Genomic DNA, 121,896 nt, shown 5'->3' on the forward strand with positions numbered 1-121,896 from the left:
TCTACCTTTCAAGGGCTGGAATAATAGGTGTGTTCCACCACACCCACCTACATAATCAGTCTTTTCTTTTTAATCCCTTTACCTTGATGGGCACTGAACTTCAGGTATTTATTGTCTTAGTTACTTTTTAAATTGCTGTGATAAGACACTATGACCAAGGCAAGCTCTAAAATAGTGTTTAATTTGGACCTACTGTCAGAGGGTTAAAGTCCTTAGTGATAGAGCAAAAGAATGGTGACAGGAACAGCTGAAAGTTCACATTTGGATTCTCAAGCAGAAGGCAGAGAGCACACTAGGAATGCTGAGTCTTTTGCGACCTTAAAGCCCACCCTAGTGACATTCTCCAACAAGGCCACTCCTATTAATCCTTCCCAAACAGCTCCACCAACTGGGGACAAAGCACTCAAGCACAGGAGCCTATAGAGGCCATTAGCATCCAAACCACCACGAGTGTCCTGAGTATAGAGCACTCTGCTCTGAGATAGATGGTCTTTTTTTTTAACATTAATTTATTGTATGAGTGTGCATATGTGCATGTGGCCACACCTGCCATGGAATGTTTATGACTGTCAAAGGACAACTTCCTGGAGTCAACTCTCTCCTCCTACTTTGCAGGTCTGGAGAACTGAGCTCAGGTAAGAGAACAATCAGGTCATCAGACTTGGCAGAGAGTATCTTTAGCTGATGAGCCATCTCTCTGACCCTGTTCTTTTAATTTTCTTTTATTTTACTTTTTGGTTTTTCAAAACAGGGTTTTTCTGTATAGCCTTGGCCATCCTGGAACTTACTCTGTAGAACAGGCTGGCCTCAAATTTATAAAGATCCATCTGTCTCTGCATCCCAAGTGCTGGGATTAAAAGACTTTTATTTTTATTTATTTATGTTTTAAAAACAGTGACTTTTATGATTTATTTATTTATTTAATGTATGTGAGTACACTGTAGCTGTCTTCAGACACACCAAAAGAGGGCATCAGATCTCATTATAGGTAGTTGTGAGCCACCATGCCACCATATGGTTGCTGGGAATTGAACTCAGGACCTCTGGAAGAGCACTCAGTGCTCTTAACTACTGGGCCATCTCTCCAGCCCTATCTTTTTATTTTTTATTTTTTAAGGCAAGGTCTCATGGTGTAACCCTGGCAAGCCTGGAACTCCCTACATAGGCTGGTCTTGAACTCAAGATAGTTCTGCCTCCCAAGTGTTGGGATTAAAGGTATGTATGACCCTACCCAACCCAAGATTTTGTTTTTGTATTTTATGTGTATGAGTATTTTGTCTGCATGTGTGTCTTTACATGATGTGCATGTAGTGCCCTAGCAGGCCTATAGAGAACATAAGATTCCCCCCTTGAACTGGAGTTATAGATAGTGGTTAACAACCATGTGCATGCAGGGAATTAAATCTGGGTCCTCTGCAAGAGCAACAATTACTCTTCATGACTGAGCCATCTCTCCATCCCCTAAATATTAGTTTTTATTTAATCATATGTGTACATAAGAGGAGTGAGGAACAACACATAAACATGCACTGTATCTTTGATCAACAATCTCCAATCCACCATACTTACCAGCTACACAAAAACCATAGTGCACAAAGGGAGCAGTTCAATAGAGAAAGTACAAAAGTGGAAGTTATGCTGTGAAGCAGTGGAGAGGTGGGGGAAGCATGACTGCACAGAGACCATGACTTTCTGTTACTGTTTCTTCTCCTGTTTTATCAACTCAACCTAATCCACAGACTAGACAGAGGCAGACTTACATACCTAATATTTTAAATTGAAATTTGTGACTATAGAACCTTGTCAGGTGCAACCTATATATCCCAACTTAAGATTCCCTTCCACAGAATTCTGTTTCCAGGGACCTGAGTATATCCATCTATGACTGCATTTTAAGCTTTGTGAGCAGGGCCTGCTTCCAATCAAGGTCACACACAGTTTCTGTGACACAGACTTCTCTCTTATATCCAAAAGTTCACCTCCATGTCAATTTCTGCTTTGTTAGTGATGTAAATGTCAGCACTGGCTAGGTGAAAGGTGTGCTACAGCTCTGAAGGGAAAGGTATCCTGGAAGTTGGGAGCCAAGGCATACCACAAAGTCACAGAGCACAACAGACCTCAAAAAAGAGATTTACTGGGAAACACACAGGAAAGACACAAGTTAGAGTCATCACAGAAGAAGGAGCTTCAGTTGAAGAAATGCTTCCATGAGATCCAGCTGTAAGGCATTTTCTCAATTAGTGATCAATGTGGGTGTCTTAGGTAGGGTTTTACCGCTGTGAACAGACACCATGACCAGGGCAACTCTTATAAGGCAACATTTAATTGGGGCTGGTTTACAGGTTCAGAGGTTCAGTCCCTTATCATCAAGGAACATGGCAGCATCCAGGAAGGCATGGTGCAGGAGAAGCTGAGGGTTCTACATATTCATCTGAAGGCTGCTGGTGGAAGACTGACTTCCAGGCAGCTACAATGATGGTCTTATAGCCCACAGCCATAGTGACACACCTACTCAAACATGGCCACACCTTCTAATAGTGTCACTCCTTGTGCAAGCATATACAAACCATCACAGTGGGTGAAGTCATCCCTGGGCTAGTCATCCTGGGTTTTTTAAGAAAACAGGCTGAGAAAATGAAGGGAAGTAAGCCAGTAGGCAGCGCCTCTCCATGGCCTCTGCATCAGTTCCTGCTTTCAGGTTCCAGCCCTGCTTGAGTTCCTGTCCTGACTTCCTCCAATGATGGACTATGATCTGAAAATGTAAGCCAAATAAACCCTTTCCTCCCCAACTTACTTTTAGGTCATGTTGTTTTCTCACAGCAATAGAAACTCTAAGATAGTTAGTACCACTATACTGTGATAGACCTGATCATATTTGGGGGACTTTGAAAACTTTAAATTAGAAAAGCCATTGAATGTTGAGACCTCAGAAGGATATTCTGTAGGACCTTGGAAGATAAGAATGATGAGAACAGCATAGAAGATGAAGGCCTGGCTTGTGAAATTTTAGAGGGAAGATTAAAGACTCTATCAGGGGCATTTTTATTTTGATTTAAGAGTCTGTGGTTCTTGTTAACTGGGGCTAAAGAATCAGCTGTGATTAACCAGACACCAGAAACTTTTACATTACTGGGACAATAGATGCTGCATAATTAGAGCTAAGAAATTAGCAGTGATCAAGAAGAGATGAGCATCACTGAGGTAAAATATTTTGGAATGTGTTTTCTGACAGCACAGAAAGCTGTGTTACAAAGGTGGCCAAAGTTATACCTTGTGCTGCAGCCAGACTTGGTAATGTGTAAGAGTCACCCATGTGGTACTGGATTTGAAGGCATAAAGGGGTCATGGAGAGCAACTGAGGCTCGATACTATGAGAGGTTCTACACGGCCAGAAGAGGCTATTGGGAAAGGTACAGCCTCAGTGCCAGTTGAAGGCCCAGGACTGAAGGGGTCATACAAGGAAGTTGGGGCTTGGCACCACGAAGAACATATGAAAGGCTCTTGCTAGAAGTGCATTGCAGTTGCAGAAGACCCCATCATTTTTGAGATGCAAGTACATGGAATGACCACCAAAGCAGCAGCAGCAGCAGTAGCAATGGAGTGGTGTCAACCAGAGACTAGAGGGCAGAGCTGGAGAAGTGAGCCAAGCCCTCTGGAGAAGCCCAGAAGATCATGAGTTATTGATCCTGTTGGAGTTTTGTTTTGCTTGGTTCAAATTGTGACTATGCCCAGGTTCTTCCCTCTTTTTTTTTTTTTTTGTTTTGTTGTTGTTATTATTAGATGTTTTCTTTATTTACATTTCAAATGTTTATCCCCTTTCCTAGTTTCCCCTCCAAAAATCCCCTATCCTCTCCCCCTCACCCCCCAACCCACTCCTGCTTCTTGGCTCAGGCATTCTCTTATACTGGGGCATAGAACCTCCACAGGACCAAGGGCCTCTCCTCCCATTGATGACTGACTAGGCCATCCTCAGCTACATATACAGCTAGAGCCATGAGTCTTTCTGTGTGTTTTCTTTGATTGGTAGTTTAGTCCCAGGGAGCTCTAAGGTTACTGGTTAGTTTATATTGTTGTTCCTCCTAGGGAGCTTCAAACACCTTCAGCTCCTTGCATACTTACTATAGCTCCTTCAATGGGGACCTGTGCTCCATCCAATGGATGGGCATCCACTTCTGTATTAGTCAGGCACTGGCAGAGCCTTTCAAGAGACAGCTATATCACTCTCCTGTCAGCAAACTTTTGTTGGCATCTGCAATAGTGTCTGGGTTTGGTGGTTGTTTATGGGATGGATCCCCAGGTGGGGCAGTCTCTGGATGGTCATGCCTTCAGTCTCTGTTCATAACTTTGTCTCTGTAACTCCTTTCATGGGTATTTTGTTCCCCCTTCTAAGAAGGATCGAAGTGTTCACACTTTGGCCTTCCTTCTTGAGTTTCTTGTGTTTTGCAAATTGTATCTTGGGTATTCTGAGATTCTGGGCTAATATTCACTTATCAGTGAGTGCATATCATGTGTGTTCTTTTGTGATTGGGTTACCTCACATAGGATGACATCCTCCAGATCCATCCATTTGTCTAAGAATTTCATGAATTCATTGTTTTTAATAGCTGAGTAGTACTCCATTGTATAAATGTACCACATTTTCTGTATCCACTCCTCTGTTGAAGGACATCTGGGTTCTTTCCAGCTTCTGGGTATTATAAATGAGGCTGCTATGAACATAGTGGAGCACATGTCCTTATGACATGTTGGAGCATCTTCTGGATATATGCCCAGGAATGGTATTGCTGGATCTTGCAGTAGTACTATGTCTAATTTACTGAGGAAATGCGAAACTGATTTCCAGAGTAGTTGTACCAGCTTGCAATCTTACCAACAATGGAGAAGGGTTCCTCTTTCTCCACATCCTCGCCAGCATCTGCTTTCACTTGAATTTTTGATCCTAGTCATTCTGACTGGTGTGAGGTGGAATCTCAGGGTTGTTTTGATTTGCATTTCCCTGATGATAAGGATGTTGAACATTTCTTTAGGTGCTTCTCAGCCATTCAGTATTCCTCAGGTGAGAATTCTTTGTTTAGCTCTGTACCCCATTTTTGATAGGGTTATTTGGTTTTCTGGACTCCAACTTCTTGAGTTCTTTATATATATTGGATATTGGCCCCCTATCGGATTTAGGATTGGTAAATATCTTTTCCCAATCTGTTGGTTGCCGTTTTTTTCCTATTGACAGTGTCCTTTGCCATACAGAAGCTTTGCAATTTTATGAGGTCCCATTTGTTGATTCTTAATCTTACAGCACAAGCCATTGCTGTTCCATTCAAGAATTTTTCCCCTGTACCCATATCTTCGAGGCTCTTCCCACTTTCTCCTCTATAAGTTTCAGTGTCTCTGGTTTTATGTGGAGTCCCTTGATCCACTTAGACTTGAGCTTTATACAAGGAGATAAGAATGGATCAATTTGCATTCTTCTACATACTAACCACCAGTTGAGCCAGCACCATTTGTTTAAAATGCTATATTCTTTCCACTGGATAGTTTTAGCTCCTTTGTCAAAGATCAAGTGACCATAGGTGTGTGGATTCATTTCTGAGTCTTCAATTCTATTCCATTGATCTACCTTCCTGTCACTGTACAAGTACCGTGCAGTTTTTATCACAATTGATCTGTAGTATATATAGCTTGAGGTCAGGGATTGTTATTCCACCAGAGGTTCTTTTATTTTTGAGAATAGTATTTGCTATCCTGGGTTTTTTGTTATTCCAGATGAATTTGCAAATTGCCCTTTCTAACTCTGTGAAGAATTGAGTTGGAATTATGATGGAGACTGCATTGAATCTGTAGATTTCTTTCGGCAAGATAGCCATTTTGACCATATTAATCCTGCCAATCCATGAGCATGGGAGATCTTTCCATCTTTTGAGATCTTTTTTGATCTCTTTCTTCAGAGACTTGAAGTTCCTATCATACAGATTTTTCACTTCCTTAGTTAGAGTCACACCAAGGTATTTTATATTATTTGTAACTATTTTGAAGGTTGTTGCTTCCCTAATTTCTTTCTCAGCCTGTTTATCCTTTGTAGAGAAAGGCCACTGATTTGTTTGAGTTAATTTTGTATTCAGCTACTTCACTGAAGTTGTTTATCAGGTTTAAGAGCTCTCTGGTGGAATTTTTGGGATCACTTAAGTATCACATCATATCATATCATATCATATCATATCATATCACATCATATCATCTGCAAATAGTGATATTTTGACTTCTTCCTTTCCAATTTGTATCCCCTTGACCTCCTTTTTTTGTCGAGTTGCTCTAGCTAGGACTTTAAGTACTATATGGAATAGGTAGGGAGAGAGTGAGCAGCCTTGTCTAGTCCCTGATTTTAGTGGGATTGCTTCAAGTTTCTCTCCATTTAGTTTGATGTTGGCTACTAGTTTGTGGTATATTGTCTTTATTATGTTTAGATATGGGTCTTGAATTCCTGATCTTTCCAAGACTTTTATCATGAACAGGTGTTGGATTTTATGCTTTCTTGGCATCCAACAGGATGATCATGTGGTTTTTGTATTTGAGTTTGTTTATGTAGTGGATTACATTGATGGATTTCTGTATATTGAACCATCCCTGCACCCCTGGGATGAAGCCTACTTGATCATGATGGATGATTGTTTTGATGTGTTCTTGGATTTGGTTTGCAAGAATTTTATTGAGTATTTTTGCATCGATATTCATAAGGGAATTGGTCTGAAGTTCTCTTTCTTTGTTGGGTCTTTGTGTGGTTTAGGTATCAGAGTAATTGTGGCTTCATAGAACTAATTGGGTAGAGTAGTTTCTGTTTCTATTTTGTGGAACAGTTTGAGGAGTATTGGTATTAGGTCTTTTTTGAAAGTCTGATAGAAGCCAGGCAGTGGTGGTGCATGCCTTTAATCCCAGCACTTGGGAGGCAGAGGCAGGCAGATTTCTGAGTTCGAGGCCAGCCTGGTCTACAAAGTGAGTTCCAGGACAGCCAGGGCTATACAGAGAAACCCTGTCTTGAAAATAAAATAAAATAAGAAAGAAAGAAAGAAAGAAAGAAAGAAAGAAAGAAAGAAAGAAAGGAAGGAAGAAAGGAAGAAAGGAAGAAAGAGAGAAAGAGAAAGTCTGGTAGAACTCTGTACTAAACTCATCAGGTCCTAGGCTTTTTTTTGGTTGGGAGACTACTAATGACTGTTTCTATTTCTTTAGAGGTTATGGGGCTGTTTAGATTGTTAATCTGATCCTGATTTAACTCTGGTACCTGGAATCTGTCTAGAAAATTGTCTATTTCATCCAGGTTTTCCGGTTGTTTTGAGTAAAGGCTTCTATAATAGAATCTGATGATTTTTTTTAATTTCCTCAGATTCTGTTGTTATGTCTCCCCTTTCATTTCTGATTTTGTTAATTAGGATACTGTCTCTGTGCCCTCTAATCTGGCTATAGGTTTGTCTATCGTGTTGATTTTCTTAAAGAACCAGCTCCTGGTTTGGATGATTCTTTCTATAGTTCTTTTTGTTTCTATTTAGTTGATTTCAGCCCTGAGTTTGATTATTTCCTGCAGTCTACTCTTCTTAGGTGAATTTGCTCCCTTTTGTTCTAGAGCTTTTAGGTGTACTATCAAGCTGTTTGTGTATGTTCTCTCCAGATTCTTTTTGGAGGCACTCAGAGCGATGAGTTTTCCTCTTAGGACTGCTTTGATTGTGTCCCATAAATTTGGGTATGTTGTGGCTTTGTTTTCATTAAACTCTAAAAAGTCTTTAATTTCTTTCTTTATTTCTTCCTTGACCGAGTTTATCATTGAGTAGAGTGTTATTCAGCTTCCACATGTATATGGGCTTACTATTATTTATGTTGTTATTGAAGATCTGCCTGAGTCCATGGTGATCTGATAAGATGCCTGGGATTATTTCAATATTTTTGTATCTGTTGAAGCCTGTTTTTTGACCGATTATATGGTCAGTTTTGGAGAAGATACCATGAGGTGCTAAGCAAAAGGTATATCTTTTTGTTTTAGGATAAAATGTTCTATAGATAACAGTTAAATCCATTTGTTTCATAACTTCAGTTAGTTTCACTGTGTCTCTGTTTAGTTTCTGTTTCCAGGATCTGTCCATTGAAGAGAGTGGGGTGTTGAAATCTCCCACTATTATTGTGTGTGGTGCAATGTGTGTTTTGAGCTTTACCTAAGTTTCTTTAGTGAATGTGGCTGCCCTTGCATTTGGAGCATAGATGTTCAGAATTGAGAGTTCATCTTGGTAAATTTTACCTTTGATGACTATGAAGTGTCCCTCCTTATCTTTTTTGATAACTTTAAGTTGAAAGTCAATTTTATTCTATATTAGAATAGCTACTCCAGCTTGTGTCATGGGATCATTTGCTTGGAAAATTGTTTTCCAGTCTTTTAATCTGAGGTAGCGTCTGTCTTTGTCATTGAGGTGGGTTTCCTGTATGCAGCAAAATGTTGGATCCTGTTTATATAGCCAGTCTGTTTGTCTATGTCTTTTTATTGGGGAATTGAGCCTATTGATATTAAGAGATATTAAGGAAAAGTCATTGTTGCTTCCTGTTATTTTTGCTGTTAGAGTTGGAATTGTGTTCATGTGGCTATCTTCTTTTAGGTTTATTGAAAGATTACTTTCTTGCTTTTTCTAGAGAGTAGTTTCTCTCCTTGTGTTGGAGTTTTCCCTTTATTATCCTTTGAAGGGCTGGATTTGTAGAAAGATATTGTGTAAATTTTGTTTTGTCATTGAAAACCTTGTTTTTTTCCTTCTACAGTAATTGAGAGTTTTGCTGGGTATAGTAGCCTAGGCTGGCATTTGTGCTCTCTTAGGGTCTGTATGACATCTGCCTAGGATCTTCTGGCTTCATAGTCTGTGGGGACAAGTCTGGTATAATTCTGATAGGTCTGCCTTGATATGTTACTTGACCTGTTTTTCCTTACTGCTTTTAATATTCTTTCTTTGTTTTGTGCATTTGGTGTTTTGACTATTATTGTGATGGGAGGAATTTCTTTTCTGGTCCAGTCTATTTGAAATTCTGTAGGCTTCTTGTATGTTCATGGGCATCTCTTTCTTTAGGTTGGGGAAGTTTTCTTCTATAATTTTGTTGAAGATATTTACTGGTCCTTTAAATTGGAAATCTTCCTTCTCATCTACACATATTATTCTTAGGTTCAGTCTTCTCATTGTGTCCTGGATTTCCTGGATGTTTCAGGTTAGTATCATTTTGCATTTCACATTTTCTTTGATTGTTGTGTCAATGTTTTCTATGGTATCTTCTGCACCTGAGATGCTCTCTCTTCTATCTCTTGAATTCTGTTTGTTATGCTTGCATCTATGGCTTTCCAAGGTTCTTATTTTCAGAGTTGTCTCCCTTTGTGATTTCTTTATCGTTTCTACTTCCATTTTTAGATCTTGGATGGTTTTGTTCAATTCTTTCACCTGTTTGGATGTGTTCTCCTATACTTCCTTAACAGAGTTATTTATGTCCTTCTTATAGTCCTTCATCATCATGAGAAATGACTTTAGATCCTTATCTTGCTTTTCTTGTGTGATGGTGTATCCAGGACTTGCTATGGTGGCATAGTTTGGTTCTGATGAAGCCAAGTAACCTTGGTTTCTGTTGCTTCTGTTCTTATGCTTGCCTCCTGCCATCTGATTATCTCAAGTGCTCCCTGCCCTCGATATATCTGATTGGAGTGTGACCTTCCTGTATTCCCTGTAGAGTCAGAACTTCTCAGAGTCCAGATTTCTTTGTGATCCTGTGATTCTGGGATCCTGTGATGCTGAGATTCCTAGTGTGTCTGAGTTCTTGGCAGTCAAGCTTCCTCTGAGACCCCAAGATTCTGGTGTGACCAAACTCCTGTGATCCTAAGATCCTGGGTGTATTAGAGGTCCTGAAAGTGGTACCTCCTCTGGGGACCATGGGGCTGTCTGCTGAGATCTAAATCAAAGTAAACCAGCACTGACCAGAAGGAACCTGAGCCACTGATCGGAAGCGGTTCCTGTGACTGTGCTCCAGCTGTCCCCAGGCACCCTCCGTTCTCTTGGAACAGATGCTGTGTGCTACTCACCAGTGATCCTAAAATCCTGGGCATGCTAGGGTATCTGTGGGGTGGAGAGTCCTCTGGAGACCATGGGACTACTTGCTGAATTCAGGCACAAGGTGGCTGGGTGCTGGCACCGACCAGAAAGAACCTAAGGTTCTTCCCTCTTGAAGAAGGTATTTAATATAATTTTGATTTTTATAGGTGATCACTGTTGGCTTATGACACTAAGTCATAAGCCAAAGTTCCCCTCCCTTCTTGAGAAACTTCCGACCTTTTGAAATGACAGCTGACAGAACATCAAATCAGATAATAGTAACTGCAAACTTTCTGGGAAAAACCATGGAATGTTCCCTGAGCTAAGAATAGATAGCATGCTCCTGAGCAGTTATGCAGAACTACCCCTGCCCCCCGAGCTGAGGCACAGGCAAGTTTCTCCCTCTTCCTCCTTCTTACTGCTTTTATTCTGTAACCTTTCTCGCAATAAACAGACCTTGACAATCATTGCTTGGTCTCACTCCTTCTTTCCCACCTGTTTTTCTTTCAGGCAAGGTCCCCCTCGGACCCCCCCTCCCCATTAACTGGGTCCTGCGGGTCAGGACAGATCACAGATGACTTTTAAAAGAAACTTTATGTTTTTTTTAGGGAGATTGCTTATTTTAAAGAGATTGAAATTTTAATGCATTTTAAATTTGTAAAGACTGTGGGACTTTTAAAGTTATGTTTTTAATGTGAGATCTTTGGGATGCATAAAAAAGGAGGGTTGTGGCTTAATAGTTATGTGTTTGTGTGTCAAGTTGACAAAGTGTCAGTTGTACTGGGTGGTTTTGTGTGTCCACTTGACACAAGTTAGAATAATCAGCTAGGAAGAAGCCTCAGATGAAGAACAGTGACTAAGATATGCATGTACAGGTCAGGGGGTACACACATGTTCATGTGTATGTACTGGAGGAATCTAGAATCGAGTGTTGAATCCCTGGAGCCAGAGTCACAGGTGACTGAGAGCCTTCTGACCTGGGTGCTGGGAATAGAACCCTAGGTCTCCACATGAGCAGTAAATGTTCCTCATACCTAAGCCTTTTTGCTAGTTGAGATTACAGTTTTGTGAAGAGCTTACTGTTCAGGGCTCAGTTTGGATTGACAGTAGCAAGTTTTTGTGAGTTAATCTTTAGGGCACTTTAGGATGTCACATCTCTACCCACAATATAAGCTACAACTCAGATCTCAGATTTTTTAATATCAATCAAATGAGAGTAGGTTCAAGGGATTTAAAGGATATTTTAAAAGGAAAGAAATCCATAGCCTTGCTTTACTAAGAGAAAATAGCTCTCCTTCAATGAGCTCCACCAAAGCCCTGCCATCTCTGACTACCTCTCTTTTTCAAACTCTTTATTTTGTTTTGTTTTTATAATCACTTTGTAGGAATGTTATTACATGGGTTATTATTACATGGTAACTGATCTTAGGTCCTCACCACTGAGCAGCTAAATTTTCTCTGCGGCTTTCTGTATTTTATACCTTAAAAGAGCATGTGCTTTCTCCATCCTTTCCCCTGGCTCTTCTAATTCAAATGGAGGGCAAATGTGATGCTTTCTTTTCAGTTTAAAAAGTAGTTTGTCTTTGGAGGGTGGGGAGGGACAGCTGTTGATTAGAGGCTGATTGTGGGGGAAGATTCAACTTGGAACGAATCCCCATCTACTTCCCTCAAGGAAATTCAGGAACTCAAAAGCTTTATGTTCAAAGAAATTATCATGCAACCAGAGCTTCCTCAGGACACCCTTACTTTTCAGAACCAAGCTAAGACCTTGCTTTTCATTATGCAGCTCCAGATAGTATGTTACCTTTAGCTCAGGCTGGCCTCTAGCTTATGGCAATCCTCCTGTATCAGAGCAGTGGGGTTGCAGACATGCTCCACCATACTTGGCTTTAGTTATTTATGCCTTCATGATCTTCTCCAGTTAATGTAATCTCTCACTCTTCCTTTAACTGCAGCTCTGATCCTTTGGAGGCAAGAGGCAGTAGAGATTTAGGCCATTAGGAACTGATTTCCCCAGGGCCTGACCGTCTCAACAAACTCATAATGTCAGGTGCAGTTGTCCCATGGATCAAAGCCCCTGTGCTTCCTAACCTCTGTGTCAGCTTGATCCGTCATGCCACGTGCTGGGAGAAGACAAGCAACCCTTCAGCACTCTTGATGCAAATGCCATAGCTCTGGTCTTGATGCAAATGCCATAGCTCTGGTCTTGATGCAAATGCCATAGCTCTGGTCTTAGAGGGAAGAAGAGAGTTTACTCTGGAGCATTTTGAGTAACCACGGCTCCTCAATTTCCATACTCAATTGTGAACATGGTTTTATGAAATTTTTATAGTATACAGAACAAAGTCATAAATCAAGGCAAGTTTAAAATACAGCATATGATACACCAGGGAAGTAGGTATAACGAGATAAAGGAAGCTTTTCTACAGGCCTCAGATGCTATCTGAAGTCATTATTAGCTTTTGGGTTGGTAGAGGCTAGCAGTCTGCTAAATTAATAGATTCCAAAAGGTTTCAATCTATAAGTCACCAGATAATTAGTTCCAACACAGAGACAGGCAAAGAATGTCGACTCTGGAGGGCTGGAAGTAGCCTGAGACAAGGTAACTAGCTTTAGGACCTGTAACATCCCAATCTCTCCACAATGCTAAATTCTCATAAGCCAATCAGTATCTGCAGACATAGTTTCTTTTCAAGCCTTTTTATTCATATCCCCAAAGCTCTGGTTCTCTATTTATAGCCTTTTAAAAACATACAATCCTTGCCTTGGAGGAGCTCTGGTTTTGGAGGTCCTCCTGCTTCTTGACCAGTAGGAATTTATCTTTCACTTTTTAGTAAGCACGCTGGTTGAGCATATGTAACATTTTCTCTAGATTGAAACCTTCCATCCTGCAGGAAGGCTCCATATGCTGGAAAGTAAACAACTCAAAAATAGCTTCAGAAAGTCCCTGAAACTGAGCACAATCACTGGGCTGCAAACAGCCAGAGTAAGCAAAAGATTGGGATGTTACTTTGTCTCAGGCTACTTCTAGCCCTCCAGAGTCGACATCTTTGCCTATCTCTGTGTTGGAACTAATTATATTGTGACTTATAGACAGAAACCTTTTGGAATCTATTAATTTAGCTGAGAATTCTTTTCAGGCAAACAAAGCCAAACTGCAGACTTTGAGACCAGCCTGGAAGAAGCAGAAACCTGATGAGGTGCCTGGAAGAGGTTTAGACCAATGTCAATTAGAAAGGACACTCTCTAACCTGTTGAGCTGCCTGCAGGCTGTACTGTATGCTCCAGATTTCCTAGGTTTTGTCAGCTGTCCCCAGTGCTGGATTGGACCTTGGTGATAAAATTGTTTTTAAGTTAGTTTTACTCCTGTAAGTAACTCCTTACCCATATTGCTGCAAGTTACCCCAGTAAAACTCACTTGTTCATCAAGTTGGACTTTGGTGGTGTTTAGGTTTTATTGTAGTGAAGAGACACCATAACCAAGGCAACTCCTCTAAAAGAAAATATTTAATTGGGGCTGGCTTAGTTTCAGAGGTTCAATGCATTGTCATCATGGCAGGAAGCATGGAAGCCTGCAGGCAGACGTAGTACTGGAGAAGGAGCTGAGAGTTCTACATCTTGATCTGCAGGCAGCAAGGAGGAGACTAAGTACCATACTAAGTATAGCTTGAGTATATATAAGACTTCAAAGCTGGCTCCTACAGTGGACACATTTCCTCCAACAAGGCCACATCTACAACAATAAAGTCACATCTCCTAATAGTGCCACTCTCCATGAGCCAACCATTCAAGCACAGGAGTCTATGGAGGCCTTATCTATCCAAACCATCATATTCCACTCCCTGGCCCCCTTAGGCTGCATAACATAGTGCAGAAAGCATCTGGTCCAACTTCAAAAGCCCCCATGTTGGGTTTGGGGATATTAAGACAAAACGCAACAAACCACCCTCCCCCATGCAACTGTTTCCTGTCCTTAGAGAAAGCAGAAAAGTAATGTTCTTAAAGTGATAAGGCTCCTGAACTTTAGCTCTGGGAAAGAGACAACCAAGCATTCCCAGCAATGGAAAAGAGACGTAACAGCTGTGGCCAGCTTACAACAGGAAAGAATGAATTGGTCACTGATAACAGGACAAGTTATTCCTTCTCAGGTCAAAGAGGTCCTTTTCCAGATTTATGGTACCTCCTTGCTGTCAAAACAAATGTTATCAGTCTGAAGGATAACATCCCTTTCCCATTTACCCAATCATGTAACACCAAGGCTCAGAAAGCCCCAGCTTGCAAATTTTCCTTATATAAACCCTAAGCCCCTAGACCCAAGCATCACATTCCTAACCTGATACACAGGGAGGGTTGCGTCTCGAGTTCAAACTCGAATAAAAAGATTCTCATGTGCTTACATCAGAGTTGTGGTCTCTAGTTGTCTTCTGAGGTTCTCTTGAACTGGAAGTAACAGGTCTAATCCTAAAGTTGGAGCCTTATGTTCTTCTTTTTGAAATTAAGCCTGGTCCTTAAATGGAGACAAACAGGGCTTATGTTGTCTTTTATTACTTCAACAAAAATTAAGATATTGTAAAGAAACAATTGTTTATCTTAATCTGGTTTTAAGACTATTGAAACTGTTACCATCTACTGGTTTTGATTAGTTTTATTTTCTCTGCCAGTTGAAGAATTAAAGTCATGAAAAATCTTGAGCAGTATGAGTAGCAGTGGAGAAATCACAAACCCTGCAAACAGGGATAGACAAAACCAGCAGTTGAAGAGAAGAATTTATACGTGAGCAAACACACATATGCAGCAGACACACGCACGAACACACACACACTCACTCTCTCTCTCTACACACACACACACACACACACACACACACACATACACACACACGACCCTCACACAGAAGAAGGGAACTCATCTCTTCTGGAGAACTATGGTTAAAGTTTCTGAAGAGTTTTTCACCTTAGAAGAAAAGCCTCTGAGGCCTTTGTTTTTAAGCTGCCAGGTTTTTGTCTCAGGTCAGAAGAGTGAAGAAGAAACCAGCTGTCTTGGAAGTTAGTGGTAACTTTTATTACTTAGCCAGGGCCTCTTTCTTTTATCTGGCTACCTCCCAGGGAGTCTGTTTAGCACCTAGTCCTTCAGGACCCAAAAGAAATGGGAATTTTTCCAGGAATTTCATGCTGGGTGAAAGAAAAGACCCCAGCCTAGAGGAACATAATTCCCGGACACAAGACACACATTTGTAAGAAGAATTTTAGGATGAGATTGAAGCCAGGAAACTTCAAGCTAGATCAAGTTCTGGTTCTGCTTAGATGTCATATCCTTCATCCTCTATTTAAACTTTGATCTCATTTAAAGATCCTGAAGGCAAACATGGGCTGTTCACTGGATCTCTCTGTCCCTTTTGCCAATGTGGCAACACTGAATGAATCTCTGTTTGCTGCTTTCCACTTTAATTTGGCTCTTTTTTTTTGTTTTGTTTTGTTTTTTGTTTTTTGTTTTTTTGTTTTTTGGGTTTGTTTTTGTTTTTGTTTTTCAAGACAGGGTTTCTCTGTGTACCCCTGGCTGTCCTGGAACTCACTCTATAGACCAGGCTGGCCTCAAACTCAGAAATCCACCTGCCTCTGCCTCCCAAGTGTTTGGATTAAAAGTGTGCGCCACCACTGCCCAGCTTTTAATTGGTTTATTGTGTGGGAGACCAGACTGTAGGAAACCAGACCTTCCACAGCAACCGACCCCTCTTGAGAATCAGTTGACCCTTTGTTGGGGGACAAGCCACCCCCTCCTTCACACAAGGCTGATCATGAGAACCAACTGACCCTTGTCTTAGACACCTGGGGCTGTTTGGGCAGAACCAGCATCCAAAGATAAGCCACAAGATGTTTCAAGCCTGCACTCAGCATCTGCCCCAGATGTCTGTCCCTCTCTCTGTGCTTTGATCATTACCCCTCAGCCCCTCCCTATTTCCTCTCACTGTGTGCTTATAATCAGGCTTCCAGCCTCCATTAAAGTAGACCTTGACAACCCTTTGCTTGGTCTCACTCCCTTTTCTCGCCCATTTCTCTTTCAGGCTTGGTCCCCCCTCAACCCGTCCAATAACTAGGTCCCGCGGGTCGGGATATTATTGAGTACAAGAAATTGTCGAAACAGGCCCCCATTCCTTAGCATAACTAAGGCATGGTAGAGCCACCATTCTGGCCTTAAAACCCAGCACATAGGCTCCAACACCTGCAAAAACAGGAAAAAAGGCCAAATCCATGAAAGGCTTGGTCCATAGATCCAGGGCCCAAGAACTTTCCTAAATGTACCACCTTTGCTTTTTGGCTTCTGTAGTTTTGCTAACTGTTCTTGCTAACTAAACTGTGTCAACCAAGATGTGATTCTTGTGCATAACACACACACACACACACACACACACACACACACATAGCAAAATGCTGAGGGTTCCATGCATAAATCTCCCTCTCAGCTGCCAGTCAACAACACAGACTTTCTATTCTGCTTTAAGAGTATCTCTGTGTGTTCTCTGGTGGACTTAACTCACAACAATATTAAATGTGAGCCCTTTTCTATCAAATATTATAAGACTTGTATTTAGGAATATGGTAGTTTGAATAGGCTTGGCCCCCAGATTCATGTGTTTGAATGTTTGGTCACAGAGAACTGCACTATTAGTAGGCATGGCCTTGCTGAAGGAAGCATATCACTAGGCTTTGATGTCTCATACATGCTCAAGCTACACCCAGTGTGGTACATAATCTCTTTGTGCTGCTGTCAGACCCAGATATAGATCTATCAGTTGTTCCATCACCATACCTGCCTGCACTCTGCCATATTTCTTCTCCATGAGGATAATTAAAAAGGTCAGCTCAGGAATTCTGGGAAGGTCACAGAACACTTGCCCCTCCAGGAGGAAGAGGCTAATTAACATTCCTCAGACCATAGGAGAGGAACGACTTGCAGGTGGGGACATATTTCGCAGGATGGACCATTGCCCACCTTCAGACAGGTGAAGTTCTTGCCTCCTCATTCTCTAAAGACCAGTCAGTTTTAAAAGTCACACTGTTCTGCCAATCACATTGTGCCTAATGGCTGCTGCCCTGAAAACTGTATAAAAAGCTCACTGAATGAGCTGCAAGTGGTCACCACTTCACCTTTGGTGCAGGATGACCCAAACACATTGTACCAATTCCTCTTGTTTTTTGCATCGATTTCAGCTCCACGTGGTTCACTCAGGGGATCCCTGATCAGCTAAAGCTCCCCAGAGTCTTATATTTAGTGTGTTGGCCGGGAATCCAACTTCTTGTGGGAATACACTGGAGTGGTGAATCGGTTGTCTCAAGCTTTTACTGTGGTTTGGTTTGTCAAAGTCTGAGTCTGTAAGCCTGTCTGAACTTTTGGTTTACTTGCAGGCATCTAGGGGGCTCAGAGAGCCCACAGAATTTGGGCTGGTCAAAAGCAGCAGATATATGTGCCTTAACGTCGTGACTGTGGGAAGCCTGAAGAACAGTTTCAGTCCCCTGGAGGAAAGAAGGCAGAAGGGGGGACTTCCCTCCATTAGACCCAGCCCTGGCATAAGCCAGCTGAGTCACCTGGTTGACAGGATTCTTCTGCCCATGACAGGGGCAATTTGTATGCATCTTGATTGTCTGTGTGTACTTATACTGGACATTCGATAGCAACAATCCACTCCTCTGGGGATTGTCCTGAGTCATGGGGATGATTTCCAGTGGCAGGCACGTAACCTGTCACTGGAGGTAAAGAAAAAGAAGCTCCGGACATTGTGCTCATCAGAATGGCCCACCTTCGAAGTTGGGTGGCTTCAGGAAGGGACCTTTGACCTCTCTGGAGTTGTGGCCATCCAGCGAAAAGTCTTCAGGGCTGAGTCTCCTGCCCATCTTGATCAGGTGCCCTATATTGTGGTCTGGAGGGACTAATTAACTGACATTCCCTCTATATACCTGCATCTATTGCTATCCACAGAGCCTTGTAATTTTTATCTTAGAGTATTAAGGCTGAGGTATAGCCATCCAGCGGCCATGGATGAACTGGGTTTACCTGAAAGGGGGGCTGGAAATGAAAAGGATGGGGGGTGAGAGAAGGATGAAGTCAAGACAAGGTTCTGATCAAGGCTCCAAGTTTAATATTCAGCACTGTGTTTATATAGGGAGAGACCACAGACCCATCCTTTCATTCAGCTAGATTATGTTGCAAAGCAAGCTCAGCAGGCAGTCTATTTTTCTAAGTTCCTGTAGGAAGTGCATGTGCAACCAAGGCAGATGACTCCACCTAGGTTGTTAAGTCCATTGTGGCAAGCATTCAAGGTCTGTTCAGCCTGCTCAAGACTGGGGACGTGTTGTGGGAAATATTAAAAAGTAACAATCCGCCTCGTTCCTGAGCTTGTGCCTCTGCCCTGGAGGCCTAGCCGGCCATGCACTGTCCGGCAATGGCCAACCTATTTTTTTCTTGTGGAGACTCTAACTCAGAATTCCACAATCTCTCCACCCAGCTTGCTAGGTTCCCACTGGTGAGTCACTACCACTCCAGTCCCATGCTTCACATTCCCCAAGGCCTCTGTGGTGCACCTCTGGCAAACCTACCCTTTGCCACCATACCTTTCTCTCTTGAACCTAGATGAGCGGCCACATGAAGGAGAACTCAACACAAATGTAGTTCAGAAACAATGGTAACTCAATCTCTGGGTGCAGCAACTAAAACCTAGTCTTGTATGCCTGATTAAAATCTGATTCCTGAGCCGGGCGTGGTGGCACATGCCTTTAGTCCCAGCACTCAGGAGGCAGAAGCAGGTGGATTTCTGAGTTCGAGGCCAGCCTGGTCTACAAAGTGAGTTTCAGGACAGCCAGGGCTATAGAGAAACCCTGTCTCGAAAAACAAAAAAAAAATCCGATTCCTCTGGTGGCAAATCCTTGCAAATCTACCATGATACCAGGAAACTCTAGAAGCTACATCTTACCACTCTGCTGTCCTGTTCCAAAAGGATCTCTCTCCTGCTTCCTCTCTTACTCTGTTCAACCAGTAAGTCCCACCTACTTGCCCAGTGATTGGCTCCTTTATTCATTAGGGGATTAGTTCACAAGAAGCCACCTGAGTACATGCCTCATTCCAGATAGCCTCTCCCATGAAAGCAAGCAGCACAGAACCACCACAACAAGGAACGACACACTGAGGCCCCTACACTAGCAGCTATGGCCAGTCTTATGTCAAGGAGTGAACTTAGTAACACAGCCACCCTTTTAACCTGACTGTCTGGAGGTGCTAGCTGGTTGAGGATTCTCTATACAAACTGTACTAGAACATAAAAACCCTCAGTCATATTTACAACCAGGTCATAAAAGCATGGAGTAGGCCCCTAGGTACAAGCCCACCAAGCATTCTCTGGGGGCAGCATGTATACTGCAACAGTAGGGATTACAGTGCAGTTGCAGAGGTAGGAATTAGCTTGGGATACCTTATCTCCAATGCAGAGTCCCTGTCTGGTAACCAACAGTTCTGTATTAAGTCCAGGGTGAGAGGAGTTAAGAAGTCCAATCTGCCTTTGTACCAGCCACTGTGAACTTGATGACAAGGTTGTTGAAGCACCCACTGGGTACCCAGATATTGAGGAGGCTCCCACCTCCTCAAGTGATATATTCATGCCCTGATCCCATCTACCTTAAGAGCCATAGATGTAGTCAGGATCATGGTGTGAGGTCCTTTCCAGTGAGGTTCCAGAGTCTTGTGGTTATATCTCTTAATACAGACTTCATCACCTGGTTCAAAGCAATGGGAATTAGGCGGAGAAGCAGACTCATAAACCTGGCAGATGGCGGGCCAGAGTTGGTTCTGGACCCTATGGAGGGTTTCTAAGGTTCTTAAAAAACCTATGGTGGTCATATTCAGCTAAGATATCAGACTGGAGGCTAGGCAGCATGAGAGGGGACCTCCCATATAGGATTTCAAAGGGAGTGAAACCTAAAATATAGGGTGTGTTCCTAGTCCTGTATAAGGCATAGAGTGGGAGGGATTCTCAGTTACCACCAGCTTCAATGGTTAATTTGGTCAGGGCCTCCTTCAGGGTCTGATTCATCCTCTCTACTTGCTCTGAACTGTGGAGTCTGTTTGTACAATGTAATTTCCAATTGGTCCCCAGAACCTGTGCTATAGATTGAGTTACCTGAGAGATGAATGCTGGTCCAGTGTCAGACCCAAGCAGGGTAGGCAAACCATATCTGGGTATGATGTCTTCCAGAAGCTTCTTTGCCAGTATGTTGGTAGTTTCCTTCTTTGTAGGATAAGATTCTACCCATCCAGAAACAGCATTTATGAAAACAAGAAAATATTTATATCCATATGTTTCTGGTTTTATTTATGTATAATCTATTTCCCAACTAGCCCCTGGCCGTTGACCCCTGATTCTGGTTCCTGGAGTGGCTCTTTGATTGGGGGCCTGAGAAATTCACAGCCCGGCAGGTGGCACAGTCTGAGATTACCTGATCAACCAAGTGTCCTAAGTCAAATACTTTGTACCTTGCCTCTCACAGCAATTCCTACAGATTTTGGGGACCAGGTGTGAAGCTTGATGAATCTGATGTATGAGTTATTCAGCAAACTCCTTAGGTAGTATGGTGCAGTCTTCAGAGGTTAGAAACCATCTGTCTCTTCTGCAAACTCCTTGGCATTTTACCTGATCTCATTTGTCTTTAGCAGTATATTCAGGGATGGCTGGTAGTGCAGGGGTTAGCAAATCTACCAGGATGTGAGCAATGGAAGCTTGGGTAGCCTTTTCAGCTTTATCAGTTAACCTGTTCCCTTGGACAATTTCTGATGTTCATTTCTGATGCCCAGGTCAATGAACTTTGGTCACTTTGAGAGGAAGCCATAATGCTTCCAATAAAGCAAGTATTCCTTCCTTCCTTTGGATGGTTTTTCCTTCAGCAGTCAATAATCCCCTCTCTTGGTATATGGATCCATGCACATGAGCAAAAGCATATCTGGGGTCAGTGTAGATGTTATCTATGGCCATTTTTGCCAGTTTTAAAGCCTTTACTTCAGCTTTATGGGCTGAATTTCCCAGCAGCAAAGCATTATCCTGAGCACGGGATTAGCTGACTGCTTACTTGGACCCATCTGCCCCAAGGACTTAAGAACTTGCCTACCATTTTTAATGAGGCCCTTCATGAAAACCTCAGTGAGTAGAGAATCCAGCATCCTAATCTTACAGTATGTGGATAACATCAAGGTGACAGCAGAATCCAAACAAGAATGCCTAGAGGAAACCCAGGACCTTTTGGAAGCCCTGGGGAATTTGGGCTATTGAGCCTCTGCTAAGAAGGTCTAAAACTATCTAGAATGACACATCAAGCTAAGCTGCTTGGAACTGGGTGACTTTGTTCTTGCCTTATTGTGTTTTTCCTGTAATACACATACTAAAAAAAAAAAAAAAAAAAAAAAAGAAAGCTTCTAGAAGAAAAGGAAGAAAGGAAGGAGGAGGAGGAGGGAGGAAGGGAGGGAGGGAGGGGAAGGGAAAGGGGAATGGGAAAGGCAAGGGGAAGGGAAAGAAGAAGAAGAAGAAGGAGGAGGAGGAGGAGGAGGAGGAGGAGGAGGAGGAGGAGGAGGAGGAGGAAGGCGGCTCAACTCTGCCAACCACAGGTAACCTATCTAGGTTACATATTACAAGAAGGTCAGAGGCAGCTCTCTAAGGACAGGAAGGGAACTGTCCTGTGCCTCCTGATATCTAAGACTCTCTGCCAGGTAAGGGAATTCTCAGGATCTGCTGGATTCTGCAGAATATATACATCAGGCTGTGAAGAAATGGTCAAGCCACTATATGAGGTCACCAAAGGGCCTCCTGAGAGCTTTGTCTGGATGGAGGGACATCAGAAAGACCTCATTGCCTTTAAAAAAAGCCTTAATTTCTGTATCAGTTTTGGGGTTGCCAGATGGGACTAAGCCCTTCCACCTCTTTATAGAGTTCTGGGATAGCAAAAGGGGTATTGCCTCAGACTCTCAGGCTCTGGGGCCAAGCAGTAACCTACCTGTCGAAGAAATTAGACCCAGTTGCCAGAGTCCTCTGCCCCCTGTTTATACATCATTACTGCCACGGTCCTCCTGGTTAAGGTTGCTGACAAACTGTCACAAGGCCAAAGACTCATGTTATCAAAAGGGTACTCAAACAGCACCCCACCCAGTCACCAATACCAGAATGACTCATTACCAGTCCCTCCTCTTAAATTCTTCTAGGAAAATCTTTTAGGTTCAATTACCCTGAGCCCTGCTACCCTCCTACATGACCCTGAGCTTGACAGGCCACTGCATGACTGCTGGGATGTTTTGGCCCACATCCATAGGACCAGACCAGACATTCAAGATACCCCCTTGATGGATGCTGAGGTGATGTGGTTCACCAATGGCAGCAGCTTCATCCAAAAAGGACACAGACACACAAGCAGCAGTGATAGAGACTGAGACTATATGGGCTAAACCCCTGCCCACCATTGGGCACATGAGCATAGAAGGTTGAATTAACAAAGGGCCTTAAAAAAGGCCCTAGAACTAGGAAGAGACAAAAGACTGAACATCTATACAGTCAATATGTATTTACCACTGCCCATGTCCATGAGGTCATCTACAGAGAGAGGGGTCTTTTGACAGCTGAAGGAAAGATTATCAAAAACAAAGAAGTGATTGTCACCCTTCTATAAGCATTAAAGGCCCTAAACTTTTGGCTGATATCCATTGCCCTCCAAAATCAGAAAGGAAAAGGAAAAAATATATTTAAAAAAATAGATTGCTCTATAGAAAATAACAAGCTTGATCTGGGGACTTGCATGCTGAAAAAGATTCATTGTTCCTCCTATATGGGTATCCAAAGGATGCAAGACCTGACCAGGCATGCACATATCAGGATTAGAGATGCCAACTTAAAGATAGCTGAGATTGTCATCATCCTGACACACCTACTACCCTAAAGGTGGATGGGACTGCAACATGGATCCACCACACACATGCTCAAATCACAGACCTGTTTGCAGGCCTGGAAAAGACTCCAGAGGATTGTTTATGATCCAATTATATATCCAGGTGCCCCATACAGCTCTGAGCCCTTACCCTATACTAACACCACCTCCTCTAGCCCCATTGCCAGCTCAGTCTCAGGGCTCCCTACAGTCTCCCACTGCTAGGACCCCTACCGAAGAAGCCCCAGAGACACTATGGGAACTGGATGATGACAACCCTAACCTCCTCTGAAATATGATGATCCAGTCCTTTCAGATCACCAGTGGATCCACGCCTGAATTAACTGAGTCTTGCTGGTTATGTTATGAGATAATGCTGCCCTATTCTGAACACATAGCCATAATTGGGAACTTCACTGAGACTGAGGACCCCAATGAGAGCAAGTGGCAAGAAGAAGGGACCAGGATAACCTTACAATTAATAGAAGGCCAGTGAACTTGTGTAGGGACAGTTCCTGGGATCTACAGCCACATCTATAATCAAATTTAAAAGATAAAGAATTATGTGTACTTGTTCAGCTATTGCCTAGGATCATCTACCACACTGATGACCAAGTCCTATACTTCCTGGATGGAACATCAAACTTGGCCCCCACTAGGGTTAAGAGAAAACTGATCTTATGCCTAACACTAGCTGTTCTCATGTGATTAGCTATAACTGACTCTGGAACCAGGATAACCTTCTTGGCATTGTAAAACAAACAGTATGATGGTCTAAGTTGGGCCATAGACACTGTGATGGTTTGTATATCCTTGAACCAGGGAGTGGCACCATCTGAAAGTATGGCCTTGTTAGAATAGGTGTGACCTGGTTGGAATGGGTGTGTCACTGTGGGTGTGGGTATAAGATCCTCACCCTAGTTGCCTGGAAGTCAGTCTTCCACTAGCAGCCTTTGGATGAAGACATAGAACTCTCAGCTCCTCCTGTGCCATGCCTGCCTGGATACTGCCATGCTCTCACCTTGATGATAATGGACTGAACCTCTGAACCTGTAAGCCAGTCCCAATTAAATGTTGTTTTTTATAAGACTTGCCTTGGTCATGGTGTCTGTCACAGCAGTAAAACCCTAATTAAGTCAGAAGTTGGTACCAGAAGTGGGGTATTGCTGTGATAGGCCTGACCATGCTTTTATTTGAAAGAATGTGGATTTTTGGACTTTGGATTTGGAACTCAGTGGAATGCTTTAAATGGGGCTTAATGGGTCATCCTAGTAGGAATATGGAAGACTTTGTTGCTGGGAGTAATTTGAACTGTGTTGACCTGGATCAAGAGATTTCAAAGGAGAAGAATTTCAGTATGTGGCATAAAGACTGTTTTTGTGGTATTTTGGTGAAGAATGTGGCTACTTTTTACCCTTGTCTGAAAAGTTTGCCTGAGGCTAAGGTGAAGAGACTTGGATTAATTACATTAATTGCATTGGCAAAGGAAGTTTCAAAAAAGCCCAGCAGAGACTTTATTCTCTGGTTAAGTCTCACAAAGAGAAGTTTGAACAAGCATAGCAAGCTTAGAAAGGCAAAATATAAAATATATGGTTTGAGTATTGAAGGAGTACCAGGAAGTGAAATGGAACAAAATCTTGTGTTCTAGGAGATAACAGATTAAGAGAGTGGGACCTTGGGGCAAGATTCTACCCAGCTTAATTAGATCCAGGCATGGTGGTACACACCTTTAATCCCATGAGACAATCATGTTGATCTCTGCATTCAAGGTCAATCTACAGAGCAAGAACCAGGATAGCCAAGCTTAGGCAGTGAAGGATTTAGAAAACATAAAGCCAGTGTTAACAAGGGAACCATGTTCTAGATCCTGTAAGCAGCAGAACTTGGCAGCTTCAGCCATGTGGCTCTGGCTCTAGAGTTAAGAATGGAAGGAACTACTGGGACAATTGATACTGGTTAGCTGGAGCTAAGACATTAGCAATGATTAAGAAGAGACCAGCATCACTGTGTTGAAATCTGGGAGTTGTTTTCTGGGAGCACAAAGAAGCTGTGTTCCAGAGATAGCCAAGGTTGTACCTCGTGCTGCAGCTGGAATTGGTAATGTGTAAGAGTCACCCAGGTGGTACTGGTTTTGAAGGCATGATGGTGTCATGAAGAACAGCTGAGGCTTAGCACTGTGAGAGGTCATGGAAGGCCATTGGAGAAGGTGAAGCCTCAGCTGTAGTTGATGGCCCAGGACTGAAGGGGTCATGCAAAGGATTTGAGGCTTGGCACCATGAAGAGAGCCTATGAGAGGCTATTGGTGAAGCCTAGTTGGACTGGAACACCCCAGTGTATTGGAGATGTCAGTACCATGGGATGATCACCAAGAACAGCAGCCGTAGTGGAGTGGATAAACCTGAGCTTAGAGTACTACAGAGGGCAGAGCTGGAGAAGTGATGCCAGCCCTTAGGAGGAGTCCAAAAGATTAAGTGGAATCCCAGACACTGAAACAAGAAGCTGTAACATTGAAATTGCCTTGGTGACTCAAAGATGTTAAAGATGCCAGAGCCATGGGATACATGGTGAGGAAAGCTGCTAACAGGGAGTGGAACCAGCCCAGGAGAAAGCAGTTTGTTGTAGTCAACAAAGATGAAAAAGGAGTGGAGATCTGAAGACCACTTTGACATCAGCCATGGAGATGCAGAGTTTGGAGTTTGCCCAGCTGGTTTCCTGCCTTGCTTTGGGGATTACAGTTAATTAAGTTGAATGAATCTCAGAAGAAACCTTGAATTTTGGACTTTTAACATTGTTGCAACTGCTATAGACTATGAGGACTTTGAAAGTTGGACTAAAGTCATTATGCTATGTTTAAGTATGGTCCCCAAAGACTCATGTTTTTCAATAAATCTATGGGGACCAGGGAGTGGAATGTGATGGTTTGTATATCCTTGGACCAGGGAGTGGCACCATCTGAAAGTGTGGCCTTGTTGGAATAGGTGTGACCTGGTTGGAATGGGTGTGTCACTGTGGGTGTGGATATAAAATCCTTACCCTAGCTGCTCTGAACCTGTAAGCCAGCCCCAATTAAATGTTGTTTTTTATAAGACTTGCCTTGGTCATGGTGTCTGTTCACAGCAGTAAAACCCTAACTAAGACAGACACTGACACAGAAAAAGGTATCTCCCACCTTCAAGATTATTTAGGCTCCTTGGAAGAAGTGCTACTCTAAAACAGAAGGAGACTAGATCTCCTGTTCATATAACAAGGAGGTCTATGTGCAACCCTCAAAAAAGAATGCTGTTTCTATGTTGGTCATTCAAGGGAAGTCAGAAAATCATTGGCCAAAGTTAGGGAGGGCCTAGCGAGAAGGAAAAGAGAAAGAGAACAGGTACAGGGTAGGTTTGAATCATGGTTCAAGAGTTCCCCATGCCTGGCCATCCTGATATCCACCATACTGGGCCCTCTGCTCATTTTGCTTCTGCTCCTCACCTTTTGCCCCTGCATTCTAAACAGATTGGTCCAGTTCATAAAAGAAAGAGTTGAGACTATGCAACATATGGTCATTAGGAATCACTATCAGTCCTTCCAAAACCTAGATAATGTAGCCTACAAGCTCCAGGAAGCCCCACGATTGGGACTTCTAGTTACCAGAAAAAGGGGGGAACGAGAGACCAAACCAACTCCATCTTGGGTTCAGGCTTCATCTTAGTGAACCTGACCTAAGGTTGAACTCAAGTTAAACAACAAGCCTGCACCTAGCACTAGTCTCCGGGTTACTCCCTAACAACCACCAACCAGGAGGAAAGCAGAAGTTACAGTGTACAAATGATATTTACTTACGAAAGTTTATGGATTAGTTCCCAGCATCAGCCAACCATTTTAAAGAACAACAAATTCCATTTTAGTCCCCCATCAGATGTGTGCCAAGCTGGAACCCCCCTTGTTTGTTTGCTTGCCTCTATAAATGCTTGCTTGAAACTGGACTTGGGCCTTCAACCTCTTGTCCTGCTGTGTCAGTGATGACTGTGTGGCCCAAGCTCAAGCTTGAATAAAGCACCTAGTATGGTTGCATCAGAATCAGCTCCTTGGTGGTCTTTTGGGGTTCAGGAAACAGGTACAACATTCTCAGGAGAGATCCATGTGGCTAGAACTGCCGCCTCAATACAGGTTTCCAGATCCAAGGACTTGATTTTCATGCCCCTGGGGAAAAAGAGGAACTTATTTGGGGGCTCCTTGCTGTGGGAGGGGAGGCTACCCGTGGTGAGACAAGACTCAAGGGTAAACTAACAAGAAAGGGGAAAATCAAGGAAAGAGGAAAGTATGTGTTAGACTTAGGTGTCTTGTGCTTAGTGGGAGACCTATGTGGTTCATTAGGCCATGCTGTATGCCCACACAGTATCTCCAGTAGAGGAAGGGCATTTGGTGAGGTGCCAGTCCTTGGTCCTGTCTCCTGGATGCTCAGTCTTCATGTGGAGATGCCAAGTGTACTGAAAGTAAAGCAGAATGCACCTCCCTATCCAGACAAGCCACAGAAAGGGATAAGAGGAAGGCCTCCGTGCTTTTAGGATGTGGCCTACAAACTATTTTTGTGATATTTTGGTGAAGAATATGACTGCTTTTTGACATTGTCTAAAGAGTCTGCCTGAGGCTAATGCGAAAAGATTTAGATTAATTACTTTAGCAAAGGAAGTCTCAAAACAGCCTGATAAAAATTTTATTGTACAGTTACTAAAGTTCACTCTTGTGAAGAGAGTTTTAATGAAAGGTAGAAAGCTTAGAAAGAAAAAAATACAAAATATATGTTTCAAGTATTAACGGAGCACCAAGAAATAGAATGGAGCTAAATATTATGTTCAAGGAGATAAACAGATTAAGGAAGTGGTAACCTTGGGGCAAGATCCCACCCAGCTAAGCTTATTGTTTATGCATTTGCCATTGAACAAGGAATAGCTATATCTAGGCATTATTAGCTGGTTATTGCTTTCATTTGGATTTTCAATCTGGAATGAAATGCAATTCAGAAATGGAAGGCACAGACATATGATCCAGATCATGAGGAATAGAAGCTATGAAAAGTTTAGGTCCAGACATAGTAGTACAAGTGTTTAATCCCAGAAAATAGAGGCGAGCAGGTCTCTGAGATCAAGGCCAACCAGAGACAGAACAAGTTCTAAGTAAAGAAAGATTAAGTCCACATGTGGTGGCACACAGCTTTAATCCCAGCGTTCAGGAGACAGAGTCATAAAGGTCTTAGTTCAAGGTCTATCTACGGAGCAAGTTCCGGGCCAGTCAAGTTTAAACAGTGAAGAGTTGGAGTGATAATATAATAGTACAAGGGGCCATGTTCCAGCCCCAGCAAGCAGCAGAATTTGGCAGTTTCAGCCATGTGGCACTAGTTTTAGAATCAAGAGGAAATGGAGACTACTAGGACAATTGATGCAGGTTAGCAGGAGCTAAGAAATTAGCAGTGATTAACAAGAAGTGGTGGAAAAAGAAACTGAAGTTGAAGTTGCCTGGGAGACCCCAAGATGTCATCTGGAGATGCAAGAGCCATAGGCAACCTGCTGAGGAAAGCTGCCAACAGGGAGTGGAACCAGCCCAGGAGAAAGAAGTTTTTGCAGTCAACAAAAATGAAAAAGGAGCTGGAGATCTGAAGACCTCCTTGAAATCAGAAATGTAGATGCAGAGTTTAGAGTTTAGAGTTTGGTTTCCTGACTTGATTTGGGGATTACAATTAAGTGATTGGATGAATCTCAGAAGAGACTTTGAACTTTGGACTTTTAAAATTGTTGTTTAAGACCAGTTATATAAAGACCCTATCTCAAAAGAAAACCATAAAAAAAGAAAAGAAAAGAAGGAAGGAAGAGAAAAGAAAATGTTTTGAAATGCATTAAAAAAAAAAATCCTATGAGAAATTTGTGGGTAAGTGCTGACTGTCTACATTAAATAATCATAAAAAGCAGAAAAAAATGATTTGATGCAACTCAAGTGCATGTCTATCCATCCATCCATCTGCCCGCCTGCCTATCTGTCTGTCTGTCTATCTATCTATCTATCTATCTATCTATCTATCTATCTATCTATCTATCTGGGTTTTTGAGACGGGGTTTCTCTGAGTAGCTCTGGCTTTCCCTGGAGCTTCCTCTATAGAGTAGACTGGCCTTGAACTCAGAGATCCGTCTGCCTCTGCCTCTTGAGTGCTGGGACTAAAGGTGTGTGTCTCCACCACCCAGATGAGGATACTTTTAAAATGCTCCATTAAGTTAGGAAAATCTAAAATTAATGGCAAAATTTCTAGATCCACTCAAACCACCAAAGTTAAGCCAAGTAGAGACCAGCAACCCAAACAGTCCAAAGCAAATGAAGAGGCTGAAACACTACAAAAAAAAAAAAAAAAAAAAAAAAAAAGCCCAGCACCACAGCAGAATTTTACCAGACTTTCAATAAAGACCTGTATCCAATCATTTGTTTTGTTTTGTTTTGTTTTGTTTTGTTTTGGGACAGGGTTTCCCTGTATAGCCCTGGCTGTTCTGGAACTCACTTTGTAGACCAGGCTGGCCTCGAACTCAGAAATCCGCCTGCCTCTGCCTCCCGTGTGCTGGGATTAAAAGCATGCGCCACCACACCCAGCCCCATCCAATCATTCTTAAATAAAATGAAAAGAGAATGAGATGGAAGAGTACGTTGAAACTCCTCCAAGGCCAGTTTTACTCTAATAATAAACCAAGTAAGACATAACAACCGCCCTAAGTAAAAATACTTTTAACTAGATACAAACAAATATTGAAAAGCCTATCCACTGTGATCATATTAGTTTTATCCCCTAGATTCAGGGATACTTCCACATATGTAAATCCATAAATATAATAAATTATGGACTTAAAGACAGAGCTATATTATTATCTTTTATTAATCAGGGTTCTCTAGAGTCACAGGACTTATAGAATGTCTCTATATATTAAAGGAATTTGTTGTGATGACTTACAGTGTATGTTCCAACTAACCTAACAATGGGCAGCTATGGATGGGAAGTCCAAGAATCTAGTAGTTACTCAGTCCCACAAGGCTAGCTGATTCAGCTGGTCTTCTGTAGGCCAACAGATGTGCTGGCAAGTAAATGTAATCAGGATGAAGAGTGAATGTCCTTCTTCCAATGTCCTTATGTAGGTCTCCAGCAGAAGATATGGCAACCAAACTAGCTCGGTCAGTCAACTGGGTCTCAAGGGAGGGAGTGGGGATTGAAAAGACAAAGGCAATTAGAAAACACTATAACATGACTCCAGCCAGTACTGAGGCTGAAGCGTGTTTATTTTTTTCCAGTCTGCTTTTATATTATATATGGGCTACATGCTTAAATTTACAGGAAATACACAAGCATGCTGTGATGGTTTGTATATCCTTGGACCAGGGAGTGGCACCATCTGAAGGTGTGGCCTTGTTGGAATAGGTGTGACCTGGTTGGAATGGGTGTGTCACTGTGGGTGTGGGTATAAGATTCTCACCCTAGTTACCTGGAAGTCAGTCTTCCACTAGCAGCCTTTGGATGAAGACATAGAACTCTCAGCTCCTCCTGTGCCATGCCTGCCTGGATACTGCCATGCTCTCACCTTGATGATAATGGACTGAACCTCTGAACCTGTAAGCCAGCCCCAATTAAATGTTGCTTTTTTAAGACTTGCCTTGGTCATGGTGTCTGTTCACAGCAGTAAAACCCTAACCAAGACACATGCATAGAGGCAAATTTAACAACTTGTCTTTTGAGTAACGATTATCAATTTTATCTGAAAAGTTTGCACATGCAATAGGCCAAATATCAGTATTCTGCAATAACCAATTTAATTGATGTTTTGAGTAAGGAATAAATATTTTATCAGGTTCTTTCCTAAAATACATTCATGATTCTAATCTACAATTCTTTATTAACACAGCAACAGCTTCATAATAGGGTGTTAAGACTTTCTTTGGGGATGAAGAAAGATGAATCCACATTAACGGTCCCTTTTGCCAAAGAACTTCTGTGGGTGCATGAGAAGTAGCAAGAATGCAAACAGCCAACACGTGATCATAGTCTATATAAGATATCTGCTGTTGACTAATAGCTTCCTCTACTTTCTGCAAAGCTATTTGTCCTTCATCACTTAATTGTCAATGGGAATTAGGATTTAAATTCCCATTCACAACACCCTCAAGAAAAAAAATATCGAGGACTGTAGTGGTTTGAATATTCTTGGCCCATGGCAAGTGGCACTATTAGGAGATGTGACCGCATTGGAGAAGGTGTGGCCTTGTTGGAGAAAGCATGTCATTGTGGAAGTTGCCTTTGAGGACCTATGTTCAAGCTCTGCCCAGTGTGAAAGAGAGAGCCTCCTCCTGGTTGCCTGCAGAAAACAGTCTCCTCCTGGCAGCCTTTAGATCAAGATAATCTCCTTTTCCAGCACCATGTCTGCCTGGCTTCCATGCTTTCTGCCATGATGAGAATAGACTGAACCGCTGAAACTGTAAGCCAGCCCAAATTAAATGATGTCCTTGTAAGAATTGCCTTGACAGCAATGGAAAGTCGAAGACAAGGTTTAAACCTAATTAAGAAAATGGAAAACCTCTACACTTAAAACTTCAAGTTTCTAAAGAGAAAATGTGTGTGTGTGTGTGTGTGTGTGTGTGTGGGGCTGGAGAGATAGCTCAGAGGTTAAGAGCACTGACTGTTCTTCCAAAGGTCCTGAGTTCAAATCTCAGCAACCACATGGTGGCTCACAACCATCCGTAATGACATCTGACTCCCTCTACTGGTGTGTCTGAAGACAGCTACAGTGTACTTACATGTAAATAATAAATAAATATAAAAAAAAATTGTTGGAAACCAGGCTGATAGAAGGATTTCTCAGAGGCCATGATGAAAAAAACAAAGAAAATAATAATTCTGTGTCCTTGCCAGGGGCAGACTTGCCAAGATCCAGACAATCCTGCTGCAAAGGTATTGAAGAAATTAAGGTTTCTGGGAACCTGACTTTTCCCCCAGAAGAATCTGAAGTCATCAGTGCTAAGACCACTGAGAGCTCTGACTATGATACACTTGAGATACCCTGTGTTTCTTTTGTGTGCCATCATTTTCTTAGCTTCCTTCTGTCTTCCTATGATTGTGTAATGGCTTTCTGATGACTATGTCCCATTTTCCTCCTGAGAACAGTAAATAAGTTACTATATTTCTCAATAAACTTGCTTGCAAAAGCCACCAGTGTGCAAGATCTCCTGCTGTCAAGCCTCCTTCTCTTCTTTTTTGTTTCTTATCCCCTAGTCCTTTCTCTTGTGAACATGTCACTGAAAAAGAAGCTATTGGCCCAGGTCAAAGAGGCTGAGAAAGACACCAAAAATTGGGAAGCTATCCCATGCTCATTGACTGGTAGAATTAATGGTGTGAAAATGACCAGTTTACCAAGAGCTATTTGCAGATTTGTTGCAGTCACAGAAATAGAAAGAGCATTATAAAATTCACTTGGAACTACAGTGGACATCAGACAACCAAATCAACCCTCTAGGAAAAAAATCCAAAATGCTAGGGGGATTACCATCACCATTCCAGAATTCGAGATGTATTATGGAAGTTAGAAAGGTGGCACATATCTTTAATCCCAGCACCTGCATTCAGGAGATAGAGGTGGGACTATGTACATTTGAGGCCAGCCTGGTCTACATAGTGTGTTCCAGGGCAGCCAGGCTACATAGAGACACCATCTCCCCAAAATAAATAAATAAAGTAATAAATAAAGTAATAAAAACAGTATAGTACTGGCATGAAAGCAGATTTGTAAGCCAATGAAACAGTGGAAGATGCAAATATGAGCATACATAGCTTCAGCTATTTAATATTTGACAAATATGCTAAAAATGTAACTTGGAGAAAAGAAAATGTTATGGACCATCCATATGGGGTCATTCAGAGATTCACCTGTCTGACTGTGAATATATTGAATAAAAGAGTCAATTATGCTAATTCATACACTAGGAGTATTGCAGGGATTAGGGAATCCCAAATGTAAGGCCCAGCCACATTAGCTAGGAACATAAAGTTATATTCTGTTTATGTAAAAACATGCATCCTTCAAGCACAAGGTTACATTCTATTTTGTAAAACCGATGTCTTGCAGGTGTCCTGGTTATCTCCAGTAAAGCCAGCTTTTGTTTACAGAAGCAGAAACAGCAGTTAACCTTGTGACCGATTATCTTGGCATAAACAAGAGTTGCATAAATAAGATCAGATAATTACTTTTAAAATTAACTTTTGGAAGTTCATTTCTGATTGGTAGTTCTCTTAAGCACAGTAACTTTTAAACTTTTAAACATAAACTTAGCAATCAACATAATGTTAGCCATCACAAAAGCACCTCCAAACAATGTTTCTGGGAAAACTGGATATCTACATGAAGAAGAATTAAGTTAGACCATATCTTTGCCCTTAAAGCCTGGGCAAATGGAATTCAGAAAAGTCCTTGTCTACACCTAGATCCTCTTTTATTCTAGTGATTTGTGGTTAAAGGGTTTCACAGTGTGGTTTTTAATCCATTTGGAGTTAGTTTTGATGCAAAGCAAAAATCTGCTGTAGAGTTAAGGACACAATCAAGTGAAAAGGATGCCCAGAGACAAGGAGAGAATCTCTGTCTGCTATATGTCTATTAGAGAATTAATGACTAGAATATGTTGGTTAATTTTAAAACCATGCTTCCTCCTTTGATGAGGACCAAGGCCCTCACTTCCAGCTTAGCTCCGAATCACTTGCAACTTGGGAAAGCCAGGAGCTGCTGCCTGCAGACCTCTTCCTCCTGGCCACCTTTGCCAAACCGCCATCAACCACCCCGTCTTTTTTCTTTCTCCTGCCCACCTTAGCTCCACAGAAGAAAAACACTAGACTGCTTTACTATTTTAAAAGTTACGAGATAGCACAATTGCTGGGCACAGAAAACTCTAGCCCTAAATTTATCAGCTATCCTAAATCAGCCACCCATTCAAAAAAATGGGCTGAGTGAGTTGGGATTTCTGTTGCTGCTTTAGAGACCCTGACCAGAGCAGCTTGTAGAGGAAAGAGCTTGTTGCATTTTTCACTTCCAAGTAAGTCTATCATTGAGATAAGTCAAGACAGGAAGTGAAGGCATAAACCTGGAGGCTGGATCTGTAGCAGAGGCAATGGAGAAGTGCTGTTAACCGGTATGCTCTTTGTGGTTTGCTCAGTCTGTTTTTGTTTTTTTTTTGTTTTTGTTTTTTTTGTTTGTTTGTTTGTTTTTTGTTTTTGTTTTTTTTTTTTTTGAGACAGGGTTTCTCTGTATAGCCCTGGCTGTCCTGGAGCTCACTTTGTAGACCAGGCTGGCCTCGAACTCAGAAATCTGCCTGCCTCTGCCTCCCGAGTGCTGGGATTAAAGGCATGCGCCACCACGCCCAGCTTGCTCAGTCTGTTTTAACATATAATTTAGGAACAGAGAAGCCCAGGGGGTGACACCACCTATAGTGGGCACTCTCACACCAATCACAACCAAGAAAATGCCCCACAGGTCTTGCCTACAGGCCAGTCTGATGGAAGCATTTTCCTAACTTTAAGTTCCCACTTCCTAGATAAATCTTATTTGTGTCATTGACAAAATACTAACCGGAATCATATCTGAACAGAGTTCTCAAAAGAAGAAATAAGGCAGATCAATATGGCTCATGACTCTATCCTAGCACTCCAGGCAGGTAGATATCTAGATTTTGAGGCCAGCCTGATCTACATAGTGAGTTCCAGGTCAGCCTGGACTATATAGAGACTGTGTCAACAAACAAACAGGCTAAAAATTTTTTTTTCAAAATTGTTCATCATTCTTAGCAATTATGAAAATGCAAATCAAAACAGCTTTGGATTTCAACCAACCCCAATCAGAATAACTAAGACCAACAAACAAATACTGGAGCTGGTGTGGGGAAAGGCTAAGCCTCAGTAACTATTGGTAGGGTTGTAAAATGGTGCAGCCACTCTGGAAATCAGTGTAGCGAATTCTCAAAAACCAAAAATCAAGGTTCCATACAGTACAACTATATCACTCCCTGACACCTGACCAAAGGACTCAGCATCCTACTCTACAGACACTCAACCATGTTCATTGCTATTCTACTCACAAAGCAAGAGAATAGAAACAACCTGTTGGGTGACAAATCTTTTCCTGGGGAGATACAACACATGTCTACTCACTTCAGATAAGGAGTAGCACATAGGTGACGCCACTGGCCTGCTCTCAGAAACCTAGCAACTTCTTACATCATCACCTGCAGTTGCCACCAGGTGTGTCAGGTGTGTGATGAGGATGAAAAGAATTGCCAGCCACCCCAGGCCTCTCTCTGTTTCCTGCATGTCATCCCCTCTGCATATCCTCTCTCTCTCTCTCTCTCTCTCTCTCTCTCTCTCTCTCTCCTCATGGCTCTCTATTCCCTGTCTGTCTGTCTGTCTGTCTGTCTGTCTGTCTGTCTGTCTACCTATCCACTTGTCTGCCTCTATCCCTTCCACAAGTTCTCACTCCTCTCCCTTCCCCCAAACAGACCTTTTACACCAGATCTGTTGCATGGTATGATTTCTTAGTATAGCTTGGCTCTGGCTGCCAAGATAGCCCCTCAGTGCATTGTATTTCATAACATTGGTGTCGTGTCTTAGTGTCTGGCCACACTGGAAACCCATCTGCTTGCTATACCTACAACAAATCTATTTTCTGGTCTACTGGGCAAACACAAACAATTGGTGAGTTCTCTCTCTGTAACTCTGCTTAAATGCTTCTCTGAGTCTGACCATTTCCCTGGATAAGACTTCATTTTTCCAACATGGTTTCTTGTCCTCTTGGCTTCTCTTGAAAATCCTGGTATGAGGTAAACTGTGTCTGCTTGTGCTTTTAGCACTGGCCCTTGTCCAGTGGATGATGACTTACTAGACAGCGTGTTCCTTCTTGGTTTAGTCTCCCCTGGGTCCCTGGTATGCCTCAGATACAGGCCTGGGACTATGCTCCTCATCCATGGGAACAGCATCCTTGCCTCTGACTGGACTCAGTTGGCCCCTCAATGCACAGGAGAATCAGGGTCCCAGTACCCAGGTGGGCAAGGAGTCAGCAGGGTGACAAACAGACGCAAACACACGGGAGTGTTGATCTGAATGTAATTTCTCAAAGCGAGCATTAGACTTACATTACAGAAGAAAACAAGGAAGTTAGGTGATACATTAAGGTCATCCAAGGTACACTGAGGTTACCCGATGCAAAATGACTCTTTACACAAAACAGAGAAATACATACAGAAAAGCTAACAGGAACCAGGCAGTGTTTACAACTGGGGTAAAAATCAGTCTTTACAACTGGGATCAAAAGCAGCCCCCCCCCACCCAAGGTCAGCTTATTCTTAGAAGCCAGGAGCAAGGGCTTCATGCCCTTGCCATAGTAAATCCACCTTCTCCCTAGGACACAGTAAATTCCTGTCTATGGGAGTGACTCAGCTGTTATTCTAGGTATTTACTCTAGTTCCTTTACTCTAGACCACAACCTTCCTTCTTCCTAGGCCATTGTAAGTTCCTGCACATGGGAATGACTCAGCTGCTATTCTAAATTTACTTTGTAGACTAGCCCTGAGATTTCTAGCTCTTTGCCAGTAAATTGTAATGCCTGAATTCTTTCACTATCTACACTGGAAACATTTTGTCTGAATGAGTAGCATTCTTACTAAAATCAAAGCCCAAGGTTGGCTCAACGATTTCCTAGGATATTGGAACACTGGTGGAGGCTAATCTAACTTAGCTATATTCAAAATCATTCCTTGGAGACACTTATAATAAAACAATATTGAACAAAAGCACTCATATCCATTCACCGACTGACATAGGGACAAGTTTGGAGCATTTGTGCTATGAGATGCCAAGACTCCAGGAGACAAAGTTTCCATGAAACATTTTGCCTCAGAACTGCGTCCAAGCTTTTGGGCCTGTCACTAGGTTTCCACTGGAGTGGGTGTGGCACATCCTCATAGCCTCTACATCTAGTTTCTATACTTATCGAACCTGGCTTCAGAATACTGCCCAAGCAATCAGGGGAACATGAAAATATTTTTTTTCATTATCCCCTTTTCCTTGCTCTAAGCCCTATTTCTCTCTGTCTGGTCTCCCTCCCCACACTACATAAATATTTTGTCTCTAAGTGTGCAATGACTGACTGAAGTTGGAGCCAGATAGGAGCAGAAATTGCAGTACACACACCGCATCCACTGCATGCACTACAGCATCTGCTCTCAAAACAACTCTGGATGTACATGCGGATCATTTGTCTATGAATTTTATTTTTAACTCTAGAGTCTGATTCTTTAGCCCTCTACGTCCTCCACATCCCTCTGGACCATGTGCCCTTCCTGACTCCTGGTTTTCTGCAGTCAGCCTGTGCTAATCTAAGCACATGAGTTATCTCTCTATCTGTCTATCTATCTATCTATCTATCTATCTATCTATCTATCTATCTATCCATCCCTCTCTCTCTCTATCTCTCTCTATCTCTACCTCTACCTCTATCTCTCTATCTCTTCCTCCATAGGCTCAGATTTTATTACAACAACTTGGCTTTATTCAAAAGCCTGGACAACAAGTGAAACAACCACCTCTCCCAGGACTTGGCCAACACCCTAATTTCTTAGGGTCCCCAAAGATGTTGATACCCCTAGACAGCAGGAAACAGTCTAAAGATCATAGCACCCTCATTTCCACTTCACTACCCCTTCCTAGTTCCTCATTTTTAATTAAACAAAAAGGGAGGAATGTTAGTGTACAGGCAATTCCACTGGCCTGTTCTCAGGGACCTAGCAACTGCTTATATCATCATCTGCCCCTATCACCTGCTACTACCACCAAGATTGCAGGAGTGTTGCAGACAGAAAGGACAACCAGAAACCCCAGCCCTTGCTCTGTGTTCCCTCTCTTTTTTTTTTTTCCATTTTTTATTAGGTATTTCGCTCATTTACATATATCTCCTCCCCCGCCCCACTCCCTACGTGTGCCCTCTCTCTGCCCTTATGGCTCTCTCATTTCTCTCCATCTGTCTATCTGTCTCTGTCTGTCTGTCTGTCTCTCTCTCTGTCTGTCCCTCTGTCTTTCTAAAAGTCTACTTGTCTGCCTCTATCCCTTCCTCATTCCTCTCCCCTCCCCAATAAACCTCTTTTACACCAGATCTGTTGCATTGTGTAATTTCTCAGGGGAACACCTTGGCTCAGGCTGCCAAAGACAACCCTTGCCACATTATATTTCATAACAGGGATCTCATAGATGATATCTCTCATAGTAGAGATATCATCAAAGTTTGACTTGGTGAACCCATGTGTCCTTGTTGAAATAGGTGTGGCCTTGTTGGATGAAGTGTGTTACTGTGGTGTTGGGCTTTGAGAGTCTTCTCTTTGTTCCCTTTGAAAGAAGATGTAGAACTTTCAGCTCCTTCTCCAGCACCATGCCTGCCTGCATACTGCCATGCTTCCTGCCATGATGATAATGGACTTAAACCTCTAAAACTATAAGTCAGTTCCAATTAAATGTTGTCCTTTATAAGAGTTACCTTGGTCATGCTGTCTCTTCACAGTTGTGGAAACCCAAACTAAGTCAGTGGATAAGGGAAGTAGTGGCTTGCCTGGTAAACAGAGACCTGCCTTACTCTAGTCCTTAGTAATGCTGAATGCAGCCTTCTGCTCACTCAATATCAATCCTTCTGTTACAAGGTCAGAGTCCTGTTAGGATATTGTCAACAACACTGCCATTTGGTAACCCAATTTGGACCTAACATTATTCTGTATATTCAGATATTGAATATAAATTATTTAATTTAATCATTACAAGTTTTCAGAGTTTGGAATAGGAAGCTAGGTGCATTGTTTGGAGAACAGTAGATGTAGAACATGCAGGCTATGAAAATAGGCTGCAAAGTACATTAGTACAAGAAGAAGATGTAACAGGCTCCCTGAACTTAGTAGGTCCTCATACCTTAGCACAACTGACTTCATGATAGAAGTACTATTCAGGCTGTAAAACTCTTCATGTAGACAGTACCACCCTCCAAAACAAAAACAAAGGCCTAATCCATCAAAGTTCATAGTTCTGGGAGAATCTCTAAATGTATAACCATGCTTTTTGGATTCTGTAGTTCTGTTTCCAGCTAACTGTTCTTGTCAACCCAGGATATAGTTTTTGTGCTTAAAACCTCAACCTGAGAAAGGGGTTACGCTGGGATCCTGAACACCCAGTATAATCCAGCTAGCTAATAAAGACTTTTTTTTTAGATTTTCTTTTTTTTAATTAGGTATTTTCTTCATTTACATTTCAAATGCTATCCCAAAAGTTCCCCATACCCTCCCCCCCCATTCCCCTATCCACCCACTCCCACTTCTTGACCCCTGTTCTGAGGCATACAAAGTTTGCAAGACCAAAGGGCCTCTCTTCCCAATGATGCTACATATGCAACTAGAGACACAAGCTCTTGGGGTACTGGTTAGTTCATATTGTTGTTCAACCTATAGGGTTGCAGACCCCTTTAGATTCTTGGGTACTTTCTCTTGCTCCTCCATTGGGGGCTCTGTGTTTCATCCAATAGCTGACTATGAGCATCCACTTCCATGTTTGCCAGGCACGGGCATAGCCTCACAAGAGACAGCTATATCAGGGTCCTTTCTATTGGCTTAGATATGTATCTGAGCAATGTAGGGTGAAAAGGCCAAAGGAAAAACACCCTGACCCCAGGCACAAAGGCCAAGAAACAAAATCCTACCAATCCCTGAGTTTGACCCAAGCTCAGGACTTGAAATCCCACCAATCCTGCCCCCTGGAAATTACCCACCAAGAAACCCTGGGACTATGTGACAAAGATACATGAGCATAACTCCATTTCACCAGAAGCAGACTGTGCTCTAATACAGACAATGAAAGACAAGCTGTCCAAGAGAATAAAGGTTGTGCACTGAGGCACATCAGGGTGAGGCTCTGTGGGTTCTGAAGGCAGAAATGACTATCGGGATGGTGTCCAGTGGAAAGCTTACTGCCTTAGGTTCCACCCCATAGTCTCAGATAAGGAGCATTTTTGCTGAATCTATCTTTGAGTCATGGTTTCTTTCATATAGGAACCATCTGTGCTACCAGGTACTGTTGAGAGTAGGAAGCTTCCATGTCAGATGGAGATAGTTTTACCCTTTAATAGGGACCAGTTTATCTTTAGACGACATGGTGTGAGTCAGAGAAAATGCAGCTGACACTGGACACAGGAGCTATAACTTAGTACAAAATGTCTATAGAGCCCCCAAACCAACAGTGACTGAATGGACTGTAGAACTATCCTGGCAGAATGCCACTTTTATGTGGGTTCGGTATAAACATGGGTTTGAGGTCAGAAGCCTTTGCGGGATTCTTTGCCAGCTTTGTCAGTTTGAGCTCCTGGACTTAATTACGGGCATGGATCGTACATGTGGCTTTGACATGTGATTTTGCTTTTGGAGGCAGGGTCGTATGTAGCCCTGGCTAACTTGGCAATTGCTATGTGTGGCCAAGAGTGACCTTGAACTTCTTTTTTCTTTTACCTCTCAAATATTGGGATTATGAACAAGAGCAACTACGGCACATGACATGTTATTTTTTTATATCCTTTCATGTCTGCAAGCTTTTTATCTGCAGATAATTCATAACATATTTTGAGTCCTGGGGGTGGAGAGCAGCATTCCTGTTATACTTGAGAGGTGAACATTTCCGTCCTGTGCAATAGTATTTGGCAGTTTCTGAATCTCAAGCTCCTAAGGCCTTAACAGTTCTAACAGACATCCCCGGAAGACTAGCAAGCGCAAGGTACCGAGACTCAGCCCCAGAATTTGCCGTACCCGGAAGCGCTGGAAGCTAGCGCTTGCTTTACGTAATCCGCGCCTGCGTACTTTCAACACCCACTGCCTCTCCCTAGCTCCCAGGCCTTTCCGGATTTCCGGTGGTCGCCATTCTTTTAACTGCCGAGCCTGCAGCAGCGTGGTTGGTCTGGTGTGTGGTCCAGGGCTCCCGCGGTGCAGGGCTCACAGGTGGGTCGCTGTGTGGCATTGCGGCCTGGGCTTGTGCTACCACCTCAGCTTTGGGGCTCAAGGAAACTTTCGGTTTTTTGTTTTTTCTAGGAAACCCGGCAGAGTCAGGCGCTCAAATCCACCCTGCCTTTCCAAGTTCAAATCTGGTTTAAACTCGCCGGGAAGAGGTAAGAGGAAACACTATATGGCAGTTAGTTGTTTTTTTTAAAGCCCAGCAATTTCCTTTTAGATCTTTGTAGTGGTTTTTCTCCTGAGTTGTGGTCCCCTTCCCTTTCCTTTACTCGGCCCTTTTGTTTCCCTTACAAACATTTCCAATGATTTCGTCCTCTTGATCCACTTTTACTTTGACTGTGTTGAGGCGAATTTCTACCTCAGGCTGGGATTAAACCTAGGACTTCCTGTATGCCACACAACTGCCACCCGAGCTACATCCTCAGCCCTGCAGCCCCATTTGGATTGATTTTACAGAAGGAACTCGTGATGTCCCCTTATGTATTAGAGAGTCTCTTCGTTGACAGTTATAATGCTTGGGGCTTTGAACAGGATTTAGATATCTAGTTAGAACCTTCTACACAAATCGGGTTACCATGTCTTCCTATGGGGCCAGAGATATGACTCAGGTCCTGTTCCCCTGACTAGTATTTAAAGAGTACTGCAGTTTCCATCCTTGGCTTAATACAAGGTTGATTATGTGTATTCATGGGGCCCTGACTCTAGTGTCCTCCAAAGCATGTTAAAGCCTAACTAGTTGCCAACACCAGTTTTGAGAGATATGATACAGGAAGAAGGATACTCAGTGATTACCATGCCTTTGGAAGTCAAGCAAGGAGTCTTAACCAAAGTAAAACAGAAAAAGAAGGCAGAGATGACAACTTTTCATACTTTTTGTTACATAGTAGAATCACTCCAATGCAAACAGTCATTGCAATTGGTCAAATAAAATATTAAGGAACACATTTGAAGAACTGCTGGAGGCTTGCAGAATAAGCTAATCTAAGCCACAAAAGCATGGGGCTTTTTAGGGGAGGTGGAGGGCCAGATCTGGTTGGTCAGTACACAGGGCTGGAAATTCCCTGTCAGACTCACATACTCAATGGTCTCATGACACATCAGTGGTACTATCACCGTGGCAGGCTTTTAAAAAGGGGTCCAGTTGAGGATGCTAAGGCTTTCATTTGGTATGTTCAGTATGTTTGGGGCCTTTTGGGTTGAAATGGTTTTGTTATGACTTTGTGCCCGTATGGTTCTCGTGTACTGTTTCTTTTTGTAGTTTTATCATTTTGAGACTTATGGTTAGTGGTATCTTTGTGTTCAAAGGATATGCCTCTGAGGTTATTTTCCGATGGCAGACCAGGCAAGCATAAGGCTGAAAGTTACTATTTTATACAAAGGGAAACAGGAGGATCCATAGGCATCTCTCGTACTTAGAGAATTTGAGATCATACCAGCTATGTGAGACCATCTCACAAGCAATTTAAACAATAACAGTGCTACAATGACTAGATTTATTTTGGTTTCAAAATATATCCATAAGCTAGGCATGGTAGCATGTACCTTTAATCCCACCTGTCAATTGGAAGGCAAGTGGTAAGTAGATCTCTGAGATAAAGGTGAAATTTAATTTCATTCTTCCTTGATTGGGTATGACAGAAAAAAAAAATCTCATACTGTCCAAGCCAGACCTTGAACCACTTACTGATCCTCTCCCCTCTAACTGCCAAGGGTTCTGATTACACATAGACATCAATATACTAAGCTAAGCTGTTAATTCCACTTAATACTCTTATTAGTTTTTTCCCATGCAAAGGGACCTGTAGTCCTTGTTCTTACTGACTCTTCAAATGCTAGAATTTACACCTGCTCTATTGCTGTGAAGAGATCCATGAACAAGGCAACTGGCTTAAAAATGGGGGGTTGCATATATTTTTCAGAGGCTTAGTTCATTATCATCTTGACCAGGAGCATGGTGGGATATAGGAAGGTGCTAGAAGAGTAGCTAAGAGCTAATTTTGGAGTTTGTCAAAAGACCTCACTCACAAAGACCACAGAAACCACCATCGCTGCAAACCACAAGAATTTTTTTTTTTCCAACATGTTTGGGAACCCCCTCTCAGCACGCAGGCCAGATTAGAGACCCAGAACAAAGAAAGAACACACTTTTTATTCCTTGTAAGGGGCAGATTTGGGCAACAGGGTAGCTGGCTTATTCTCATTGGTATAGCAAGTAACCTTTTCAGGCATTGGTTGGTTTGTATAGGGTGATTAAGTAATAACCCTTTGGCCTAGTCCCTCACTCTGCCTCCCCGTGTAGTTTTTTTTTTTTTTTTTTTTTTTCAGAATTCAGTGTGGGGCAGGGTAGAGGGAATTTCTCTGGGAACTGCTATCTTGTTATGGTTATTTTTCTGAGAATAGCTCATTTTCAGCTATAGACTCAGTCATTTTGGCCACTATGTTTCTGAAAGTCCCTTCAGAGGGGAAGGGGCTAGGTGGTCTTGAACTTATTTTGGATATTACACTACAGCATCATCTGTCGGCAGATACACACTGGGTGTGGTGTGGGCTTATAAAATTCAAAGCTCACCTACAGTGACACACACTTCCTTCAATGAGGCTATCCCTCCTAATTGTTTTCAAAATAGTACCACTCTCTGATGACTAACCATTCAAATATGTGAGGCTGTGGAGTTGAGTGGGATGAATTCTTAGTGAAACCACCACAAATGGCACATAAGGGGAATCTGTGCTCAGTAAATCAGCCATTTTTCTTTTACAGTGGAGAAAGCAAGGAAATGAATATAAAATCTCAAAGATAAAGTAGACCATGATTTCAGTGTGGGAAAAATTATTTAGGAGAAGGTGCCTTTGTCATAAAGGAGAATTTCAGCACCTCTGTCTCCTTTAATTTTTGTTTTTACATTTATTTTGGTGTGTATGAGTGCTTGCATGTATGTATGTGCACTGTTTGTGCCTGGTCCCTCAGAGGTTAGAAGAGAGTGTTAGATTCCTTGGAACTGGAGTTACAGATGTTTGTCAGCTGTCGTGTGAGTTCTGGGAACTGAGCTGGGGTCTTCTGGAAGAACAAGTACTCTGTCGCTATTTTTCAACTATCTTTTTACACCATTCAAATTATTATTTTGATGACAGAAGAAAAATGTCTTTTTGTCTTTCTCTCCTCCTCAAGACATGTTCTGACTTTATAGCCCTCACTGGCAAAATGGCTGGAATCTTGCTATGTAGATAGACCAGGCTGGCCTTGAACTCAGTAGAGATCCTCTTGCCTCCTGAATACTGATATTAATGGCATACATACACTACCGTGCCTGGCTCATCTTTTTATTTTGTAGCGTACTTGAATTATTCAAATAAAATTAAATCATTGCATTATCAAAATTAGGTGATATTCTTGCTTGATGTATTTTTAAAACTAATTTTGGTGTAGTAAAGTAAAAAAAAAGTGATCATTTTAGCACTCAAGATTTTTAAATGCTAGCAAAAAATTATACACACACATGCAGATAATACTGTTTAAGAAAGTACTTTAAATGTCATAAGAGTAAGGTTATAAAATTCTTTAACCTACATGGCATAGGACAAGTTTCCTAGGTCATTCTTAGAATATATTTCTGCCAATTTCTTGATACCTGAAGAAAATTACTTAGTACAACCCTTTTTCTGATTATCAAAATCTTTGCCTGACTGAATTGACTGATTGGAAAGCTTCTTTCCCTCCCTACTCCCTGTGTTTTGTTTTTGTTAGGCTGGGTCTCATAGCACAGGATGACCTTGAGGACTATATGTTCATTTATTGGATGGATTCTTAGTGGAGTTTTGTGTGTGTGTATGATCACCATTTCTGGATCAACTGTTGTGGGTGCTTCACTTGCTTGTTCTTTGATTGCCTCTTTTGTTTTCTTGTTTTTAATGACTAGAAGTTTTTGCCCATCTCTTTCACTCAGTGTGTGCCTGTCTGACTTGGTTCTTCACCATGGCTTCTCACAAGACCTTCAGGATCAAGCGATTCCTGGCCAAGAAACAAAAGCAAAATCGTCCCATTCCACAATGGATTCAGATGAAAACTGGCAATAAAATCATGTACAACTCCAAGCGGAGACATTGGAGACGAACCAAATTGGGTCTATAAGGAACCACACGTACTTATGCTGTAACTTACTGTAGCGTTTACAGCGTTACCGCTGTCTGGACAGCTGAGTGTGTTTCTTAGGAATATAAGTTTTCTTTCTGTGCTTTAGTGAGTTCATTCAGCAGTTCAGTAATAAATATGTGAAACCTTTTGTTTCGAAAAAAATTGCTTCTGTGTTACAACTTACTTTGTTTTATGGTTCAGGATCATCTGCATAATAGACAAGTATTCTATCAGTGAGCGATATCCTGGATCTTGTTTGTGTAGTTTGGGGTTGAGACAAGTCCAGACTGCCCTAAAACTCACGATCTTCCTTCCTCGGCCTTCTAAATGATTGGAGGACTCCAAACCTAAGTGATGGAAGTAAAAAGAAACTTATATGTCAAGACTCATTTTCTCTATCATTTCATGTGACAATTGAAATTAGATTATTTCTTTTTTCAATCAATAATTGCTCTCTGGTCCTTTATCTGTGTCTTATTTAACAAATGTTAAAAAGCAGCTTTTGCCTCAGGAAGCAGTGGCAGGTGGATCTCCGTGACTTTGTGGATAGCCTGGCCTACAAAGCTAGTTCCTAGACTGTTTGTCTCCAAAATAAGTGACACCAACTCTCTTGGCACATTGCTGACTTCTCTGTAAATTCTTCTGCTGCTCTTTAATCCCTTAGTGAGTTCTGCAATCTTTGTGAAAGCCAAAGCTGTTTTAAGTTTTAATTAATGTGTCTAAAGGATCCATGAAGCAGGGAGGTAGGAGTTAAGCATCAGGCTTAATTAATAACCTTGAGGTCAGGGACACATTGTATAGAAATGCATGGCTGGTGTCTTAGTCAGGGTTTCTATTCCTGCACAAACACCACGACCAACAAGCAAGTTGGGGAGGAAAGGGTTTATTCAGCTTACACTTCCACATTGCTGTTCATCACCAAAGGAAGTCAGGACTGGAACTCAAGCAGGTCAGGAAGCAAGAGCTGATGCAGAGGCCATGGAAGGATGTTACTTACTGGCTTGATTCCCCTGGCTTGCTCAGCTTACTTTACTACAGAACCTAAGACTACCAGGCCAAGGATGGCACCACCCACAATGGGCCTTCCCACCCTTGATCACTAATTGAGAAAATGCCTTATAGCTGGATCTCATGGAGGCATTTCCTCAAGGGAGGCTCCTTTCTCTGTGATAACTCCAGCCTGTGTCAAGTTGACACACAAAACCAGCCAGAACAAATGGCCCCTTGTCAATTTGACATAAAAACACATCACTATTAAGCCTCAATCATTACTTTCTTATTCATCCCCAAGATCTAAATAACTTTAAGAGTCCCACAGTCTTTTGTTTTGTTTTTGTTTTTTGGGTTATTTTTGGTGGTGGTTTTGGTTTTTCGAGACAGGGTTTCTCTGTGTAGCCCTGGCTGTCCTGGAACTCACTTTGTAGACCAGGCTGGCCTTGAACTCAGAAATCTGCCTGCCTCTGCCTCCCAAGTGCTGGGATTAAAGGCATGTGCCACAGTCTTTACATATTAAAAGTTTATTTAATCCCTTTAAAATATCCAATCTTTTAAAATTCAAAATCTTTTTAACATTTTAAAATTCAGAGTTTCTTAACTGTGGGTTCTATTAAAATACTTTATTCCTTCAGGAGGGAAAAATATCAGGGCACAGTCACAATCAAAAGCAAAATAAAACTCCAACCTTCTAATGCCTGGGATCCACTCAATCTTCTGGGCTCCTCCAAAGGCTTGGGTCACTTCTCCAGCACTGGCCTTAGTAGCACACTCCCTGTCTTCTAGGCTCTAGCTACCTGTACTCCACTGCTGCTGCTGTTGGTGGTGGTCATCTCACGGTACTTGCATCTCCAAAATACCACAACTAGGTTTCACAAATAGCCTCTCATAGGCTCTCTTCATGGTGCCAAGCCTCCTTTGTATGACTTTCAGTCCTGGGCTATCAACTGCAGCTGAGGCTGCACCTTCACCAATGGCCTTCCATGGTCTCTCACAGTGTCGAGCCTCAGCTGTTCTTCATGACCCCTTCGTGCCTTCAAACCCAGTAATACCTGAGTGACTCTTACACATTACCAAGTCCGACTGCAGCATGAGGTACAACCTTGGTCATATCTGGAACACGTTTTTGTTTTCGTTTTTGTTTTTGTTTTTTCTGTTTGTTTTTTGTTTTTTTGTTTTTTTTTTTTTTTTTTTTTTCGAGACAGAGTTTCTCTGTATAGCCCTGGAACTAACTCACTTTGTAGACCAGGTTGGCCTTGAACTCAGAAATCCGCCTGCCTCTGCCTCCCAAGTGCTAGGATTAAAGGTGTGTGCCACCACTGCCTGGCTGGAACACAGCTTTGTGTGCTCAGAAACACTTCCCAGAAGATTTCACCTCAATGATGCTGGTCTCTTCTTAATCACCACAAATTTCTTAGCTCCAGCTAGCCAGCATTAACAGTCTCAGAAATGCAAAGGTTTTACTTTATTAGTTCTGGTATATTGTTAATCACAGCTGAGTCTTCAGCCCTAGCTAACCAAAACCACAGAATCTTCACAATCAAAATAGCATCAGCCCTGATAAGAGTCTTTAATTTTCCCTCTGAAATTTCACAAACCAGGCTTCAATCTTCTGCACTGTTCTCAACATTATCTTCCAAGCTCCTACAGAACATCACACAGAGCTCTTAACATCCCAATGGCTCTTTAAGCTCAAAGTTCCCCCAAAACATGGTCAGGCTGTCACAGGAATACCCCACTTCTGGTGTTTGCAACCAGTGACCAGTTTCCATAAGACTATTTTGACACTTAAAGGTTTTTCTAAGGAATGCTTTGACAACGTGATGTAACTGTATTCAGTGACCTACAAAACCCCTACTGCAGACTGGACTCAGTCGGCCCCTCAACACACAGGAGAATAAGGGTCCCAGTATTCAGGTCGGCAAGGAGTCAGCAGGGTGACAAACAGAAATGAACACCAGAGTGTTGAATCTGAGTGTAATTTCTCAAAGTGAGCATCAGACTTATATTACAGAAGAAAACAAGGAAGTTAGGCGACACATTGGTCATCCAAGGTACATTGAAGTTACCCAATGCAAAATGACTTTACAAAAACAGAAATGCATACACAAAAGCTTACAGGAACCAGTCAGTGTTTACAGCTGTGGTAAAAATCAGTCTTTACAACTGGGATCAAAAGCAGCCCCACCTAAGGTCAGCTTATCCTTAAAAGCCAGGGGCAAGGGCTTTATGCCCTTGCCACTCCCTAGGCCATTGTAAATTCCCGTATATGGGAGTGACTCAGCTGTTATTTTAAGTATTTACTTGAGTTCCTTCTTAGACCACAACCTTCCTTCTTCCAAGGCCTTTCCTGCACATGGGAGTGACTTGGCTGCTATTCTAAATTTACTTTGTTGAACTAGCCCTGAGATTTCTAGCTCTTTTCCAGTAAATTATAATGCCTGATTTCTTTCACAATCTCTCTGTCAACACTAGCGTCTTTTTGTCTGAATGAGTAACATTCTTACAAAATACAAAGCCCAAGTTTGGTTCATAGATTTCCTAGGATATTGGGACAGTGGTGGAGGCTAATCTAACTATATTTAAAATCATTCCTTGGGGACACTTACAATAAAACAATATTAAAGAAAAGCACAAAGATCTGCTCACCAACTGACATAGGGACAAGTTTGGAGCATTCGTGCTATGGGATGCCAAGACTCCAGGAGACTTAAGTTTCCATGAAACTTTTTGCCTCAGGACTGTGTCCATGCTTTTGGGCTTGCCAAGTAGACTTCACTGGGACATCTACACTACTAAAGAAAAACAACTCTTCCAGCAACTGCTAACTGTTAAAAGATCCTTAGAGTGGAGTAGGGCCCTGTAAGCTCTCCCTGCTCCCACCCTGCCCCCACAACTGTTAATTAACTGCCATATCTCTTCAGGAAAGAGAGGTGCCTCATGAGTCCCTCTTCATTAGCAACTGTTAACTGTATCTTGTGGAGGAGTATGGCCTTATGAATTTGTCCCCACCAAATGGTGTAATATCAACAGGCCTGGTCTTGTGCAGATTTTCTTCAGGGCAACAGCCATGTCATACCTGAAGGACAGTATACAACATAGTAAAAACATTAAGCATTACACTACATTCCAGTGATCCATTATGGCAAGATAGTAAATAAAGGCTTGTATTTCCAGATATACCTGGATTTATCTAGGGCAAGTGTTCAAATCATTCCTATCCCTATACCTACAATAGTCATAAAATGACAGTTCCCTTCTTCAGAATTCTTATCAGTCAATACTGGCCCCAGAGAGTAGTAGTGAGATAGCTCGGTGAATAAAGGCACTTATTTCAAAAACCTAGTGACCTGAATTTGATCTGTATAATTTATTCCACAAAATTATCCTCTGATCTCAGAACATGTATCATGAAACATAAACCCACTTTATCCTACCACCACACAAAAATAAAAGTTCCCCACAGAAACAACCAATAGGATATAGTTTTATATACTAGTGTAGTAATTACTTCATGCACATATATGAAGAGTTTTACAAATAATTAGCTTGTGGTTGTGGGAGGGCTGTCAAATCTATAATGTTGAGAGAAATCTACAGATTCAAACAAATGGATGCTGTGGGCCAGGCATAGGGGTGTACGTCTTTGTTCCCAGTATTTGGGAAGCAGAGAAAGACAGATCTCTGTAAGTTCAAGGCCAACCTGGTCTACACAGTTCCAGTATAGCCTGTTAGTGAGTTAATGGATAGCCTGAGTTACATAGTGAGACCCTGATTTAAAAAAAAAAAATCAAACTAAAACAAAACAAAATAAAACCCATTTTTTTTTTTTATTGATGCTGTGGTCTTTTGAATTTTGTATGACAGCCTAGCAAACTGGAAACTCAGCAAAGTGTGGAGACAGAAGTCCTGGTAATTTGGCAAATCTGTTTCTCTTAATGAGGCCTTGAGTTAATTAGTTGAGGCTCACCCAAATAATTGAGGATTATCTTCTTGAATCAGCAGATATGGATAACTATAGATAGTAAGTCTACATAGTACTAAGTCATAGTAATATCTGGAAGCCATAATCTTGTTAACATAAAATAACCACAATAATCATACTTTATGCTATCGTTTAATGTATTATTCACACAGGCCATTGTAAGCCAGTAATATGGGTGCTGGAATAAAAAAATTAATCATAACAATCATACTTTGTCTTAGTCATTGTTCTATTCTGTAGACTTATATTTTTCAAAACTTTAATAAGTGTACTTAAATGCTTTAACCTCCCATCTAGCCCACCACCCTCCAAAGGTAGTAGAAAGGAAAGGTTAATAGGGCAAAGGAGGATGTGGACCTGTTTAGAATAGGGTTTGGTTTTTTTGTGTGTTTGTTTGTTTGTTTTTGTAGCAAATCCAATCTGTGTTGTCAGTTCAGTTCACAAGATTTAGCAGCAGTAGCTTGATCTACTCATAAACACCATTCATGAATCAGCAATGGCAGTTTGATCAAGAAGAAACTCCAAGGCTCTTCAGATCAGCCTGAGTCCATGAAAACTGCAAGAAGCTGCCAAAGTATCATGAGAAGTTCGTTGGTGTATTTCTCTTCACAAAGTCACAACAAATGATGAGCAGCAAAAAGTGACAAGGCAAACCAATACCATATAGCGTCCTCCACTGTCTGTTGGGTTATATTTATACCTTTTCCAAACATCATATGTTCTCTCAAGTGTCTGCTCTAAAAAACATCATATGCCCCTTTTCTAGGCTGCTGCTTCCAAAAAAACTACCTGTCTGTTCCCAGCCAAACATCCTCCTATGTGTCTACTTCAGCAAAACATCCTCTCATAAGACAACTTCCAGAAAAACATCACATGACATAACTGAGTCTCAAAAAAAAATCCATTTCATATTGCTGTGAAGAAGGAACTCTAGGCAGCCCAATCGTGGCAACCATGACAGGTCTTGCCCTTCTCCCCCCATTCCCTTTTCCTTGGTAAAATCTCTTAGATTGCATTCCTAATACAAGCCACCAAGGACAATTCCCTTATTTGGCCAATTCCTCCTCCTAAGGCTGACTACTAAGGTCTAGCTATCAAAGTACTGAAGTCTGGCAATCAAAAGCACATTTTAGCTCACCTAAGTAACATGCCCAATTAAAATTAAACACCTCAATTGAGGAAAATATGTAATAAAAATATTTTTTTAAAAATTAAATACCTCATCCTAACTTGGGGTTTCACCCTTTATCTTTATAAACCACCTTTTGCCTATGGGCCACATCTGTTGTCTCTCTAACCAGAGGCAGTCTTTTGTTGCCTTTCTCACACCTCTCACCAGGATAAATATGCTGTCTCCCTCTCCCTCATCCTCTATCTCCTGTCTTTTTCTCTTATACCCTGTCTTTTGTCCTTCTGGGGCAAATATATCTCCTTTGTCAGACACCATGACCAAGACAACTCTTTTTTTTTCTTCCTTCTTGGGCTTCATGTGCTCTGTGAATTGTATCTTGGGTATTCCTAGCTTTTGGGCTAATATCCACTTACAAGTGAGTGCATACCATGTGTGTTCTTTTGTGATTGGGTTACTGCGGGAAGTGGGTGCGGCCGCATGGGCCAAGATGGTGCCCTGGCCCATTGCCAGACCCCGTGAACCCCACATGTTTACTGCCTTGCCCGAACATGCGCAGTGAAACTGCATGCGTAAGCTGCCTGCCAAGTTAGATTATTCCTCGTGATCCAGATCTGTCAGCCTATCTGTGACTGACCTGAGCTTGTGTCCAATTCATGCATGGAGTGTGTGTGATTCTGATTGGATGAGGTGGTGTGGAGCGAGATGAGGTCAGTTGCCGCGAGTATATAAGAATAGCCCTTGCCCCAAGTAAAGCCAAAGCTGTGTGAACCCGTCTTGGTGTCTGTGTCGTTCTTGTCTCTGCGGGTCGGAGACTGCAGCAAGTGGTACAGGGATCTCATCATGTTGGTAAACGATGGTAAGTAAAGAAAGCACAGACCTGTCAGGTTCCCGGGAAAGAAAGGGACGAAGCATTAGGGATCTCAGATATAGAGACAGAGGGAATTTAAACGATATGGGTTCACCTGCATCTAAAGTGAAAGTAAAAATGGTGTTGATCCACCTTCTTAAAAAAGCGGTTATTAACATGAAAGCAGAGACGGTGGACGGATTTCTGGACACCCTCTCCAAGGAAGCCCCATGGTTTTTAGAGGAAGGGTATATTAATCAACAGTGCTGGGAGCATTTGGGAAGGGATCTCCATGCTTCTGATATGAAGAACCCTCTACCTGTAGGGATGTTAGCCATCTGGAACTTGGTCAGGGAGTGCTTAAGGGATGCCAGTGGAAAGTACAATGCTGAAATAGAGGAAGGAGCAGCAGCGCTTGAGGAGGCTAAGGAGATTGCTTCTCAGGCTAGCAGCTGAAAACCTAAACAGCTTAAACAACAAACCAAAGATAAGAAAGAGAAGAAGGAATCTAGCTCTGAAGGGTCTACTAGTGACAGCGACGGGACTGATAGCGACAGTGACATCTGTAGTTGAATGTCCCGCTTGAGTTTAAGGCACGGTAGGCCGCCCGAACCATCAGCCCCTCCGTTGCCTTCTCCTCCCCCTATAAAGATGAGGGAGACAAAAGGGGAAAGCATAGTCTTCATGCAGAAGTCTGGAAAAATGTGCCCGCCATTGCAGGGGCCTTCCCAGTATTTCAGGATCAACAGGGGCAATGGTATCATGAACCCCTGGATTGGAAGGCTGTACAAAGATTGAAGGAGTCAGTTTCGACATATGGGGTCCAGGCTGCCTTTACCTTAACTCAGGTTGAGTCCCTACAGCGGTACTGTATGACGCCTTTTGATTGGCAGAACCTCTGCAAGGCCGTTCTTTCGGGAGGAGGTTATTTAACATGGAAGGCTGCTTATATTGAGCACGCCATTGGACTCCCCAATGCAGCCTGGAATATAGACATGTTAATGGGGCAAGGGAATTTTGCCAACAATCAAACAGGTTATCCTATGCAGGTTTATGAGCAGATTAATAACTGTGCTCTTAGAGCTTGGAAGATGCTATCAGGCACTGGAGACCTTGGGGCCAGCTTGTCTAAGGAGATACAGGGACCCAATGAGAAGTTTGCAGACTTCCTAGCACGACTAGTGGAGACAGCAGGGAGAGTATTTCCGGATGTTGATACTGCAATGCCAGTCAAAAGGTCAAGCGATTAGCCTGTGAGCAGGCCAATAAACCCTGCAGAGACGACATACTCCCTTATAAGAGCAAACCACTGGATGTATGGCTAAAGGTTTGCCGAGATGTGGTGGACACTCCACTGACCAACCAGGGGTTAGCAGCAGCCATAGTTCAGGCTCAAAGGCAGATTCCTCATCAGGGTGAACGGCAGGGGTAAATCCAGGGGGGATGCTTCTCTTTCAGGCAGCCAGGTCATTTCAAGAGAGACTGTCAGAATAAAGAAAGACAGGAGATTTAGACAGGCGTGCTGCAGCCCAAGTTATGTCCTCTCTGTTGCAAAGGAAATCATTGGGCCGGAGAATGTCAATCCAAGTGGGATGTAGATGGTCGCCCCCTAACTTCTTACTCCACAGGTGCTAGGCCAAAAAATGAAGTGCAGGGCCCCCAGCCTCAGGGCCCACAAATATATGAGGCCATGCAGCAGACTCCCACACCATGGCCAAACCTTCAACACATTCCCTGGCACAATCATCTACGGGCTTTCCCAGAAGAGCCACAACAGGAAGTGCAGGACTGGACATCTGCACCACCAACAGACTCGTATTAACCCCAGAAATGGTGTGCAGATGATTGCTTCAGACTTTAAGGGTCCGTTGCCTAAAAACACAGTTGGCCTCTTATTAGGACGTAGTTCAGCAGCCATTAAGGGATTAATTATCCATCCTGGTGTCATTGATCCTGACTATGAGGGAGAGGTTAAGATCATGGTTTCCTCCCCCAGAGGGGTGTCTGCCATTTCCCCTGGAGATAGAATTGCTCAAATTTTGCTTTTGCCTAGTCACCATGCTAGCTTCCCTTCAAGGGGACTGAAAAGAGGAAATAGGGGCTTCAGCTCCACTGGAGACACTGGGGTGTGGTTTTCTATGACTATGGAGGATTGCCCTATGTACAAACTTGAAGTTCAGGAAGTCTCTATATGGGGCTTACTTGATTTAGGGGTGGATTGCAACATTATAAAAGAAGCAGATTGGCCAAAATGTTGGCCCCTTCAGACCTCTGCTCGAACTCTTCGAGGTCTTGGATTTGCACCCCAGCTGCAGTGCCAGTGTACCCCATTGGAAGGATGAGGAGGGGCATAGGAGCAGTTTTCAGCCATTTGTTCTTCAAATCCCCGTTTCATTATGGGGAAGAGATGTTATGACAAAAATGGGTGTAAAAATGATTTCAGAAAAGACTTATAGTTTGCAGAGTCAAGCTATCATGGACGGGATGAACTATCAGAAGAGTAAGGGTCTTGGCAAAAATGAGGATGGGCAACTCTCACCTATCTCTCCTAGAGGCCAAAGTGGCAGGGAGGGATTGGGTTTTTCCTAGGGGCCACTGAGCAAATATCTATTAAATGGAAATCTAATCAGCCAGTATGGGTGCCTCAGTGGCCCCTACCCAAGGAAAAGCTGGAAGCTGCCCACATGTTAGTTAAAGAACAACTTGATGCAGTACATATTAGAGAATCTATTTCACCATGGAATACACCTATTTTTGTTATAAAAAAGAAATCAGGAAAATGGAGGTTACTCCATGATTTACATGCAGTCAATGCCCAGATGGAAATCATGGGGTCAGTGCAATTAGGGTTACCAATGATTTCAGCATTACCAAGAAATTGGACCTCAGTAGTGATAGATTTGAAAGATTGCTTTTCACCATTCCTCTGCATCCGGCTGATACAGATAAATTTGCCTTTACCTTGCCATCAATTAATCATTCTGCCCCTGATTTGCAATACAAGTGGGTGGTTCTACCCCAAGGTATGGCACATAGCCCTACCCTGTGCCAGCTTTATGTAGATAAGGCATTGCGACCTATTCAACAACAGTATCCGAGAGTATATTTATACCACAATATGGATGATATTTTGATTTGTGGATCCTCTAATGTGGAAGTGGAAGAAGTATTTGGGACCCTAACTAAACAGTTTGAGAAGTGGAATTTGATGATAGCCCCAGAAAAGGTTCAAAAGACAGAAGCAAAACACTATTTAAGCACTAAATTGAGAGATGCTGTTGTTGAGCCACTAAAGCTGGAATTAAGGCTGGATAAATTGCATACCTTGAATGATTTTCAGAAACTGTTAGGAGATATCAATTGGATTTGTCCCTATTGTAATCTTTCCAATGCAGAGTTACGCCCTTTATTCGATATTTTAAAAGGAGATTCTGATTTACAATCTCCTCGCCAATTAACACCCTTAGCCAGAGCTTTTTTGCAAAAGGTGGAACAAAGTTTAGCCAAGCCTCAAGTTGATCTGGTTGATCCCACCTTGCCTATTAGTTTTTGTGTTATTGCTACTGATTTGTCTCCCATGGGAGTATTTTGGCTAAAAGGGTCTTTATGTTGGGTATATTTACATCACTCCCCAGCCAAGGTACTGCCACGGTACCCTGAAAGCGTAGCTCAACTAATTCTTAAGAGTATAAAGCTTGGGCTAGGAGCTTTTGGTAAACAACCTGATGTAATAATCATACCATATACTCCTAAACAGATTGAGGTACTTGCCTCCACTAATAATGATTGGGCCATTCTTTGCACCAGCATGACTGGGCGGTTTGAGAATCATCCCACCAGTCCTTGGCTTCAGTTTGTCATGAGAAATCCTATGATATACCCCAGAATTACCCAGACTGAGCCAATCCCAGGTGCTGTTAATGTATTTACTGATTGATCCAAAGGCGGCATTGGAGTAGTTTATGTTGAAGGAAATCAACCCCAAGCTCATGTATTTCCCTATCAATCTGCACAACCTGTTGAATTATGTGCTGTCCTGCAAGTGTTTCAAGAGGTTGAGGAAGCTTTTAATCTAGTTTCAGACAGTCAGTATGTAGTCCAAGCAGTGCAGCAATTAGAAACCGTGTGGGTAATTAAAGCCGCCTCCACTGTATGTACCCTACTCTCCTCCTTGCAAAAAATGATTTGGGAAAGGAAGCATCCTTTTTGCATTGTACATGTTAGAGCTCATTCAGGATTGTCCGGGCCTATAGCTAGGGGAAATTCTGTTGCAGATGAATGTACTTGTTCCCTGTTTGTTTTTATGAGTGCCTCTCCAGTGCAGCTTGCTGCAGATTTTCATAGAAACTTACATGTTAATGCAGGCATCTTGAAACAAAAGTTTAGGATTACTCGAGAACAGGCTCGAGAGATTGTGTTAAAATGTGCCCATTGTGTGTCCTTGTCGATAAAGGCCGATTGTAGTTAATCCCCAAGGTCTTAATCCTCTTCATGTTTGGCAGATGGATGTTACCCACATCCCCGAATTTGGTAATCTTAAATATGTTCATGTCAGCATAGATACATATTCGGGCATTATATTTGCTACTGCCCAAACAGGGGGAAAACCCCCTAATGTTATATCTCATTGCCTCAGGCGTTTGCAGCATGGGGGATGCCCAGACAGATAAAAACTGATAATGGACCTGCTTATACCTCCCAGAGAGTTTTACATTTTTGCAATGCATTAGGTATAAAAGTTATCCATGGCCTACCCTATAACCCCCAAGGACAAGGAATTGTAGAAAGAGCCAATGCCACATTGAAGAACACCTTAATAAAACAAAAAGGGGGAATAGGGATGCAGTTTAAATTCCCTAGGGATAAATTAAATATAAGCCTCTTTATTCCTAATTTTTAAAATTTGGATAAGAATGGAAAATCATCTGCAGAATGGCATTGTACCCCTCAGCAGGGTGCGGCCGTGTCTGTGCTATGGATGGATGTCCTCACGGGACAATGGAAAGGTCCAGATCAGGTGTTGGCATGGTCCCGAGGAGATGTCTGTGTGTTTCCACAGGATCAGGAGAACCCAGTCTGAGTTCCAGAATGATGGACGAGGCCATGGAGAGAAAGCAAAGTGGAAGAAGATGAAACACCTGGCGACCCTCAGCTTGATCCTGATGCACCTGCAAGCAGTATCATCGCAAGAAAGACTGTTATGGGGAATAGTGAAAGCACTCCCTCTGCCAGCGCCACTTAGTGTGGAGGCAGATGTATACTAATTCAGTGGGAACTGCTTCAGTGCTTTGGTGGTACAAGAGGGAATTAGTACAAATTTGAAAGCTGGTATCCTTATGGTCAACCAAAGAGTGGATTGGTTGCAGGAACAGATGAATATTTTGGAGCAGTTAGTATTTGCTTCCTGAATTGCTCATATGTCAGGAATGTGTGTAACCTCTGTTCCGTATCAGAATTTTTCCAGAGCTGCAAATCTGTCGCATGCAATTGGTGTGATGCTGCTAGGAAATTGGAGTCATGATCTCGACACAAAGATGAAGGAATTGCGAGCATCAATTGTTGCCGTGAACAACACCCGTGTGGAGATTGTGACTGCAAAGCAATGGCTGGAGATCATCCAGGGAACTGTGGGAATCTTAAATAAGTTGGGGAGAGATGGCATTTTGGGCGTTCCTGCTGACTGTTGTGTGTGGAGGAATGCTTTGGTGGATAACACATATGCGAAGGCGGCACAGGGCTGATAAAAAAAAGCCTTAGTGCAGGCTATGGCAGCCTTGGAAGCAGGAACATTCCCCCCAATGTTGGCTCAACATGCTGGATCAGTAATCAATGACAGGTAAGTCCCTCACGTGCGCATACCAACCTAAGACAGAATGGCGAAAGTGAGTTCGTCACTCCCATGACGGGTAAGGATGTGGCACAGATGGGGGCGACCTAAGACAGATGTTGATCCTAGAGCTACTAATAAAACAAAAACGGGGAGATGCGGGAAGTGGGTGCGGTCACATGGGCCAAGATGGTGCCCTGGTCCATTGCCAGGCCCCCATGAACCCCACATGTTTACTGCCTTGCCCAAACATGTGCAGTGAAACTGCACGCGTAAGCTGCCTGCCAAGTTAGATTATTCCTCGTGATCTGGATCTGTCAGCCTATCTGTGACCAACCTGAGCTTGTGCCCGATATTCATGCATGGAGCATGTGTGATTGGATGAGGTGGTGTGGAACAAGATGAGGTCAGTTGCCGCGAGTGTATAAGAATAGCCCTTGCCGCAAGTAAAGTGGAAGCTGAGTGAACCCATCTTGGTGTCCGTGTCATTCTTGTCTCTGCGGGTCAGAGACTGCGGCAGGTTACCTCACTCAGGATGATTCTTTTCTAAAGTTCCATCCATTTGCCTAAGTTTCATGAAGTCATTGTTTTTAATAGCTGTGTAGTACTCCATTGTGTAAATGTACCACATTTTCTGTATCCATTCCTCTATTGAAGGATATCTGGGTTCTTTCCAGATTCTGGCTATTATAAATAAGTCTTCTATAAACATAGTGGAACATGTGTCACCAGGACAACTCTTACAAAAGGAAGCTTTTTTGTTTTGTTTCTTGAGACAGGGTTTCTCTGTGTAATACCCCTGGCTGCCCTGGGCCCACTTTGGAGACCAGGCTGGCCTTGATCTCTCAAAGATCTGCCTGCCTCTGCCTCCCAAGTTCTGAGACTAAAGGTCTTCATCACCACACCCAGCATGGAACCATTTAATTGGGTCCTTGTTGATAGTTTTAGAGAGTTAGTCTATGAGCACGATGGCAGGAAGAAGACAAGCATATTGCTAGAGCAGTAGCTGAGAGCTTTACATCCTGATCCATAGGCAGACAGAGACTTTGAGTCTGGCATGGGCTTTTGAAACCCCAAAGTGTACCTCCAGTGACACACTTCCTTCAACAAGATCTCACCTCCTAATCTTTTTAATGCTATCAAAGAGTTCCACTCCCTGGTGACTAAGCATTCAATTAAATGAACCCACTAGGCCATTCTTATTTAAACCACCGTACTTTATTCATGTTATATCATTTAACGTGTAATTCATTATAGACTGTAAGCCAGTAACATATGTTAGAAATTGTTCTTAGGTCCTCTGGAAAAGCAATAGAACTTTTACTAGGAATCAGTTATATAGGGAATATTGGAAACAGCTTCTTTTGAGTCTTCTTTGAAGGTCTGTTCAGCTAGTCTCTGAGGAACCCTCAACTTTTAGTGTTTATTTTGGCAGGGAGGGACCTTGTAAATCTAGTCAGTTTCAGGGACTTCCTGAAACTATTTTGATTTGCTCAACTTCTCTTTGATAAGCTTCTGAACAGAATGGAATGTTTCAGGCTTGGAAGAAACTGTTACATAACCACAGGGCAGCAGGCCTTAAGGGCATATACTTTGACAAGAGGACATTATTAAGCACCAGGCTTCACCAAATCTGACTCAGCCTAGGAGCCTGTCTCCTGCAGCTTTCTGACTTGCAGCCTTATGACTTTTTCATATATTGGTTGATTGTTTCTCCCAGTCAATCTCTTACCTGTTTCACAGAACAAACTGAGCTAACATAGCCACATCCCCATTATACCCTGAAGACTGACTTAGGGAAGTCTTGGGATCTCTTTGTCCCTCTTTCCACTGTGGTCATATTAAATACTTCTTTTTCTGCTTTTCTATATGTATTTGGCTCCCTTAGTTGTCTTATTGAGGATGAATAGCAAATTCGGTGTGTAGCACACACACACACACACACACACACACACACACACACACACACACACACACACAATGATCCTTAAGTCCTAGAGAACAAGACCATGTTTTTAAAAAAAAATTTTTATAAATGTGTGAATGTCCCTCCATGATTTATTTTTATCAAATGCATGCAAGTTTCCTTAGAAGCCAGAGGGTTTTGGATCCCCTGGAATTGGAATTATAGGCAGTTGTGAACTGCCTGATGTGGAGTGCTGGGAACTGAATTCTCTGCATTAGGACAAGTGTTCTAAACAGCTGGACCATCTCTTCTGCCCACAGGACCACTCAACATAGAAAACTTTAAGCGGCTAGTACCCAACAATTTGGTAATAAGGATTGTCTTAGGGTTTTACTGCAGTGAACAGACACAATGACCAATGCAAGTCTTATAAAGGACAACATTTAATTAGGGCTGGTTTACAAGCTCAGAGGTTCAGCCCATTATCATCAAGACAGGAGTATGGCAGCATCCAGGCAGGCCTGGTACAGGCAGAGCTGAGAGTTCTACATCTTCATCTGAAGGCTTTCAGGCAGCTAGAAGGAGGGTCTTAAAGCCCACACCCACAGTGACACACCTACTACAACAGGGCCACACCTTCTAATAGTGCCACTCTCTGGGCCAAGTATATACAACCCATCACATTCCAATCCCTGGCCCCCATAGACTTGTCTAAATATATGAGTCTATGGGGGCCATATCTAAACATAGCATAATGCAAAATACATTTAGTCCAACTTCAAAGGTCCCCATAGTCTATAGCAGTCTCAACAATGTTAAAAGTCCAAAATTCAATGTCTCTTCTGAGATGCATCTGATCACTTAACTGTAATCCCCAAAGCAAAACAGGAAACAAGCTAGGCAAACTTCAAACTCTGCATCTCCATGTCTGATGTCAAGGAGGTCTTCAGATCTCCGACTCCTTTTTCATTTTTGTTGACTGCAACAAACATCTTTCTCCTGGGCTGGTTCCACTCCCTGTTAGCAGATTTCCTCAGCAGATAGTCCATGGATCTGACATCTCTAACATCTTGGGGTGTCCAATGTTACAGCTTCTTGTTTCAATGTCTGGAATCCACACATGATCTTCTGGGCTTATCCAAAGGGCTGGGGTCATATCTCCAGCTCTGCCCTCATGGTACTGGCATCTCTAATACACTTGGGTCTTCTACTGCAACTTGGCTTCACCAATACCTCTCATAGTCTTTCTTCATAGTGCCAAGCCTCAAATCCTTTGCATGGCTTCTTCAGTTCTGGACCATCAACTGCAACTGAGACTGCACTTTCACCAACAGCCTTCCCTGGCCTCTCACAAAGACTCATATGCTCTTCATGACCCCTTCATGCCTTCAAAACCAGTACCACTTGGGTGACTTACTCATTACCAAGTACAGCTGCAGCATCTTGGCCATCTCTGGAACACAGCTTCTTTTTGTTCTCAGAAGACATTTCCCAGAAGATTTCACCTCAGTGATACTAGTCTCTTCTTAATTGCCATTAATTTCTTAGTTCCAGCTAACCAGCATCAGTTGCTCCAGTAGTCCCTTCTATTCTGGACTCTGAAATCCAGAACCAAGTGGCCAAAGCTGCCAAGTTCTGCTGCTTGCTGGGGTCATGCCCCCCCCCCCCAAATCCCTTCTTCTATTACATTATCACCAGCTTTCTGTTTTCCAACTCCTTCACTGCCTAAGTTTGGCTGTCCTGGAACTTACTCTGTAGACTGACTTTGAACTCAGAGATCTGCATGCCTATCTCCTAAACACTGAGATTAAAGGTATGGTCCACCAAACCTAGACTTAAGCTTTTCTTTACCTAGAACTTGCTGTGTTCTAGGCTAACCTTGAACTCAGAGATATGCTTGATTTGTTTCCTGGGATTAAAGGCTTGTACTACCGTGCCTGGACCTAAATTTAGCTGGGTGGGACTTGTTCCAAGACCACTACTCCTTAATTCAATTTAATATCCTTGAACAAAGGATTCAGCTCCATTTACTTCCTGGTGCCCCTTTAATACCATATATTTTATATTTTGCCTTTCTAAGCTTGCTACACTTGTTCAAAATATTCTTCATGAGACCTAACCAGAAAACAAAGTCTCTGCTGGGCTTTCTTGAAATTTCCTTTATCAGTATAATAAATCATTTTACCCTAACCTCAGCTAGACTCTTCATACAAGGGTAAAAAGCAGCCACATTCTTCACCAAAATACCACAAAAACAGTCTTTAGGCCACATATTGAAATTCTCCACTGAACCCTCTTGGGCCAGGTCTTCACAGTTCAAATCAATCTCAGCAACAAAGTCTTCCATATTCCTACTAGGATAGGCCATTAAGCCCAGCTTAAAGCATTCCACTGCTTTCCAAATCTAAAGTACCCAAATCCACATTCTTCCAAACAAAAGCATGGTCCAGCCTATCACAACAATACCTCAGTCCCTGGCACCACCTTCTGTTTTAGGGTTTTAGTGCTGTGAACAGACACCATGACCAAGTCAAGTCTTATAAAGGACAACATTTAATTGGGGCTAGTGTACAGGTTCAGAGGTTCAGTCCATTATCATCAAGGCAGGAACATGTCAGCATCCAAGCAGGCATGAGCTAAGAGTTCTACATCTTCCTCTGAAGGCTGCTAGCAGAATATTGGCTTCTAGACAGCTAGAAGGAGGGTCTTAAAGACCATACCCACTCCAACAGGGCCACACCTTTTCATAGTGGCCCTCCCCTGGCTGAGCATATACAAGTCATCACAAGGCTACATTTTACTATAATGTTATTTTTATTCATTTATTTTTATGTTTTGTTTTGTTTTGTTTTTGTTTTTGTTTTTGTTTTTGTTTTTGAGACAGTGTTTCTCTGTGTAGCCCTGGCTGTCCTGGAACTCACTCTGTAGACCAGGCTGGCCTCGAACTTAGAAATCTGCCTGCCTCTGCCTCCCAAGTGCTGGGATTAAAGGTGTGCACCACCACTACCCGGCTTCATTTATTTTTAGATTGGTGGGCCTAATGTTCACCTAGGCTGGCCTTAAACCCACCCAGATCAGCCATTCCCTGCATCCTGCTTGCTGAGATTGAAGTGGACCATAGCATGCAAATAACGGACTTTCCCATATTGCCCTGTGTGTAAAAGAAGACTGTGACAACCGGCAAGTTGATTCCTCTAGCACCTCAGCAATTCAGCTTTGCCAGTCAAGAACATTTTGCAAACAGCTCCCATTTGGCCGTGAGACTCTCTGTCTCCAGAGCACATCTGGTTATAGTGATGAGAAACACTGTTCTTCATGGTTCCTCAGTCCCTTCTCTGAACTGAGCTATGGAAATAAAGGCTCCACAGAAGTCAGTGAAGGCTCCCTGAAGCGGCAGAGTTTGGAGTCCACTGTGGTATCTGGAATTCACTGGCCAATCGCCATCCCGGTTCCAGGTCAACCGAATTGTCACAGTTGGAATCTACAATCCTTTTCCTCGGGGGCTTGTTTCTGTGGAGAAGGTTTCATTAGTAGTAACTTCCCAAACACCATCAAAATCTTCGTGCCACGCCTCCCTCGCGCTGGCTGAGCTGAGCGCCTGGCCTGAAACTCAGGGCCAGGCGACTGAGGCCGGCCTTCAGTCAGTTTACTTTTCCCTGAGCCGCGCCGCTCCCCGCCCACTGCCACTGTGATTGGCTGGGCTCTCTGACCTTCGCTCTGTCATTGGCTGGCACGAGGCCCGGGGGCAGAGGGAGGGAGATTTAGTCTAGCTCCAGCCCAACCGCGGGTCATTTTGTCTGGGGTCTCGGCTCTGGCTGAGGCCGGCGGAAGACGGCTGAGGACGGCTGAGGAGCGACGCCGCTCCAGGTACGTTGCGGCCGGCCGACGGGCGGGCGACGGCTCCGAGACGGAGGCCGTTGGCGGAGCCTACGGCCGGCTTCATGGCGGCGCTCGGCCCTCGGAGGCCGGATAAAGTGTGCACCCAGGTTCCTGGCCGGACTTGGGAGTTACCTGGCCCCGTGGAGCCGGAGTAGCGGGGGAGGTGGGGAGCCGGAAGCGTCAGGGGGGCGCCGCCTGAGGCAGAACGACCCGGTGGGGTGGGGAACTGGCATTTGCTGTTTGCGGCGCGCTCTTCCAGGTACCGCAGGTGAACCGATGAGGTGCAGCCCATTCCCAGTGTCTGTACATCAGGTACAGTGATGGATGGGGTCGTTTTACTCTGGGAAAAAGAAAAATGCAGCTTGCCATTTGGGATTGTGTTAGGCAGACAGACAGCAGAGGGAGAGAAGCAAGTTTGGACGGATTTGCTAATAAAGACCAGCATCGGGAGCTCGCTGGGCGGTGGTATGGAGTACCTGAGGAAAGACACCCCACCCCGTCAAGCCCGAATAAGTCAAATTTTGTGGAACTTACATTCACCACCCGCAGGGCTGCCCCTGGCAGAAAAGCAGCAGGACCCGCAATTTGCTTTAACATTTGAAGGCAAAGAGGAACTCATAAAGGCAGCTGACCGGGAGCAAGCAAGCCTTGTTTACAGAAGCAGACAGACAGCAGTCATTGACACATAGTATAGAAATTTATGGCTGCTCTCTTAGCTCTTACTCTGGCCCCCTTACCCCCCTCTCTCCATCTTCCTTTCCGCCACTCTCCATGTGGCCATGGCCAGCCTCTACTTCCCTAAACTCTCCCTCTCTGCCTGCCTTTCTACAATAAATGTCTAAAAACAACAACAACAACAACAAAAATTTATGGCTGGTCTACATGACCACTAAAGTTTTTCTTAATGCGTTCACTAGGGGTTGTAATTGTAGTTCAGTAGCCCAGTACAATAGGTCATAGTGAATTGATGCTGAACTCCTTTCAGGTAGAGGTTGATTTTTTATGGTGCCTAAAAACAGAAAAAAAAATAGCAATAGCAATTTCTTATTCTCATCTTTTTCCAAATTTGTCAAACAAACTAAATGATATGTCTCAACAAAGGAAACAACAATGGTCTCTCTGCTTAAAAAAAAACCTGACTTCCATCAGGCACGATTTAAATCCCAGCACTTCGAAAGCAGAGGCAATCAATCAAACGTGAAATGCCATGAGATGAAAGATTAATTGCATGCAGTGAATTTTAAGTCTTGTGACGGTTGCCTTTTATCTTTGTTTATCCCTCAATATTTTTAGAAAAGATGAATCTAACGTTAAGTTAGTCTCCCTAACTTAGTATGGATCTAGATAGCTATATTCTAAGATTAGCTCTTACCTCAGCAGAAATATGTAAGCAGTACATTTTAAAAATATATCTAACAACTAATGCAATTTAGGTAACTCTTGGATATTTTGGCTTACTTTATTGACCTTGTACTTGATGTTAGTCTTCAATTTCATTATATTTCCTTGCTACTTAATGTTTTGAATTTTGGTAAAGTTAATAGTTCCTTCATCACTGCATGCATTATTCTGTAGTTCTCTGATATATACACAATAATAAAAGTATTGTGTTTTTGTGGACATGTATATGTCCCTGTTCATGTGTGGAGGTCAAAGTACAACTTTTGGGATTTGTTGCTTCAGAATCTAGGAATCAGGCTTGCATAGCAAGGTCTTTTACCTTCAGAGCTATCTTACTTTCTGAGAATTAAACCAGGACTTATCCTATAACACACATAGCAGTAGAATTGGATAGTTTTTTTTTTTTTCTCATCTTTAGAAGTATAGGTAAATCATTCTGTACTTATGCAGTATCTAAAGAGAAAACCATGAGTTAAAAGGAGCTAAGGGTTGTAGATCCAGCTACTCAGGAGGGTAAATCAGTAGGATCATAATTGAAAGGTCTACCTGAACACTACAGAGTTTGTTTAAGGTCAACTTGGGCATCATTGTCTCAACATAGTAAAAGCTGAGAATATAGCTTAGTGGTAGAGTAATGCCTAGCATAAATGAGGCTGTGTAGTCAATCCTCACTACACAAACACTCCCACCAAATGAGGGGGTGGAGGTGGGGAGGAGATGATCAGATACGATTTTAAGTTTTGACTGTGAGTAAAGGTGTAAGTGAGGTTTGTGGTTCTAAATCTAGTCACCAGCTGAATAGAGCACTCACTTCTAAATGTAATTTCCATTAATAAACCTCTGAGGCAGTACTGTGTTTAATATTGTTGTGAAAAAGCTTGACAGCCATGGTAAAAGTTGCTGAGGACTGTTCTAGTACTCCATTCCTTTTTGCTCTAATCATCCAAAGGTAGGAAAAATATATAATATATGATAGTTTTACAGAGGCAGATTGAAGAAAGAACAAGCTAGACATAGGTAAAGACAGAATGAGTCAGAGAATGAGGAGCCAGAAGGTTGGAGCAGATTGCCAGCATTAGTTTGAGGCCAAGCAGAGCAAAAAGTTAGAGCCATCTGAAAAATACAGTATCTATTTAAACTTTTATTTTGCTAACAATTAGGTTTTCTGTGTGCAGTGATTAAATATCTTGTAACAGGAGGAAACCAACAACCACAAGTTGTCCTATGACTTCTAAGTGTACTCAGGGCATGATGCATATGTACACTCAAACACTTACACTTTTTCCTGGCATTGCCACACACACTAAATCAATAAATAAGTAAATGCAGTTTTAGATGCTGAAGAGCTGGCTCAGCGGTTAAGAGTACTCTTGTAGATCTGGATTTGGTTCCTAGTACTTACATGTTATTTTATAACTACCTGTTGTCCCAAGGGATCAACTCCAGTTCAGTGAATCTCATGATCTGGTCTCTTCTCATCTTCACTGGCACCATGTACTGGGTTGCTTCTGCCCTCAGGGTATCTAGGCAGTTATTGCACTGGGCTGGACTGGAAGGAATGAAGCTTAGCCAGGAGGATGGGTTAGCAGAATCTCAGTCCTGAGTAGGGGAGATATAGCCATCCCCAGAGAAGTTTTCAGTGAAACAGCTCTCTTTAGTGAGGGTACATAAGAGCTATATAAGCCTTGAGGAGTGGGTAGGGGTCTTGAGGGTGAGTGTACATCATTGGCTGAGACTGGGGTACTGGGAATGCTTCATTTGCATGAAGAGGAATTCTGAGTGCTTGCTGGATATGTCCTTATAGGAATAGAGGAAGTTTAACCTGTAATTTGGCCATTAGGCTATGTGACTACCTCAAGGGTGGTAGAGGTTGTAAGGCTTACATGTGCTGGGACATGCAGGCCCAGAGCAAGAAGGAAACAGCCCTACCCCTGCCAATCTCAGGATGAGATTTTTCAGGGTTTAGACATGTCTTGACCTCACTCTTGCTCCCAAATGGCTCCCCAAGTCACACAGCTTTACGGCCTCACAGTGTACATATATATACTCAGATATACACACATAATTTACATATTTACAATTTAAATATTGTAATATAAAAATTAAAATAGGTACACATTTCACTTTATTAATAGATAGAAGTTCATGAATAGCACTGTTAAGAAAATTAATCTCATTGGGCCATATATGTACATTTACCACATAATATATGACAAAACCTTTTCTGGGGAGACAAAACACCCAGGTCTGCTCAACCCAGATAGGGAACCCATGACAGACCAGAGAGTGGATACCACCAAAGTCCAATTTGTTTTATTGGGAACCAATAAGTTTTATTGGGGTTACTTAAAGGAATATAGGTACCTTATATTAATAGAAATGACTCAAAGATGGCTGAATCACCAAAGTCCACTCCAACATGGGTGACAGCTCACACAGCTGGGAACCTGGAACACACTGCACATCCTGTAAGCAGCCCAATGGGTCTAAAAATGCAATGTGTGTATGTGTGTGTGTGTGTGTGTGTGTGTTTGTGTTGTTTTGAGACAGGGTTTCACTGTGTTGCCCTGGCTGTCTTGGAACTCTCTCTCTCTCTGAAGACCAGGCTAACCTTGAATGGACTCACAGAGATCCATCTGCCTCTGCCTCCTGAGTTCTGGGATTAAAGTCATGCACTGCCACCCCACCTGGTTTACCAATTGCCTTTAAAAGGAGAGAGTTTAATTTGAATGCTGTTGAAGAGGCTCCATGCTTGAAAACAACCTACTAGGAAAATATTTCCTCAGATTGTGACACCAAAGAATAGTAATAGACCACTATAGATTTGGTACAAAAGGGTGAGGCTTTCCAGAGTGGTAGCAGAATGTGACAGTATTGCCCACATGACACTGGGGTTTTGCAGGTATGGAATATGTAAGACTGCAGGGTTCATGAAGTCTTGTGGCAAGGTTACTGAAAGTAACTTGTTTGGTTTTATTGTTTTGTTTTACAGTAACTCACAATTAAGAGATTGCCTTGAGCTGGGTATGGTAGTATAGCAGAGGCAAGTAGATCTCTGAGTTCAAGACCAGTCTGGTCTATTAGTGAGTTCCATGCTGGTCAGGGCTGCATAGTAAGACTCTGGCTCAAACAAACAAACAAAAACTCAATTGGCTCTAGTCTCAGAAGAAATTGAGACTTTTGAACAGTGTTTGGACTGTTAAAGATTTTGGGAGTTTTAAACTACATTCTGCATTATGAAATGACCATATATCTGTGGATCAGGGAATGGATGTTGTTGTTTGAAATGTGAAATGTCCCTTATAGCAATGATTATCAACCTTCACAATGCTGTGACCCTTTAATACCAATAATTGTAGTGATCCCCATAAAATTATTTTCCTCATTACTTCATAATTGTAATTGCATCGTAATGAGTCTGTGGTTTATGTAACCCCTGTCTCCACCCACAGATTGAGAACCATTTGACTTATAAACTTATGTATTTAAATACTTGCTCTCCAACCAATGGCTCTGTTTTGGAGAGTTGTGATCTTTTAGCTGATAGAGTCTTGTAGGATTAACCAAAGTCTCTGGGAATGAACCTTGACATTTATAGATCAACTCAACTTCTGTCTGCTCTGTGTTTTCTAAATGTGGGTCAGTGTGACCAGCTATTTTATCCTCCTATCTCCATGCCCTCTTCATCACAATCTGCTGCATTCTCTGAAACTGTAAGCCAAAATAGCGCTTTCCTCTTTTTTTTTTTTGGGGGGGGGGGGGTTCGAGACAGGGTTTCTCTGTATAGCCCTGGCTGTCCTGGAACTCACTTGTAGACCAGGCTGGCCTCGAACTCAGAAATCCGCCTGCCTCTGCCTCCCAAGTGCTGGGATCAAAGGCGTGCGCCACCATGCCCGGCAGCTCTTTCCTCTTTTAAATTGTTTGTCAGGTCTTGACTGCAGCAACAAAAAAGTAACTAATTCAGACTCATTACTAAGTAAGGCAAGAATGAAGGGATGCACACAAATGGTGCACAAATATACATTTATTTAGGCAAAACACTCATATGCATAAAAGTTAAATTTTTAAAAAACCATTCCAAAGAAATAACTACAATTGTGTGATATGCTGTTACAAGAAATAGAAAAATTCCCAAAGAGACATGAATTACTAAAACTGACTGGAAAACGAAAACTTGCATAGGGCTCTAACAATAGATAAAAGCCCCTAGTTAGGAAAGCCTCAATTGAGATTATTTCATTGAAAATTTTTACTGTATCCTTTTCTTTTTCTAAAGAGATCTGATTGTATATGAGGCCATTAAGTTATATAAACTTTGGATCAGTTTGGTAGGTGATTATATTTATTTATTTGCAAGGCAGTTACACACAAATTTCTCTCTCTTGGGCAGGTTCTACTCCTTTTGTGAAGCTTTCCATGGAAGATAGCTAATGGCTTTGATATTTTAATATCCTGGAGTCTCCAGTACAATTCATGGCTCCCTTTCATAGCTTCACAAAATAGCCCCTTAAGGCTTCCATGTAGGGACTCCTTTGCCAAATGTCTGGCCTCAGTGATTCTCTTTAACAGCAAAGGAATATTCTCAACCTCACACCCCACCTCATCTCCTGTTTCCTTCATGATTCTAAATACAGAAGCACGTGGCCAAAACTGCCAACCAAGTTCAGCTGCCTGCTTGAGATGAATCATTGCTCCATTACTGTACACAATCTTTTCATTTGTTGTTTCTTTTTAGGAGCAAAAAACTCCTCAGAAATGTTCCTTTTACAAGTTACAGGATTAGCTTTATGGGGTCTTGCCTTGAAGAGGCACACTCCCTTTATTCCATTTCACAACAGGTCTTAATCTCTTTTGATATAAATCTTGGCTCCAAAATTGAATCCCCTGGCACTCTTTTTGATTCACATGCTACATTTTGTATTTCCTCATTTTTTAAAAAAAATACAAACAGTACATTTTTAAATTTCTTCTTGCCTGGCTTGTACCTTGTAAACCTGCCTAAGACTGATGATGCATAACCACTCAATAGTTATTATTAGGCTGTCTTGAAATTTCCTCTGCCAAGGAAAGTAATCCAGAGCCTTTTAATTTGGCCTCAGGAAGATTCTTGGGACATGGACAAAAAGCAGCTACATTCTTTGCCAAAGTATCATAAGCATAGTTTCTGGCCTAGTTGCTAGTATTATTCCCCTCAGAAACATCATATGAACCTCCAGTAGTCCACATTGCTCTCAGCACTACTGTCTTCCAAGTTCCTACAAGCCCCATTTACAGCATTTACTTGAATTCCTAGTCCAAAGTCCTCCAAAGAGCAGCATGATCAGGTCTAAATCATCAATCCTGGTAACAACTTTTCTTAGATTTCTATTGCTATGAGAAGTCACCATAACCAGAGCAATTTATAAATTTATTTTGGCCCTTATAGTTACAAAGGCTTAAGTTGATGATCACTATGGAGCATGGAAACATGTAAGCAACCATTGCACTGGAAGAGGCAGAGAGAACTAATTTGGAATGTCTTGGACTTTTGAAATCTCAAAGCCCATCTCCAGTGATACTCCTCCTCCAATAAGGCTATTCAATCTATCCAAAACTTTCCCTCAACTGGGGACCAAGTATTCAAACATGAGCCTATGGGAGCCATTCTTATTCAAACCACATTGGTGTTTTTCCTGGTGGTTCATGTTTGTAACCCCAGTCCTAGAGAAAGGAGATAGGAGGATCCCAAAATTCTCTCAGCTAGTCTAGCCTGTTAGTTTCTCCTGTAGCTAAGATGCCTGTCAGTATGTGTGGTTCTTCATTTTGCTGCTAGAGTGTGAAAACACCACTGGGCAGACAAAAATGCAGAGACACCAGGCTGCGTTTCTCCTGTCACAGGAGTAGGTTGCTAGGCTTTAGGGAAGTGCTGATACACTTCTCAGGGGGGTGGGAAAACACAGTCTAAGATATGGAAGGCTGAAGCTGGGGTTTCCTGACTCCTGGGAATCCAGTTGCCTCTGGAAAATCACACAGAGGAGTCAGAAACGGAGGGTCAGGGTGCCTGGGCCTGCAATGAAGAGCCTGGGCCAGGGGCTCCCAAACTCCTGGATATCAGGTGGGTGCCTGAGTTCTTGGAACTCTGAGCCAGCTCAACCTTACCAAGTTTCCTGGCATGGTCCACTGTCCCACAAATCTGGTGTCACCATGTCTACCTGTTCTGTGCCTGGGGAGCTAGGTTAGACAGGTATACTGTTTCCTACTTTCTTCTTTATCAACTTACTCCATGTACTTGATTTTTAGTGAATATATGGACGTACTTTTAAAAAAATATTTATTTTATGTATGTGAGTAAACTGTTGCTGTCTTCAGACACACCAGAAGAGGGCATTGGATTCCATTACAGATGGTTGTAAGCCACGATATGGTTGCTGGGAATTGAACTCAGGACCTCTGGAAGAGCAGTTAGTGCTCTTAACTGCTAAGCCATCTCTCTAACCCCAATGGGCACACTTTTATTGTTACATTTATTTATGTCTTAGAGCTTTCTACAGGAATAAGATTTGCCCATTTCAAAGAGATGACTATGTAGTGGTTTTCTTCCAAAAATTTTATCATGTGACCAATCTAATGTTGTTTTGTATGTGAGGTTTTTTTCTGGTTTTGATCCTCCTATTGGTACCACTGTCTTCATTATAGTATGACCTATTTAAAATCTTAGATCTAGTTATTTCTGTCTAGAATATAACTTCCAAATAGAAATAAATATGGAAAGATAGCCTAAGTATTATTCTAATATTATGATAACTATTTCACTGGGAAAATGCACTTAAATCTTTTTTTTCTTTTTTTTAAACAAAGTATCATATATACCTTAAATTCTAGGATATGAAATATGGAAAGTCCAGACAGAAAAAGACAGAAGGTTTTAAAGGCCAAGAAAACAATGCCTACAAGTTACCAGAAGCAGTTGGAGATCCTGAACAAGTCAACGAATGTTGAAGCTCCAAAAACAACAGTTGGAACTAATATTCCAAATGGTAATCAGAGTTTAAATCCTGGATTTATAGCTAGCAAGTATACTCCTTCTGAACATATTGACTCCTCATTTAACTCTTTGAGAATTCAATATTTTCACAGAAAAGGATAACATTTTCCCAGAATTTAATTAAATAGAAGTTGTTTCAGAAACAAAATCAGGAAACACAAAGCCAAGGACAGCTATTGACTCCTCCAGCAAATACTCCACACAAGAGGCAGCAGAGTTGCAAAACATACCTGAAACTCATTTTAAACAGGAGTTGAATGTATCAAGATCTTTTTCTGGACATGAAGAGAATTATAACTTTATACTAAAAAGTTAGTGGCCATCTGTTAAATTGAGTGCTATAACTCAGAATACTTTGGTTAACAAGAGAATCAACAATTTTTAAGTTGAGACTCTTGAGAAAGCACCTAACCTGGCGAAATCAGTCTGCTCTAGTAATTGTGCTGGTACTGTTTTGAAAACTGAAGAATATAGTGGGATCTGTTACTGTGGCATTTTAAATTGTGAACATATGACTACTCAAAGTGGCAGTTCTTATTTGGCTTTGATAGGAGTAACAGTAAGTGTATGCCTCTATATCCTTTGGAGAAATTCAAATAGTCATTTTGCTTAGGGGAATTTTAATGTCTCAAACATACAAAAAGGCTACATATAGATAGGACAAAAAGTAAATGATGGCTGTGTTCTCAAATTATTTTACTTGTGAACTGTTCTTGATTCTGAGATGGAAAGATATGTTGTTAAAGGAAAAAGTTATGGCTAGTCACTGTAATTATTGGCTTTATTCCTATTGCTAGAGTGGGCAACAGGCAGAACCAAATTCTGTTGAAAAGAGCTCTTTTTGGAGTCTGGGGTTCTCAGTTGACAGAGTGCTTGCTTATTGTATATGGAACTCCGGGTTCAGTCCCCAGCACCACATAAATTGGACATTGTGGTGCATGCCTGTAATCCAGAGGACTAAAGAGGTAGAGACAGAAGGATCAGAAGTTTAAGGTTATCCTCAGCTACACAGCAAATTTGAGGCCAGACTGGTCTACATGAAACAATGACAAACCTTCCTATCCTGTGGGCAGGTTAAAATTATTGCCAAAGGAAAGGAAGTGAGATACAGAGGAGAAGCAACCTGATTGGTTAGTGCATGTCTGTTGTACTTAATCATTCAATCACCTCTGAGTTTTAAAATAGCTTATTTCCATATAAGTAGGTTATACAAGCTAGAGAACTGACTTAGTGATTAAAAGCACTGGCTGCTCATGTGGAGGATGCAGGTTTGATTCCCAGCACTCTGATGATGGCTCACAACCATTTATAACTCTACTTCCAGGGGATCGAATGCCCCTTTTAGGTGCTTTTCAGGCACACACATGATACACTGATGATACATACATTCAGCACCCCCTCCCAAAGAAAGTCAGCTACAGTCTGTTTACACATCAAGTTAAATTATGATTTACCACATAGAGAAAGACCAAAACCAAACTATAAGTACCTATGCAGGCAACTTTCGGGCAAACTTGACTCAATTTAATGATATCCACTATATCTAAAGGAAAGTGAAATGTTACCCCCCAAAAAAGGATTAATCATGTTTTCCATGAAAATATAGAAAGTCTCAAAAGATAGTTTATGGCAGCTGGTTCATTTTAACTTTGTCTTTTGTTATTTTAAGATTTTGTTTATTAGATTACAGGTTTTTATTAGTATTTATTAATTGTACGTAACAGGTTTCACTGATATTTTTATATATACAGAAAGTATTTTGATCATATTTGTTCCCAACCTTATTGCCATCTCTACTCCTTGTTTTGATGATTCCCTTCCTCTTCAGACTGAGTATATAGCTCAGTTGTAGATCTCTTATCTACCCTGACTTTGATTTCTAACACAGCAAAAGAGGAAGAGGGTTGAAACTAAATAATCTTTCTTATACCTTCATGGGTGTTTGTTGTGATCCAATGAGTTTAAATAGTGTTGCTTACAGGAACATGAGTATATTACTAGTGGATATACTACTAAATTAAATGACTCCCCTCTTTCTGCAAACATTAACTGCCAATTAACTGCCTTGGGAGCTTTGTAATTCCCCCTAGAGAACAGGTATATTAAGTTGTTCATAAATCTTTTTCTTTCCATAGAATTGATTTATAGATTATATGCCAAATAAGAGATGATAGATGCAGTTAATTTATGTGTCTGTCTGTGTATATGCCCAACTACAAAGAGCTACCAGAAGAGAAACCAAGTAATTAAAGGAAGTTCTATAATATAAAATATCAAAATAAATGTTATTAGAAGTAGGATATTTATGTTGGTTGACTAAAATGCTGATTAGGACCAGCAAGATGGATTAGCAGATAAAGGTGCATATTCAAAGCCTGATTTTAATTCCAGAAATGCACATAAAGATGGAAGGAGAGACCTGACGTCACAAAGATGTCCTCCTACCTCCACACTTAATGTAATGGCATGCTCACAAAATGTATTATGTACTGTGTACACATGCACACACTAAAGTAATGGATTCCTTAAGTGCCTATATATAGAAAGGTTTAAATTGTACAATTTATTTAGGGTTTTGTTTGGGGGTTTTTGGTTTGTTTTGTTTTTTATATTTTGGTTATATATTTGGCAGGGTTCTTTTTTTTTTTCTCATGTGTTTTGTTTTGGTGAGACAAGGCCTCATTATACAGCTCAGTCTGGCCTTGATTCTTAATCCTCTTACTATCTCCCAAATGTTGTAATTCGAACTGTGTGCCACCTTGTCCAGTAGATATCTGGTAAAACAAGACTGAAAAGGTTTATATGTGAGACCAGAATCCTACCAAAGATTTGTTTGTTAAAGAACATTTTTATGGAAAAAAATTTTATGCAGCTACCTTCTTTTTTTTTTTTTTTTAAAGATAGAGTCTCACTATGTAGCACTGTCTGACCCTGAACCCACCGAGATCTATCTGCCACTACCTCTTGATTACTTGGGTTAAAGTCATGCACCACAATGCCCAGCTAAAGTTAATTAAAAAAAAAAAAAAAGGAAGGTACTGCTGTTGTCACATTATAGTTTTTTCACTTGATTATACTCCCTAAAGTATTTATTTCCTTCTTAGGAAGAAATATTTTTATCTATGTTTTTCTCTCTTCAAGGTCATAATCAGAAGATGTTTTCAAAAAACAAAGAAAATGTTAAGGTCATGAAAGTTTCAGAGCAAATTAATGAAAATGCTTGTGGGGCTCTGGAAAGACATACAGCACTGCTAGAACAGGTAACGTGTGACTTAAAATATTAAAATGTGTGGCCTTAGGAACTTATACTTAGGATTAGTAAACAATGTTGAAAGGGCTAGAGAGATAGCAGAAGTTAAGAGCACTTGCTGTTTTTGCAGAGGACTGAGATCAGTTCCCAGCATCCATGTCTGATGGTTCTTGTGTACCTCCCACCACCACTACCCACCCTCTCTCCTGGAATGTCTTAGGGTTATTATTGTTGTGATGGAACACCATGACCAAAAGCAGCATGAGGAGTAAAGAATTTATTTTGCTCCTACTTCAGTATAACAGTAAGTCACTGGGGAAAGTAGTCAGGGCAGGGACCAGGAGCTGATGCAGAGGCTATGGAGAAATGCTGCTTACTGGCTTGCTTCCTATAGCTTGCTCAGCCCGCTTTCTTTTAGAATCTAAAACTACCAGCCCAGGAATGGCACCACACATAAAGGTTTTAGGCCCTCCCCTGTCAATCACTAATTAAGAAAATCCCATACTGGCTTCTATAGTCCAGTCTCATGGATGTACTTTCTCAATTGTGGTTTCCTCCTCAGATGATTCTAGTTAGCTATGTCAAGTTGACATAAAACTAGCTAGGACATAATTCAGATAAAACCAATGTCTTAGTTAGGGTTTTACTGCTGTGAACAGACACCATAACCAAGGCAAGTCTTATAAAAAAATATTTAATTGGGGCTGGCTTACAGGTTTAGAGGTTCAGTCCATTATCATCAAGGTGGGAGCATGGCAGTATCCAGGCAGGCATGGTGCAGGCAGAGCTGAGAGTTCTATGTCTTCATCCAAAGGCTGCTAGTGGAAGACTTACTTCTAGGCATCTACGGTGAGGATCTTATGCCCACACCCACAGTGACACACCTACTCCAACCAGGTCACACCTATTCTAAAAAGGTCATACCTCCAAATGGTGCCACTCCCTGGTCCAAGAATATACAGACCATCACATTCCACTCCCTGGCCCTCATAGATTTATTGAAAAACATGAGTCTATGGGGGCCATACTTAAACATAGCATAATGCAAAATGCATTTAGTTCAACTTTCAAAGACCTCACAGTCTATAGCAGTCTCAACAATGTTAGAAGTCCAAAGTTCAAGGTCTCTTCTGAGATTCATCCAATCACTTAACTGTAATCCTCAAAGACAGGAAACCAGCTGGGCAAATTCCAAACTCTGCATCTCCATGGCTGATGTCAAAGCAGTCTTCAGATCTCCACTCCTTTTTCATCTTTGTTGACTGCAACAAACTGCTTTCTCCTGGGCTGGTTCCACTCCCTGTTAGCAGCTTTCCTCAGCATGTATCCCATGGCTCTGGGAAACATCTTTGAGTCTCCAAGGCAATTTCAATGTTACAGCTTCTTTCAGTGTCTGGGATTCCACTTAATCTTTTGGACTCCTCCTAAGGGCTGGCATCACTTCTCCAGTTCTGCCCTCTATAGTACTCTAAGCTCAGGTTTATCCACTCCACTATGGCTGCTGTTCTTGGTGATCATCCCATGGTACTGACATCTCCAATACACTGGGGTGTTCCAGTCCAACTAGGCTTCACCAATAGCCTCTCATAGGCTCTCTTCATGGTGCCAAGCCTCAAATCCTTTGCATGACCCCTTCAGTCCTGGGCCATCAACTACAGCTGAGGCTTCACCTTCTCCAATGGCCTTCCATGACCTCTCATAGTGCCAAGCCTCAGCTGTTCTTTATGACACCTTCATGCCTTCAAAACCAGAACCACCTGGGTAATTCTTACATATTACCAATTCCAGCTGCAGCACGAGGTACAACCTTGGCTATCTCTGGAACACTACTTCTATTTGCTTGCAGAAAACACTTCCCAGAAGGTTTCACCTCAGTGACACTGGTCTCTTCTTAATCACCGCTAATTTCTTAGCTCCAACTAGCCAGCATCGATTGTCCAAGTAGTCCCTTCTATTCACTTTAAAGCCAGAGCCACATTGCTGAAACTGCAGAGTTCTGCTGCTTGCAGGAACTGGAACATGGTCCCTTTGTTCTATTACATTATCACCAGCTTTCTGTTCTCCAACTCCTTCACTACCTAAGATTGGCTGTTCTAGATCTTGCTCTGTAGATTGACCTTGAACACAGAGATCAGCATACCTGTCTCCTGGAATTAAAGGTGTGCACCACCATGGCTGGATCTAAATTTAGATGGGTAGAATCTTCCCCGAAAGTACCACTCCCTTAATCTTTTATCTTCTAGAACACAGGATTTTGCTCCATTTCACTTCCTGGTACCTCTTTAATACTCGAACTATATATTTTATATTTTCCCTTTCTAAGCTTGCTATGCTTGTTCAAACTTCTCTTTATAAGACTTAACCAGAGAACAAAGTCTCTGCTGGGCTTTTTTGAAACTTCCTTTGTCAATGCAATTAATCTGAGTCTCTTCACCTTAGCCTCAGGCAGACTTTTCAGTCAAAGGGCAAAACGTAGCCACATTCTTCACCAAAATATCACAAAAACAGTCTTTATGCCAAATTCTGAAATTCTCCTTTGAAATCTCTTGGGCCAGGTCAACACAGTTCAAATTACTCCCAGCAACAAAGTCTTCCATATTCCTACTAGACTGACCCATTAAGCCCCATTTAAAGCATTCCACTGCTTTCCAAATCCAAAGTCCCCAAATCCACATTCTTTCAAATAAAAGCATGGTCAGGCCTATCACAGCAATACCCCACTCCTGGTACCAACTTCTGTCTTAGGGTTTTACTGCTGTAAACAGACACCATAACCAAGGCAAGTATTATTTAAAAAAAAAAAAAAAACTCAACATTTAATTGGGGCTGGCTTACTGGTTCAAAGGGTCAGTCCATTACCATCAAGGTGGGAGCATGGCAGTATCCAGGCAGGCATGGTGCAGGCAGAGCTGAGAGTTCTATGTCTTCATCCAAAGGCTGCTAGTGAAAGACTGACTTCCAGGCAACTAGAATGAGGATCTTATGCTCACACCCACAGTGACACACCTACTCCAACCAGGTCACACCTATTCCAATAAGGCCATACCTCCAAATGGTGCCACTCCCTGGTCCAAGAATATACAAACCATCACTACAATAAGAGAAAAATGATTTACATTACCAATATATTTCTATTTTCAGGAATGATTCTAGTCTAAGTAATCTACTCAATTACATGTCTGTAAATGTCTTGTAGAAGGAGGTGGAATTTTTATTTAGTAGGCTGCCAAATGTGTAAGACAAACATTGAGCTTTACTTACAGTCCAACATTTTGTATTGGTCATGGGTTTTTTTTTGATCAGCAGCAATAGCTATTTATTGATTGCCTTACAATTGTTTACTATTTCATAGATTCAGACAACCTTGTAGTTCATTTTAGAGTCTTGATATATGCAAGTTACATACATACCTCCTCTTCCAAACTAACCTAGGTAAACTGATTTTTAACACTGTTAAGTATACTTCTTGTCTTCATTTTTGCCCAATTATGTATTTCTATGTGGCCTGTCTGTCTGATCAATTATGAGATGAAATATAACTTCAGACTAGGCATAGTGGTCCATTCCTTTAATGCTCAGTGCTTAAGAAAGGCAGAGGTAGACAGCTCTCTGAGTTTGAGGCCAGACACATCTCTAGAGTGACTTCCAGAACAGACAGACAGGGCTATACAGAGAAACCCTGTCTCATAGAAATAAAACAAAACAAAAACAAACAAAGGCCTGGTGTGGGTGGGTGGGTATAATCTTCAATTCTAGTGAAATAACTGTATTCTGGTTCTGTTTTGATGAGTCTGATTGTTATTTGTGTGATAAATGTATATTATTGGAAACAGTAGTCAACTGGAACTATATGAATTGAAGTCAACATTTTGAAGATGAATTTAATTTTTAACATGTTTATGTGCCAAATATTAGATTGTTGTGCAAAATTTAATACCAATTTTTATAAAACTTAACTGGTGTAGTAATGTGCAGTAATTTTTCATTATAAAACATCAGGAAAGAGTAAAGCAGCTTCTAAGCAGTAGAAAATAAGCTGGGTATGGTACACACCTTTAGTCTAGCACCTGTGATACAAAGGCAGATGGATCTCTTTGAGGTTGAGGCTAGTCTGGTCTACTACAGACTAACTGGGTCTACATAGTGAAAAAGTCTTGTCTCAAAAAAGTAGGAGTGAACTGGAGAGATGGCTCAGAGGTTAAAACAATGACTTTTCTTCTAGAAGACCCTCAAGTTCCAGCACCCACATGCCACCTCATGATTATCTGTTAGCTCCTGCTCCAGGGGAACCTGATGCCCTCTTCTGGCCTTTGCAATGTAGCACATGCATATATGCACACAAAACATAAAAATAAAAAGTAGTAAGTGAAATTGTTTTAAAATCTGAAACTTGTATGTTTTGGCTTTTATTTAAATTCTAGGTTAAACATTGGATTCGACAGGAGATTTGCATGATAAACTGTAATTTATTTGATAAAAAACTGAATGAATTGAATGAACGCATTGGGAAGACCCAGTGCAAGAGTAGACATGAAGCAATAGCTGGTGAACTCTTTGTAAGTTTCTAATTTCGTTTTCTTCCTTTTAATATGTGTAGAATGTGGTTATATGCTGCATGTTGGGAAAGGGAGGCAATAAAATAGTAGTTCTCAACCTTCCTAATGCTGCAGCCCTTCAGTATAGTCCCTCATATTGTGGTGACCCCCAACCATGAAATTACTTTTGTTGCTACTTCATAATTGTAAATTTTTTTCTGTCATAATGTCATGACCCACAGATTGAGAATCACTACAATAAAAGAAGCCCCAATTAGTTTAAGATTCGAGAAATAGTCTTAGTTCTAATAGGCATGCTGTATTCATTGAGGGTTATCTGTGGTATGTAAGCATTTTCTTTCCATTCTGATATGTGTCTTATTAGAACCTACATAATTTATTTTAAGATCTTTCAAACTTTGCCTTTTTTTTTGGAAAAAAAAAGATTTCTAGGATTTATGACATTTTTGACCAACATCAATTTTATTACAGACAAAGTTTCCAGTTTTATTTTTTGAGGTTGGATCTGGCTATATGCAGTCTAGGATAACTTTGAACTTATATCATTCTGCTTTAGTTCCCTTAATTTTGGAATTGCAATCATGTACCACCAGAACAAGCCCCTTCCCTTCTTAACTATCTTATGTAACCGATTGTCACTTACCAGTTTTCTACATTTTGGGTTCTGTATCTATACTTACTGCAGGCTGCATCCTTTTAATGTGATGTAGTCTCATTACATAGCTCCAACTACCTCACCATCCTGGAATTCACTATGTAGATTAGGCTGGCTTCTAATTCACAGAGACTTGCCTGTCACTGACTCCTTAATGCAGAGATTAAAGGCATGCACCAATATAGACAGACTGAAAATATTCAGGGAAAAAGTGTTTGTGTTAAACATATACCATCTTTTTGTCTGGTCATTATTCTCTGAACAGTATGGTGTAACAACTCTATAGTAACATTCCTGTTGTATTAGATAGACACTGTAAGTAAAGATAATTTAAAGTTCACAAGAGGATGTGTGTATGGTTTTAACATCTGCAGATTTTTGTATCTATAGAACCTGGAACTATTCCTCCATGGATAGCAAATGATGATGACCATGTAAGAATTTATCACTGGGGCTGGTGATATAGCTAAGTTGTAGTGCTAGCATAGCTAGTAGTAAGTCCTGAGTTTGATCCCCAACAAATATAAACAGGGTATGCTTATGTACAACTTGATTACCCAGAGATAGAGGCAGGAAAACTAGGAATTCAAAGATATCTTTGGCTACATACCCTATCAAGGCCACCCTGAAATACATAAGACCATACCTACAAATAATAAATTAAATAAATAAATAAATAAATGCATTTAAAAAGTAAAGATGCTAGCTAAGAGAATGGAAGAATAGAAGACATTCCCTGCTAGGGGGTCATTAGAGTCTAGAATTATGAAAAGTTGCCGGGCAGTGGTGACACATGTCTTCAATCCCAGCACTTAGGAGGCAGAGGCAGGCAGATTTCTGAGTTCAAGGCCAGCCTGGTCTGCGGAGTGAGTTCCAGGACAGCCAGGACTACACAGAGAAATCCTGTCTTGAAAAACATTAAAAAAAAACAAAAACAAAAAGTAATGAAGTAAAAGAAAAACCTTTTCATTTATTTGTGTAGATGCCTGCATTTCATAAGACTACTTGGTCAAGTTTGTTTTCATTCTTTTGTAGTATTTGGTACTCTGTTTTGGTATTCACTTAGTTTTCTTTCTTCTAGGTAAAAATAAGAAGACTTCAAAAACGCATCAAAACAGTATTATCATCTCAAAGAAATTGTTTGGAACCAAACACATTACCCAGTAATACAGTCTGTAAGGTTCGTATAAACACATAGTCTGCTTGGATTGTTGGACCATAAGATATAAATATACTTCCAAATGAGGCCAGAAAGCTTGGGTATAGTGTTGGCTTCTTGATTTTTAAATGTAAATGTGAAAAAAATTACAGAAGTGGTACTGAAGGGAGGGACTGTGTAACAAAAAGGAGCCAAGACTTGATGATCTGGGAAATTCTCAGCATATCCAGAGCACAATTCTAAAATGAGGTTTGTGAACAGAAAAACAGCTCTGGGGAACAAGGATATGTACAGCCACTACCTTTTGGTAGTCCTTGGAAGAACCAAGGTCATGGTATTTGCCACTTATTCCTTTTATAGTCACTCTATTTAGGTTAGTATGTGCATCCTGGCTTCCTCTGAGCTGTAGTTTCAATAACAACTTCTTTAATGGCCTTTGTGTGCTCTTCTGCTTGGCTTCATTCTTTGGGCTCCACACGGTCACCTGTGATCATCATGTAAGTGCTATCTCAATTGTCACTGCTGTTAGCCTGTGTTCACCATCACAGAGTGGATTGGCCTGCTGGCACTCTGGTTTGGTGCTGAGTGCTGATGTGGCTTTAGTAGTCTACATCCTGCTACTGGCCTACTATTGTGGGATGATGGCAATATTGCCGTTGAAGTAGATTGGGTTGGCTGCTTATCTTGGGTGGAGTTCTGGGGGTTGCTCCATTGGACTATGCTTGCTATTGTTGCTGAAGCCAGTTACATTTCCTCTGTCCCAAGTGTTGACCCAGCTGCCACTATTTGTACAAATGTACAGCTGGGACATTTGATTCTTCTGGTATTGGGTTTGGTTAGCACCACTACTATGTATTAGAAACGAGGGGATGGATAGATAGATGTCTGCCATCCTTATAATCTAGTATGGATGTATAGAGAGTACTCACTGTGGTCATGAGGATCATATCTAGTTTTCCTTTTTCATTAAATTTTTCAGCTACTTTATGCTTATCCATTGAATTATTACAAGGCTGAAAAGTTGTAGTTAGAGTAGAGAAGAGGAAGAAAATGGATCTGGGTTACCTTGTCCTGGAAGTGAAAGGACATCAGTGATCTGCTTTGCCTCCCAATGCTGCTTGAGCATATTCATATATAGCTAGTATAATAACACTTCAGGGTTCTGCCTAAATGTGTCTACCATAGTGTTCATTCCACCACTTAGAAAGGGCCATGTTCATTCTCATCTGAGGCATGGAGTCAACTTGAACTTCAAGGCTTAAATATAACAATTGGAAGTTAAAAAATCACTCTTTTTATTGTAGTTTTTAAAATTTAGACTACTAGAAATAAGATATTGTATAAGTATCTCAGTATCTGTTTGCCCTGTTTTCAAAGTCTAGGTTTGTAATGTCATTGTTAATTACTTGACTCATTTTTGGCAGAGAAATCACTTTTATGGTCATCAGCCATTGAATTACATACTATTTAATATTTTAACATATATATTCAAGACTCTTTTTTTTTTCAAGACTCTTCCATGTGAAATTTTACCTTCCATTCACCTGCTTTTCCCTCGTCCATTTAACAGGTTACAGATTCAGAGGCTATGAATTTGAATGTGACCCAAAAGTCAGTTAAAAGTCGAAGTAAAAGAATATCTTCTGTGAACCATACCCCTTTAAACTCTTCAGAAAAAGCAGGTAGAAAGACTAATTTGCCATCAACTTGTGTTGAGTTTGCTTCTGAAAGGTAGGCATTTCTATAAAAATACATAGTTATTTATCTAAATGTATGTTTATAGTTACATTAATTAAAATAAAATATAAATAATTAATATAAAATAGCTTAAAATGTCACCTTCAAATCAACAATCTGAAGGAATTCAGTTGATTCTCTGACCTTCTGTTTTGTTTTAATCACACTTGAGTCTTGAACTGGTCAGGTGATGGGTCATTGTGCTGCCTTTTGTCACAGTGATTAGTGGGTCACATTTGGTTCCCTCCATTTTGAAAGTATTATTATGATAACATCCAAATGGGGTACACTTAATTATCTAATTATATTACAAAGCATAATATCTTAATTATATCATAAAGCACTGATCTAGCCTGAGGGCTTGGGACTGGTCAAGAAGAGTGTTCTTAGAAGCAAAGAAGCATGCTTGGTGGTTTGGGCTTAGATCAATGCTGTTCTAAGGGGTGTAGTAGAACATATTGATAAAGTCTTTTTTTTTTTTTCTTTAGTTTCTTTGAGACAGGGTCTATGTTACCCTAACTCGTCTGGAATTTGGAACTTAACATATAGTTTTGACTTTACTAGAGCTGCCCTAGTAATCCCATGTTACTTTGTCCTGCATTTTCATTTATTTTTATTATTTTATGTGTATGTATATGTGTGTAATTATGTGCACATAAATGCAGTTCAGTGGAGAATGTCAAATCTCCTTGGAGCTGGAATTCCAGGTAGTTGTGAACCACCCAACATGGGTGTCAGGAATGGAACTCAACCTCTGAGCTATCTCTCCAGCCCCTCTTTTTAAGATACATTTTTAATGTTTTTAATTATGTGTTGAGGCCTGTATTTTGGTGTTAATCGAGGAAATGATTAAGAAAGCATTAAATTGATAAAAGCAGGAGTCATCAGTCAATGAGTCTGTTGCTATCACTTGTTGACAGCATGTTCTAAAGTGTGACACTGAAGTGTTTTGTCACTGAAGTGTAACAAAAAGGAAAGTCAGTGCTGCTGATACAAGTGAAGAAGCCGAAGATCCACAGTACTGGCACTTCATAGCAGACATGTTCACGTTACAGTGGATCCTGTCTAACACAGATACTCACTTTATGTTGTATGTGGAAACAATCTGAAGTTTATGTAACTGTTTCAGGCAGTTATGCATCCTTTACAAAGTGTGACAAACATGTAACTTAACCATGATGACTTTCGTGTTTTGTCTTTGGTTTTTTTGTTTTGTTTTGTTTTTGTGTTTGTTTTGAGATGGCTTTATTGACTGGCTAGCTTAAAACTAGTTATGGCTTCAAACTCAGAAATCATCTTACCTCTGCCCCTCAAGTACTGAGATTAAAGGCATGTGCCACTATACTTTGCCTCAGAAGGTGAGTTTTATAAAACATTTAAGAAAAAATGCAAATATTAAGTAAACTCTTGCCAAAAAATATTAAAAGGTACTTGTTCAATTCATTTTATGAGACATGAACCTTGACACTAAAATCAGTGTTAAAAATATTGTATATATGAAGACTTACCCACAATAGATTCATGTATCCTAAAAATAGAACAATCTATAAAAGTTGATTGGATCATAGTAGTACTCGTCAAACTGTTAGATTAGTGCAGCCTGCATTAACCTTCTCATAAGAGGAGACCTAAGCCAAGATTTCCTAATAAGGATTTGGTTTCTGTTTTGTTTATTTAAAGGTCAATTGTGGTCTTAGATAAACTGTTATATGGCATTAGATAAGTAGTACAACATTCAGGCTTCAGGAGCGGAGCAGAAACTTATCTGTATAATCTTTGATTTTATTTCCCCCTATTCTTGTGACACAGCTCCAGCCTCAAATAGACTCTCAAGTGTATCCTGTAAGATGTTTTATTGTGGTTTTTGGTCTTCATGCCAGTCCACTATGATTTCTAAGCATCTTCTGTTAAGAAGAAACACTCAAGAAATAGAGGCAGGCAGAATTCTGTGGGCTTGAGGCCAGCCAGGGCTACATCTCTATGTAGCCCAGTCTCTAACTAAAACCTAATGCTGCTCATTTAGGGGCCAGTGAAATGGCCCAGTGGCCCAGTAAGTAAAACAAACTTGCCTTAAAGCCTGATGATCTTTGTTCAATTTCTGGAGCCCACATAAAGGTTTCAGAAGAAGAGATCCATTTTACAGAGGTGACTCTCTGATGGCTCACTCGTGCTCGCTCTGTCTCTCTCTCTCACACACTCACTCTCTCTCTCTCTCTCTATATATATATATATATACACACACACACACACACACACACACACACACCACAGCACACAAATACACATACTCACATGTACTTACATGATGATAATAAGATTTAGGGCTAGCGATATGGCTCAACCGGTAAGAACATTTGTTATTTTTTTTAAAGAATACACACACACACACTTGCTGTCTTCAGACATTCCAGAAGAAGACATCAGATCCCATTACAGATGGCTGTGAGCCACCATGTGCTTGTTAGGAATTGAGCTCAGGACCTCCGAAAGAGCAGCCAATGCTCCTAATCACTGAGCCATCTCTCCAGCCCCAGAACATTTGTTATTCTTTCAGAGAATCTGAGTTCAATTCTCAGCACCCACATTGCATCTTAGAACCATCTGCAACTCTAATTTAAGGGGATACAGCACCCTCTTCTGGCATTCAAAGTATCAGACATACATGGTACATGCAGGTAGAACACATATTTAAGAGATATTTAACTACATTTAGATAAATAACTATGTATTTTTACATATTTAGTTAGGCAGCCTTCTGGATCCTGAGTTATTACTTACTAATTCCATGTTCTCTTTTGGCTGCTGTGGACCCAGAAGGCTGCCTAACTAGGCTGCGCTCTCCTAACTCCTCCTTGCCATGCCTCTCTGTCCTGTACTCTTTCCAGGCATGGTGTTCTTTTCTCTACACTTTCCTGGCATGGTGGATCTCTCTCTTCTTCCTTGCAGTTCCAAACCTGGAAATACTAAACCCCGCCTATCTCTCTTCTTCCCAGCTGTTTACCAAGCAGAATTAACTGGGGCAGGATCCCTCAGTGTCTTTACATGCAGACTGTCATGCAAACAATTTTGGGGACCTAATTAATATTAGAATATAAGCAACATTAGGCCAAACCCACTATATTTCCCCCGTTTTGTCCAGTTAAAAAGGATCTTTCTCTCAGATAAAAATTGAACACAATTATAACAGTTATGCAAATTATAAGGTATATATATATATATGACATTTGTAATGTTCACTCCATCATATTTGTCAATTTAGATAAAGTATGCTATTATCTATCCTAATTAAAGGATTTTATAATTCTATACTTGAATTATGTCTGATTTGAATTAGCATTACCATCTGAAAACTATTCTTTCAAATCTAGAACATTTTCTTTAATGCTAAATAATTTAAGTTCAATTATGAGACTACAACTAGTCTTCAATCCTGTCAGAGATCTGAGAAGGAATTAAATATTATTTGAATATGTAGGAAGCACAAAGACATAGTTTTGGAAGCCTACCCATGGCTCACATGGACTGGGTTTCACCTGGGAGGCAAGCCAGGGATGAAAAGAGAGGGGAACTGGGCGGTCAAGAGAAAAATGGAGCTAAGTCAAGATTCCTAATCAAAGCTCAGATGTTTAATAGCAAAAGTGCTTATAAAGGGGCAGGGAGGGGAGGCCCATTCCTGCCAATCCATTCTTGGAGCCTGGAACCAGCATGTGCAGGATAGGGTGTAGTCTCTGGAATAGCTCTTGGGCCTCTCAACAGGTAGCAGTGTCTTGAAGGAGAACAGCAGCAGTGGCTGAACAATAGAGTGATCTAGGGAGGAAGGCTCCACCCTAGGTAATCTCCTTAGTAGCAGCAAGGTCAAGGTCTTGGCTCAGCCTGCTTCAGGCTGGGGGAGGTTACAATTTCCCTCCTGTTATTAATATTTAAAAAAAAAGAACCAAGGCATAAAATTTATTTATGCTCTATAGTCCTACCTGGGAGTTATTGTGGCTGGCGGCCGCGCCTGTCTTAGGAAATCTTAGAGCTTCCCAAACCATCTAAATTCCATCTTGAAGGCTACGTGCAGCTTGTTTGTGTTTATTTCACACAAAACATGGCTCTATGGTGTGTTATCAACAGCCACGGCTTTTTAACATGTACCTCTGTCTTAGATTGGTATGGTTCCAAGATCTAGGTGCCTGTCTTTGACTGTCCGGCCCTCATTAGCACACCTTATTCCCAATTCAGACCAAAGCCACAATATGTACTTAGAATGTTTCTTCATGAAGATTAATAACTGCCACCTGTTGGAGGCGAGACTGTACACCTGCTGCAGTCAGACTGAAGGTTGTTAACTAACCTGCTTGAAAAACAAAGTTGAGACAGTGAAAACCAGCAGTATAAAAGCTTCTTTGGGGAAGTCCAGGTACTCCATTCAATTGCAAATTAGCAACAATCAAGCTTAGACTTAGAGATCCTGGTGTGGGGGAGGTGACTTTGAGAATCACAGAAAGGCTGTAACTTTTCTGGGAGAGGAGGCTGTGTGCTCCAAATTAACTTTTCGGCTAAAAAGAATTTTTAGCTATAATCAAGGTCAGAGTCATACAGAGTCATATGATCATCTAACAATTTTTGAAAATCATTCAAAGTCCGTAAGTTGTCTCTGCGAATAACTATCTTCTGGGGAAAAAAAGCTTGATTGTTAAGCCTAAAACCCAATAATTATGAGGATCCTGAGTTTGTATCTTTTCAGGAGTTATCTGTAATCCTTTATCAGCTAAAGCTTTTTGTAAATCTCTATAACACAAAAGCAAATCCTAGGGGTCTTTTCCAGGCAACCCAGGACAAATTCTTAACTGTCCAAAAACAGTCTTAAAGGAACAGTATTTTTTCTTATGAGTTGCATAAGCAATTGCAAACTTGAGAATTAATAGGATCTAAGGAATGAACAATTTTAAGCAATTGTGAGCTCTGGTATATATATATATATATATATATATATATATACCATCTACAGCACACAATTTAATTATCTCTGCTGAAGCAGGAGAAAACTCAAAAGAATAAGCATGTGATCCAATTCACATATACATTTCTCCCATAGATGGGCTGTTTTTAAACACAGTAATTGGGATGCATGCATGCATGAATTTATAGAAGACACAGAAGCATGCATAAAAACAATTTTTTAACTTATCTTTGGGATAATGATTGTCAATTTTATTTAAAATGATGGTATGTAATAGATCAAATATTAATATTCTATAATAACAAAATTAATTGCTGTTTGGAACAAGGAACAGACACTTAGTCAGGTTTTTTTTATTACATATTTTCCTCAAATACATTTCCAATGCTATCCCAAAAGTCCCCCATACCCTCCCCCCACTCCCCTAACCACCCATTCCCACTTTTTGGCCCTGGCATTCCCCTGTACTGGGGCATATAAAGTTTGCGTGTCCAGTGGGCCTCTCTTTCCAGTGATGGACTACTAGGCCATCTTTTGATACATATGCAGCTAGAGTCAAGAGCTCTGGGGTACTGGTTAGTTCATAATGTTGTTGCACCTACAGGGTTGCAGATCTCTTTAGCTCCTTGGATACTTTCTCTAGCTCCTCCATTGGGGGCCCTGTGATCCATCCAATAGCTGACTGTGAGCATCCACTTATGTGTTTGCTAGGCCCCGGCCTAGTCTCACAAGAGACAGCTATATCAGGGTTCTTTCAGCAAACGCTTGCTAGTGTATGCAATGGTGTCATCTTTTGGAAGCTAATTGTGGGATGGATCCCTGGATATGGCAGTCTCTAGATGGTCCATCCTTTTGTCTCAGCTCCAAACTTGTCTCTGTAACTCCTTCCATGGGTGATTGTTTCCAATTCTAAGAAGGGGAAAAGTGTCCACACTTTGGTCTTCGTTCTTCTTCAGTTTCATGTGTTTTACAAATTGTCTCTTATATCTCAGGTATACTAAGTTTCTGGTCTAATATCCACTTATCAGTGAGTACATATCATTTGAGTTCTTTTCTGATTGTGTTACCTCACTCAGGATGATGCCCTCCAGGTCCATTCATTTGCCTAGGAATTTCATAGATTCATTCTTTTTAATAGCTGAGTAGTACTCCATTGTGTAAATGTACCATATTTTTTGTATCCATTCCTCTGTTGAGGGGCATCTGGGTTCTTTCCAGCTTCTGGCTATTATAAATAAGGCTGCTATGAGCACAGTGGAGCATGTGTCCTTCTTACCGGTGGGGACATCTTCTGGATATATGCCCAGGAGTTATTGCGGGATCCTCTGGTAGTACTATGTCCAATTTTCTGAGGAACCGCCAGACTGATTTCCAGAGTGGTTGTACAAGCTTGCAATTCCACCAACAATGAAAGGAGTGTTCCTCTTTCTCCACATCCTCACCAGCATCTACAGTCACCTGAGTTTTTGATCTTAGCCATTCTGACTGGTGTGAGATGGAACATCAGGGTTGTTTTGATTTGCATTTCTCTGATGTTTAAGGATGCTGACCATTTCTTTCAGGTGCTTCTCAGCCATTAGTTATTCTTCAGGTGAGAATTCTTTGTTTAGCTCTGTGCCCCATTTTTTAATGGGGGTTATTTGATTTTCTGGAGTCCATCTTCTTGAGTTCTTTATATATATTGGATATTAGTCCCCTATCTGATTTAGGATAGGTAAAGATCCTTTCCCAATCTGTTGGTGGCCTTTTTGTCTTATTGACAGTGTCTTTTGCCTTGCAGAAGCTTTGCAGTTTCATGAGGTCCCATTTGTCAATTCTCGATCTTATAGCACAAGCCATTGCTGTTCTATTCAGGAATTTTTCCCGTGTGCCCATATCTTCGAGGCTTTTTCCCACTTTCTCCTCTATAAGTTTCAGTGTCTCTGGTTTTATGTGGAGTTCCTTGATTCACTTAGATTTGACCTTAGTACAAGGAGATAGGAATGGATCAATTCGCATTCTTCTACATGATAACCACCAGTTGTGCCAGCACCATTTGTTGAAAATGCTGTCTTTCTTCCACTGGATGGTTTTAGCTCCCTTGTCGAAGATCAAGTGACCATAAGTGTGTGGATTCATTTCTGGGTCTTCAATTCTATTCCATTGGTCTACTTGTCTCACTATACTAGTACCATGCAGTTTTTATCACAATTGCTCTGTAGTAAAGCTTTAGGTCAGGCATGGTGATTCCACCAGAGGTTCTTTTATCCTTGAGAAGAGTTTTTGCTATCCTAGGTTTTTTGTTATTTCAGATGAATTTGCAGATTGCTCTTTCTAATTCGTTGAAGAATTGAGTTGGAATTTTGATGGGGATTGCATTGAATCTGTAGATTGCTTTTGGCAAGATAGCCATTTTTACTATATTGATCCTGCCAATCCATGACCATGGGAGATCTTTCCATCTTCTGAGATCTTCTTTAATTTCTTTCTTCAGAGACTTGAAGTTCTTATCATACAGATCTTTCACTTCCTTAGTTAGAGTCATGCCAAGATATTTTATATTATTTGTGACTATTGAGAAGGGTGTTGTTTCCCTAATTTCTTTCTCAGCCTGTTTATTCTTTGTGTAGAGAAAGGCCATTGACTTGTTTGAGTTAATTTTATATCCAGCTACTTCACCGAAGCAGTTTATCAGGTTTAGGAGTTCTCTGGTGGAATTTTTAGGGTCACTTATATATACTATCATATCATCTGCAAAAAGTGATATTTTGACTTCATCTTTTCCAATTTGTATTCCCTTGATCTCCTTTTGTTGTCGAATTGCTCTGGCTAGGACTTCAAGTACTATGTTGTAGAGGTAGGGAGAAAGTGGGAAGCCTTGTCTAGTCCCTGATTTTAGTGGGATTGCTTCAAGCTTCTCACCATGTACTTTGATGTTGGCTACTGGTTTGCTGTAGATTGCTTTTATCATGTTTAGGTATGGGCCTTGAATTCCTGATCTTTCCCAGACTTTTATCATTAATGGGTGTTGGATCTTGTCAAATGCTTTCTCCGCATCTAATGAGATGATCATGTGGTTTTTGTCTTTGAGTTTGTTTATATAATGGATTACATTGATGTATTTCCGTATATTAAACCATCCCTGCATCCCTGGAATAAAACCTACTTGGTCAAGATGGATGATTGCTTTAATGTGATCTTGGATTCGGTTAGCGAGAATTTTATTGAGGATTTTTGCATCGATATTCATAAGAGAAATTGGTCTGAAGTTCTCTATCTTTGTTGGGTCTTTCTGTGGTTTAGGTATCAGAGTAATAGTGGCTTCATAAAATGAGTTGGGTAGAGTACCTTCTACTTCTATTTCACACACACAATTTTAAAGACAGTCTTGAATGTATATTCTGTGCACAGCTTGAGCATCTCCCATGGTAGTGCCTACTTATTTTCAGTTGTAGGATATTAATTTTTCTTGGTTGTAGCATACTCTCAGATTTTTTTGCTATCTAGTATATTTTGGTATGCAGCCAGGGACAGTGCAGCTGATAATTTGTGTTTCTTCTATTTTGTGGAATAGTTTGTGCAGAACTGGAATTAGATCTTCTTTGAAGGTCTGATAGAACTCTGCACTAAACCCATCTGGTCCTGGGCTTTTTTTGGTTGGGAGACTATTAATGACTGCTTCAATTTCTTTAGGGGATATGGGACTGTTTAGATCGTTAACTTGATCCTGATTTAACTTTGGTACCTGGTATCTGTCTAGAAATTGGTCCATTTCATCCAGGTTTTCCAGTTTTGTTGAGTATAGCCTTTTGTAGAAGGATCTGATCGTGTTTTGGATTTCTACAGGATCTGTTGTTATGTCTCCCTTTTCATTTCTGATTTTGTTAATTAGGATGCTTTCCCTGTGCCCTCTGGTGAGTCTAGCTAAGGGTTTATCTATCTTGTTGATTTTCTCAAAGAACCAACTTCTCGTTTGGTTAATTCTTTGAATAGTTCTTCTTGTTTCCACTTGGTTGATTTTGCCCCTGAGTTTGATTATTTCCTGCTGTCTACTCCTCTTCGGTGAATTTGCTTCCTTTTGTTTTAGAGCTTTTAGGTGTGTTGTCAAGCTGCTAGTGTGTGCTCTCTCTAGTTTCTTTTTGGAGGCACTCAGAGCTATGAGTTTCCCTCTTAGGAATGCTTTCATTGTGTCTATAGGTTTGGTTATGTTGTGGCTTCATTTTCATTAAACTCTAAAAAGTCTTTAATTTCTTTCTTTATTCCTTCCTTGACCATGGTATCATTGAGAAGAGTGTTGTTCAGTTTCCACGTGAATGTTGGCTTTCCATTATTTATGTTGTTATTGAAGATCAGCCTTAGTCCATGGTGGTCTGATAGGATGCATAGGACAATTTCAATATTTTTGTATCTGTTGAGGCCTGTTTTATGACCACTTATATGGTCAGTTTTGGAGAAGGTCCCGTGAGGTGCTGAAAAGAAGGTATATCCTTTTGTTTTAGGAAGTCCATTTGTTTCATAACTCCTGTTAGTTTCACTGTGTCCCTGTTTATTTTCTGTTTCCCCGATCTGTCCATTGATGAAAGTGGTGTGTTGAAGTCTCCCACTATTATTGTGTGAGGTGCAATGTGTGCTTTGAGCTTTACTAAAGTGTCTTTAATGAATGTGGCTCCTCTTGCATTTGGAGCATAGATATTCAGAATTGAGAGTTCCTCTTTGAAGATTTTACCTTTGATGAGTATGAAGTGCCCCTCCTTGTCTTTTTTAATAACTTTGGGTTGGAAGTAGATTTTATTCGATATTAGAATGGCTACTCCAGCTTGTGTCATGGGATCATTTGCTTGGAAAATTGTTTTCCAGCCTTTCACTCTGAGGTAGTATCTGTCTTTTTCCCTGAGATGGGTTTCCTGTAAGCAGCAGAATGTTGGGTCCTGTTTGTGTAGCCAGTCTGTTAGTCTATGTCTTTTTATTGGGGAATTGAGTCCATTGATATTAAGAGATATTAAGGAAAAGTAATTGTTGCTTCCTTTTATTTTTGTTGTTAGAGTTTTGGCATTCTGTTCTTGTGGCTGTCTTCCTTTTGGTTTGTTGAGGGATTACTTTCTTGCTTTTTCTAGGGCGTGATTTCCGTCCTTGTATTGCTTCTTTTCTGTTATTATCCTTTGAAGGGCTGGATTCATGGAAAGATATTGTGTGAATTTGGTTTTGTCGTGGAATACTTTGGTTACTCCATCTATGGTAATTGAGAGTTTGGCCGGGTATAGTAGCCTGGCCTGGCATTTGTGTTCTCTTAGTGTCTGTATAACATCTGTCCAGGCTCTTCTGCCTTTCATAGTCTCTGGTGAAAAGTCTGGTGTAATTCTGATAGGCCTGCCTTTATATGTTACTTGACCTTTCTCCCTTACCGCTTTTAATATCCTCTCTTTATTTAGTGCATTTGTTGTTCTGATTATTATGTGTCTGGAGGAATTTCTTTTCTGGTCCAGTCTATTTGGAGTTCTGTAGGCTTCTTGTATGTTCATGGGCATGTCATTCTTTAGGTTTGGGAAGTTTTCTTCTATAATTTTGTTGAAGATATTTGCTGGGCCTTTAAGTTGAAAATCTTCATTCTCATCAACTCCTATTATCCATAGGTTTGGTCTTCTCATTGTGTCCTGGATTTCCTGGATGTTTTGAGTTAGGATCTTTTTGCGTTTTGTATATTCTTTGATTGTTGTTCCGATGTTCTCTATGGAATCTTCTGCACCTGAGATTCTCTCTTCCATCTCTTGTATTCTGTTGCTGATGCTCTCATCTGTGGTTCCAGATTTCTTTCCTAGGGTTTCTATCTCCAGCGTTGCCTCACTTTGGGTTTTCTTTATTGTGTCTACTTCCCTTTTTAGGTCTTGGATGGTTTTATTCAATTCCATCACCTTTTTGGTCGTGTTTTCCTGCAATTCTTTAAGGAATTTTTGTGTTTCCTCTTTAAGGTCTCCTATCTGTTTAGCTGTGTTCTCCTGTATTTCCTTAAGTGAGTTATTAAAGTCCTTCTTGCTGTCCTCTACCATCATCATGAGATATGCTTTTAAATCCAGGTCTTGCTTTTCGGGTGTGTTGGGGTGCCCAGGACTAGGTGGCGTGGGAGTGCTGGGTTCTGATGATGGTGAGTGGTCTTGATTTCTGTTAGTAGCAATCTTACGTTTGCCTTTCGCCATCTGGTAATCTCTGAAGCTAGTTGTTATAATTGTCTCTGGGTAGAGCTTTTTCCTCAGGTGACTCTGTTATCCTCTATCAGTAGACCTTGGAGACTAGTTCTCTCCTTAGTTTCAATGGCCAGAGTATTCTCTGCAGGCAAGTTCTCTTCTTCCAGGGAAGGTGCCCAGATATCTGTTGTTCGAACCTGCCTCCTGGCAGAAGTTGTGTTCCACTCACCAGAGGTCTTAAGATCCCGTGGAGGGTCCTGTGAGGACCTTGTGGGTGTCCGGAAACTCCGCACGCAAGGAATCCCGGTGCTGGAGTGGACCGGAAGGGACTTGTGCCCCTGATCAGGCCAGGTTATCTGCTTCCCTAGTTAATGCAGTCTCAGTTTCTGCGTGATTGGATTGGAGCAGTCACTGTGTTCCACTCACCAGAGGTCTTAGGATCCCGTGGGGGATCCTGTGTGGATCCTTGTGAGTGTCCGGAGACTCCGCGGGCAAGGCACCCCAGTGCTGGAGTTAGTCAGGTTTTTAAGACACAATTTTTGTTATACGTTTTCTAAAATATACAAATTTATCTTACAATTTTTTATTAGTACCACAGCAGCCTTAATAGGATATTAAAACTGTGCTTTGAGGTGAATGCCACCTCGGCCTCGCCCGCCTCTGCCCCTCCTCCCAGGCCATAGAGGCTGAAGCAGCCGAATCTGTTGTAGGCCAGGAAGGCTGAGCAAGGGCAGTAGAGCACCCCAAGTCCTAGCGGGAAAAATACGGCCACACCCGGCTGGGACAGGCGGATGCTCATGGGGGCAATGGTGTGCTTGACTAGCGCTTCAGGCCCTCCCCTGAGTTTGCTACAAAGGTGCCTGCTTTTTGGCAGCCTCCTGTGCCACCACCGCTCAGGGAAAGCTGCATACCCCATGGCCCCTCCCCGCAGCAGCCAGCAGCTGGCCAGCTCCACGTAGGACAATGGTCGGTTGGGAGGAGAAGAAAAATGACTACAATGATGTTTTCTTTTGCCAAAGAATTGCTGTGGGCACAGCTAATATTTAATTACCATTGATTATAATTGATAACAATTATAAAAGCTTTCTTTATTTTCTGCAAAGCCTTTTGTTCTTTGCCAGTTAATTTGTGTTTCACTTAATAGCACCTAATAAAGGCTTAAGTTCTTCTGTGGTGAGTTTAAGGTAAGGTCTTAGCCAATTAACATCTCCTGGAACCTTTTGAAAATAAAATTTTGAAGCAAATCAATTTTTCGTTCTTAGATTTTCTGTACCACAATTTTATAGTATAACTAAATCCTTGAGTATTCAAAAAGATATTGCCTCTGAATCTTTTCTGGAGCAACAGCTACTCCCCAGAACTTAAAAGCTCCTTGTGTGAGAGCAAGGATTTAAAGTAAACTTCCCTTGAGAGGCATTAGTTAATAAAATACTTTTCACTTAGGAAAAAATATACACTGAAAGATTCAATCTCTTAGCTTCTTGTATTGAAGCAAAGACAATAAGAATTTCTTTTACATGAGGTAAAGCTATATTAGCTGTACCCAGAGGCAAAATTTTCCAGTTATTCCAAGCTCACTACAAGCAAACTCTTTACAATTTTCCAGATGCAAAGGAAAAAACAAACTCTTAAACCTATAATGACTTTACATGAAGTAGGCAAGTCAGATCGCAACGTCCTGATAAATTCTACAGACTGATTGACCTTTTATAAACTTTGAATTTAAACTTATTTAGAACAACATCTGGATAGATCTACAACAATTTTCTTTTAGCTAAAAGGAATTTTCCCTGAAGGCAAGGAGAGACAAGTTTCAAGAGCTTTCTTAGGCACCGTTTGCAAGACAAAGGAAAGTCACACAAGCCCTGCAGAGGCTGCTCTGAGCTTTGTTCCTCTTGCCATGAGGACAGGTTTTAGAATTTTTAAGTTTCTTTTGCAATATTAGACTATAACTACAACTTTGGGAAAGCAAAACCCAATTTCAAAATAATTTGTCACCTTAGAATAAATGTTAGAGGCATTACTATCATGTTAGGAAGCTTGGCTGCCAATTTATACCTATGAATGCATGATAGTGCAAATTTTAATGCTTCATTAAAGAGACATTGCTTTAAATCTTATCTTTAATTCTACTTTCTAGAATAAGAATCACATTAAATATTATCTAAACTAGAAGTATCCTTAGAGGTCCAAGTATCCTTGGCCTGCCTTATGCCACGTGTTAGAAAGACTCCAAACCTGAGTTACCAATTTAAAGCTAACTTTCTAGTAACCAGTGTTTCACCTTTGTGTGTGTGTGTGTGTGTGTGTGTGTGTTACACCTTTTTGATCATACCCAATAACTTATAAGCTAATACTATACGATGAAGACACGCAGAGCATATTACACCTCTAAGGCCAGTAAAAAACCAAATGAAGTGGCTACGTGAGTCTTATAAATTTAGACCAATCAAAGAATTTCAATTTTTCTAGCTATAATTATAAGATTAAAAAAAAAAAGCACCTTGTCATTTGCCCAACACATTAATCACGATTGCAGAGAACCCTCCAGGAAAAACCATCTATCAGCTTTTTTGCCCCAAAACTAAGAGGCTGCAGACTCCCTTTCTTTGGGAGCAGTTTTACCAGCAGTGGCTCCCCTGCTGTGCCTGATCCTCGGCTAATGCATGTGGCCACTCTCAGCTTTGCTGAGCCATCAGATAAAGTTTTAGCCATCTTTATTTTCCAACACGAAACACAGAACATTCAGTCAGTCATTCAGACAACTAGACACAAACATGCATGGATTGACACGTGAACGGACTGGTGCACCAGACATTAGACTAGACATTAGACAACACAAAGAGGGCAGAGAACTTCTGCTGTAGGGGCTGGAGAGAAAAAGGCAGGGCGTCCCCTGAATTTTTCTCTGCTCTGGGAGAGTTTCAAAATCCATTTTCCTCTATATTATTTTATTATTACAAACCCTGTTCCTGTCGCCTCCTGATGCAGCTCTTGACTGCGGACATCTGCCTGATTATTTAATTTAAACCCTTTTTCCTCTCGCCTAAAGCAGGTTTTGAAAACTGCGGACAATCGCCTGATCAGTTCCTAGTTCCAAATAATTCGTTGCTAACCTAAGTGGAAACCAGCATTGGGTTATCACTGATTCCAAACTTAGCCCATATCCTCCCACACCTCTAGCAACACTTTAAAAAATAAAGAAGTTTTAAGCTGGTGCTAGAATGTGTACCTGTTGCTTCGGTGCCGGTATGATCCTTTTCTTTTTCTTCCTGTGGAGCTCCATACCAAGCAGCGTTCCTCCAGCATTTTTCTGCCATTCCTCAGGTCCCTGTTCAGACATCAGACTGTTGGAAGCCAACCCACGGCTCACTTGGACCGGGTTTCACCTGGGAGGCAAGCCAGGGAAGAAAAGAGAGGGGAACTGGGCGGTTGAGAAAAATGGAGCTAAGTCAAGGTTCCTGATCAAAGCTCAAATGTTTAATAGCAAAAGTGCTTATAAAGGGACAGGGAGGGAGGTCCATTCCTGCCAGTCCATTCTTGGAGCCTGGAACCAGCTGCAGGATAGGGTGTAATCTCCGGAATAGCTCATGGGCCTCTCATCAGGTAGCAGTGTCTTGAAGGAGAACAGCAGCAGTGGCTGAACAATAGAGTGATCTAGGGAGGAAGGCTTCACCCTGGGTAATCTCCTTAGTGGCAGCAAGATCAAGGTCTTGGCTCAGCCTGCTTCAGGCTGGGGGGGGGGGGGGGCGGGCTTACAAAGTAGTTTCCAACACTTAAAAAATTTGGAGAGAGAGACTGGAGAGATGGCTCAGTGGTTAAGAGCACTGACTACTATTAAGGAGGTCCTGAGTTCAATTCCCAGGTGATTCACAACCATCTGTAATGGAATCAGATGCTCTCTTCTGGTGTGTCTGAAGACAGTGACAATATACTCATATGTAAAATAAATAAAAAGTAAATAAAATCTTTAAGAAATGTACATTATCTTTTTAAAAAAATTGTAGAGACAGCTGACTGCCTAGACATTCCCCAATATTCATATAACATTGAAGAATCTTTCTTCAGCCTTCTGGCCCCCAAACCATCTGACAGACCTTGAGTGAAGCAGGAATTATGAAGGACTGTCTTGGCAGAGCTTAGCAACTAACTATCCGGCATCCAGTTGTCCTTTTTTGGAGAGTAATTGTCTGCAGAATGAAAGTAGGATATTTCTAATCCAGTGGCTAGCTTGCTACAATTGAAACAATTCCAGTTGTGGGTAATGATGCTCAATATCTTCTTTGAAATGGAATGGGGTTACTGTCAGGAGAAGACATGTCTCCTAGTCAAAAGATCTATTAATAATGAGATGATTTCAAATGCCATATTCTGTGGATCTCCGATGCTTTTGAAGACTGTCCATCTATATATAGTATGAACTATACTGAACTGTTAAACCTTCACTACTTTTAGCTATATGCTGTTTGAATAACATTGAAAATACTTTGTAGAATTTATTAAATAAATCCTGGCAGCAGGTTCCTGCTGCCCACCTCAATGCTTTACATTCCCGAATTAAAGACATATGCACAGCCTTTATAATTTTATATACAGTAGGACAGTAGCTGGGCCATCGCCTAACTTTCATGTGGTTAATCCACCTCCTGCTGATAATCCCGGGTTTTCACTTACTAAATTCTATATTCTCCCTTGACTGCTGTGGCCCCAGAGTGCTGCCCAACTGGGCTGAGCTCTGGACTGTACTCTCCTTGCTCCTTCACCTTTTCAGCATGGTGTCTCTCCTCTCCTCTTCACTCTCCCAACACCATGGAGTCCTTCTCCTCCTCTGTCTTGGTCCCAAACCCAGGAAAATTCTAAGGTCCCACTTCTATCTGCCCTGCCCAGCCATTGGCTGCCAGCATCTTTATTTACCAACCAGAACCAACTAGGGTCATGGTCCCTCAGTGTCTTACATATGGACTCTTTTGCAAACATTGTTGGGGACTCAAATTTACAGAATATAAGCAGCATTAGGCCAAACCCACTACAACACTTTATTGTAATTAAATAAGAATATAATATTACCATGAATTTTAACTTGTATTACTTAATAGTCCTAAACAGTTTGTTAGCAGCTATTTAAAGGACTGGGAGCTGAAGGGGTTTGCAACCCCATAAAAAGAACAACAGTATAAGCCAACCAGACCCCCCAGATCTCCCAGGGACTAAGCCACCAACCAAGGAAGGAATACATATGGCTCCAGCTGCATATGTAGCAGAGGATGGCTTTGTCAGGCATCAATGGGAGGAGAGGTCCTTGGTCCTATGAAGGCTCGATAGATGCCCCAGTGTAGGAGAATTGAGGGCAGGGAGGTGGGAGTAGGTGGATAGGTGAGTGGAGGAACGCCCCCATAGAAATAGGGGGAGGGGGTGTGGGTTAGAGGGTTTCTGGGAGGAGAAACCAGGAAAGGGGCTAACACTTGAAATGTAAATAAAGAAAAATCAATAAAAATAAATAAATAAAAAGTTAAATAACTGCACAAGTACATGTTATTCACTCATGAATACAAATTCTTCACAATTCAATTTCGAGGGCGGGGGACACTGGGTCTAAGCCATGTATTCTTAAATGAGTCATATAGGTGCAATGTGTATCTTAAGAGTAAAAATATTAATTTTAAATTTTGTATCAATATATAAATTCTGTACCAATGTTAAAAAAAACTTCAATTTTCCATCAAAATAAAAAGATTTCTATCAATGTAAGATAATGGCTATAAAATGTTTTGTTCAAGAGTAAAACTAATAATTCATCACTGTTTTCTAATTTCTATAGTATTACTCTATCCTTTTTCTTTTCAACCCCCTTCCCTTTACCTAGGAAAGAAAGCATAGAGGAGAAGAAGAAAGGAAAGATAGAAATCTCCAAGTCTAAGCTCTCTATTTAGTTTCCTCCCTGTCCAACATTATGACCATTTCCAAATTATCCCTTAAAATGACAACCTATCTATAATTTTTAAATAACCATAAACACCCAAACTCACGGAATAGAGATGACAACTCTCCATAGCTTCTTCCTGCTGAATTGGGTTACTACATTTTTAAGAAGTAAGGGAGGGGTAGGAAAATTAGAAAAATTGGTTGGATTTAAGAAAGCTAGTTTTAGCATTTTTTTATCCAGTCTCTGTATGGCTATAACATTCAGGGCTTAACTGAGATCCTGACTAGATCTGTCTGAAAGGCTGGTCATTAGGAATTAGTAACCATTCTTGAACCTGTTCTGGTAGCCAGTCTCTGGAAACAGCATCAGGTGAGGCAGGGAGCTGGAAGAGCATGTCATCTAAGCATCCCTGAGGGTGAATCTTGTCAGAGCTGCACCTTGGTGTTTCATTCTGTAATATGAATCTTACAACCAAATTTTTAGTTCTATAAAGATTTTTGTATGGAATGTGCAAGGTGCACAAATCAGTTTAAGATGAATTTTTGCTCCTTGTTTGAACAGGTGAAACACAACTGGATTTTTTTTATATTAGTTAGTTTAATCAATAACCAATTGTAATAAATCTTCATGCCATGTGAAGAATGGCATGATGAATTTTAAAGATTTCGTAACCAACAAGATTCATTGGCAAATTTAGCTGAAGTTTCGACTAGAGACAGCTACTGGCTACTAATATCTTTATTTACCAATCAGAATTAATTGAGAGCAGGGTTCCCTCAGTGTCTTATGTGTGGACTCTCTAATGCAAACAAATTTGAGGACCCAATTAACATGAGAATACAAGCAACATTAGGCCAAACCCACTACAATCTACCACTTAGCTACATCTCTAGCCCTCTACAATTTATACATGTTTTACAGACAAGGAAACAAAAGCACATTAATAATTGGCAAGTCAAAATTAAAATCCAGAGATTTAGTCTCTGGAACCAATGTTCTTATTTACCATATAATAATGTTTCCTGGAGAAAATATTAATTTTATACACATTATTATAATGGTGGAAAACTTAGTGGCATGCAGGTAGACATGTGCTGGAGAAGTAGCTGAGAGTTCTAAGTCCAGATGAGAAGGCAGCATGAAGAGAGAGTGAGCCACTAGGTCTGGCTGGAGCTTCTGAAACCTCAAAACCTACCCCTTAGTGGCATACTTCCTCCAACAAGGCCACATCCTCAATAATGCCATTCCTTATGAGTTTATGGGGATTATTGTCATTCAGACCACAACAGCATGCATGCTCACACATGTATGGAACTAAGAGGAAAACTTTTAGGACTTTTACAAAACCTTTAATCATATGATTCTTGGGATATAGCTTACTTAGGTCATCAAGCCTGTGACAAGTACCTTTTCCCTTCTGATCATCCTACTGGCCCAAGCTACATATCATTAATTGAACTTTCACAAAATAAACCATTGAGAAATACCTGGGGTTGTTGAGCATAGGACTACATACACACCTGCAATGCTAGTAGTGAGGAAACAGAGGCAGAAAAGGGGAATCACAGCTACATAGAAAGTCCCAAGCCAGCCCAGGCTACTTTATCTGTCAGAGATGGAAACATCATTGGTATCTTACCTACCTTATGCCTTGTTTACCAATCACTAATCTGACTATTGCCACTATTACTTAACCACTGGTAGTATTCCAGCACCATGAATTGCATTTGCTTGTTTCTTGAATTTGTACACATGGGATCATACTCATGAATAATTTATCTCTTGATTTTTTATAATGTTTTAAAGATTTATTCATTTTATGTATATGAGTATACCATTGCTCTCTTCAAACACACCAGAAGAGGGCATCAGATCCCATTGTGTTTGCTGGGAATTGAACTCAGGATCTCTGGAAGAGCAGTCTGTGCTCTTAACTGCTGAGCTATCTCTCCACCCCTCTCTTGATTCTTTTACTCAACATTGTGATGCAAAATCCATGGAGGATGTTGCTTAACTGCAGTGGTTTTATCCATTGTTGCTGTATTATGTCTTTGTATCAATAGACCATGAAAAATATATTTAGTCCACAGTAATGTGGGTTGGTTGCATGTTTGAGAAAATTTTTGGATATATGAAGAATAAGACTTACAGAGTTAGACTAGTGTGGGTAAATATAAAGTATTTCTTTGGTTCTATATCTAATGCACATTGGAAACTTTTTTTAGACAAGGTTCCACCATATTGATTGGGCTGGAACTTGTTATATATATCATGCTGGCCTCAGAAGTTATCTACTGCACCACCATGTCTGGCCTGAAAAAGCCTATTGGAATTTGAAACAGTACTATTTGCAGTACTATCAGTGAACCAAAATATATGTAAACCCTAATTAGACCACAAAGTATTGCCAAATTATAGGAGACCTAAATAAGTGATGGAATATGTCACATTTGTGATTTAGAAAGCTGATTATTGTTAAGATGTTGCTTTACACTAATTGCTATATATGTTTAATGTAATCTCAAGAAGCCATGGCAGATATTTTGTAGAATGTAGCAAACTGATTAAAACTTATGGAAATAAAAAGACATAAATGATAATGCTCTAAAATAGAAGCAAGGTTTGTAGACTCACTTCATTCAGAACCTACTGTAGCAGTAGTAATTACGACAGTGGTTGCCTCTTATTCTTGCTTCCCTCTTGCTTCTCTCTTGCCCTCTTGGACTCTTCCCTCCCCCCCCCCCATGTGGTCATGGCGGGCCTCTACTTCTGTACTCTCTCCCTCTCTCTTCCTTTCTCTGCCTCTACTACCCTCTTAACTCCCCTCCACATACCCTTAATGAACTCTACTCTATACTTAAAACAGACAGTGGTTGCATGGAGAAACATGTAGATCCATGTGCAACTTAACATGACCCATGGATAAGCTGGGTGTGGTGGCGCACGCCTTTAATCCCAGCACTCGGGAGGCAGAGGCAGGTGGATTTCTGAGTTCGAGGCCAGCCTGGTCTACAAAGTGAGATCCAGGACAGCCAGGGCTATACAGAGAAACCCTGTCTCGAAAAACCAAAACAAAAAACAAAAAAACAAAAAAACAAAACCATGACCCATGGAGTCCCTTAATTTGTAAGGAAGATACCATGATTTATAAGGAAAATGTTTTCTTTCTTTCTTTCTTTTTTTAATGTTTCTTAGAATAACTAGAAGAGAAAAGTGTCATTCTTAGCTACATAATATGACCAGTTTGACTATGTAAGGTGCTGGCTCAAAAGAGTAAAATTAATAATACTTATAAAAAGGTAAACTTCAGCTCATTTTGGTTTTTTGTTGTTGTTGTTGTTGTTATTGTTGTGTTGTTTTGTTTTGTTTTGTTTGAGACAGGGTTTTTTCTGTATCGCCCTGACTGTCCTGAAACTGTAGACTATGCTGCCCTTGACCTCAGCTATCCAACTGTCTCTGCCTCCTGCACCACCACGTCCATCCCACAGCTCTTTATGTATAAAATTTGAATCAAAGTGAATCCTGAATATAAATATTAAAAATATGATATCTCATAAAATGATTTTTTGAGTAATGGAAAATTAATCCAGCATTTTAACAAACTTAATGTAGTTTCTATATTTTAACAAAGTTCTTAATAAAAAGCCTAAGTCATAAAAGTATGGGTTGAAATGGCAGAAAAATATGGTCCTTAGGCTTAGAACTAGTGGTTAAGTAGTGGAAGCTATCTTCTAGTAATTTTTGTTTATTCCAGTCTGGCTTCCTGAGTGCTGGGATCACAGGTATATGGGATGCCCAGCCTCAGTCATCTGTCCTTTGAGAGTCTATGTCTTTATGAGTCTTCATTTTTTTTCAGTTATAAGTATTTTTTAAACAGAGCTATATGCATTAAAGTGATATTTCATATGCTTTTGTGTCTGGTATATTAGTATATTATATTGTAAGTATTATAACTATATTCCTACTAAGTTTTACTTATTTATTACTGAATTTTCTTGCACTTCAATAAAACTTATGGGTATTGGTGTGTGCAATGTCACTGTGGGTGTCAGAGGACAGCACATGGGAGTTCTCTCTTTCTACTATATGGGTTGCAGAGACTAAATTCAGGCCATGAAGTTTGACATCAAGTGCCTTAACCTGTAGAGCTATCTTGCCAGCCCTCCCTGTATTTGTGGGTCATATAAATAATTGATAGTACATGGGCTTTGTTAAATATTTAATGTTATGTCCTCATACAGTTGTTCAGGTAAGTCAGGTAGGGCTGGCTTATTGCCAAGGCTAATCACCTGAGACCCAAATGATTTGCACAGAGAGAATTGATTCTCACATGTTGTCCCGAACTCAAAGATAAATTAATTAATACATTTGGCAAATAGCATTATTAAATCAGAAATTAGAGGAGTTGTGACCATTAACTACAGATTTAAGCCTGATAATGCATGCTTTTTTTTCCTTTTTAACCGTTTTAGTAACACTGATGACGTTATGTTGATTTCTGTGAAAAATTCTAATTTGACAACTTCAATTACATCAGAGCAAACAGGTATCTTAATATAATTAGAATATGACCTATCAAATTAGAAAGCTTAAAAATAAAGAATGAAGCCAGGCTTGGTGGCACACGCCTTTAATCCCAGCACTCAGGAGGCAGAGGCAGGCGGATTTCTGAGTTCCAGGCCAGCCTGGTCTACAAAGTGAGTTCCAGGACAGCCTGGGCTATACAGAGAAACCCTGTCTCGAAAAAACAAAAAAAAAAAAACAAAAAAAACAAAAAACAAAAATAAAATAAAATAAAATAAAAAATAAAGAATGAACAATGACTTTTTCAAAGATTTTTATTTTCATGTCTGTTATGTGTGTTTATCTGAGTGTATACCTCATGTATGTGGATGCCCTGAGAGGCCAGAGAGGACTTTGATTCCTCTAGAGCTGAAGTTGTAGGCAGTTATGAGCCACCGTATGTGGGTGCTAGGAACTGAACTCTGATCCTCTAGAAGGAGCAGCAAGTGCCCTTAACCTCTGAGTCAACTCTCTAGACCATTATCTTTTAGTAAGGTATAAAATTGTCAACTCAAAAATTGTTTAGTTTATATCTGTCATTACAGACTTTAATACTTAATTAAAAATCAATGATGCATGAATAAAATTGACTTTTTAAAATTCTTGTATCTATTAGTTTAGGGCCTTTTGCTTCATTACTGTGTTGCTCTAATGATTTATATCTTCATCTGATGACTATTCAACTTTTGTATATATCTGTTTTGCCTTTTGTTGTTTTATGTGTCTATCGTTTAACAACCTATTTTAGATTAAAAGTTTGTTCTCTAGTAACTATTTTGAAAGTTTTTTAAAATTTCTTTTGGTTTTAGAGTTGGTGTCTCTTTGTTTAAAAAAACTTTTTAAATGATATAGGTTACCTTTATAGAACTCTGCTTAAAATGTGTCTGTATATTGTTTGTGTAAGTAACATTTCATTCACAAGATATAAAAACTCTGTAGGTAAGGAGGGGCTGAATTTCTGGTCTTCCTGCTTCCACTTTCCAGGTGCTGGGGTTACAAGCACGTGCCATCACACCTCGTTTTATAGAAAACTTTTTAGCTTTCCTAACTTTAAAATGGCCATATTGTTTGCCCACCATTTCTTACTCAGAATTCCCTATATTCATGTCATGTTTTGTTGTGTTGGAATGCTTATATCTTTTTTTTAAGATTTATTTATTTATTAAATATAAGTAGCTGTCTTCAGACACCCCAGAGGAGGGCATCAGATCTCATTACAGATGGTTGTGAGCCACCATGAGGTTGTTGGGATTTGAACTCAGAATCTTCGGAAGAGCAGTCAGTGCTCTTGACCACTGAGTCATCTCTCCAGCCCGGAATGTTTATATCTTAATATCAGAGTGCTCCCCCACCCCACATATAAAACTATTTATCTCAACAACTTGTAAATTAAGAGCTCCAAAAGAATGGGGAAATGCACATTCCAGGAAGGCGCTACTCAACCACTCTACTTAAAGATACTGTGAATAGCAGAGTGTCATAATTGCAAATGCTAAAATAGTTGCAGCCTTTGAAAAATAAGAGCTACTGGTGTAGTTGTAAACCTGCAGAAAGAAAATAGGTTTTAATTCCATGTCAAAATTTTAAACTAGTTTATCAGTTTTAGGGAATAAATTTAGATATTATATAGTGAATTAGTATCCGTATCATTATTTGTGTTTTAGTATCTTGTATTGCAAAGACCATGTTTAATAGTTTAATAAATTTAATTGGATGTATCTTTTTATTATTATCATTATTCTCTTCCAGAAATTAGAAAAAATACATCAAGAAATTTGAGCAACTCACCTAATAGCATGATTAAAGTTGGGGTGAGTAAGAGTTGCTGTCCCTGAGTATTTCATCTGATTGTTCATGCTATGGGAACTGTAGTATTGCAGCATTTTATACAAAATGAGTTTTGTTATCCACCTTTCATCTGGGTGTACTGAAAGTGTCCAGTGAGTTGTCCTTCACTGTCCCCCTTCAATGACGGAAACTAATATAGGAGAGTAGTTGGCATATCCAGATTCTAGGCCAACTTGCACACTGAAAAACAAGCAGCTACATAGATTTTAGAAATATACACATTTACTAATTCATTGAGATTCTTAACCATATTTTCAGACACTTCAGTATTTTATTAGTGATTCTCTTGGTGGAACTGGCTTGGACCTGACGATGATATAAATAATGACACAGAAGCTTTTTAATATTTTAAAGCTTAGGCCTTTTACTGGGCAGTCTCCCAACTACTCTAACCCAACTAATTCTGGCACTGTGTCCCACCACATGGCCAACTCTACTACCTCTTTGTTCTGTCAGTTCACCTCAGTGTCAGTTCAATCTCCTGAAACTGTTTCTTTTCCTACTGTCCCTCTCTACCCAGAAGCTCCACCACCTACTTCCTGCCCCCACTATTGGCCTTCAGACCTTTATTAGAGCAAATCAGATACATTTCTAGGTTGCCTTAGGCAGGTGAGGAAGAATGAATATTTGCAAAATAAGAGCCTGGTGGTGGGCCATAGAAACAGCAATAGCAGATTCTTGTCAGTATTTAGCATTTGAATATACAGACACATCATCACACAATAAACCCCAACTAGAACATTGAGAATGCAGATTCTATTAGGTGGAGCTGGGGTTAACTCAGTAGTGACAAGCATGAATGTGAACAAGGCCAAGGTTCGGTTTTAGCACTGAAAAATAAAAATGTTTTCATATTTTAAAAAGCATTTTTCTGCTGTTAAACTTAATTCTTTTTACAAACCTTTTCAGCCCGTAGAGAAGAAATTTGATTTTGTTATTGACTTGACAAGAGAAGGCCCGTCCAACTACAGCATAGGTAAAGGATGTTTTTACATCTTTCTAAGTAAATGTATGTGAGTTTATGTGACTGTAGCAGAAATTACAGACTTGTTGTGTCATTGCAAGGCTACGTCATGCTAGCTCTTTAACGGCATACATACTGTCTGCCCCGTTACCAGAACCCTGGCGACCATTGACCTGGCTTTGTTCTCTATAATGAGATCATCTCAGTATGGTTATACAATGCCTATCATGAGACTGGCTTCTTTGTGGTTCTTTGGCAGGTTATTCACGTTGTCCTATATTAATAATGTGTTCCTTTTTATGGTCAAGTAATAGCCCAGGTATGGATATATCATAATCTTTTTTATCGATTCACCCTTTAAAGAGCACCTAGGTTGTTGGAATACTATGAGTCTCTTCTCCCCATGTCACACATTTTTTTTTCACCACAACAATAGTGCCAGAGAGGATATGCCCAGAATCAGGAATAGAGGAATGTTATTCATGTATCATATGAAAATGAAGAATTGTGACAACAGTTACCTGTACCTCCAATTTGAACCAAAAGATACAGTTTTCTGAGACTGGAAGTCAATCACATAGTCTTATTCTGAGTACTGAGAAGAATAATCCACACAGCCAAGAAATTCAGTCAACTTCAAGCAGAATCAGAACTGAGAATACCATATCAACACACATGCTCATTTTCATAAAAACCAGTGAAAAAATTACATATGCTAGCATTGAATCAATACAAAGATGATTAGCATGCCCTCTGTACAAGGATAGCATACAAATAAATGCATGATGTTTCCATACTTTCAGGAAAAAAAATACAATCAAAGTAGAAACAAAGGCTGAACAGATTTGACAGCTAAAGCCATGTAAGCCAATAGAAAATTGAATGGTATCATTAAAAGGCAGTAGGAGGGGGATCACCTCCATCATGAATGAGACTATCTGGATCTGGGAGTTCATGACAACCATCTACTTCAGAACAAACAAATGTCCTTCACTATAGGAAGACAACGGGACTGAAAACAGAAGAGTAGCCAAAATGTTCAATGCCATTCCAGATGTTATCTTTGTATTTATTTTTATTCAGAACTCATTTTGGAGGCCACAAGACTATTGGCTTCAGTATGGTTTATGATTCTTTAGATTATGCAAAGAAAAACAAACCCAAATATAGATTTTTAAAGACATGGCCTATATGAGGGAAAAAAGGCCCTAGACAAACAGCAAAGAAATACAAGATCTGAATGAAAGGCGGATGGAAGGGACTGTGGCTACAAAGGCCAACACTTGTGCTGCCAAAAGCAAGACAGGCAAAGATGTTTCAGTGACTGATCAGTCATGGTGACACAGTATCTCAGGAGAATGTTGCCAAGTAGAGACACACAGACCACTCAGCACAACTATCCAAATTGAGAGTCTATATTAAGCCAGCCAGGACTGCCTGGAGAGAAACTTTTCTCATGAAACAGCCTCACATACATTTTACAGGGAGCTCTTAGAGGCAAAGAACATAGATAAACTACATCCTGGTTGGCAGTTGCAGAGGTAAAGCAAATAAGCAGTTTCACAGAAACTAAAAACCTGCAGTATTTCATGCAGACTGGGTTACTTCAGTCCTGAGTTTCTTGAAAAGGGTTGGGCACTTTCCCACAGGACTTTGGTGGCTGTAGACAAAGAAGGGGGATAGTTTCAGGTTAAATCAAAGATGGCTTCAACTGGGACAATGGAGGAACCTGTGCCCTGTCACAGAGATGACTGTGACCTATAGAAATTTCAAGAAAAAAGTATCAACCTCAAATTCCTTATCTAGTTAATATTTTTCAAAAATGAATCAGTAACAATGCTCAAAAATAATTCTAACAATTGAGAGTTGGAGACAGGAGCTTTAGTAAAGGCCAATCTGGGCAATGTGAGACCCCTATCTCAAAAACAAAAATATAAGCAATATTAAAGCTTTTTCAGATAAGCAAAATTTGTTACCAGTAGGTCTTCACTGTCAGAAATAAAGATGTGTGTGTGTGTATGTGTGTATGAATAAATGAGCTGGAAAGTATTTCTGAAGACATTGTCATCACTAATGATAACAATACCACCAGTTGGCAGAAATCCTTTGTCTCTTACCACCACAAAGTTGAGTTTCTCTAGGCCTGTGTTGCTTTGTCCAGGGCTTGTTGATTATTATTTTGAAATAAGTAGTGTTTCTCCTGTGAAATTGTGTTTCTTAGGGTTTTTTTTTTTATTAAACTATTAACAGTTTTATCGCTTTATATGATGATTTATTTGAAAACTTTGATCTTGGCAAGCCCAGCTTTGATTAATTAAAGCATCATTTAAAAACCTACACACACTCTCAGAATTAAGATAAAAAAAAAGTCATTACCTCTTCTAAGACAGTTTCTTAATACCTATAAAGTAGCCATGGTGGCATGCATATTTAATCCCAACACTTAGGAGGCAGAAACAGGTGGATCTCTGAGTTCTAAGGCAGCCAAAGATACATAGTGAGACTTTGTCTCAAATACAACACACATTCTCCTTCTCCCCCCAACCCCCACCCCCCCCACCCCCGTCTCCCTCTTTTCCTCCCCCTCCCCCTCTCCCCAACCCCTGTAAAAAAATAATTGACAAACGTAAAATCTTAATAATCTTTATATATCAAAAGTAAAGTACAAGCAAATCATTGTGGAATTGGGGGGGGGGGCAGTCATCAAGCTAGACAGGCGTCACAGGGTGATTACTGATGTAGCCCTTCCTTGTACTTCATAGTGTTATCTACCCATTTTAATCCTCCCCATATGTTCTCTATCTAGCTATTCAAAACCATCAACAAACCTTGCTACATCTTTCCCCTCTGTTCCACTAAAGCTTCTCCATCCTCCCCACCTCTGTTTTTCTTCCTTTCCTGTTATATCTGTTTTTCCTTTCCACAGTCAGCATCTTATATCTTATTCTCTCCATGTAAACACATGCCTCAGGAGAGAGTTACCCCAGCTTGTGGGATTTTCATTTGGGGATTTTTGTTTGAATTCTTATGCTGTGTAGGTTACATATTTATATGTGTTTGTAAGTAGCTTCGTGTTGTAGACCTTATTGATCTAACAGAACAGTCTATCTCTTTTGTCACTTACTGTGGATCCCTTTCCCACGTGTAAATACCTAATTCCTAGTTGCATGATGAAGGATTTACTCTTAGAGGGATTTTGTTACTGTGGATTTTGTTCCAGGTAAATTTTACTTATTTATTTCCATTTTCTTGTAGTGCTGGGGCTTCCTCACTAATGGTAGACAAGTGCTTCCTCACTGAGATACACCCCCAGTTCTAAATTATACTGTCTTGTTCACAGAAAGCCCATCTTTCACCCTGAAGTCAACTTCGAAAGCTGTTTTAAGATCAAAAGAAATAATTCCAGTGGCAGAAAATGGAAATGAGGTACTAACTTGAAGTGCTGGGTGACAGATGTTCACTCCAGCAGAGTGGGGTTTATGAGTTTTACTCGGAAAACATCTGAGCCACATTTCAGCTTAGGAAACACCAAAATGGCTTTTCATAAAGTGTTCTTGTGAATCTACTTATATAATAAAAAGAATTCAATTACAACTTTCAGAAGCTACAAAAATGAAAACAAACACAGTTTTTTCATTTATTTTAGGAATAATAACCACTGTTGATGAGGCTATTGAAGAAATTATTGCAGTATTTGGAAACACAAGGTTCAATGAAATGGTTTGTTCTCCAGAATGCCTAGGACATCCTTCATTATGGTTTAGTAATATTCCACAGTGTAGAAATCATTCTTCTAGCAGCTTGGACTGTGGCTCAGAGGTAGAACATTGACCTAACATGTGCAAGGTACTGTATCCAGTTCCTAGGATCACTCAAAACAAAATCAACCACAAAAGAACCTTCTGTTTTGAAAATATTTGATCTAGAGTCCAGGAGATGGCTCAGTCATTAAGGAGCACTGCAAACAGTAAGACCTGAGTTTGATCCTATAATCCATGTTTAAAAACTAGAGAAGCCAAACTAGGTGGTGCTCACTTGTAATCGCAGAGCTGGGAAGGCAGATCACAAGAGTTTGCTCTAGCTTAGCCCAGTGAGAGTTCCTGTCTCACGAAAGCAATCTGAATGGCTCCTGAGGAATATAGCATGTGAGGTTGTCCTCTAATTTCTCTACATGTGTGAATACACTGACAGATGAACCAGCATGCACACATGCACACACACGCACACACGCACACAGAAGCACATGAGTCTAACCTCACTTTTTAAAAATAACTTTATTGCTTTGTTGAAGGTTTCAGTGAACTTTCTTACAAATGTGTTTGTAGGGTTTTGGTTCATTTGAACACCTTCCACCTCTCCCAGAGCCACCAGCACCACTCCCTGAGATGGCAGACAAAATCAAAGATACACTTCCTCCCCAAAAGCCTGAGCTGAAAGTGAAGTGGGTGCTGAGGCCCACAAGCATTGCCCTGACATGGAACATCCCCAAGGTCAACCCCAACTGTGCGCCTGTGGAGAGTTACCACCTCTTCCTGTACTATGAGAACTCTGATCACTTGACGTGGAAGAAAATTGCAGAAATTAAAGCTTTACCACTTCCCATGGCTTGCACCTTATCTCAGAATTTAGCTTCTACCAAGTATTATTTTGCTGTCCAGTCAAAAGACATTTTTGGGAGATATGGACCATTTTGTAATATCAAATCTATTCCTAGGTTTTCTGAAAACCTTACCTAAAAGTCCTCAGTAATTTTATGTTTTATACATGTCATGTTTTCATATTTGAATGTTTTGTTTACAGTGTTTCTCTAACACTGTGCCTTGTACTATCCCATGTTGCAGTTTGTGAACCCTTTGTTTGGGGACAGTCTTACATGTATTGTACTCGTTTTGGAATTTTCTGTGTTTCTAATTTGCATTCAGTATATACTTCTGTTACCTTTAGTTTTATATATACCCTACCATGGACCCATGTTGCCACTGTGTGTTCCTGTGGTGGCTATGGAATTGCTGCTGTGTCTGAAGCCCTCAGATACAAGCAGCCACTTTTCCCATTCTTGACAATCAGCTATAAGCAAGACCAACCATTTGCTAAAGGTAGGTCATCTCGGATGCATCTCTGTCATATCCAGCATTCAGAAGTTCTTTCCTGCTGTTTTCATTCTAAAGCAGGCTATTGATTTGTATCCTTTGTCTTTGTTTTTGTTTGACTGGCAATCATTTGAGAGAAATAGCTTGCAGGTTTTGCCTAAACAGCACAGTTTGTTAGATCAGGCATTGTGGGACATCCTCTAATGCCAGCACTTGGAAGGCAAAGGCAATGCCAGCTTGGTCTACATAAAAAGTTCCAATCCAGCCAGAGCTACATAATAACAGACTTTTTAAAAAATGGTTTTGTTAGACTTTGTGTACTATGAACATGAAAATGCCCAGGGTTTCATATAAAAAATATTATTCAACCTGCTATTTTAGCCATGGAGTTAATCTCTTAGACTTGAGGCTTTAATTTGCTGATAATTTCTCTAAATACCTCCCTTTGCTAATTTCCTGGTTTCTATGAGAACATAACACTAAAGGCTCTAATAGAGGACGAGTCCTATGGATACTTTGCACTGAAGTGAAGTGAAAGCCGTTCAGGAGAGACTTGAGATGTCTAAGTCACTACCCAAAAGAAACAAACTAGGTAGCTAGTTACTGGGATGTTAAAAAGTGAAACTGCAGCATAGTTTTCAAGTGGAGTACTCTTCTGGAATACAGTGGAAGTTCTGAGATAACAGTTTCCCTTGGTATTTGAGATGACTCCATCTTCACAAATAAAGCTGTGTTACTTTTTGAGGTTTTACTGTCTTTTATGAAACATGAGTGAATCAGGTGTGGTGGCATATACAAATCTTAGTTCTTGGGAGATTGATGCAGGATTGTGAATTCAAGGGCAGCCTGGTCTGTATAACTTGTGAAAGAAGCATGTTTGGGACTAGCATGGTGGTGCATGCCTTTAATCCCAAAACTCAGGAGGCAGATCCAGGTCTTTATGAGTTTGAGGCTAGCCTGATCTACATAGCAAGTTCCAGGGCAGCCAAGGCCACATATGAAGTACCTGTCTCAAAGAACTAAAGGGGGAAACTATTTCCAGATATGGTCACCTGCCTGTTTTCAGGCATTTTGTAGTGGATAGCAAGACTTAAGGTAACAGCGTGTATATCAGTATATCTGGAAAGCTGACAGGATCACAGGACACCCAGAGGACCTACCATCTGACCATTTAGCTAAACATTACTGGTTTTTGTCCTTTGAAGGAACCTAGAGTGGAGTTTCCAAATGTTAATATTTCAGTGACACCAGAATAGAGCCAACTTAAGAACAGGAACATTTCTGCCACACAGCACAGAAAACTAATACCCCATAAAAGTGGCCTGAACTTGTAAATTAGAGGAAAATGCTTTTTCCTCCAAACTTGTCAAAAAGCTAACACTGAGAATGTTGAGTAATGGCAGCTGGTAGCTCAGAATCCCAGACCCAGGCCTGTACAATAGCCAATAGAAGGAAATGGCATATTGCAACATCCTATATAGCTTTAGATTTGTGGTGGTTTATAAAAATTAAGTTTTGACACATCTTTTTTTAGATGAGAAAATTATGCCAGAATTCCTAGAAGTCATAGTCACTAACCCCATAAAAATTCAAGATTCAATGCCAAGGGCTTGGTTCCTAGGTCCACAATGTGTATGCCATACTGATAGGGATGGATGAATGGAACAAGATTTAAATCCTCTTTCCTGCCTTAGGGTTCCATGTTAAAGCCCAGCTACCGGAGCTGAAGTAACAATATAAGTCTAGTATATGCTGGGTTCTGTGGGACAGTACATTTCAACCTGTAGGTTGCAGCCCCATGGGGGGGGGGTCAAAAGTCCTTTCACATGGGGTCACCTAAGACCATTGAAAGGAAAAATAAAGATGGTAGCCACCCCTGGCACCTGCTATGGAGCTCCAAGGAGTCTGAGAAACCCATGGCAGCTCCGAAGGGTGATGCAGCAAGTGAAAAATGAGTCTACAGGCCCAAGATAGCACTGGAATAGCTAAGCAGGGTGAGGCTAGTCTTTGAGGAAGGTGCTTTTAAAAAGTGGTCTCATGAAATCAGAAAGAGGATGGAACAGAGCTGCAACATGGCAGAGAATGACAAATGTATAACCTTCCTAGTGTCTAGAAGCAGGGAGGTGTGTGGCAGTCAGGAGCTCTCACTGAACCTGCCCCTAACTGCAATATCACCCTGACTCTGGGCAACAACAGAATATTGGAGACAATGGTATAGTATTTATGGTGCTTCAGAAACCTTGAACCAGACCAACAACTTGCAGTGAATATTTGCATGTAAAGCTGTTTGGGCAAAAAAAAAAAAAAAATACTGTGTGACACACTGTAATTTCTAATCCCACTACAACAAATGACTGCAATAGAGAGGTGAGAAAGATTGAGGGACAGAGCAGTAAGTGTACAGTGAAAACAGACTGAACTAGAAAGACAGGACTAGAAAGACAGGAGGACTCCTTGCTGAGTTGGGCCACCAGATTGATGAGCAGCAGCCTAGAGCTTGTGTGGACTTAGCCCCTGAATACACTGCTCAGCCATACAATTTTCCTGGTTCTGAGCAACAACAGGATGTCCAAAATGAAGAATAATTCGTTTTCTGGATTGGATCTCTTAGAAAGACCTCCATGGACTGCTGCCCCAAGAGGCCATGTTGGTATCCATTGTCCACGGCCCCAGGCTATCTCAAAGCCCAAGGTTCATGTGGATGTCCATGGTCCTACAGTAGCCAGGGTCTGTGTTGATGTCTCTGGCCTTTGCCTGCTGCCTAAAGCCATGTTGATATCAGTGGACCATGCTGCTACTAGGTGCCAAGTTGATGTCCTTGGTTTCAGCTGCTGCCAAGAGCCATGATGGTGGTACTTTTACTGGGTACCATGTGGATGTCTTTGGTTTGCTGCCAGGGGTGTTCATGGCCAGTGCTGCAACAGAAAGCCATGTTGATGTCTGTCTGTAGTGCCATCGAAGACCATCCTGCAGCATGTAGTGACACCAGAAACCATGTGGAAGTCCATGAACCATGTACCTGCTGGCTGTAAAGGACAAGGAAACTACTTTTGCATTGGTTTCAATGTCTGCAGACTCACAGCTGAGAAAGAGGGACATAGAAGGCTTCTGTGACAACTCCTATCCCCCTCCCTGCAAAAAATACAATTAAAAGCCTAAACAGAAAGTCATCAAAGAGAACTCTTAACAATTGTGATAAGGATGCTGAAGTATAGCTTTCCACAATTAATGGCTTCTGGCAGGTGTGTTGGTGAGAAAGAACTCATTTTTAAGGAGCTGCCCACCATGCTCCAGTGAATATGTGGGCAACACAAATTGGACTCCTCCTCCTCTTCATCTTCCTCCCCCTCCTTCATTGTTTTCTTGCACAAGGGTTGAGGGGTACCTGGGAGGACTGGGAAGTGAAGGTTCATGGTGTGAAATTCCCAAATAAAAATATGATGTAAAAAAAGACTCATCAGAGAACATTTACATTATGATTCATAACAGTAGCAAGATTACTGTTATGAGGGAACAACAAAAATAATTTTATGGTTGAGGGTCACTACATCATGAGGAACTATATTAAAGGATCACAGCATTAGAAAGGTTAAGAACCACACTGCTCTAGAAGAACCAATTGAATGTGGGTGGCAGAAGGGATTTATTAGATTGCCTTACAAGGCACAGACTAGGTACCACGACAGCCATGGAGAGTCTGGTGCAGTCTCCACCAGCTCTGTACAAAATGCCTTGTTCTATGGTGCCTGTTAGGTTTTCCTGTAATCATAGTATTTGGGAGGATGCAACAGGAGGATTCTGTTCTTGGGCTATATAGGCTGAGTCTCAACCTATTTATTAGTTCTGTAGCCTTAGTTCCCTCCTGCTGAGTGAGGGAATCTCTTACATTTTTGGTTGTGAGCCTAGCCTTTAATGCTGAGCCATCTCTCCAGCCGAGTGAGGGGATCTCAAGATAAGATGACTACTACTATGGGGCACTGACTGGGACAGTGGGTTGCCAGGCTGCCCTTGAAAAGTATTAATAAAAGCCAGTCAAACACTTATGTTGGGCTTGAACAACTTGAGTCATCTTTTCTGTGTCTCCTTTTTCTCAGTTAAACCAAAGGCATTGCTGCTGGGTTTTTTTGTTGTTTGTTTGTTTTGGCAAGGGGAGGGAGTTGGTTGGTTGGTTGGTTGGTTGGTTGGTTGAGTTTTGCTGGGGGCCGGGGGATGCTGTTTTGTTTTGAGCCTAGCTTTCTTCCTTTCTGTCTTGTCTTCCCCCTTTCTCTTTTCTTAAATTAACAAGTTGTACCAAATGAGACTTGGAACATTGACTGGATACACAGTTGCTGTAGTAAGTTCTAACTTAATGCTGTCCTAGCCTCCATTTTAGATTTGGTTTGAATTTCTCATACCAGAAGCAGACTATAGTCACCCTTATTGAGGGTATGCCTCAGTATGGTCTATTTGTCTGTTCTATATGACTGCCTCCTATGACCTCTGGTCACATGAGATAACAAGATACAACTGGATTGATGGGCCCTACACACCTATATGAACTGTGTAGGTGCTTGTGACAGTCACAGTCTCTGGGTATAACCTATAGAGCTTGAAAGCCACTTAGCAGAACCCCTTCAGGGAACCTGCTTAGGTAATATCCTGGACACCAGTGAAAGCTTTAGTCCCTCTGAATTTACATTCCCTTACCTCCCACTGGCTGAGCACCCTGCTGTCTCCTGACTTCCCATCAAGTCCTATGATTACCCCTCTTCTCACAGACCTGTGAATGATAAAATGTTTCTGTTTCATGTGCTTTGCTGTTCTGCCTCCTCTGGTCCACAGTTGAACCTAATTTGTTCTAATCAAAGCATGGCTGTCTTGGTAAGAAACTGGTTGAGGTATAGAGCCACAAGGGTATCTGCCCACCTACTCAAGCTTCCTGTTAAAGGGACATCTGGACACTGTTGTTCATCTTTGACTTGCCATAACAACGCCTTAGACAAGTCCTTCAAAAGGGTTGATTTGGATGTTTCCATCTGTAGTTCGTTGTACGGTTGCTTTTTTTGACCTGTAATCAAATGTGATAGAAAAGGAGACCAGGGTCCTAGTATCCCCTTCAAGAGCATGCACCAATAATTTCCCTTCTTTCTATCAGGCCCTACCTCATCAAGATTGCACCATATCCCAATAGCACCATCAGCTGATGACCAAGCCTTCAACACAGGGGCCTTTGGGGGCTATTCCAGATCCAGAGTGCAAAAGATAGGGACCAAGCCCTCCACCAAGAGAAAGAAGTTTCCTGTGAAAGGTACACCACAAAGTTATATGACTGTCACCCCTTAGCCTCTTCAGGCCAGGCCTGGAGTTTATAGCCTTTCCAGGGAGACTTCAAGAATGGATTAGAGAAGAGTGACAGTGGGGTGATCTGTCAAGGAGAAGCAAGCCCTTACTAGTAGTGGTAGTTAGAAGCAAAGGTGGGGTACAGGAATTTAGGGGGTAGGGATGCCTTGTTTCCTATTAACAGTGTATTGGGACAAGGAGGCCACAAGAGCTTGTTTGTTTGTTTGTTTAAGACCCGGTTTCTGTGTGTAGCTTTGGCTATCCTGGACGTTGCTCTGCAGGCCAGAGCCTCTGCCTCCTGAGTGCTGGGATTAAAGTGGGAACTGCAGACACACCCACTCCACACTCAGTCTGTGGAAGTGGCATTGCTTTAGCAGTTCATGAGGTTCAGAATCTCATGGCATTTATTCCTATAGAATCCCACACCTCCAGCAGAGCATGGCAAATGCTGTCCCCAGGACTGGTCTCTCATTCCTGAGAAGATGAATGATTCTGATGAAATCTTGAATCACCTCATAATTTTAATTGACATGTAATTACATGTCTTTATGGAATACAGTGTGATAATTTGATATATGTATGCAGTATACATCAGTAAGTACAGTAGTTAGTCAGCATCACTATCTCCCTAAACATTCATAAAAATATATAAGAAATTGTCACAAACTCCATTCACCCTATTATAGTGTACAACACTAGAACACATTATTCCTGTTTTTTTTACCTCTTAACTCAGCTCTCCCTATTCTACCATCCTCTCTGCTTCTATGAAATCCATGTGTTTTAGTTTCCACATATGATTGAGAACTTTTAGCATTTACTCTCTAGATTGGCTTATTGGTTTGTTGATTACTTAATTAATTAATCTGGAGACAGGGTCTCATTATATAGTTGGCTGGCCTTGAACTCAAAAATCCACCTACTTCTGCCTTCCAAGTGCTGGGATTAAAGGAATCTGTCACTACACCCAGATCCTTAGACTAATCTTAATGTTGGTACTGTTAAAATAGGTAGGTAGATAGATAGATAGATAGATAGATAGATAGATAGATAGATAGATAGATAGATAGATAAAACAGGTATCTTAGATGATGTAGGAAGGAGTTTTAGGTATTCCTAGTAATTGGGTGATTGATCAGTTGGCTGATGGTATTTAGCATATTGGTTATTGAACCTAGGGCTTTGCACATTCCAGGTAAATATTCTAACCCTCATCTCTATTCTTGACCTTTGTGTTTCATTCAAAATGCACCCTAGAATAAGTGACTTTACCTTTCTAAATGTGTTTCCTCAGTAATGAGACTTCCAAAGTCTCTTAGTTCAGATTCCCCCAAAGTTGCAAAGCGCCTGTATAGGGAGAATCAAGCATTCTGGGATCTTTGAGGCATCTGAGCTGGCTGATGCTGCTCTACTCTGATAGATTCATCAAGTGTAGGGACTCTTCTGTAACATGTCATTTGGTATTTTCTCTGGGCATTATTCTTTTTTGTTTGCTTGCTTATTTTTCTCCTCCCTTCTGGAATTCTGCTGGTCTAACAGTACTTTCTTTTTTCTTATTTTTGTTTGTTTATTTATTTTAGTGACTTTCCTCAAATATCAAATTGTATTTAACTTTTGTCATGGAAAAATACAAAAAGAAAAAGATGAACATAATAAAATCCTTCTCGTCTGACAAAATCCAAATGTGGCCTTAGAAAAGGAGAGGATACATGCAAGAAGACTTTCTGTAACAGGCAGGGCCTGGATCAAAGCTGACCCACATGCATGCATGCATAGCCTTTGGTGTCAGGAGTCAGGTTTCTTAAGGTTGATCTCTGCCTGTTTGTCTTGCATTTCTGTTTAGCCATCTTGTTGGCCCTGGAGATCTTCTTTTGAGGGAAAATTAAATTGTTGGGGATAAAGATGCATCTAGAAAGAAATTGTGTTGACAAACAACATTTTAAGAGCATTTCAGAGTGGAATCAGGGAAGCACAAGATTCAGGAATCATGCACAGCCTGAGCCACCATGTGAATTCTTGACCAGTGTCTGGGGGGGTGGGGGGTGGGGGTTAAGTCTTGAGGTTTGGTGTAGAGATAAGTTTGGCAAGGCCAAAGACTTTGCAAAGGCCACAAATTTAACAATGGAGGATGTAGCTGCAAGTATTCCAAGGAAGCCTTTTTTTCTCAGCATGAAGTATTTCATAGTTTATGAAGCCATTTTATTAAAACTATAACTGCACTGGGCGTGGTGGCGCAAGCCTTTAATTCCAGCACTCGGGAGGCAGAGGCAGGCAGATTTCTGAGGCCAGCCTGGTCTACAAAGTGAGTTTCAGGACAGCCAGGGCTACACAGAGAAACCCTGTCTCAAAAAAACAAAAAAAACAAAAAACAAAAAAACAAAAAAACTGTAACTGCTAAGAACAAACTTTGCACCTGGCATATTAGCAGTTCATCAAGTGTAGCCAAGTGTCAAGGTGGCTTTCCTGAACCTGGCACTTTCCTTTCCTTGTAACTGGTAGGTTCTCCTCTCTCTTCTCTTTCTTTGTTTTAAAAGTTCCATACAACCCAAGCCTTTGGGGAGGACTTAGTCTGTTTGCAATTTCCAAGGCCCAAATACATTTCCTTTTTTACTCTAGCAGCTTCCAAGCTTGAATAATCAATACCAGGTTCAGTATTATGACATTCCCTCACTCACTTCAACAAGTCTCAGGGTTAAAGAGGCAGCTCGCTTGGTAGAGTGCTTGCCCAGCATGCCCAAGACCCAGGGTTTTCTCACCAGCACTGCATAAAATGAGTGTGGAATTCCAGCACACTGGAGGTGGGAGCAGGAAGGTCAGAAACTCAAGGCCAGCCTAGACTATGTGCCCATTCTCTCCCCTCACCTCTCCCACAAATTTTAACTCATGCCTCCACCAGTCACAAACTCACTGCTTTATGGAACTGTGACATTGTTTTATTCCAATATTGTTTCCAACAGTCCAAGAATTTTCTATCATACTTCCAAACAAGAAAAGGCTCTTTCTGTGCCTTAACTGCAATTCCTCTACCCCAAATACAAGTCTTTTTAATCGGGAGCTTTGCACCCATATTGTCCTAAAAAAAAAAAAAAAAAAAAAAAAAAAGGAAAAGCTAATTATCATTGTCTTGGTTACTGTTCTATCGCTGTGGAGAGACACTATGACCAAGACAATTCTTATTTTAAAAAGCATGTAACTGGGGGCTTGCTTACAGTTTTAAAGGGTTAGTCCACGATCATCATGACAGAAAGAAGTCAGGCACAGTCAGCACTGTAGCTGAGTGCTTTATGCCTTGACCTACAGGCAGAAGGCAGAGAGGAGAGGGACACTGGGCCTGGCGTGGTCTTTTTTTAATGGACACATTTCCTTATGCCAATAAGACTGCACCTCCTAAATGTTCTCACAGTCCACTCCCAGGTGACTAAGCGTGCAAATATATTAGCCTGGGAAGGACATTGTCATTCAAACCAGCACATGTATTTCCATATATATATAAGAACATTAG

General features: G+C 41.1%; 2 protein-coding genes and 1 non-coding gene across 8 annotated transcripts; all 3 read left to right on the top strand.

Annotated features, from left to right (window-relative positions):
• Window positions 1-40,961: 40,961 nt before the first annotated feature.
• Rpl39l (ribosomal protein L39-like) lies at window positions 40,962-45,676 on the top strand. 2 transcript variants are annotated; one of them, XM_006522506.3, is made up of 3 exons: window positions 40,962-41,089; window positions 41,180-41,256; window positions 45,022-45,398. In XM_006522506.3, exon 3 carries the CDS (start codon window positions 45,075-45,077, stop codon window positions 45,228-45,230), a length of 156 nt encoding a protein of 51 aa, XP_006522569.1. In that variant the 5' UTR covers window positions 40,962-41,089; window positions 41,180-41,256; window positions 45,022-45,074; the 3' UTR covers window positions 45,231-45,398. The 2 variants fall into 2 exon arrangements, with proteins under 2 accessions (XP_006522569.1, NP_080870.1); NM_026594.2 differs by having other exon boundaries at window positions 40,993-41,089; window positions 45,046-45,676.
• A 17,737-nt stretch (window positions 45,677-63,413) lies between these two features.
• Atf7ip2 (activating transcription factor 7 interacting protein 2) lies at window positions 63,414-121,496 on the top strand. 5 transcript variants are annotated; one of them, XM_006522684.4, is made up of 11 exons: window positions 63,416-63,790; window positions 72,065-72,219; window positions 75,369-75,487; window positions 79,899-80,033; window positions 81,770-81,868; window positions 83,418-83,578; window positions 105,083-105,156; window positions 106,923-106,984; window positions 107,931-107,997; window positions 111,326-111,411; window positions 111,632-113,237. In XM_006522684.4, the coding sequence occupies exons 2-11, from the start codon at window positions 72,075-72,077 to the stop codon at window positions 111,635-111,637; spliced, it is 954 nt and encodes a 317-aa protein (XP_006522747.1). In that variant the 5' UTR covers window positions 63,416-63,790; window positions 72,065-72,074; the 3' UTR covers window positions 111,638-113,237. The 5 variants fall into 5 exon arrangements, with proteins under 5 accessions (XP_011244341.1, XP_006522747.1, XP_006522745.1 ...); NM_153123.2 differs by having other exon boundaries at window positions 63,671-63,790; window positions 112,311-113,816; XM_011246039.3 differs by lacking the exons at window positions 111,326-111,411; window positions 111,632-113,237 and adding an exon at window positions 118,210-121,496 and having other exon boundaries at window positions 63,414-63,790.
• Gm24667 lies at window positions 108,683-108,785 on the top strand. The gene has a single exon (XR_003951979.1). It is a non-coding gene; the product is annotated as a U6 spliceosomal RNA (small nuclear RNA).
• Window positions 121,497-121,896: the final 400 nt, after the last annotated feature.

Source organism: Mus musculus, chromosome 16, assembly GCF_000001635.26.
Source record: "Mus musculus strain C57BL/6J chromosome 16, GRCm38.p6 C57BL/6J".
Taxonomy (NCBI): Eukaryota; Metazoa; Chordata; class Mammalia; order Rodentia; family Muridae; genus Mus; species Mus musculus.

What these genes read in the sequence shown, in the direction of transcription:
- Rpl39l (XM_006522506.3), top strand. Translation starts at nt 45,075, where the DNA reads ATGGCTTCTCACAAGACCTTCAGGATCAAGCGATTCCTGGCCAAGAAA.
- Atf7ip2 (NM_153123.2), top strand. Translation starts at nt 72,075, where the DNA reads ATGGAAAGTCCAGACAGAAAAAGACAGAAGGTTTTAAAGGCCAAGAAA. An exon ending in TGGAACTAATATTCCAAATG is followed by an intron (nt 72,220 to 75,368) that starts GTAATCAGAGTT and finishes TCTCTCTTCAAG; the next exon opens with GTCATAATCAGAAGATGTTT. An exon ending in GTTGAGTTTGCTTCTGAAAG is followed by an intron (nt 83,579 to 105,082) that starts GTAGGCATTTCT and finishes TAACCGTTTTAG; the next exon opens with TAACACTGATGACGTTATGT.